The sequence below is a fragment of the Grampus griseus genome (assembly GCF_964374135.1).
Source record: "Grampus griseus genome assembly, chromosome: 15".
NCBI classification, from domain to species: Eukaryota; Metazoa; Chordata; class Mammalia; order Artiodactyla; family Delphinidae; genus Grampus; species Grampus griseus.
In genome coordinates, this window is record NC_139009.1 from 66,945,111 (window position 1) to 67,089,289 (window position 144,179).

Here is a 144,179-nt window from a genome sequence, read left to right on the forward strand (position 1 = left end):
TTTCTAGTATGGCCTCAAATTAGGGGGCTTCCCTGATGGTGCAGTGGTTGAGAGTCCACCTGCCAATGCAGGGGACATTGGTTTGTGCCCCAGTCTGGGAGGATCCCACATGCCGCGGAGCAGCTGGCCCCGTGAACCATGGCCATTGAGCCTGCACATCCAGAGCCTGTGCTCTGCAATGGGAGAGGCCACAGCAGTAAGAGGTCCGCGTACTGCAAAAAAAAAAAAAAAATCAATTTGTCAAAGATGTATGAGTATATGTCTGGGCTTCATATGACAGTACCACACTGCTTGATAACTGCAACTTTGTACTATATTTTTAAGAACTTTTTAATCTTTTTGAGATTGTTTTGGCTATCTGAGGTACTTTACATTCCATACAAATTTGAAGGTTGGCTGTTTCACTTCTGCAAAAAAAGTCATTGGGATTTTGATAGGAAGTTTACAGATTGCTTTGAGGAAGCTGACATATTAACAATAGTAAGCATTCCAATCCATGAACACAGAATATCTTACCATTTGTTTATGTCTTCTTTAATTTCTTTCAGTATTTTTTGTAGTTTTCAGTGTATACATCTTTTGCATATTTGGTTAAGTTTATTCCAAATTATCTTATTCTTGGGCTTTCCTGGTGGCGCAGTGGTTGAGAGTCCACCTGCCAGTGCAGGGGACACGGCTTCGTGCCCCGGTCCGGGAAGATCCCACATGACACAGAGTGGCTGGGCCCATGAGCCATGGCCACTGAGCCTGCGCATCCGGAGCCTGTGCTCCACAATGGGAGAGGCCACAACAGTGAGAGGCCCGTGTACCGCAAAAAAAGAGAAAAAAATAATAAAAAATAAAAAACAAATTATCTTCTTATATATACTTCCAAATGTAAAATAGATAACTAGTAGAAAGCATCTGCATAGCACAGGGAGATCATATCAGTGCTTTGTGACTACCTAGAGGGGTGGGATAGGCAGGGTGGGAGGGAGACGCAAGAGGGAGGAGATACGGGGATATATGTATATATATATAGCTGATTCACTTTGTTATAAAGCAGAAACTAACACAGCATTGTAAAGCAATTATACTCCAATAAAGATGCTAAAAAAAAAGTATCTTATTCTTCTTAATATTTCTGCAAATAAGATTTTTCTTTTTAATTTCCTTTTGAATTATTCAATGTTAGTATATAGATACAACTGATAAAAATATAACTGATTTTTAATCTTGATTTGTATCCTGCAACTTTGATGAATTTATTACTTCCAATAGTTTCTTGTTGGAGGCTTTAGGGTTTCATATATATAAGATCACATCATCTGTGAAGAGAGAAAATTTTCTTCTTTCTTTACTTTTTGAATGTCTTTATTTATTTTTCTTGCATAATGGTTCTGCTTAGGATTTCCAGTACTATGTTCAGTAGAAGTAAAAAGAGTGGTCATCCTTGCCTTGTTCCTGACCTTAAAAGCCTTTTGGTCCTCAACACTGAATACGATGTTAGCTGTGGGCTTTTCATACATGGCCTTTATTATGCTGAGGTAGTTTATTTCTGTTCCTAGATTGTTGAGTGTTTTTATCATAAAAGGATGTTGAATCTTGTCAAATACTTTTTCTGCATCAATAAAGATGCTCATGTAGTTTTGTCCTTCATTCTATTAATGTGGTGTATTTTTATCAATTTTTTTGACCTACCCTTGCAAAACCAGGCATAAATCCCCTTTGATCATGATGTATAATCCTTTAAATGTGATGATGAATTTGTTTTCCCAGTATTTTGTTTAGAATTTTGCATCAGTATTCATCAGAGGTATTATTTTGTAGTTTTCTAATAATATCTTTGTCTGAGTTTGCTATCAGGGTAATGTAATGATGATGTCATAAAATGAAATTAGAAATGTTCATTCCTCTTCCATATTTTGGAAGAGTTTGGGAAGGATTGGTTTTAATTCTTCTTTAAATGCTTGGTAGAATTTTCAGTTGAAGCCCCAGGATTTTTTTGGTAGGAGGTTTTGACATTGATTCAATCAATTCACTAGTTATAATTCTGTTGGGTGTTTTAATTCTTTGTAATTCAGTCTTGGTAGTTTGTATGTTTCTAGGAATTTACTCGTTTCTTCTTAAGTTATCTAATTTGTTGGTGTATAATTGTTTATAATAGTTTGTTATGGTCTTTCTTATTCATGTGGCATCAGTTGTAATGTCTCCTTTTTCATTTCTGATTTATTTGAGTCTTCTCCCTTTTTTTCTTAGTCTAGCTAAGTTTTTTTTTTTTAACTTGATAGTTGAGTAAAAATGAAATATCTTTGGAATATATGTGGTAGTTTTCAACTTCCTTTTATGGTTAAACTATCTCTGTGTCTTCCAGTTTCTTTCCATAACAATCCTTCATTTGTTTCCCTACGATTTATGAGAAAATTTTATTCTTGAAATCCTACTAGAGTAAAAATCCCAGCTATCAACATTAGTTTAAAAACTTGGTAAGCAGCAGACTTGTATCTTCTTTCCCATTACACATCTATGGGTTGGGGTTCTCTTTCATATCAGGAAAGACATTAGTTTTTTTTTTTTTTTTGAAGAATAGATATGCCTTTTGATAAATTTAAAAAACATATTTTATCAAGCTATATTAAAAGCCATAAAAAGGGAGTATTCTATGGAATACTTAACATGGGAGGTTTTGATTAATTTTCCACAGCAATCACACACAAATTATACATTTATCTATGCTAAAGGTGAATGGCTTAGACTGGCATTTCATTTGATCACTGTGAGGAGCTTTACAAATGGCAAATTCTTTATAAGGAAATGATTATGACTGACTGAGATCCTTACTACTATGTATTTCCTGTACATTTAAAAATATTAAAGTATTCATGATCAGAAGCTTTTAAACTGTCATTTTATAAACTGCCTTTTTTTTTTTTGGTCACTTATGGTTATATTTCTGGAACTCTGAGGGCAGTGTTATGGAGCTTATTCTTGATTGTCTTAGACAATGTATTATCTTAGTTGATAAATTATCATATTTAAATAAATTATTTGAATCTTTCATCATCATCCCTCACAGGGATAAGTTTAATCTATGTTTAATATTTAATCCTATTATTAACTATGTGGCCTTGAAAATTAACTTAGCTGTTTTTTCCAATTTTTTTCTGTGATATTTACTTCAAGCTTGTGATAGACTAGTTAACTTGTTTGAAAAACGTTTCTGGCACGTAGTAAGGTTTCAGTAAGAAGTTGGTTTGTTATTATTCTTTAGATTAGCTTTAGGCCTAGTGAAATATGAGTTATGCCTTCTTGATATTAGAGATTTAAAAATCTTAATTTATTATGCTTTCTTATCTTTAACCTGTCTTTTATATGTGTATGTCACTTTCTGACTATTTTTTTAAAAATGTTTATTGGCGTATACTTGCTTTACAATGTTGTGTTAGCTCAAGAGCTTAAGAAATCTTCAGAATGCCATAAAAATTAGCTACAACTAAGGTTATATTTATAAGTTGGTATATTTGAGCAGGATTTGGTCAATAAAAGGAAATAAACAAAGTAACTGATGATCATATCAAATTTTTTGAGGTAAAAGATACTCAGTTAAAAAATAAACGAAAGATAATTTCAGGTGAATGATTATCTAAAGGAAATATTGCCTTTGAAAAACACAAAATATAATGCTACCATAAATTATCTATTATCTTCAAAAAATAGTTTTATGCATTTAATTTAATTGTTATTTAAATCATGGTACATATTGTTTCTATTATTATTACCAGAGTAACTTTATTTAAAATCTCTGATCTTTTATCTATGTCTTAAAATTATTTTCACTTTAAAATTTTAAATGAGTTCTCCAATGACTTTAGATTGATTTATGATTTCATTGAGAATTCAGATCTGTACAAAGTTGTTTACAACTGTGTTGTAAAGTTTTTATTTTTTATAATGGAGAAATGGAAGGAAATATTCTTCCTATACCAAAAGATTCTCCCTCTTAAGAATGTAGTTGCAGTTAGTTGAATGGATGTTCTAAAGGAATGTTGAACTTTCTATATCAAAATCATCTGTGGTGCCTTTTAAAAAGACACATGGATGAGGTTCTTCCAACATATGCTAAATAATAATTTGTGGGTGGTGTCCATGAATGTGCATTTTATATCAGCCTCCCAGATGTGCAATTTCATTTGAGAATCACTAGTTCTACTTCAATTCATAAGCTGAATCATAGATAATATCTGAGACATGTCCTCTGGCTTAAAATATCTCATTAATTCATTAATTAGTTGGCATGTAAGATACAGAGAGACAGGATTGCATGCGGACTTAGCATTTGGGTTTAGAAGTTAGAGAGTCCTGGTTTTTTAATATACTAGCTGTGTCACTCAATGTTTGTGTGACCTTGAGAAATTTACTCAACTTCTCTAAATATCACTTCACTCATCTGTCAAATAGACAAAGTGATGATACTTTTAAGAAAGAGTAATTGATATAATACAGAGCTACAGAGCCTTAAAAGATTCACTCATAAATTTACACAGAAAATCGTAGATATTGTGGAAAACAAATGCTTTAAGAAAAACCATTACTATTGCTAAGAACTTAACAAAATCTTTGGGTAACAAGATGTTAAAAAGTTTGGTTAAAGACCAGACTAAGACATTGTTTGATGTAAATAGCAATTGTTCTTCTGGTACTCAGAAAAGACATGTAAGAGATTCCAGGACCAGCTGAATGGAGTAAGCCAGAGCAGTGGACACACAGTCTAAACATTTTCCTGTCCCAATCCAGAAATTGTTCCACTTTACATGGGGCTAACAGCAAATAAGCTTGGCATTCTGTTTTTTAAAGAAATCCAAAATGGGGAAGATCTGTTAGGGCAGACAAATATATATATATATATATATATATATATATATTTTTTTTTTTTATTTGGGACATCGGATTATAAACTTTCAATGTATTTCACTAACTCTTAAGCCATTGAGTACTTTTTATGAACTAATCACTAAATATACAAATTTTCTTATCTCTTACTTTAAAAATAGTATTCAGAACAAGTCAAGTGTAAATGAAATCTGCATAGATTGGTCATGATCCCTCCCCAGCTTTATTGAGGTATGATTGACATATAGAAGTTATATATATTTAAGGTGTACAGGATGTTTTGATACATGTATACACTGTGACATGATTACCATAATCAAGCTAATTAACATATTCATCACCTCACATAGTTACCATTGTGTGTGTGGGAGTGTGAGAACACTTGAGATTTACTTTCTTAGCAAATTTCAAGTATACAATATGTTATTATTAACTATAGTCCCCATGCTGCAAATTGTTTCCAGAACTTATACATCTCTAGCTGAAAGCATGCACACTTTGACCAATATTTTCCATTTCTCTCAACCCCCAGCCCCTGGTAACACCATTCTTTCTGCTACTATTAGTTTGACATTTTTAAATTTTGCATATAAGTAAGACCATGCACTACGTGTTGGGCTTATTTCACTTAGCATAATGTTCTCCATGTTTATACATGTTGTCATAAGCAGTAGGATTCTCTTTTTTTAAGGTTGAAAATACTCTACTGTGAATATATGCCCCATTTTCCTGATCCATTCATTTTCTGAAGGGCGATTAGGTTGTTTCCACATCTTGGTTACTATGAATAATATTTCAATGAGCATGAGGGTGCAGATATATGCTTAAACATATTTTTCTGTAGTGATGGTTGAGTCCCTTACTGACCAGAGTTTGTGACAGGCAGTAATAACCTCTATTTTTGTGAATGTCTGGAGGAGGAGGAGGAGGAGGAGAAAGAGGAGGGTAGAAAGAGAGAGAGAGAGAGAGAGAGAGAGAGGGAATGAAAACAGGACATGTTTAAGCAATAAAGAGCCAAAAAGAGCTATAGTTTAGGCTTTTTTCCTTCTGTAAACCAATTAAAACTATCATAAATATGTCTTGCTAAATATGTTATAAAAATGACATTTGACTTCTGGTTGAAACATAATTTACCTCTGGAACATCTGTAGCAGCCAATTAAAATGCAGAATACAGTAAGTCCCCTATATAAGAACTTTCAAGTTGTGAACTTTCAAAGATGTGAACATGCATCTAGTTCCAGCAAGGAACCAGAACCGGTGCCATCAATGTCAGGCATGAAAGAAATTGCAGCTTGTCCTCTGTCTCCTATTGCTGACAATCCTTCAGCTCACTCCATGTCAGCCCCTGTATGCCAGCTGCTGCACTGTACTACTGTATTTTTTGAGGCATTGTACTATAAGATTAAAAATGTTTCCTTTATTTTTTGTGTTTGTTTTTTATGTGTTATTTGTGTGAAAAGTATTATAAACCTATTACAGTACAGTACTATAATATATAGCTGATTGTGTTAGTTGGGTACCTAGGCTAACTTTGTTGGAGTTTCAAACAAATTGGACTTACTGACGTGCTCTCAGAATAGAACTTGTTTGTATGTAGGGGACTTACTGTATTGGTACTCACTCCTTGGCTGATCCTCTGTTTCAAAAGATGTTGATTATGAGGGTCAAAATAGAGAATTATTTCTTCAGGTTTCCCTTGATTTCTCTAAATCCTTTTGTTCTGCATTATACTTCTTCCTCTGCTTTATTAATTTTCCACTCTTGGCATTAGGCATTCCCTGGATATTCATTACACCACTAAGAAAAATGAGTATAATTGATAAATGAAGTACAGCTTGCAGCTGCTTCCTTCCCATCTATCAACTTGATCCTCTACTTCTGTACATGGCCAAAGAACTAAATTTGTCATGAGTCCCCAGTTCTCTAGCAACCCAGTGATAGTTGTATCATATACTAATCCAACTAAATATATTTATAACATCTTTATCTTTTAAACAACAGGTAGGATTATAAAGTAATATAGAAAAATATACTCATGACTATAAGGAGAGATGGGAAAAAAAATACCTGAAACGAAACACTGTGTATGTCATCTCTCTTTATGTCATTTTTCTTCCCAAAATACTTTTTTTAGAACTCATTTGCAGAGCTCCTGAATAGCAATATATATTCTAAGTAAATTAGTTTCATGAATTTACTGTGGAATTAATCATGTTCATTGTAAATAGTGTGGTCAAATAAAATGTAGAATGCCCAGATAAATTTGATTTTCAGCAAACAATGAATAGCCATTTAATAGCAGAATGTCCCAAATATTGTATGACACATAGATATAAAAATATTTATTTATCTGATAATCAAATTTAACTGGGTGTCAAACATTTTTATTTTCTGGAAACTTTTCCTGTAAGTTAGCTTAACTCAGTGTATTTTTCCCTTTGGATAAATGAAATTAGGGCTCTTTTTAATCTCAGTTGTTGCATCTAGGCCAAATTTTTCCTCTCAAAACATAAACAGAAGAGAAAAAAAAATTGCAAACACATTTCCTATTTTCCCTCCTAGTTACATGTAATCTTCTGACCTGTACAGAAAGTTCACAGCAGTCATTTGAAACTCAAAACCTCATTCTCACCCTGTTTTATCCTTTGATTCGATGCCTTGCCTTACAACCTTCCTTCTTTGATGAGTTCAAGAAAAGTCATTAATTCACAGGTTGGGGAGAATGATGTCTTTCTGGGTCTCTATATCTCCATGCTGATACTGGCCTTGTATTATTTTAATTCACACCAGCAATTTATGCAAGTGTCTATATTCCCAAGGGATCATCAAGAAAATTGTCATCAAACATTTGGTTATCGCCAGTCTGATAGGAGAAAAATACTTCATGTTATTTTGGTTAGGTTCATATTAAATTTATAAGTAAACACAGGGAGAAATGAGATTATTTTTTGGCATTTAGTCTTCTATTGATAATATAAAGATTTCCTTTTTATGCAAAGGTATTCCCTTCCTATCTGAGATAATAATAATCTTAACAAGTGATCTCTTTCCCTTTCTCTACACACACACACAAAATATGTACAAATACATATGTATCAGCGATTTTAAATTCTGTTACCTTTGTACTATTACCTCAACAATAACACTAGCATTATTAGTCTTATCTTACATTTTCGATGAGAGGTCTATTTTCCACTGTTTCCCCATTAAGAACAATATTAAAACCCACTAGCAATCGCTTCATTTCTTTCCCTGTCATTACCCCCATAATCTGAATAGTCGAAGTATATGTAGTTTAGATTTTCTTAAATTCTTTCAGCTTATTTTAAAATATTAAAGTATCATTTTTACTTGTTTTGCAGATGTGTATTTCTAGCATGCCTTCATTTTCTGTAGGAACATTAGTTGATTCTTATAACATAGTTATTTAACACTCCTTTACTGTTGCTCAGTTTTAAGAGATACACATTTTTTGTACTTTTAGCAAGAAAAAGTGTAGCGAAGTAATTTTCCCACCTGTATAATTCAACATGTCCCTCTTTTTTTCTTTTTTTTTTTTTTAATATAATTTATTTTATTTATTTATTTTTGCTGTGTTGCGTCTTCGTTTCTGTGCGTGGGCTTTCTCTAGCTGTGGCGAGCGGCGGCCACTCTTCATCGCGGTGCGCGGGCCTCTCACTATCGCGGCCTCTCCTGTTGCAGAGTACAGGCTCCAGACGCGCAGGCTCAGTAGTTGTGGCTCACGGGCCTAGTTGCTCCGCGGCATGTGGGATCCTCCCAGACCAGGGCTCGAACCCGTGTCCCCTGCATTAGCAGGCAGATTCTCAACCACTGCGCCACCAGGGAAGCCCCCTCTTTTTTTCTTTTGTGAAATGTTAAAACATGTTTCCTTCTATTTTCTGAAATTAGCCTCCACCGCTTTCCTTTTCCACTTTCGTCTGCACTTTCTTTTTTCTTCATCCCTGTTCCACTTGATTTATTTTTAACTCTAAGAAAAATCCACAGTGTAAGGCCTTTGTCCTAGAAAGTAGTTTTATAGTGTTGGTTTCAGAAGTTAATAAAACGAAGATTTCTTTAGCACTTGCAAGCCTTATCATGGCCTTCTTCATACCCCTTGAGGTGAATTTAGGTATACAAATCTCACGGTTTTGCTGCTTCTTTCAGACAGACACACTAAGCTTTTCAATGAGTACTTAGTAATAGTTTTGAGTGTTATAGCTCTCACAGTTGTTAGAAGACTATTCCCTTCCTTTGCCTTATCCAATATTTTTGCTTACAAAAAGCAGATCTTGTAGTTCTCTATACCTTATGCCTGAATTTTATATTTCATGGGTATACCTTGTTTCCAATTTTGTTTTAGGTATAATTTTCTATTCAATTCATTTAATCATATTTAAATACATTTAAAACTACAATAAAATAATATTTACTCATGTTTCTATTTTTGTGATTTCATTTATTTCTATAGATCCTTATCACCATAGGTATTATAAATTTTCTACCTGATGAACTACCTTCAACAATCCTTATAGAATAGGCCTTCCTGCAATAAATACTCAGTTCTTATTCATATTAAAAAATCTTTATTTTGTCTTTAGATTGGAAAGACATTTGACTGGGAATAGAATTCTAGGTTGACAGTTCTTTTTTTTTCCTCCTTATTCTTTAGAAATATCACACTATTGTCTCTTTCCTTGCATAGTTTTTGAAGAAATGTCTGATGCCTTTGTTAGGTTTTATATAATATTTCTTTTTCCTCTAGCTGACTTCAAGATTTTTATCTTTGGTTTTCAAAAATCAGACTATGATGTGCCAGGTTAAAAAAAATTATGTTTATTCTACTTGCATTTCTCTGTGGTTCAGGGATACACAGGTTTTTGTCTTCATTACATTTGTGACATTCTTATTCATTATATATTCAAATACATTTTGCCTTGCTCTCTTTCTCTCCTCTGAATTTAGGATTTCAATTATGTGTATGAGTCTTTAGACCATTTGATATTCTTATACAGATTTTGGATATTCTGTTCTTTTTTCTGTTTGTGTTGCGATTTAGAAAATTCCTATTGATTTATTTTCAATTTCACTTATATTTCTTCTGTATCTTTTCTTGTGATAATTCCATCAGAAGAAGTTCTCATGTCTGGTATTGTTTCTCATTTTAATACTTCCATTTCAATCTATTGTATAGTTTCTGCTGAATTCCCCTACTCTCTCTCAGATATGTTGTCTTTTTTCCCCACAAGATCTTTTGACATATTTACCAGAGTTATTTTAAAGTCTCTATTCTGATAGAATATCTGGTTCCCCTCAGTGTCTCCTTCTGTTGACTATTTTATGTCTTGACAATGTTTTTTCCTTGTATTTTTGTGTATTGTTTTATTTTTCATTAATTCTGAACATTGTGTGTAAAAACAGAAGCAAAAACAGCCCATCAGAGACTGTTAAAGAAAATTTATGTTTGAAAATTGGGCATGCTTTTCTTTTGTCAGAATATTTGTGTGGAGGGTTGAGTCTAGTTAATGCATAGTTGATCTAGATTTGGCTTGCATTACAGCCAATTCTTAATATTTGAAGTAGTTATGCTTTATAAAGTAGCTGAGAAAATTGAATTTGTGAATACTGAACCATTGCTTCCAGAGGAGTTCCGGGATCAGGTTCCTGAAAATGTCAGGTCAATTCATTTTCACTAACTGATCAATATGTAACCTTGTTTTGTGGGGTTTTTGTTTCTGTTAAAAGAAATCTTATTTAATTATACCTAATTGATAAATTAACATTAAACTCATGACTAATAGCACTATAATATACACCCGACTGAAGCTAATATAACACTGGTATTTTCTCCATAAGGAACATCACAGCCTTATTGCACTTTAGAACACTACACAATACACAACACACTAGAAATACACTTAAGGATCATTTAAAACAGCAAAATCACCAAAGAAAAACATAAAAATATATAACGTTAATAGACCATGAAAAGGACACTTGTTTACAACAGAAGAGCTGACAAGACAAAGCAGAGCATTGCCTTGGTTGACCTCACTAAGAAATGTGCATGTTGGGTGACTCTAATTTTTCAATACTCTGTGTGTATCCACAAAAAAAAACAACAAAAGTGCTGGTACTTCGATTTTGAAGTTACAATAAATTCCAGCAAGTAGGAGAATTCACAAATTAAGAATCCACAAATAATGAGGATTATCCATATTTGGGTGGTGAGCTCCAGTGTACCATAGGATTCAAGGTCACTGTGCAAATAATGGCCACCTCAAAATACTAGGATTCAGTTGCCTCCTTGTGCCTAATGTGAGGTCTAGAGGACTGGATAGTTATTCTAAGTATTCCTGTTTCACCCTCAGATTCAGCGGGCCATGCATACCCACACCACAGAGGAAGTCTCTCTTTCTTGGTGATGCATGTTGCTTGACTTAAAGCTCATGATGGGTTTGTAGAGGTTTCTCAGTTTTTCTTTTCCAGGCTCAGTCTTATATGACAGTGTGTATATATCATGAGAGAAAACTCTTTCTCCATCTTTCTGACCCTTCCTTAGTGTCAAGCAACATGTGCTTAGTTTTCATAATATGTTCTAGATCAGTATTGTAAAATATTTTCTATAAAGAACAAGATAGTATTTACTTTAAGCTTTGTATCATATAGTCTAAATTTTTAGCCCTTTGAAATTGTAAAAAAGAAAAAAGAAAGCAAAAGTTCTTCAAATATTCTTAGTTTATTAGCCTTACAAAAAAGCAAGCTGAGGGATGGAATGAGTCCCAGACTATAGTTTGTTTTCTCCTGGCCTAAAGAGAACAGGTTGTTTCCCTGTCCTTCCCACCTGCTATATCTGAGCTCTGCCTTCAATCATCAGGACTTTGGGCACATGAACCAGTTTTCTTTGTCTCTCTAATCAGTAGATAGCTATAGTCTAGTGTCAATGAAAAGTTTTGTGGAATAGGTACATTTGCTACCATTCACCCAGAACAGCTGACATTTTATTTATATCAGGAGAAGGAGCAGGGTGCAAGTAGGTTTCATTCCTATCCACTAGTGGCAGTTATCTCCATCTTGCATACCAGCAGGACACCAATTATAGAGGTTTACTGCCTCTACCCTGAAATATGGGCAAGTTTTGAACACTTGTACTACTAAGATGGTCATTCAAGTCTCTTGCCTTCCACCCAGTCTTTCTTATGAGCATGGTGTGAACTCCTACAGAAAAACCTGACAAGACAGTGCATACTCCCTGTGTTTGGGTAACTAAAAATTCTAAATTTTCATGCAAGATCTGATCAAGCCTTAACATGCACCCCTATGTTCATAGCAGCACTCTTCACAATAGCCAAGACATGGAAACAACCTAAATGTCCGATCAGCAGATGAATGGATAAAAAAGTTATGGTACATATATACAATGGACTATTACTCAGCCATAAAAAAGAATGAAATAATGTCATTTGCAGCAACAGGGATGCAACTAGTGGTTATCATACTAAGTGAAGTAAATCAGAAAGAGAAAGACAAATAACATATGACATCATATGATATGTGGAATCTAAAATATGACAAAAATGAACCTATCTCTGAAATAGAAACAGAATCATGGACATAGAGAACAGACTGGTGGTTGCCAAGGTGGAGGGGGTTGGGAGATGGATGGAGTGGGAGTTTGGGTTTAGCATATGTAAGCTTTTATATATAGAATGGATAAACAACATGGTCTTACTGTATAGCACAAAGAACTATATTCAATATCCTATGATAAGCCATAATGGAAAAGAACATATACATAAAAATTAATGTATATATATATATATATATATTTTTTATATATATATATATATATATATATACACACACACACACCTGAATCACTTTGCTGTACAGCAATAATTAACATAACACTGTACATCAACTATACTTCAATAAAAAATTAATTAATTAAAAAAAAGACCTGATCAAGCCTTAGTAAAATTTTAAATACTTCAGTTCTTTTCTTCTCACTTAATTTTATGGCTTCCATTTCTTTCTTCTATGCTCTATCAAAGCTGAAAGAAGTAACGTGATCTGTCCTTCCTTGGAAAAACTTGTCACTCATTGGAATTCAGTTTATATGGTTGCTTTGAGAACTCAGCACTCTGGTAGATTTGAATAACTACAATTTTAAAATCACTCATTTTTTTCCTTCTTCTTAGAGTGACATTCCCTTGTGCCTTTCTATGTCCCATGTGGAAACAGAACATTAAGTTCAAATATCTTTAACAGTTTTAGTCTTCTCAATATATATTTGGATTTAATTTCTTATTTATTTTTCTTTTTCTGTTTTACTTTGAAATTGAACTGAAATGCCCTGGAAGACCTATCTATGCCCTGTTAGGCACTTTTAATAATAACACCTCCTCAGTCAAGGAACTTCAATCTTTACATAGTCATATAGATATTACTGAGATCTTTTCCTATAAACATATTGTGCATTATTGAAGTATGACTTAGGGAATACTAGCCACATTAGATTTTTCCAGAATAAGCACACTTTTTGTATCACACCAAAAAGTAAGGAGATTGTGTATAGTATTTTGCATCTATGCTTGTAGGAATTTCAGCAATGAATCCTATTTTACTTCTGTACTGTATGGTGCAAGTGACATGTATCCATAAACCTTACCACGGTGTAGTCTTTAATGAGTTTGTCCAGGCATTTACCATTTTACTGATCTTTCAAATATGTTTTCTTTGATTTTATGTATTACTTCTTAGAGTTCATCTGTGTTGATTCTTTTTTATACCTTTTTAGTTATTACTGTGATTTTTATTATAATTTAATAAATTCACTTGTTTTATTTAACACTCTTCCTCCAATCTCCATGTGTTCTTCTGTAGCAATTTTCTATAATCTGTATTTTTGGTCCACCCTAAGAGTAATTAATCTGATTGGTGAGTTATGTAAACAACTGGGTATGTGCAATTCAGGATTATGGTATAGTAAATTTATAGGAATCCTCAGTGGAATGAATATCTAGTGTTTTAGTGATACCACAGACATGTAAGTTAAATGAGACTAATAAAGGGATGAAACATGGACAAGCCAACTTGGCCCATGTTGAAAGTTACTCTTCAATTTTTGTTTTCTCCAACTGTCTGACTTCTGTCTCTCTTTCTTTCTTTCAGTTTGCTCAGAATTCCAGTAGAGAAAAAAAGAAAGTTCTTTGGCGAAATGAATGAGGAGGAATTGACAATACCAATTCTAAGTCTAGACTTGAGGAGGCTTGAATTTTGCTAAACACCAATTCCCTTTGCAGCTGTTGCCCTTGTTGGTAGGGTCCTTGCCCAAACACACATGGGGAGTGGCAGACCCTAGCTAATTTCAGTCAAATCCCAGTGCGTGCTGAACACATCCTGGATCAACCAATTCCCAGCTGATCTGTAGATTGATGAGAATACAGGATTATAGTTTTCAGCCATGCTGTAGTGTAAGCATGTTTGTAGCAATAGCTAATTGATACAAGAGGTGCTATTTATTAGTCCTCCTAAATTCCAATATCCAAAGCATGAACCAGAGACCATGAAAACACAGATAAAGGCTGTTATTAGGTATCAAATGCTGAAATCAGGTTTTACATCATTGACTACAGCACAGAGAAGATCTACTGCATATTTGTTTTTTCTTTTTCTTTTTAGTTTCAGATACATACAGTGAATGCAAAAACTATAAGTGTATAGCTCAGATAAGTATTACCGTATAAACACGTCCTCAGTCATGAAGTTAAACTTTACTAACATCTTAACTACCCTCCCTCCAGAAACTGCATGAAAGGATGGAACTGAAAGTTGTGATATCTCAGGAATTAAAATGTTTTGGAGTTCAGATTCAAACACCTACAGATTCAAACAAAAATGCAACTGTTGCGAGCTAAAAAAGAAAGAACTATCTTCTTAAGCCACATTCCTAATATGTCTTCCATAGCAATGTTTTCAATTCCTTGTTATAAAATGGAAAAAGAGAATGTCAATTAAAGGGTATTCACTGGGTTACTATTAAACTCTTGGTATGGTGCCAGAAAGTCTTAGTCTTCCTATACTATTAAAAAAAAATAACTAATAGGAATCTATATATTTTAATGGTACTGGTGCAAATCAATTAAATAATTCATTTATGTTAATAAATATACAATAGTGAAGAACACAAACTGAAAATTTGTTTGAAAAAGAGTCATGCTGCATACGTTGATAAAATAAATTTCAAATTATGTGACATATTTCAAAGTCAGGCAAAAATAAAGGATTTAATGTCAACACAATGCTTGTATTTGGTTAAATCTTTATTCAAATGAAATCATATTTCTTTACTTTCATTTTAAATAACAATTAATATGCTCTTACTGGAATTCAGAGTAAATTAAATTTGGGAACAGACACAATAAATGTGTACGTAAGTATCTTGGAAAAAAATCAATAAAATTCTTTGTGACAACCTTACCACATTAAATTTATAGCAGCTGGTTAAACAATGTACATCCTCCTCCATACTTTTATGTTTTGCTCCAGAATCTTTCTTATAGACCATATTATTTCATAGTAAAATTGTAAAGAGGCAGTTAAAATAATTTTTCTGAACATCCAGTGTACCTTCAAGAAAGGTTCTATTTTGAAGATTTCTCCAAATAATAGCTTACTTAAATATCTCAGAAACAGTGTTTCTCTAGGACACATGTAGGTTTTCACCATCGGTAATTCTAAAATAGAATATTTTTACCCAAAAAGGGAACCTCCCACAGGGAATGTTAACCTTTTAAAGATACAATCAAGATCAAACTTGATATAGGAAAATCACTGAGCTTTGACATCTGTTTTTAAATCATTCCCTTTTTCATCTGACTTCCTCAAAAAATATATATATTTGTTTTCCCTGGAGCTAGTTTACCTTATTAGTCATAGCTTTTTTTCAAGTTGTCATGGAACATTATAGCAAACAGCCTAATAAAAAACTCTTACTGTTGATACAACAGTAATACTGTAAAGATACCACTGTTACACTCTCCAGTATCCTCTCTAAATGGACAAAAAGAGAAAAACAGACTCAATTTTGCCACCTAGAAAACCTGTGCTATACTTGACCTTCCAGTTTATTTATCTTCTTATTGCCTGTTACTGGTTTGATGTCTAAAGAGGCATCAAATTTATAGTTCATTTCTAGCAGATATATAAAACTATATGTATGCATTTCTGTTTTTAATATCACAATTTCTTATTCTTATTTATTTGTATTAATTACTTAATTTTATGTTTTTCACCCTCACAACCTTATTATTATATTTATATTCATGTATATTAAATCACATATAATAATTTTCTGATGTGAAAATTATATGGCACATATAGAATGCTTAAAGAACAACCACAATAAAAGCATTTATAACCCTGTTATCTAAAACAAAAACATACCAAGTGCTATACTTAAATTATATGTATATATATAAAGCTAGCTCTGGTCCTTTGAATGAGCTTATAGATGCATATATAATTGTATACAGTGTATATGTTTCACATATATTCTATGTTCTATGAATGGGCTTTAGATGCATGGGCTAAATGGGCTTTATATGATTATATATCATATATATCTCCACACACACATATATAGGAATGTGGTTTTGAAACAACGTAATACTCTATTAACTTAAAATATTGTCTTCAACTTGAATTTAAAAGGAGCATTTTAAATTAATAAAATGTCCTTCATAGGATATCACTTAATCACATGGGAAAAATAATTTGTGTAAACATTTCTCAGTTGCTTGATAGAATGTTTATAAGTTTTTCTGTAGGTAGACTACTGAACACATGTTTTACTACTTCCTAGATATGGAATCATGCAGTCAAATTTTGTACAAAATCTTAAAATATATGATATGCCTTGGGAAAGAAGAGAAGTGAACATCTAGCAAGATCCTTAGCATCAAGAGGTGTAAGTCAAAGATGATGCTTAGATGTCTAGCTTAATTAACTTAATTACTAAGATGATTGTCAGTGAATTAAATAATAGACTATAATACTGTAATACATTTATCATAGATCAAATTACACTATCATTATTCACTCTGGCAACAAATATAGAGAAACTTAATTATATTGATAATATTATTACAGTATCTGTAAAATGACATACAAGTTGATAAAGCAGTCACACTTTAAAATATGAACTCAGAGTCTATCAACAAATGAAAAGATATGTAACTACAAAAATTATTTAAAGAATACATTTTAAAACTAATTATAGTGTTTTCATCTATCCAAAGGGTGAAAGCAGTATCCTGCTTAAACTGAGTGAAAAATAAATTGGTAAACAAGTAATTTCAAACTCTTTTTGGTAATGGAAATGGATGTGGCCTTATTTGAGGGTATGAAGACAGTTCCTTTAACAGTGCACATTCTCTTTGACAAAGTAGTTACACCTCTGCGGATACGTCCTGATAGAGATGGCATGTAAATGTCAAGTTATGAAACAATAGGTTGAATGTTATTTTCTTTCATGTTTTCCTTTTTTCTGTACTATGTTATAATGTCCCGGTATCCTAAAGCCAGCTGCTTCACAGCCTGGCCTAAACATGCTGAGAAATTGTGAAACCAGCTTTCCTAGGACAGCCTTTCCCTTTCTGGTCTTTATAGGAAAATGCTAAGATTCTGTTGAGTGGTTCAGGAGGTCACTGATGAGGATAACTTCAGAGAGAATTTGAGAAAACTTCAGTACTCTGTTAACTTTCTGTACTTTCTCCATGTGAAAGGAGAGGAAATACTATCTTTCTCAAGTTTAATGATGGGGCCTTCAACAACCCTCTAAGACTGCTGGACATGTTTATTGTGCTGGTGAAGGAACATGATGTCCAGTGTCTGAATTATGCCTGAAAAAGGAGAAGTTTACATTGCAGCAGCCCCTTCCTGCGGGAAAGCAAAGAGACAGGGGCGTATTGGCATTACAGTTCCAATAGTGTGCAAGTTTCCCCCAAAGCAGATGATGACTCCATAGTAAGTACTTCAGGAGTTCTGAGATAATATTTACAAAGGGATGTGTTGCTAGAAACTCCAAAGTGAGGAGGGATGTTTAAGTTACCAGCAGGAGATGACATTACCCATGGCAAATATACTACAGGCAAAGCATTTTTATCTAAAGTTAGGGACTATTTAAAGAACCCTAAAATCCATGATAGGGGAGAAAGAATCAGCATTGGATTCTACCACATCCAGAGATCAATAGTATCAGATTAAAATTTTGCCAGATAAAATTCTTACTTTTTTTCTACCAGTAAATATTTCTGATGCTTAATCTTTCTCCATTACTCAATATCCCAATTTAAAAGAGCCCCAAACTGCAGCTATTAAATGGAAAAGAAAGCAAGAGAATGAAAATATTTACCATTTAATCCACTTCACTGGAGATTTCCTAGGTGAGGCATTCCCAAACTGGAGAATAAAAATAATTGTTTAACTGGATGAAAATTAATTGCGTTCATATGACACTTGTTAATATGTCTTACCTTAAATGATTGGGAGACATGTTATTATGTGAGCATGACTGACAAACTCTAGGACCTGCACAAGTGTTTACATAGTATGGAGAATTTCTGAGCTCACAGTGCAGACTTGAAGGTGCAGTCAGTAAAAAAGAATGAAGTTCAGTTAATTTAGTAAACTGGATTGAGGTTTCTATAAAGCTTTTCATTGCAGCATTATTTGTATTAATAAAAGATAGATTAAAACCTTAACAGAAAATTGGTTAATGAAAGTACAGCACGTTTTAAAAATGGAATACAATTAATTCATCAGAAAAGATGGTAGATTTTACTTGGGATAATATAAGACAATTCAAAAGATACATTGTTAAATGGAGGAAAGTGCAGATATAACTTAAAAGTGTTGTTAATTATAAGGTCTTTATTCCATAGTTTTAACTAGATATTTTGAAACTGTACAAATGAGCTTAAGTGTTAACATTTGTTTCTTCATCAGGGTGATTAGTTTTGTTAGAGATAATTTTATTTTAAGAGATTTCAAACTGTGCTAATGAGCTCTTGTTATATTGCATTATTAAAGCCTTCTATATCTTAGTTGCTTTCAACAACAGTTTTATTTTTTGTTCCTCTTACATATCCTGATGGTTCACCTGCAGCTCTTCTCTTTATTCGAGCTTGGGAAAAGTTGGCCTCATGACCACTAAGAACCATGATTCTTTTCAGAAGTGGCAGGTATATGTCACTCTTGTTCAGACTTCACTGGCCAAAGCAAGTAACATGGGAAATCCTGATGTTCATAGAGCAAAGAAATATAATACTCTTACTGGGAGGGGAAGTAAATACTTAAGATCAGCAATCATTTAACCTACCAAATGATTAAGAGTACTTTTTTCTTTTAATAAAATGCCATGAGATCATGCATAAATTGTTGACGGTTGTTTTTTTTCAATACAAAAAAACCCCTGATTTTAAATTAAAAATACTTTCAAACATATAGTAAATTGAAAGAATTCAACAGTCAACACACATATAACCAACACTTAGATTCTATCAAGATTTTACTCCAAAACTTGATTTTTTGGTTACTTTTTGAGGTCTAGAAAGACCTTTCTCATATAATATAAACAAACAGGGCAGGCATTATTATGCTCATTTTACAAATAAGGAAACTGAGGTCCAGAGTCACTTACTAGGTCCACTTACTAGTTCAGTGCCAAGCAGATTTCCATTTCTTGACCTTAGTTGTACATAGTTTTCACCCAGGAAACCTTAAAAATACTGAAGCTTGGATCCCATCCCCAGAGACTGATTTTATATGTATAATATTTAATATTATATAAAATAATATTTAATATATTTAATAAAATATGTAATTATATTATTATAAATAACACATATCACATAAATATATATGCACATAGATATAAAGCAATTGTTGTTATAATAAAAATAGGAAAATTTACCATCTTAACCATTTTTAAGTATATGATTCAGTAGTGTGAAGTATATTCACATTGTTGTAAAACAGATCTCCAGAACTTTTCATCTAGAAAATCTGAAACTCTATACCTATTCAAAAACAATTCCCATTTTCCCCTGCCCCTACCCCCTGGTAACCACCATTCTACTTTATGTTTCTATGATTTTACTTTGGATAACTCACATAAGTCAATCATAGTATTTGCTTTTTTGTGACTGGCTTATTTTACTTGTCATGGTGTCTTGAGATTCATCTATGTTGTAGCATATGACAGTGTTTTCTTCCTTTTTAAGGCTTACCAATCCATTGTATTATATACTACATTTCATTTATCCATTCATCTGTTGATAGAATTAGAGCTCTTTTCACCTCTTGGATATTGCAAATAGTGGTATTATCTAGACCATGGGTGTACAAATGTCTCTGAGTTCAAAACTCTTGTTCCCTTGATTCTTTTCTATTGATTTCCTATTCTCTATTTCATTTATTCCTGTTCCAATCTTCATTATTTCCTGTCTTCTGCTAGCTTTGTATTTATTATTTATTATTCTTTATTCTAGTTTCTTAATGTCTAATTATATGTTGTTGATTTTGGATCATTCATTTTTAAATGTAAACATTTATGGATATGAATTTCCCTCATAGCACAGATTTCACTGCATTCCACAAGTATTAGTGTGTGGTGTTTTGGTTTCATTTGTCTCAAGGCATTTCCTAATATCCCTTGAGACTTGGTCTTTGACTTGTTGGTTGTTTAAGAATGTGCTGTTGAATTTCAACACATTTTTTAGATTTTCCAGTTTTCCAACTGCTCTTGATTTCTAGTTTCATTCAATTGAGATCAGAAAAGATTTGTACGATTTCAATCTTCTTGAATTTGTTATGGATTCAAGAATTTGTCTATAGTGTTGTTCAAGATCTCTATTTTCCTTATTGATCTTCTATCTGGTTGTTCTACCCATTATTAATATTTGGGTGTTATTATGTTCCTGTCTCTTATCCATTTAATTCTATGAATGTTTGCTTCATATATTTCAGAGCTTTGAGACTTGAGGCATAAACATTGATAATTTTTATATATTCTTGGTAAATAGACACTTTTATCATTGTATAATGTTGCTCTTTGTCTTTTGTAACAGTTTTTGAATTAAGTATATTTTGTATATTAGTATAGACTTTCCTCTTCTCTTTTGGTTACTGTTTGCATGGATTATCTTTTTGCTTCATTTCACTTTCAGCCTGTGTGTTTCATTAAATCTAGAATGAGTCTTTGTAAACAGCATGTAGTTGGATACAAACTTCTTTTATCCATTCAGTCACAATATAACTATTTATTGGGGAGTTTAATGCTTTTATATTTAAAGTAATTACTGATTAAGTAATTACTATTGCCACTTTATTAGTCACTTATACTATGTCTTATAACCTTTTTGTCCTTTTTTTCTCTTACTGCCTTACTTTCCGTTTCATTGATTTGTTTTTGTCATAATAAGCTTCAAGCCCTTCTCCTTCTTCCTTTTGTGTGTATTCTATAGATATTTTCATTGTGGTTTCTATTGTAACTACATAAAATACCTTACATTTATAAATCTCTTAAATCAATTGCATGAAAAATCTCTATGTTTTTACACTTCCACCCACCCAATTTTTTGTTACAGATGTGACTAATTACATCTATATACATTGTTTGCCCATTAACATAGATTTATAATTTATGTTTTATTATTTAAATTCTATGCACCAAAATTACAGTATTATGAGTTAATACATTTGTCCATGTCATCGTCTTTACTACAGAACCTCTTTATTTGCTTCGTGTTCCTGTCTAGGTCTTTTTAGGACTCCCTTTAATATTTCTTTCTCTTTTTTTTAACATCTTTATTGGAGTATAATGTTTACTATGTTGTGTTAGTTTCTGCTGTATAACAAAGTGAATCAGCTATATGTATACATATATTTCCATATCCCCTCTCTCTTGTGTCTCCCTCCCACCCTCCCTATCACACCCCTCTAGGTGGTCACAGAACACGGAGCCGATCTCGCTGTGCTATGTGACTGCTTCCCACTAGCTATCTGTTTTAAATTTGGTACTGTATTTATGTCAGTGCCACTCTCTCACTTCATCCCAGCTTACACTCCCCCCCGCCACGTGTTCTCAAGTCCATTCTCTACGTCTGTGCATTTATTCCTTTCCTGCCTCGATGTTCTTCAGAACAATTTTTCTTATTTAGATTCCATATATATGTGTTAGCATATAGCTTTTGTTTTTCTTTTTCTGACTTACTTCACTCTCTATGACAGACTCTAGGTACATTCACCTTACTACAAATAACTCAATTTTGATTCTTTTTATATCTGAGTAATATTCCATTCTATATATGGGCCACATTTTCTTTATCCATTCATCTGTCAATGGACAATTAGGTTGCTTCCATGTCCTGGCTATTGTAAATAGTGCTGCAGTGAACATTGTGGTACATGACTCTTTTTGAACTATGGTTTTCTCAGGGTATATATCCAGTAGTGGGATTCCTGGGTCATATGGTAGATCTATATTTAGTTTTTTGAGGAACATCCATTCTCTTCTCCATAGTGGCTGTATCAATTTATATTCCCACCAACAGTACAAGAGGGTTTGCTTTTCTACACACTCTCTCCAGCATTTGTTGTTTGTAGATTTTTTGGTAATGGCCATTCTAACTGATGTGAGGTTATACCTCATTGTAGTTTTGATTTGTATTTCTCTATTGATTAGTGATGTTGAGCATTTTTTCATGTGTTTGTTGGCAATCTGTATAACTTCTTTGGAGAAATGTCTATTTATGTCTTCTTCCATTTTTGGATTGGGTTGTTTATTTTTGATATTAAGATGAATGATCTGCTTGTATATTTTGGAGATTACTCCTTTGTCAGTTGCTTCATTTGCAAATATTTCTTTCCCATTCTGAGGGTTGTCTTTTCATCTTGTTTATGGTTTCCTTTGCTGTGCAAAAGCTTTTAAGTTTCAGTAGGTAACATTTGTTTATTTTTGTTTTTATTTCCATTTCTCTAGGACATAGGTCAAAGAGCTTCTTTCTGTGATTTATGTCATAGAGTGTTCTGCCTATGTTTTCCTCTAAGAGTTTTATAGTGTCTGGCCTTAAATTTAGGTCATTAATCCATTTGAAGTTTATTTTGTGTATGGTGTTAGGAAGTGTTCTAATTTCATTCTTTTATATGTAGCTGTCCATTTTTCCCAGCACCACTTATTGAAGAGGCTGTCTTTGTCCATTGTATATTCTTGCCTCCTTTATCAAAGATAAGGTGACCATATGTGTGTGTGTTTATCTCTGGGCTTTCTATGCTGTTCCATTGATCTACATTTCTGTTTTTGTTCCAGTACCATACTGTCGTGATTATGGTAGCTTTGTAATATAGTCTGAAGTCAGGGAGTCTGATTCCTCCAGCTCCATTTTTCTTTCTCAAGATTGCTTTGCTTATTCAGGGTCTTTTGTGTTTCTATACATATTGTGAATTTTTTTTGTTCCACTTGTGAAAAATGTCATTGATAGTTTGATAGGATTGCATGGAATCTGTAGATTGCTTTGGGTAGTAGCCTCATTTTCACAATGTTGATTCTTCAAATCCAAGAACATGGTATACCTCTCCCTCTGTATGCATCATCTTTAATTTCTTTCATCAGTGTCTTATAGTTTTCTGCATACAGGTCTTTTGTCTCCTTAGGTAGTTTTATTCCTAGGTATTTTGTTATTTTTGTTGCAGTGGTAAAAGAGAGTGTTTCCTTAATTTCTCTTTCAAATTTTCATCATTAGTGTATATGAATGGAAGAGATTTCTGTTCATAATTTTTTATCCTCCTACTTTACCAAATTCATTGATTATCTCTAGTAGTTTTCTGGTAGCATGTTTAGGATTCTCTATGTATAATATCATGTCATTTTCAAACAGTGACAGTTTTACTTCATCTTTTCCAATTTGTAATCCTTTTATTTGTTTTTCTTCTCTGACTGTTGTGGCAAAACTTCCAAATCTGTGTTGAATAATAGCAGTGAAACTGGGTAAACTTCTCATATTCTGATCTTAGTGGAAATGGTTTCAGTTTTTCACCGTTGAGAAAGATGTTGCCTGTGGGTTTTTCATATATGGCCCTTGTTATGTTGAGGTAACTTCCCTCTATGCCTACTTTCTGGAAGGTTTTTATCATAAATGGGTGTTGAATTTTGTCAAAAGCTTTTTCTGACTCTATTGAGATGATCACATGGTTTTTATCCTTCAATTTGTAAATATGGTGTATCACATTGAATGATTTGCGTATATTTAAGTCTTCTTGCTTTCCTGCCATAAACTCCACTTGATCATGGTTTCTGATCCTTTTACTGTGCTGTTGGATTCTGTTTGCTAGTATTTTGTTGAGGACATTTGCATCTGTGTTCATCAGTGCTATTGGCCTGTAGTTTTCTTTGTGACATCTTTATCTGACTTTGGTATCAGGGTGATGGTGGCCTTATAGAATGAATTTGAGAGTGTTCCTCCCTCTTCTATATTTTGGAAGAGTTTGAGAAGGATAGGTGTTAGCTCTTCTCTAAATGTTTGATAGAATTCGCCTGTGAAGCCGTCTGGCCCTGGGCTTTAGTTTGTTGGAAGATTTTTAATCACAGTTTCAATTTCAGTGCTTGTGATTTGTCTGTTTATATTTTCTACTTATTCCTGGTTCAATCTCAGCAGGTTGTGCTTTTCTAAGAATTTGTACATTTCTTCCAGGTTGTCCATTTTATTGGCATAGAGTTGCCTGTAGTTATCTCTCATGATCCTTTGTATTTCTGCAGCGTCAGTTGTTACTTCTCCTTTTTCATTTCTAATTCTGTTGATTTGAGTCTTCTCTCTTTTTTTCTTGATAAGTCTGACTAATGGTTTATCAACTTTTTTTCATGTATTTCCAATCTGATCTTTATGATTTCTTTCCTTGTGCTGTTTTAGTTTTCTCTTCTGTCTTGAGGTAGAATTGTATTGCTTTAAATTTCCCACTTAGAACTGCTTTTGCTGTCTCCCTAAGTTTTTGGGTCATCGTGGTTTCATTGTCATTTGTTTCTAGGTATTTTTTTTGATTTCTTCTTTGATTTGTTCAGTGATTCCTTCATTAATTAGTAGTGTATTATTTAGCCTCCATATGTTTATATTTTTTGCAGTCTTTGTCCTGTAATTGATATCTAGTTTCATAGTGTTGTGGTCGGAAAAGATACTTGATATGATTTCAATTTTCTTAAATTACTGAGGCTTTATTTGTGACCCAAGATATTTTCTATCCTGGAGAATATTCCATGAGTTCTTAAGAAGAAAGTGAATTCTGTTTTTTTCGATGGAATGTTTTATAAATATCAATTAAGTCCATCTTGTTTCATGTGTCATATAAAGGTTGTGTTACCTTATTTATTTTCATTTTGGATGATCTGTCCATTGGTGAAAGTGGGGTGTTAATGTCCCCTACTATGATTGTGTTACTGTCAATTTCCCCTTTTATGGTTGTTAGCATTTGCCTTATGTATTGAGGTGCTCCTATGTTGGGTGCATAAATATTTACAATTGTTATATCTTCTTCTTTGATCGATCCCTTGATCATTATGTAGTGTCCTTCTTTGTCTCTTGTAATAGTCTAATTTAAAGTCTATTTTGTCTGATATGAGAATTGCTACTCCAGATTTTTTTTTTTTTTGATTTCCATTTGCATCGAATATCTTTTTCCATCCCCTCACTTTCAGTCAGTATGTGTCCCTAGGTCTGAAGTGGGTCTCTTGTAGACAGCATATATATGGGTCTTGTTTTTGTATCCATTCAGTCAGTCTGTGTCTTTTGGTGGGAGCATTTAATCCATTTACATTTAAGATAATTATTGATATATATGTTCCTATTACCATTTCCTTAATTATTTTGGGTTTGTCCTTGTAGGTCTTTTCCTTCTATTGTGTTTCCTGCCTAGAGAAGTTCCTCTAGCATTTGTTTAAAGCTGATTTAGTGGTGCTGAATTCTCTTAACTTTTGCTTGTCTGTAAACGTTTTAATTTCTCCATCAAATCTGAATGAGATCTTTGCTGGGTACAGTAATCTTGGTTGTAGGATTTTCCCTTTCATCACTTGAAGTATGTCTGCCACTCCCTTCTGGCTTGCAGAGTTTCTGCTGAAAGTTCAGCTGTTAACCTTATGGGGATTCCCTTGTATATTATTTGTTGATTTTCCCTTGTTGCTTTTAATATTTTTTTTTGTATTTACTTTTTGATAGTTTTATTAATATGTGTCTTGGCATGTTTCTCCTTGGATTTATCCTGTATGGGACTCTGTGTGCTTCCTGGACTTGATTGACTCTTTCTTTTCCCATATTAAGAAAATTTTCATCTATAATCTCTTCAAATATTTTCTCAGTCCCTTTCTTTTTTCTCTTCTTCTTCTGGGACCCTTATAATTTGAATGTTGATGTGTTTAATGTTACTCCAGAAGTCTCTGAGACTGTTCAATTCTTTTCATTCTTTTTTCTTTATTCTGCTGTGCAGTAGTTATTTCCACTATTTTATCTTCCAGGTCACTTATCCCTTCTTCCACTCAGTTTTTCTTCTATTGATTCATTTTAGAGAGTCTTAAATTTCATTTATTGTGTTGTTCATCATTGTTTGTTTGTTCTTTTGTTCTTCTATGTCCTTTTTAAACGTTTTTTGTATTTTCTCCATTCTATTTCCAAGATTTTGGATCATCTTTACTATCATTACCTAAGTTCTTCTTCAGGTAGACTGCCTATTTCCTCTTCTTTTCTTTGGTCTAGTGGGTTTTTACTTTGCTCCTTCATCTGCTGTGTATGTCTCTGTCTTCCCATTTTGCTTAACTTACTGTGTTTGGGGTCTTCTCTTCACAGGCTGCAGACTCGTAGTCCCCATTGTTTTTGTTGTCTGCCCCCAGTAGGTAAGTTTGGATCAGTGGGTTGTGTAAGCTTCCTGGTGGAGGGGACTAGTGTCTGTGTTCTGGTGGATGAGGCTGGATCTTGTCTTTATGGTAGGCAGGACCACATCTGGTGGTGTTTTGGGGTGTTCTTAAACTTATTATAATTTTAGGAAGCCTCTCTGCTAATGAGTGTGGTTGTGTTCCTGTCTTTCTGGTTGCTTGGCATGGGGTGTTCTGTCTTGGAGCTTGCTGGTCATTGAGTTGAGCTGGGTGTTAGTTTTGAGACAGTGATCTCTGGGAGAGGTTTCACTGACTGATATTACCTGGGGCCAGCAGGCCTCTGGTGGTCCAATGTCCTGAAATCAGCTCTCCTACCTCAGAGGCTCAGGCCTGACACCCAGCTGGAACACCTAGACCTTGTCAGCCACATGTCTCCTGTTGCCAGAAGATCCATATTTCATCTGGAAAGACATAATTCTGGCAATCTCACTTCAGGCCTAGCCAATCCACCCTTTTTCCCTTTTGGCTTAGTCTGTTTCACTTGCTCGTAGAGGGCTCTGTGCAGAGGCTTTGTATCCAGACCCTCAGACCAGAGTTTCTCATGAAATTGTGAGCCAACACCTCAGCTCGGGACGTTGGCTGAAGTTCCTCACCAGACACTCAACACAAGATCTAATATCTCTTTCTTGTAGAGCAGTTCTAGTGGTAATAAGCTGCCTAAACTTTTGTCTATCTGGGAAAATCTCAATTTCTCCATTTTTGAAAGATAATTTTTGTAGATACAGTATTTTTGGTTGATAGCTATTTTTTTTTTTTTTTTTTTTTTTTTTGGTGCTTTGAAAACATATCTTCACATTCCCTTCTGGTCTGCATGGTTTCTTCTGAGAAGTCAGTTGGTCTCTAGAATTTTCACAGAGACATTCTGCTCTGTATATTATTATTAACTCAGTGTCTCTGTGGAGGATGGAGGACTGAAGCTTCATAATCCTCCATTTTGGTAATAACACCTTCGAGAACTTTTTGAGATATGTATCATTCTCATTACTCAGTATATTGGAGTAAATGTTATAATGTGCCACACACTTCTTTTCAGAACTCATTCCTACAGTGTCTGGGAGTGTTGGTTACTCATATCTCAAAAAAGAGTTTCCTCCTGGGAATTGGCTTAGGAACCTGCATTATGCCAGCTTAACACACTCTTACCAAGAGCAGCCAACCTCCACTCACTATTCTCTGTGGTAGTTCTGACTCCCTTTGTGCCTCAATGGAGAATAATTTTGAAGACTTATATGAGTTTCAGAGCTCTTCATAGAATCATCTGAAGCTGAACTGTTCTCCCTCTTCTCAGTCCTGCTTCTTGTTCTCTCACAGATATTTATAAGAGCACTCCTCAACTTCCAGTGTGCAAATTTTGTTCTCAGTCTTTCCCAGGGAATCTGGCTGAAATAATTCAGATACACTTCTGTCTCTACCAAAATATCTCCACCTTGATTTTTTATGAACCTGCAAACATCAGTAAATTATTTTTTTAGTTGTTTGTCTGCATGTATATATGTACAATATGTGTATTGCACTCTGCATAGAAATGCCTTTTATCTCTGATTAATCCAAGGATGTTGCCACAAGAGGATACTTCCATATTATTTGTATCCTTACTTTTAATGTGTTGACTTTCATTAAAGTACGCAAGAAGAATTTTCAAAACACTCTAAATGCCATCCTTCTTCATATTTCTTCCCTGCTAATTTCTGTTTGATCAAATGAGATTATTTTCCCACCCATAATATCTATTAGCCTTTTAATGATGCAAATAACTGATGTTCTGATAAACATTACAAGGGGTTAGATGTAAAAAGTAAAATAGAATCAGAAAAGTTCAAGATAAATCTTAAAATTATCTTAAACTTAATAGAGACACTGTTTTCCTACATAGAAAAAAAAAAAAAAACTAGAGTGTGTAATTGCCATTCTGTCTTCATAATGTTTTACATTATGTGATATTTTAAGGGTTTTTAGGTCTCTCTTAGTAGATGTCTTTAAATAATGAATATATAATTTATTAAAGGTTTAAGATTTCTCTCCTTTATCAGTATTGTCTCCTTATTTAACTATAAACATCATAAAGTTTAATTCCTGAAACCATCCCCATGGGAATGACATTTATTTCTGCATGACAATTTTCAAGACTACAAACATATCAATTTTTTCAGAATTATGATGAGCAAGAAATCAGGCAAAAATTCAAATTATCATTAAATATTCATTTGAAATATACTTATTAATAATCTTAACACTGCATGCAGCATTCAAAATTCCAATACTGTAATTAAATTAACACTGTTTATACTTTCAATATTTAGTCTGAAAGTTCAAGCAATAACCATAAAATAAAGTGATAAATAATGATAATAACTAATTACCCACCAAAATGGAATGAAACCATAGTATTAATCACACCTTTTATTGACAACAGCTTTTTTATAGCACTCCAAATGACTGTATAATTCTAAAAGACTATTTTTATTACCAACAAAACTTTTGGTTTTATCCATTAAATAAAGTAAGCAGTAGATTTTTCCTCCACTTGCATGAGAGCACTATCTTTTTTGCATTTCTGTTTTGTAAACTATCCATGAAGTAGTAACCATTCACATATTTATAGCCTGTGTCATAGATTACACAGGATAAAGTAATTGAAGACGACTTCAAATCATATAATTTGAAGATTTCCAAAATAAATGCATTACTAAGTGACTAATTTTAACTAGTTAAATTACAAAAGGATAATCCCCAAATAAAATATACATGCACACACATTTTTCCTTTTTATTCCTTCTCATCTACCACCTGTGTTGCATTTTTAATTCTGGAAAACCAAACATTAATATTACAGAAACTTCCTAGAAGTTTGGGAAGTGTGAAATAAAACTGCTTGAATATGTGATTTAGATAATACTTGATAAATGATGGGCTCTACATTGTTCCTAATGAATAGTTTTCTGGGAACCATAGAGAAGTGGTGGTGGAATCTATGACTTAAAATGGATGAAATTAAATAGAAACATGATTCCTGATGGACTGTGTATTTAAGTATGAAGATAAAAATAATAATGCTTCTAGAAAAAAAGATGAGAATAACTTTATTATCACAGAATTAGCAATGATTTCTTAAACAGAATATAAAAATCATTGATCATAAAGGAAAATTAATGGTTAAATTAGATTATAATAAAATTAATAATTTTGCTCTTCAAAAGACAACTTAAAAAAATAAAGTCAAGGCACATAGTGGGAGAAGAAGTAATATTTATAAAAGATGTAAGCAATAAAGAACCAGTCCATTGTATGAGAGTGGCTCTGTGTTCCTGTATTAGGTGTGTTTATTTCAATAAAAAAGACAACAGGATAGAAAACTGAGCAAGAGACTTATGCAAGTATTTTACAAAAGAGAATTTCCAAAGTTCAGTAATTATATGAAAAATTCCTCAATATAATAGAAGTCAGATAAATGCAATGTCTACTGTAATGAGCTACAACATACATCTCAGGAGTTACTACAAATGACATATTAACATTTTTTAAGGTTAACAAGAAAGTAGAGGAATAAGTGCTCACAACTGCTCATGAGAATGTAAATGGAATACCATTTGGGAAAATTTTCTACATTATCAATAAATGTTGAAAATATAAAAATTTTATGATTGTAATTCCTCTCCCAAGAAAAACCTAAAATGGATTGTGTTCATATGTATGCCAAGAGATAGGAACAAGCTGTCCATGGCAGTATTATTCCTAATAGCTGCAATGATAGACAAACATAAAAAATTTAAAAATAAAAACTCAAAATCAATCTACATTGGAATTGATAAAAAATGTTGGATATATTCATAACATGGGATAATGTACCACATTGAAATGAATGAACTGAAGCTACATATAACACACAGATGAATCTCACAATCATGTAATTTTGAGTGAAAAAGCCTAGAGAGAACACTGTGCGATCCTGTCAATAAAATTTAATTTTATTTTAAAATCAATAAATAGATTTTTTGGAGGTCAGGGCAGTTATCCTTCATGAAGTGGGAAGACCTAGTGATCCAGCAGGAATATCAGAGTAGTTTTATTCTGGTAATTTTTTGGACTTAGGTGGTGTTTTACTGATACTTACTTTGGATAGTCCTTTGAATTGTACACTTAGTTTGGTAGTTTTCTCTGTGTTGTGATTTTAAATCTATCATCTCTCTCTCTCTCTGATCTATCTAGGTTATGTGGATATATACTGAAATATGTTCTACAAATGCCTTATTTTGTGACATCAAAAATGGCAACAATACGGTTTCATATTAACCTCAAATATTCAATAAAATTCATCAGCAGAAATTGTATGGGTTCTGTATGCTGATGAGGATGATATACAATTTGAAATTCATAGCAAAATTATACATTTAAAATGCATTACAGGGCTTCCCTGGTGGTGCGGTGGTTGAGAGTCCACCTGCCGATGCAGGGGATACGGGTTCGTGCCTGGGTCCGGGAGGATCCCACATGCCGTGGAGTGGCTGGGCCCGTGAGCCATGGCCACTGAACCTGTGCGTCCGGAGCCTGTGCTCTGCAACGGGACAGGCCACAGCATTGAGAGGCCCACGTACCGCAAAAAATAAATAAATAAATAAATAATAAAATTAAATAAATAAATAAAATGCATTACAGTGATTCTTCAATGTAAAAGAAAAGCTATATTCTATTATAAAAATTAAATAGCAAAATATATCTAAGAGATTGAACAAATTCAAAGACTATTTTTGGAGAAAATACATGCAAGTGTAAATTAACATATTTTACCCTTTTTAAACTTAATTTTGAAATACAATTTTTATATTTTTTTAACTTTTATATTGGAGCATAGCTTGATTACCAATGTTGTGTTAGTTTCAGGTGTACAGCCATGTGATTCAGTTATACATATACATATATCTAATCCTTTCCAAAATTTTTTCCCATTTAAGGTAGACTTCTCAGCCTATCAAGGAGATTCTTTGAGCACTAAGCTCTAACACAAACATGCATATATTTATTAAAGCTATATAAATAAATCCATCTGTATCTCAAATATTACTAAATGTTCATTTCTAATCATTTGGATATGAAAGTATAATAAACTTTTTAACAATTGTCCCCACACTTTAGGGGATTATGATGCACACATCACATATGAAATACAATTTTTAAATTACCATTTTTCATCATTCATAGATATGCATACAACAATGCTTTTCACAGCCTTTTCTATAGTAGCAAAAACTGACAACAAAAAGGTTTCCCGTCAATGGGGAAGTGAATGAATTGTATTGTATCTATACATGCAACGTTGTGTAGTTGGTAAAAAATATGAGTTAGCTCTATGAAGTTGATTTGGGAGGATTCCACTATGTGTTATTAAATCAGTAAAAATCAAGATGCTGAGAGTATACATGAGATAGTTTTACTGAAATAGTAAATAAAAGCTATATTTACAGTAAAATTACATTAATTCTATATGGGTGTGTTCATGCGTATATCAGAATATAAAGTTTGCATGCAAAGATGGCCAACAAAATGATGGCGGGAGTTGAAGTAAGTTTTGTATTTTCATTATGCTTTTATATATTATTCTAATTTTCAGTGGAAATATTTATATGATCAATTAAAATATGATGGAGGTATTTTTGTTAAAGAAGTATTCAGTTACAATTTAGAAAGTTATTTTAATGTATACAATATTTAAATTATATGAAATATGAACTACACTATCTTTGTGACTTCTACTTCTCTGAATTTGTGCTTTCTCTACATTTTTGACCCTTGTGGATTTTTTCTCTTTTCACAATTCAGTTACACATTTAAAGAGATTTTAAAAAATATATCCAAGTTTCTTCACAATATTTACTCTTCCATGTTTCTAGATATGGGGCAAGTAAATTATATTTTTACTAAGTATTTTGAGTTAATGGATTTTAAAAATGTATAAAATTCCTCTGTAGAATAATTTTACATCTTAAAATATAATTTATTTATAATAAAGCTTCAAGGAAAAAAATAATTATATGATACACTTAAAGGTCTTTGGGATCAGGTAGATTAAGTAAAAATCTTTCTCTTTTCTTTTCTCTAGGTAGGGAATTCTTCGTATTTTGTCTGCAAAGCCACTAGCTAGTCAAATGTCACTTTTGTACTGGCATACATAATGGTAAGTCCTTTATTGTGGGTCTATTCAGCTTACAATAGCCTATATCCCACTAAATCAGCCAACAAGGTATTTGATTATTTTTATGTCACTCATTTTTAAACTGTAATGCCTGAGGCAACATAGGATTGAAAGACTAATGATCAAGAGGTGTCTCCATGTGAAATTCCAGGAAGGTTTGATTTTACTCTTTCTTCTATCACATATTGAGGGTACAACATTTTTTTCATGACTGTGAATCATCCATATCAGTGGTTCTCAGCCATGGACAATTTTGCTCCCATGGGACATTTGGCAATATCTACAGACAATTTTTATTATCAAAATGGGAAGGAGGAGGGTGATACTGGCAGTAGGAAGAGTTCAGTGATGCTCTAAACACCCTACTATTCACAGGACAGTTCCTTTTCCTACAGATAATTATTGGAAGCAAATATCAATAGTGTCAAGACTGAGAAACCCTGTTCTATATTCTAACTTCATATTACTTTATTTAACATCAAATTAGCAAAAATACATACTATCTGCTCTACTTTATATTACAGGTTTATCTTTTTAAGGAATAGTTACTGAGAGTAAATTTTTGCAATGACTATTAATATTTATAACAAACATATCATTTATACAATGTGCCAAAAACATTGTTAAGCACTATATAATATGAGATCTATAGTGACATTAATAATGTGTCAGGAAATATCACTATCAACTTTTTAAAAAGAGGAGTAAAAGAAAGTTCAAAGGCATTAGGTAATTTTCCCATTTAACCTCGATATTAAATGGAAGTGTGGAACTCACTGCACAAAATTTGACTTCAAGATCAGTATGAGTTTTTTCATAGTGAAGGAACAAAATCATATACTTTCCATATGCCACATATAAAGCAGAAATTATCAAGTAATTTAATATAAATCTCCTTTCTGGAGTGCATTAGCTCATTCACTGCACTATGAATAAAAGTTTGGTCTAATATAAGATCATCCCCAGACTCTCCATCTATCTACCCATAAGACAATTGGAGGATTAAAAAATTAAGTTTAGAGAATTAAATGGGATTTGTGGAGTGGTAAGAATACACATATTTCTACCTTCTGCCACCTTATCGACCCTCCTGTCAGCATTCATTGTCCTGTCACTGGTCATGGACACTGGCATGACTGCCTCTTGTTTCAGGGACCTTGTCACTAAATTATTTTTTCTTTAATTAGGCACTGTATAAATATTGAGTTTCTGTGCATTAATTTCTATTTTTGTTTTTGTTGTTTGTTTGTTTTTGCAGTACGCGGGCTTCTCACTGTTGTGGCCTCTCCCGTTGTGGAGCACAGGCTCCGGATGCGCAGACTTAGTGGCCATGGCTCACAGGCCCAGCTGCTCCGCAGCATGTGGGATCCTCCCGGACCAGGGCACTAACCTGTGTCCCCTGCATCGGCAGGCGGACTCTCAACCACTGCGCCACCAGGGAAGCCCTAATTTCTATTTTTAATAAGACCCATTCTCTTCCATCCTGCTGTTGTTAGAATAAATTATCACTATTGCTCTTTGTCTTTTTATCAATGTCTCGGAATTGTAAACATTGATGAACTTTCTATGAAATGGTGATGCTTTCTCCCTAGATATCTTTACAATTCATGATTCATTCCTTCACATCTATCTTACATGCCCTCTTATCCAGTCTTACCTTTATCATAGCATTTATTACTACTTGATATCATAGTCTCTCAGAATTAGAATATCTGGTAAATGAGAGCAGAGTCTTGACTCTTTTATTAGAAGTATATAGACAAGCCTGACATATAAAAGCCCTTTGACATTAGCTAAAGAAATTAATATAAAAGGTAGTCATACCCAATGTTTCAGTCTCTGTAATCAGACCCCACATTGAGTTAACAATATGCCCTATAATAGCATCCCCAAGAACTAGATATTTCTCTTTATCTGTACCATATAAGACTCTCTGTTTTTGTCTTTGTTGTTGTTTTCTGACATCTAGTGTTATATAGTAAATATAAAACCAAATGAGTTCTAAATAAATGTCAAATAATTCAGATGAATGAATTCACTCTATGACATTCCCTGTGTTTATATAATTTTCTATTAATATTTTGATAATTGTTTCATTAAAATTTTAAATATTTCAATGTATTTACTTAAACTTTATCCTGAGAAGTGGTCTGTAGGTACTATTAGTTTGCCATAAGATCGACACATATAAAAGTTTAACCATCTCTGATTGGGGCTTTATGCCTCTAAACATAAAACTGCTATTTCACTGGATATGGGCATCTTCAACTTTAGTAGAAATTACCTAAATAAATTCTGAAGTGCAATGGCTAATGTATTTTCCCAAAGGCAGGATGTGAAATTGCTCATTGCCATACATACTCAGCATCACTTCATTTTCATAAACTTTTAAAATTTTGTCAGTCTGATGAATGTTTGACTTTATATTGCATTTCTTTAATTCCACTGAGTTTTCAAACCTTACTCAATATTTTTCTAATCTAATTTAGCTTTTATGAAGTGTTGTTCAAATGTTTTCCTACTACTCTATTTATTTGTTGTTATATTTATCTCTAAGCTTTCATATAACAGTATTTTTTTATTAATTTGTATATCATATATTGTAGTCAAACATACATTGACAGTCCTGTCTACCATGTTATGGCATAACGTTTCATTCTACTATGTTCCTCAACTTAACTTAGATATCACATTTATCAGTAATTTAAAAATTATTTTTTCCTTCTAATTTTCTAGGGCTGTCCTCTTTTTGTTTTTGCTAACATTTCAGATGAATACTTAGCTTATTAATGTTTAAACATTCCTCTCTTTAATACAGTCAGAAATTTTCTTTAAAATACTACTTTGCCATTTAATTATCCTTTGGTCTTAAATTTTTATTGTTATTAGTTTAATCCAAAGATAATTTAGAACTATTTTCTTAATTTCCAAACATATGTGGATTTTCTGGTTTATTCTTGATTTCCAACTATTTATGGTAAGGTTAACATATTATATATACCCAATCATATGTTCAATATTGGAAAGTTCCCAGTGTGATTGAGAAAAGGTATACTCTAAAATTAGCAAGAAGATTCTTCTAAAAATATCCATTTACAATTAAAATCTGTTCCTGATTCCTTCTATTTCACTTGCTTTATTTCTCCCTCATCATTTTATTGTCAATTACCAATAATCAGAATCTCTGATTATGAATGTGAATTTACTAAATACTTGTTATATTCTTTAATTTTTATATTTATTAAAGCCATAGTCTAGATGCATAAAGCTATATCTTTCTGATGAAGTATTATTTACTCATTATGGGATAAATTTTTTTAATCCCTAGCAAATCTTTGTAAGGATTTTTAATATATGTATTTAGACATACAAGCTTTCTTTGGTTATTATTTGCATGGTTTATATCTTTACAACCATTAATTTTATCCTTTCTTTATTCTTTTGATTTAGCCTTTAATTTACGTAGTCTAAATTTTTTAGAAATCTATTCCAAAATTCTACCTTTTTCCTAATTAAGAATTTGTTCCATATAGAATTAATGTAATTATTGATGTTTCAGTTAAATCCACTATTTCATCTGTGCATTACATTTTCCCTACTTTATCCATGGTTCTTATCTCTTTAGTTATCCTGTTGGAATGATTTTTTTATCATTAATTTTATGGCACTTTCACTATTGTGAAAGTCATATTTGTAATCCTCAAAAATAAAACATATATTTTTATTTTATCAACATATAATTTTTTTTTTTTTTTTGCAGTATGCGGGCCTTCACTGCTGTGGCCTCTCCCATTGTGCAGCACAGGCTCCGGATGTGCAGGCTCAGCGACCATGGCCCACAGGCCCAGCTGCTCCGCGGCATGTGGGATCTTCCTGGACTGGGGCACGAACCCGTGTCCCCTGCATCCGCAGGCGGACTCTCAACCACTGTGTCACCAGGGAAGCCCAATCAACATTTAATTTTAATAATAAAAAAAAAACCCTTTCTCACAAATGTTACATTTAAAACACTTTACATCATTTACAAACTTTACAACTGATATGTTATTTCTTTTTCCTTGATGTTTATTATATCTCATTTTAAATTAAACCTCACTTGGCATTAGTATTATTTATCCATGCATTTATCACACTTTGGCTCTATATTTATTTTCTAAATCCATTGATAATCATTCTCCTTTAGGCTAAGTTATATTGTTTAGGATTGCACTTCGTGTTTACTGTAATTAACTTGTGTATGTATCAATATGTAGTTTTAGAAATTTTAAATTGCATCCTCATTTGTTTTTGGAATATGTTTTTACTAATCTTAGAATTCTAAGTTGGTAATTTTTTTTTAACACCTTCATTGGAGTATAATTGCTTTACAATGGTGTGTTAGTTTCTGCTTTATAAAAAAGTGAATCAGCTATACATATACATATATCCCCATTAATTTGGTAATTATTTTTATCACTCACTGGAAAAATAATTCTACTGTATTCAAGGGTCTGTTAGACTGTAGGAAATCTTCATTCCTACTGCTATTCCTTTTAAGGTAGTCTATCTGTCATTTTTCTTGGGCTAGTGCTCACCTTTCATTTGCTTTGTTTTGTTTTCTTTCTTTTATCAGCATTCATGTCAGTGTGAAAATAGTTTTATTCATCTGCTTCAGATACACTGTGAATTTGCATCTGGGTCTTGTGTCTTTTATCAGTTCTGGATAATTCATTGTCATTATTTCTTTGACTTTTGCCTCTGTTTTAATTTTTCATTCCTCTCTTATATTCCACATAAAATTATCTTGGTCTTTCTTACACTATCCTCTGAATTTCTGAGCCTCTTTCTTATGTTAAATCTTTTAGTCTTGGAGACAATCTTATATGGCAATTCATTATGGTATTGAAAATTCTAGCTACCAAAAAAAGAAAAATCCGTGAGAGAGCTGACCTATAGCCACAATTTCTCAAGGATTTTTGTTGTTTTTGTTATTATTTTTTTAATCTACTCCACTCTTGCAGTCTCCTGGAAGTGGCAGTTTTCATGGGGAAGAAGTGGGTTCCTTTTCTTTAATTTTCATTCTAATTTTGTGACCTTTTGGGTTCACAGCTCATTAGAGGTGCTTTTTCTGTAATGGGTAGAACCTGAACCTAGTCTTTCATATCTTTTTTCCTCAAGGTCACTGGCCTAAAGCCTCAGTTTGCTTTGACCTTAAAATATACTCAGAGCAAAAGTTATTTAAGAGGTACTTTTCTTAACTGTCTAGATTCTCACATCCTCCCAATTTTAGTTAGCAATTATCTGCTCTCTCCTCAACTTTTAACACTTTTAAGAAATAGTAATTGCAGGATTTAAAAATTGATTTTAGCTGGAAATTTGTTCTGAGTAATAAAACAAACAAACAAACAAACTATTCCTCCAAACAGAGATTTTATAAAGGCTTTATTTGTCATACATGCACCAACCACTGGAAATAAATTCAGCAGAGGTAATGGTAAATATACTTTCAAATTTTCTTATGGTATAAAACTAATTATACTCCTTATTAGTAGACTTGAACTCTTTAAGACCATGATCTCAAATTTGTCTAAACAACATCAATAACTTATGCTTTATTAGCAAACCCATTTAAATAGAACCTTAAAAATCCAGATAAGAGTTTGTGTTTAATCACAAGATAGCTGATTTCAGTAATATACTCATTATAAATTAGAATTACTAGTTTATTGATTCAAAATAAGTATTTAAGGGACTTCCTTATTCAGGTTACATGTATTATAAGATAATAATAAACACCAAAGATATAATATTATTACTTCAACAGTCAAGACTTATGTATTCTATAGTATACCAAAGTTAGTAAAACATAAGTGATTAGTTTTGGAATTAAAAAAAAATTAAAATAGCTTAAAATCATAAACTCTACTCTCATACCTGTATATGAACATGTGTACACACAAACACACACACCTTTTTAGTTGAGAAAAGTTGAGCATTCACATTTTCCCACCATTATTTTAAGTCCTCAAATAAAACTCAAGATATACGAATAAAGCCCTTATTTTAAAAAAAATCTATGAAGACAGAAATTGAACAAAACAAACTATAATAATAGTAGCAGCAAATAAACCAAATGGAAACATTGGGAGAATTATAATTAATAGTGTGTCATTCCTAAAGACAGTTGAAAAGTTGGTAGAGGCATGAGAAACCACAGGCCTCCTAACCCATTACATGGGTGGTGTATTTTATTGCTGGAAATATTCAGGGAAAGGGACCCACAAAGAGAAGGAAACTACTTTCTTTACTGAAGCCCTAATGCACATAAAGTATTTTAGAGTATATCTAGGTAAAAATAATAGCATCTACTGAGGCAATATGCTTTTTAAAGTCTAGGGACTTTTCCCTTTTAGTAAAAAGGCCTTCATTGAAACTGAATAATGGACCACTGTTCTCTTTATCTTGTTCTAATATACTACACATATCTGGCACTTTTGAGAAAATAAAAAGTTACATTCAGCATTTGAAAGAATGTGGGAGTATTCCTTGGTATTCTAGTTGAATAGAATCCAATTTATCAACCTCCACTGCTTTTCTTCACTAAGTTAAAAAAATAATAAATGATTATCTTAAATACAGCAAATAAAAAAGCATAGAGAAGAAAATTGAAATCACTCCTTAATCCCATGATTATTATGAATAAACAGATATATTTACTTCTAGGACTAATATATCTATCTATCCACTACCGTGTCTGTAATAGTTAAAACCTCACACTTGGAAGTACAATGATTGTTTTGTATCTCATGTTTACCTGTCCGGGGCTTTCTAAAATTGAAAACATTGTTCTTTATTTTATTCTTTAATTTAACTAATGCTTATTGTGTTTCTAGTATATGCCAGGAATTGTTATAATCACTGGGAATACAGAAAAGAGCTACACAGACAAAAATCTTTGCCCTTATTAGTGGTGGGATAGGCACAAGAAAGAGGAGCAATGTGCTTACACTTGCATGGCTCTGAAAGTGAGTGTCTCCTTAAATTATGTGCCTTGGTGACTTACTCATCTCACCCTAGACCAGGCCCTGAATAAGGGAAACCCTCGGTTATCTTAGGTTAAGGCTAAAATTTCCTAGATATATCCACAAAAATACAGTCCATAAAATGACATATTGATAAATTGGACTTCATCAAATTGAATTCATCTGCTCTTCAAATGAGACTGTTAAAAAGACAAACACACAGACTGGATGAAAATATTTGCAAACAATATGTATACATTGTAAACAACATATGCATTGTATATGCTGTATGTAAACAGTGTATAAAGTACTCTCACAACTCAGTAACCAGAAAATAACCTATTTAAAAAATAGGCAAAAAAAAAATTTTAAACAGGTCCTTTACCAAAAAAGATATAGTGATCACAAATAAAGACATGAAAAGATGTTCAATATCATTAGTCATTAGGGAAATATGTTAAGACAAAATGAAATACCACTACACACTTATTAAAATGACTAATTTTTTTTTTAAATATGACTATACAAGTTATTGGCAAAGATATGGAAGCATATCTTTGTTTTTTTAACTTGTAATGAGAGCTTTTAAGACTTACTTCCTTAGCAACTTTCAGTTATACTATACCATACAGCAGTGTTAACTATGGTCTGTCTGACATAGGCAGTCCTGGTTAGGCCAGCATGGGGCTGGTGATCTTGGCTGACGTTATTCGTATATCTGGTGTTTGGCATTCTGGATGATCTAAGAGGCCTGAAATGGGCTGTTATTACCCCAGCTTATGGTTGCTCCCCAATGGCTTTAAATAATGTTTAAAAAATGTATCTTTCATAATTGTTATGAGCTGTAATCTTAGTCCAATGTAAACTTCTCTGGCTTCCTAAGAATAGAAATTTCAATCACAAACATTTAAAAACTGGACTTTTAGTATATAGATATTGACAATTTCATTTCTGTTTTTACATGTATTTTAAATTTGATTTTTTGTTTTCTATCTTTCTGTTATATATGTCTTTAAAAAAGATTTCCTTAACCAGATCTGACAGATCAATAATTTGTTTTTGTTTTTGTCCCATTTTCTTTCTGTAAAATATTACATTTTTGTATACTTGGTATTTTGATGTGAGTTTTCATAATTACAAGTACTAAGTTCATGCCCTCATTAGTTTCCTTTCACCTATTACATCTCTATTTGGCTTATCACCTTCATTGTAACAGTGATTCTATCCTCAGTTATCTAATTATTTTTCCATTAGCTCATTTCCCTTGATTAGCTCAGCCACTTTTACAGGTAATATATACCTGAGGAGAGTGGTGGGGTCCAAGTCTCACATTAAGCTCTTTTGGTGAATTTAAGCTGGGACATGGCATAAAGCAGATAGCCTTGTTGCCATAGCCTGGGATTGGCCACCTCCACCTGCTGCATACCAATCTTACCTTGATGTTCCCTGAACCTCCACAATGGTTTTTACAAAAGCTTTTTTTCCTTCACCATCTCTGGCTGGTCCTGGACAGGAGTTTCTGATAAGATGGTGTTTACATTCTATAGATACATCTATTTTCAAATTTTGACACCTGGATCTTCTCTACACTCTACTGCTATTTCCTCCCATGGCAGGTCACAGCTGTCTTTGTTTTTTTCCCCAAGGGTGACACTATTTAAAAAAATATTATTAATTTGTCATATTCTTATACTTCCCTATGGCTTTTTTGGCATCCCCAGTGATGGGTTGAAATAAACACCTTCTAGTAGCCCCAATTTTTGTTTATTCTTCATAATTAATTAAAATATACATTATTGATAGACCACACTTAATTGAATTAACAGTCTTTATTAATGGTCTTTATTTCTTATTATAGTCACAAACTAGGCAAAATAATGATAAATATAAGCTAGCACTATGTCAAAATATATTTGGTTTCCAATTTAATCAATCAACTGTGATTTTCAAATTTTAGTATGCATCATAACTACAGAGAGGACTTGCTAAAACACAAGCTCCTAAGCCCTAATACCAGAGCTGCTGATTCTTAGATCTGGGGTTGTGCCAGAGAATTTTCATTTCTAACAAGTTCCCAGGTGATGCTGCTGCTGCTGCTGCATCATTGCTATAAAATGATGAGGTTTGTGTTAGGACACTTACATTAGCATAACAGAAAGGCAATTTCCTCCAATGTCTGGCTTTACTTAGTGTCAGTCATATAATTTTCAAAACTTTTGATTATTCTTTTAGTATTCCCTAGAAGATTTGAAACTGTTTACACCATAGCCAATTTGATACATTTACATGCAGAGACCTGGATACAAATTCTATATGTAAGAAATTGTTTGGTGCTTCCTTACCCTCTGCACAAATCAGACTTCTCCAAGGAAACTGAACAAACTATATATATATGTGTGTGTGTGTGTGTGTGTGTGTGTGTGTGTGTGTGTATGTATATATATATATACAGAGAGAGAGAGAGATTTTCACATTCACGTGATTTGGGGGCTGGCAAGTTCAAAGTCTGAAGAGCTGACCAGTAGGCTTGCAATTCTGGCAAGACCTGATGTTGATGTCTTGAGTTGGAGGTAGTCTAGAGATGGAATTCCATCCTCCTAGGGGGACCTCAGTCTTTTCTTTTAAGGTCTTTGACTGACTAGATGAAGCCTATATACTTTATGGAATATAATCTGCTTTACTGACAGTATACTAGTTTAAATGCTACTTACATCTAAAAAACACCTTCACAGCAACATCTAGACTAGTATTTGACCTAAAGTTGGTTACTATAGCATAGGTTAATTAACATATAAAATTAACCTTTATTCTCTCTGACATCTAGTTTAGTTCATTCAATAATGAACTCCAGCAGGAAAAGACTAAGGTAGGGGAAATTAGCCCTTGGTTTCCTTTAGGATGTGTTATCATAGACTTCACAGCTCCTGCCGAGGACACTCCTTATGCTTGACCCTGTGTTTCCAGTTCCATTAATGACTTTCCATTTCTCTCACCTACTTCCATAGTAGAGTAGTACCAGGCTCTCCCTCCCACCTCGTAAGAGTTCCCTAGTAGTGTTCTATCCTTTATATTTTGCCCAAACACTTTTTATATCTTTGAAAATATCCCCTTTTTAAACTCTCCTCAAATTGTCTAATTTGATTATGCTCTCTTTTTCTTTCTAGAACTGGACAGACAAAACAAAATATGGAATTGGAAATTTGTAGACTATTCCTGTGGATATTCAAATCTCTATAACAAAGCTACACATGTTTCTTCCAATTTTTAAGAATTTCCTTTTCACTCTTAGAGACTTCAACTGATCAGTGTAATTCCAAGTTTTACCTTAAATCCCCTTCATTTGCAAGGATATCATTTCTCAATTTTCCATTGACACCACAAAACAGGCTTGATCTTTGGAAATAAAACAAATGCTGAAATTGAGCTGAATAATACTATAGAACATAGAAAATACTCTTCACTATCAAACTGCTTCAATCGTGCCTGGCTCTGCTGGAAGCAAAAGACTGGCTGCCCTTTAAATCAGCAGTTGGTACTGTTTATGTAACTATGGTGGGAAAACATCGTACTTTTACTCAATTTTTTCCACCTCCATTGCCTGGCTCTTCTCAATAGGAAATATAATGATTCTTGACTTGTTAGTGTTGGTAGAGCCAGCCCTGTATCTGTACCTGCTTGCTGCTCAGAGTAATTCTCCTCTGCATCCCTGCCTTATGAAGCAGACTGCATTCTAGTCTCAGTGGCTAGGCAGCTAGTGATAGAATTTTTACAAGACTTTGATGCAAAAACAACAGACAAAAGTGTTTTATGAGCTTCCTATAGAGTTTAGGCTAGAGTTGGTAACATGACACAGAGAAGCTACAACAATTGCAGAGTCTTTCTACTTATTTGCTATTGGATGTGCACTTGTTTCTCTAAATAGAATTTTTAGAACCCATTAGCACAAAGGGTGATAAGCATTTTATGATTTTTCGTCTAAACTAATTTTAATAATAGTATATAAAATTATGTCTACTGGCTTTAATATAATTTAACAGCAGTTAAATTTAACAGCAGTTATTTTTATATAGTCAGATTGCTTCTAGAGATTAACAATTAAAAGATCCCTGATAATTATTCTTGATTTATAAATTTAAATGTTAATCTCTGAATATAGACATGTAATAAATGCTTTATGACTATGTATATTAATTTGCTAAGGGTGCCATAACAAAACAACACAGCTGTGTGGAGTAACAGGAGAAATTTATTTTCTCACCATTCTAAGGAACTAGTAATCCAAAATCAAGGTGTCAGCAGCTATAGTTTTTCTGATGCTTCTCTCCTTGGCTTACTGATGGTGCCTCCTTGCTGTGTTTTCACAGAGTTTTTCCTCTGTGTGCACATCCCTGGTGTCCCTTTGTGAATCCAGATTTTATCTTTTTATAAAGATATCAATCAGATTGGATTAGCGCTCACCATATGATGTCATTTAACTGTAGTTACCCTTTAAAGGCCCTATTTCTAAAGACAGTTACATTCTGAGGTACTGGGGTTTAAAGCTTCAATTTTGTGGGCACAGAATTCAGCCCCAGACACTCTGCATCAGGGAAAATAAGAATATATACTTGTACCTTCTTACTTGTGAAACAGTAGTATAAAAAATAAATGAAGGGCTTCCCTGGTGGCGCAGTGTTTGAGAGTCCGCCTGCCGATACAGGGGACATGGGTTTGTGTCCCAGTCCGGGAAGATCCCACATGCCACAGAGTGGCTGGGCCCGTGAGCCATGGCTGCTGAGCCTGCGCATCCAGAGCCTGTGCTCCGCAACGGGAGAGGCCACAACAGTGAGAGGCCTGCGTACCGCAAAAAATAAATAAATAAAAAATGAAAATTTAATGGGTTGTTTTCCTACAGGAGGGTGTGGCAATGGGATGGCAAGGATGAGACCGGGGCAGCATAGAAGGAAGGGAAATAGAGGTGACATTTCCTTGAGTTTGTCTTTCTGCACAGTGCTGATATTTGGAAGAAAGTTGATGTTTTAGATGATAGATAGATAGATAGATTTACATAATAGAATTACCAGTGATAGAGGGGGGAAATGTAAAACAAATAGAAATAAGTAATTGTATTTCAAATTACTAAGTTTGATATACATGTTGATGTTCATATGCATTTATTAATCTGTATGTCTATTTATTTTATATATTCATGACTAAGACCCTCCATAAATGTGATATATGAGATGCTTTATATGTTTAATGAATGTTATATAATTTAACACTTTTATTTTTTGTATTCCATGTAAAAATGTTTTTTCAATTCTCATTTGCCTCTTATATTTACTTAAAAGAACTTAGAGAATATTATACATTTATGCAAATTAAAGTTTTTACTTTTATTATTCTCCTATTACTTCTATGCATAGAAAGCTTCCTCTCATAAGACAAGATGCATGTTCACTAATACTGAGATTAATATATTTGTGGTAATCTTCCCTTAAACTTTATGTTTATAGCTATTCAGGGTCTTTTGTGTTTCCATACACATTTAACTTTTTGTTCTAGTTCTGTGAAAAATGCCATTGGTAATTTAATAGGGATTGCATTGAATGTGTAGATTGCCTTCAGTATAGTCATTTTAACGATATTGATTCTTCCAGTTGAAGAACACTGTATATTTTTCCATCTGTTTGTGTTGTCTATAAATTCTTTCATCAGCGTCTTATACTTTTCAGAGTACAGGTTTTTGCCTCCTTAGGTAGGTTTATTCCTAGGTAGTTTATTCTTTTTGATGATATGGAAAATGAGACAGTTTACTTAATTTCTGTTTCTGGTATTTCATTGTTAGTGTGTAGAAATGCAACAGATTTCTCTACATTTATTTTGTATTTTACAACTTTCCCAAATTCATTGATGACTCTAGTAGTTTTCTGGTAGTGTCTTTAAGATTTTCTATGTATAATATCATTTCATCTGCAAACAGTGGTAGTTTTATTTCTCCCTTTCCAGTTTGGATTTATTTATATCTTTTTATTCTCTGATTGCTGTGGATAGGACTTCCAAAACTATGTAGAATACAAATAAATGGTGAGAGTGGGCATCGTTGTCTTGTTCTTGATCTTAGAGGAAATGGTTTCAGCTTTTCACCATTGAGAATGATGTTTGCTGTGGGTTTGCCATATATGTTCTTTATTATGTTGAGATAGGTTCCTTCTATGCCCATTTTCTGGAGAGTTTTATCATAAATGGGTGTTGAATTTTGTCAAACGCTTTTACTCCTTGTATTGACATGATCATATGGATTTTATTCTTCAGTTTGTTAATGTGATGTATCACATTGATTGATTTATGCATATTGAAGAATGCTTGCATCCCTGGGATAAATCCCACTTGGTCATGGTGTATGATTATTTTGATGCCTTGTAGGATTTGGTTTGCTAGTATTTCATTGAGTATTTTTGCATCTATGTTCATCAGTGATAATAGCCTGCAATCTTCTTTTTTTGTAATATCTTTGTCTGGTTTTGGTATCAGATTGATGGTGGTTTCAGAGAATGAGTTTAGAAGTATTCCATTCTCTGCAGATTTTTAGTATAGTTTCAGAAGGATAGTTGTTAATTCTTCTCTAAATGTTTGGTAGAATCTTGAGAAAGAAGAATGGAGCTGGAAGAATCAGGCTCCCTGACTTCAGACTACACTACAATGCTACATTCATCAAATCAGTATGGTACTGGCACAAACACACAGATAGATCAGTGAAACAGGAGAGAAAGTCCAGAAATAAATCCACACATTTATGGCCAATTAAATTACAACAAAGGAGGCTAGAATATACAATGGAAAAAAGGGAGTCTCTTCAAGAAGTGGTGCTGGGAAAACTGGACAGCTACATGTAAAAAGAATGAAATTAAAACATTCTCTAACACCATATACAAAATAAACTCAAAATGGATTGAAGACCTAAATGTAAGATCAGATAATATATAACTCCTAGAGGAAGACATACGTGCACACTCTGATTAAAATTGTAACAATATTTTTTGAATCAGTAACCTAGAGTAATGGAAAAAGAAGCAAAAATTTAAAAAAGGAACATAATTAAACTTAAAAGCTTTTGCACAGATAAGGATACCGTAAACAAAATAGAAAGACAACCTATGGAATGGGAGAAAATATTTGCAAATAATGCAACCAACAAGGGATTAATCTCCAAAATATACAAACAGCTCATGCAGCTTTATGTCAAAAAAACAAACACCCAAATCAAAAAGTGGACAGAGGATCTAAATAGACATTTCTCCAAAAAAGACAAACAGATGGCCAAAAAGCACATGAAAGGATGTTCAACATCACTAATTATCAGAGAAATACAAATCAAAACTACAATGAGAGGGCTTCCCTGGTGGTGCGGTGGTTGGGAGTCCGCCTGCCGATGCAGGGGACACGGGTTCGAGCCCCGGTCTGGGAGGGTCCCACATGCCGCGGAGCAGCTGGGCCCGTGAGCCATGGCCGCTGAGCCTGTGCGTCTGGAGCCTGTGCTCCGCAACGGGAGAGGCCACAAGAGTGAGAGGCCCGCGTACCGAAAGAAAAAAAAAAAAAAAAAAAAAAAACTACAATGAGGTATCACTTAACACCAGTCAGAAGGCCATCATCAAAAAATTTACAAACAATAAATGCCAGAGAGGGTTTGGAGAAAAGGCCACACTCCTACACTGTTGGTGGAAATGTGAATTGGTACAGCCACTAGGGAGAACAGTATGGAGGTTCCTTAAAAAACTAAAAATAGTTACAATATGATCCATCAAACCTACTCCTGGGCATATATTTGGAAATGACAAAACCTTTCATTTGAAAAGATACATGGGCCCCAATGTTCATAGCAACAGCTTTTACAATAGCCAAGACTTGGAAGCAACCTAAATATCTATTAACAGATGAATGGATAAAGATGTGGTGTATATATACAATGGAATATTACTCAGCCATAAAAAAGAATGAAATAATGTGATTTGTAGCAACATGGATGGATCTAGAGAGTCAGACAGAGAAAGACAAATATCCTATGATATCACTTATATGTGGAATCTAAAAAAATGATACAAATGAACTTATTTACAAAACAGTAATAGATTCACAGACATAGAAAACAAGCTATGGTTACCAAAAGGGAAAGCGGGGAGGGAGTGATAAATTAGGAGTTTGGGATTAATACACACTAGTATATATAAAATAGATGAACAACCAGGATTTACTTTACAGCAGAGGGAACTATATTCAATATCTTGTTATAACCTAAAATGGAAAAGAATATATATATGTGTGTGTGTGTGTTTGTGTGTATGTATAACTGAATCACTTTGCTGTACACCTGAAACTAACAACATTGTAAATCAATTATACTTCAATAAAAGCCTTTATGTTTATGTATATAATTATGCTTCTGCATTTTTATTTTGTACATATTTCAATTTTTCTTTTTAATTGTAATTGACTGTCCCAACCATTTTTCAATGCCATATTTATGCCACATTTTCATTAAAATATTTATATATAAGTATACATATTTATAAATATAAATCGTATATTCTATATATTTATAATTTATAAAATTGTAATGTTTGTTTCTGGACTTTATATTTGGTTCTGTATTTGAGTCTTCGTTTTCTCTGGATAATATTGTGGAGAGAACACATGATTTGCAAAAGCACAAACTTTTTTTCACTGTGAGAAAAAATATTGAACTATTCAGACAAATTTTCTGATTTATTATGACAGTTTTTTCAAAAAATTCTATGTAAGAATAGATTCCTGTAGAAAGTGTGAAAAAAGTAGAATGGACTTAAAGGATTCAATAAAATTAAATTTATGTTATTAGCATGGAAATACTTTCATTCCTTTTTGTGGTTACAATTGTTGATGTTTCATGCAATCATTATTTGTATGAAAATTTTTCTCGTTGTTACTATCAGCTTATTTTTTAAATATTTTTCTGGCAAAACCCAGGACTAGATGTATAGTTCCTGATTCAAACACTGCCTTATTACTATATCTCCACATTTAGGCTCAACAGAATTAAGAAGTGGAAGGAATAATTCTCTATATACATTTTTCCCTTTGAAGTGTACCCCTATTTGGCCATGAGTTCAGACGGACAGGTACCTGCACCTTTATAAATATGTGGGGGTTTGTACAGCAATACATATAAACAGAGGCCAACAAACACTTGGCTTACAACTCAAAGAGAATTCACTTATTTCATAAACATAATCGAATGAATGTCATTCATATTTATCAACAACTAGCCCCTTTCTGTTTCTTCCATGAGAAATTAATGAATAATTTCCACTATTCCTTGGTATTCAAAAGGTGTTTTTATCTTATAGGACTCCAAGACCAGAGATTTTACTGTCCTCCTCTTCGTTATTATGTCTGTCTAGTTTGGTAAATCCAAAAATTGTTCATAGACTCTTACCAATTACTTTGGACAATTGGTGGAATACATTATTCTTTCATCCAGGTGTAAAAGCTCATTATTTTTAATCAATATTCTAATCTAGAGATAAAGCTCATCAGAGATTACTAACTCTTATAATCTACCACAATTGCAAAGATATTTTACAACTACTTCTGTAGGCAGGAGACTTTTGAAGTAAGAGTGTTTGTGATAATGAAAACAATACCATTATTGATAAACACAAATATAAAGGTTTATTGTGAATGTAAGCATTTGAACTCCAAATATTATGAACTATATATCCTGGTTTCTAGAAAGTGGCATGGCATTAGGTTGTGACTACAATTCAGCTATCCTGAGTTTGTGTCCCTGTTTTGACATTTAATATTCTCTGACACCCTCATCAAGTGTCTTAATTTGGATGATACTCTATTCTGGTGGTTTTAGATATTGGGCTTCAGTATGATTTGTAATACCTCAATATTTCAGATTTTTCATCTCTAAAGTAGGGGTAGATAAAGCAAATTCATAAGGAAGAAGGGCAGTGGTGACTTCACAAGTTTTCTTTGTTCTGGTCTCAATTTGGATTCTCCACTAAAAGTGGTGATAAAACTGAAGAGTAGCACTCACGAATAGAGTAGAAAAGAGCTATGTACATTACTAATATAGATGCAGCAAAACTATTAAATAAATTATTTACATTCAATTGCTGAATCTCCTAGAAATTTTCATTTTGATGATAGTTTCATTTTTTTTCCTTTGGACATTTGAAGAAGACAATATGTATATTACAGTAAATAGGTTCGAAAATACTTTTTGGTGTTTCTCATTTAGTAGAGAAAGTTAGCTGTCAATTATTTTAGTTGATTTTGTTTGTTTTAAATGAATCCTCCCTTAGTACAGAGAACACTGTATCTTTTATTAATCCTCTTTGCAATACTTGAAAATTTTCACCCATAGGCTGTTTAATATATTGTCAGTTAAGATGTCAACTACAGTTGGAGGTTGCATAGAGTATAAACATAAAGAGTTATATTTAAAAACAACTATCATAACTATCAATCTAGCTAAGGAGTGACATGAGCAATTTTGCAACTTAGAAAGTCAACTGCATCAGCAGAGAAGAGCTAGGTTTAAAGAAGAGTCGTATTGATTCATAGAGAAGAGTGTGAATATGCAGTTGTAGTAACTGAGGTAAGATGTGATGATCTGTACTAAGGGGAAGGCAACATAAGTGAAAATAGCAAGATAAATTCAAGAGATGTTAAAGAGAAACGCTGGACAGAATATAGTGACTTATTGTTTGGGAGTATGTGAGCAAGAAAACAGAATACTTCTGATTGGGAAAGTCATGGTTACATTAACTGAAATAGAGGATACAGGAGCAGAAGCAGGCATTGTTGACAGTATCTGTTTGGACACAGTGATTTTTGAAGAGCATATTCTTAGAAACTTTGACATTTTCCCCCCAGAATTTTCTGCCTGATCCCAAATTTAGCATCACTACTTAATAGATATTTACATTTTGTGGCTGATTTTCATTTAAGAAAAAGAATGTAACACCTGTATATGTCAACATTAATAAGTTCTTTATATATATGAAGAATGTATAAATATACAAATATATTCTATACTCTCCTATATTTTATCCATTTTTAAATAATATCTTTTTACACAATTTCAATCATGAAATTTTTTGTCTACCTTTTTTGAATACGACTTCTCTCGCATTGCATAACTAACACTCCCCCATCTGGTGTTACTGGTTACCATATCAATGACTCCCCATGACTGTACCAAAGTCAATAACTTCAGATATATTTAATTCATTGCTCGTGTCACATTTTATTATCTTCAAAATTTGCTAAATATTTCAAGCGGCAGATTATTTTCCTAAGGCTGTGATAATTCTTTGATAATTTGTATTTATTGGTCATTTGATAACTGCCACCACTTCATTTTCAACACTTTCAGAATACTTATAATAAGAATTTTTAATTATGATCATAAATACATTATTATGCTACTAGAAACAATAAGACTTTTCTTTATAAACATCATTAATTCTCTATAAATATCACCAGAGAATGAGTCTTAAAAAAATAACCTCCACTAAAATTGCTAAACATTTTATATAAGGCCATTGGGCACCTAAAGTTTAACCTCTCTAAGTAAAGAAGATTATTATTTCTCCCTTAGTATTTTCCCTACACACCTAAACCTTTTCTCTCATGCCACCCTTGTCAAAAGGAACCTATAGTACAGATGTGATAGTTATTAAATATGGATCATACATAACTAGCACATATTCATTAGTGCATATAGCTTTTGTTGGCTCTGTATTTTAGTTTCAGTGATTGTAAAGTGTTTTGCTATAGTTTAGAATTTTTTTTTTTTTTTTTTTTACTGTCTATGTTTGTTTTTACTTATACTTATTCTCTTTGGAAAGTTATTAGATTTTCAGAAAAGAAAATTGGACTGGTATTCATGCCAACTTTTTCCAAGAAGTCACATCTGATGAGATTTATATTTAAAATTTTTTATATATTTACCAGTGCAAGTAATTTTCCAACTGATAGTTGTTTACCTGGTGAATGCTCATATCATAAAAGATAATGTTGATTTCTCCTTCTCAATCTTTAATCTTTTTTCTTTATTTTGGGAGTAATAACTTAAAGAATGACGGTTAATCATCACTAGATGGTCACAAAAAACTCACTTGTAAATTTCATGCTATTGTCTTTTGTGTTTCATTCTGCTGTCTGTAATCGAAAATGGATCAGAGGGATTCTCCAAACAGGACTGCAAGTTCCTGAAGCTGCTCAGTGAAGTCATCCAATGCTGAATTTTTTTTTCCACATTGACACTTTTTCTCCATAGTTGCAAGATTATTCTTGTACTTCCTGTCACAATTGAAATCCGGTAGGAAAGCTGTGAATGGAAAAAAGAAAACATTGATGAAATTTCCTTCTGATATTTTGCCTTTTTCATTCAATAAGGAATATCCTCATCTGGAACAAATACTTTTTTCAAAGGGTCACACAGAGATTCTATTTATTAACAAAAGGAATTGAATCACATGTAGAAAGCTAGAAGAGATTGTCCTAAACATTGTGGGAGGTATTGGCTGTAATATTAAGTCTTTTTATTATTTTTTTTATGTCCAAACTATAGAGCTCTTTTTATTTATTTATTTATTTATTTATTTACTATTTGTTTTTTAACATCTTTATTGGAGTATAATTGCTTTACAATGGTGTGGTAGTTTCTGCTTTAAAACTAAGTGAATCACTTATACGTATACATATGTTCGCATATCTCTTCCCTCCTGCATCTCACTCCCTCCCACCCTACTTATCCCAGCCCTCTAGGTGGTCACAAACCACCTAGCTGATCTCCCTGTGCCATGCGGCTGCTTCCCACTAGCTATTTATTTTACGTTTGGTAATGTATATATGCCCATGCCACTCTATCACTTTGTCACAGCTTACCTTTCCCACTCCCTATATCCTCAAGTCCCTTCTCTAGAGGTTCTGTGTCTTTATTCCCATCTTACCCCTAGGTTCTTCATGACCTTTTTTTTTTTTTTTTTTTAAATCCATATATATGTGTTAGCATACGATATTTATTTTTCTCTTTCTGACTTACTTCACTCTGTATGACAGACTCTAGGTCCATCCACCTCACTACAAATAGCTCAATGTCGTTTCTTTTTATGGCTGAGTAATATTCCATTGTATATATGTGCCACATCTTTATCCATTCATCCGATGATGTATACTTAGGTTTCTTCCATGTCCTGGCTATTGTAAATAGGGCTGCAATGAACATTTTGGTACATTACTCCTTTTGAATTATGGTTTTCTCAGGGTATATGCCCAGTAGTGGGATTGCTGGGTCATATGGTAGTTCTATTTTTAGTTTTCTAAGGAACCTCCATACTGTTCTCCATAGTGGTTGTATCAATTTACATTCCCACCAACAGTGCAAGAGTGTTCCCTTTTCTCCACACCCTCTCCAGCAGTTATGGTTTCTACATTTTATGATGATGGCCATTCTGACCGGTGTGAGATGATATCTCATTGTAGTTTTGATTTGCAGTTCTCTAATGATTAATGATGTTGAGCACTCTTTCATGGGTTTGTTGGCAATCTGTATATCTTCTTTGGAGAAATGTCTGTTTATGTCTTCTGCCTATTTTCGGATTCTGTTGTTTGTTTTGTTTGTTACTGAGCTGCATGAACTGCTTCCTAATATTGGAAATTAATCCTTTGTCAGTTGCTTCATTTGCAAATATTTTCTCCCATTCTGAGGGTTGTCTTTTGGTCTTGTTTATGGTTCCCTTTGCTGTGCAAAAACTTTTAAGTTTCATTAGGTCCCATTTGTTTATTTTTGTTTTTATTTCCATTTCTCTAGGAGGTGGGTCAAAAAGGATCTTGCTGTGATTTATGTCATAGAGTGTTCTGCCTATGTTTTCCTCTAACAGTTTGATAGTGTCTGGCCTTACATCTAGGTCTTTAATCCATTTCGAGTTTATTTGTGTGTATGATGTTAAGGAGTGTTCTAATTTCATACCATTACATGTACCTGTCTGGTTTTCCCAGGACCATTATTGAAGAGGCTGTCTTTCTCCACTGTATATTCTTGCCTCCTTTATCAAAGGTAAGGTGACCATATGGGTGTGGGTTTATCTCTGGGCTTTCTATCTTGCTCCATTGATCTATATTTATGTTTTTGTGCCAGTACCATACTATCTTCATTACTGTAGCTTTGTAGTATAGTCTGAAGTCAGGGAGCCTGACTACTCCAGCTCCATTTTTCGTTCTCAAGATTGCTTTGGCTTTCGGGGTCTTTTGTGTTTCCATACAAACTGTGACATTTTTGTTCTAGTTCTGTGAAAAATGCCATTGGTAGTTTGATAGGGATTGCATTGAATCTGTAGATTGCTTTGGGTAGTAGAGTCATTTCCACAATGTTGATTCTTCCAATCCAAGAACATGGTATATCTCTCCATCTATTTGTATCATCTTTAATTTCTTTCATCAGTGTCTTATAATTTTCTGCATACAGGTCTTTTGTCTCCTTAGGTAGGTTTATTCCAGATATTTTATTCTTTTTGTTGCAATGGTAAATGGGATTGTTTTCTTAATTTCACTTTCAGATTTTTCATCATTAGTGTATAGGAATGCCAGAGATTTCTGTGCATTTTTTTTTTTTTTTTTTTGCGGTACATGGGCCTCTCACTGTTGTGGCCTCTCCTGTTGCAGATCACAGGTTCTGGACGCACAGGCTCAGTGACCATGGCTCATGGGTCTAGCCTCTCCGTGGCATGTGGGATCTTCCCAGACTGGGGCATGAACCCTTGTGACCTGCATCAGCAGGCAGACTCTCAACAAGTGTGCCACCAGGGAAGGCCCTGTGCATTGATTTTATATCCTGCTACTTTACCAAATTCATTGATTAGCTCTAGCAGTTTTCTGGTAGCATCTTTAGGATTCTCTATGTAGAGTATCATGTCATCAGCAAACAGTGACAGTTTTACTTCTTCTTTTCTGATTTCGATTCCTTTTATTTCTTTCTCTTCTCTGCCTGCTGGGACTAAAACTTCCAAAACTATGTGGAATAATAGTGGTGAGAGTGAGCAACCTTGCCTTGATCCTGATCTTAGTGGAAATAATTTCAGTTTATCACCATTGAGGATGATGTTGGCTGTGGGATTGTCATATATAGCCTTTATTATGTTGAGGAAAGTTCCCTCTGTGCCACTTTCTGCAGGGTTTTTATCATAAATGAGTGTTGAATTTTGTTGAAAGCTTTCTCTGCATCTATTGAGATGATCATATCGTTTTGCTCCTTCAATTTCTTAATATGGTGTATCACGTTGATTGATATGTGTATATTGAAGAATCCTTGAATTCCTAGAATAAACCCCACTTGATCATGGTGTATGATACTTTTAACGTGTTATTGCATTCTGTTTGCTAGTATTATGTTGAGGAGTTTTGGATCTATGTTCATCAGTGATATAGGCCTGTAGTTTTCTTTCTTTCTGACACCTTTCTCTGGTATTGCTATCAGGGTGATGGTGGCCTTATAGAATGAATTTGAGAGTGTTCCTCCCTCTTCTATATTTTGGAAGAGTTTGAGAAGGATAGGTGTTAGATCTTTTCTAAATGTTTGATATAATTCGCCTGTGAAACCATCTGGTCCTGGGCTTTTGTTTGTTGGAAGATTTATTTTTTTTTTTTTTGGCGGTAGGAGAGCCTCTCACTGTTGTGGTCTCTCCCACTGTGGAGCACTGGCTTCGGACACACAGGCTCCGTGGCCATGGCTCATGGACTAGCCGCTCCGTGGCATGTGGGATCTTCCTGGACTGGGGCACAAACCCGTGTCCCCTGCATTGGCAGGCAGAGTCTCAACCACTGTGCCACCAGAGAAGCCCTGTTGGAAAATTTTTAATCACAGTTTCAACTTCAGTGCTTGTGATTGGTCTGTTCATATTTTCTATTTCCTTCTGGTTCCCTCTTGGCAGTTGTGCATTTCTAAGAATTTGTCCATTTCCTCCAGGTTGTCCATTTTATTGGCCTAGAGTTGCTTGTAGTAATCTCTCAATATCTTTTGTATTTCTGCAGTGTCAGTTGTTACTTCTCCTTTTTCATTTCTAATTCTATTGATCTGAGTCTTCTCCCTTTTTTTCTTGATGAGTCTGGCTAATGCTTTATCAATTTTGTTTATCTTCTCAAAGAACCAGCTTTTCGTTTTATTGATCTTTGTTATCGTTTCCTTCATTTCTTTTTCATTTGTTTCTGATCTGATCTTTATGATTTCTTTCCTTCTGCTAACTTTGGGTTTGTTTTGTTCTTCTTTCTCTAATTGCTTTAGGTGCAAGGTTAGGTTGTTTATTTGAGATGTTTCCTGTTTCTTAACGTAGGATTGTATTGCTATAAACTTCCCTGTTAGAAGTGCTTTTCCTGCATCCCATAGGTTTTGGGTCATCGAGTATCCATTGTCATTTGTTTCTAGGTATTTTTTTTTCCTCTGTGATTTCTTCAGTGATCTCTTGGTTATTAAGTAGTGTATTGTTTAGCCTCCACGTGTTTGTATTTTTTACAGATCTTTTCCTTTAATTGATATCTAGTCTCATAGTGTTGTGATCAGAAAAGATACTTGATACGATTTCAATTTTCTTAAATTTACCAAGGCTTGATTTGTGACCCCAGCTATGATCTATCCTGGAGAATATTCCATGAGCACTTCAGAAAAATATGTATTCTGTTGGGTTTGGGTGGAATGTCCTATAACAAGCGCATCTTGTTTGTTGTATCATTGTTGTATCATTTAAAGCTTGTGTTTCCTTATTTATTTTCATTTTGGATGATCTGTCCATTGGTGAAAGTGGGGTGTTAAAATCCCCTACTATGAATGTGTTACTGTCAATTTCACCTTTTATGGCTGTTAGCATTTGCCTTATGTATTGATGTGCTCCTATGTTGGGTACATAATTATTTACAATTGTTATATCTTCTTCTTGGATCAATCCCTTGATCATTATGTAGTATGTTTCTTTGCCTCTTGTAATAGTCTTTATTTTAAAGTCTATATGTCAGATATGAGAATGGCTACTCTAGTTTTCCTTTGATTTCCATTTGCATGGAATATCTTTTTCCATCCCCTCATTTACAGTCTGTATATGTCCCTAGGTCTGAAGTGGTTCTCTTGTAGACAGCATATATATGGATCTTGTTTTTATATCCATTCAGCCAGTCTGTGTCTTTTGGTGGGAACATTTAATCCATTTATATTTAAGGTAATTATCGATATGTATATTCCTATACCCATTTTCTTAATTGTTTTGAGTTTGTTATTGTTGGTCTTTTCCTTCTCTTGTGTTTCTTGCCTAGAGACATTCCTTTAGCATTGTTTTAAAGCTGGTGTGGTGGTGCTGAACTCTCTCAAGTTTTAATTGTCTCTAAAGTTTTTAATTTCTCCATCAAATCTGAATGAGATCCTTGCTGGATAGAGTAATCTTGGTTGTAGGTTTTTCTCTTTCATCTCTTTAAATATGTCCTGCTTCTCCCTTCTGGCTTACAGCATTTTTGATGAAAGATCAGCTGTTAACCTTATGGGGATTCCCTTGAGTGTTATTTGTTGTATTTTCCTTGCTGCTTCTAATAGGTTTTCTTTGTATTTAATTTTTAAAAGTTTGATTCGTATGTGTCTTGGCATGTTTTCCTTGTATTTATCCTGTATGGGACTCTCTGTGCTTCCTGGACTTGATTAACTATTTCCTTTCCCATATTAGGGAAATTTTCAACTATAGTCTCTTCAAATATTTTCTCAGTCCGTTTCTTTTTCTCTTCTTATTCTGGGACACCTATAATTCGAATGTTGTTGCTTTTAATGTTGTCCCAGAGGTCTCTGAGACTGTCCTCAATTCTTTTCATTCTTTTTTCTTTTCTGCAGTAGTTATTTCCACTATTTTATCTTCTAGGTCACTTATCCATTCTTCTGCCTCAGTTATTCTGCTAATGATCCCTTCTAGAGTATTTTTAATTTCATTTATTGTGTTGTTCATCATTGCTTATTTCCTCTTTAGTTCTTCTAGGTCCTTGTTAAATGTTTCTTGCATTTTCTCTGTTCAATTTCCAAGATTTTGTATGTCTTTACTATCATTATTCTGAATTCTTTTTCAGGTAGACTGCCTATTTCCTCTTCATTTGTTGGGTTTGTTGGGTTTTTACTTTCTCCTTCATCTTCTGTGTGTTTTTCTGTCTTCTTATTTTGCTTATCTTACTGTGTTTGCGGTCTCCTTTTTGCAGGCTGCAAGTTCATACTTCCTGGTTTTTTTTTGGTGTCTTTCCCCAGTGGCTAAGGTTGGTTCAGTGGGTTATGTAGTCTTCCTGGTGGAGGGGACTAGTGCCTGTGTTCTGGTGTGATAAGCCTGGATCTTGTCTTTCTTGGGGGAGGTCCACATATGGTGGTGTCTTTGCGGGTGTCTGTGGCCTTTTTATGATTGTAGGCAGCCTCTCTGCTAGTGGGTGGGGTTGTGTTCCTGTCTAGCTAGTTGTTTGGCATAGGGTGTCCAGCACTATAGCTTGCTGGTCATTGAGTGAAGCTGGGTGTTGGTGTTGAGATGGAGATCTTTGGGATATTTTCACCGTTTGATATTATGTGGAGCTGGGAGGTCTCTTGTGGACCTGTGTCCTGAAGTTGGCTCTCCCACCTCAGAGGCACAGCACTGACTCCTGGCTGGAGCACCAAGAGCCTTTCAGCCACACAGCTCAAAATAAAAGGCAGAAAAAATGAAAGAAAGAAAGAAAGAAAGAAAGAAAGAAAGAAAGAAAGAAAGAAAGAGAGAGAGAAAGAGGATAATATAAAAGATAAAATATTGTTATTAATATAAAAATAATTATTAAGGTTTTTTTTTAAAGTAAGAAGAAACAACAACAACAACAAAAAAATAACAGATGGGCAAAATCCTAGGACAAATGGTGAAAGCAAAGCTATAAAGACAGAATCTCACACAGAAGCATACACAGTCACAAAAAGGGGAGAAGGGGAAAAAATAATAAATCTTGCTCCCAAAGTCCACATCCTCAATTTGGGATGATTCGTTGTCTATTCAGGTATTCCACAGATACAGGGTACATCAAGTTGATTGTGGAGATTTAATCTGCTGCTCCTGCGGCTGCTTGGAGAAATTTCCCTTTCCCTTCTTTGTTCGCATAGCTCCTGGGGTTCAGCTTTGGATTTGGCCCTGCCTCTGCGTGTAGGTCCCCTCAGGGCGTCTGTTCTTCACTCCGACAGTACGGGGTTAAAGGAGCAGCTGATTCATGGGCTCAGGCTCATTCAGGCCGGGGGAAGGGAGGGGTACCGATGTGGGGTGAGCCTGCGGTGGCATAGGCCAGTGTGACGTTGCAGCAGCCTGAGGCACTCTGTGTGCTCTCCTGGGTAAGTTGTCCCTGGATGACGGGAACCTGGCAGTGGCAGGCTGCAGAAGCTCCCAGGAGCGGAGGTGTGGATAGTGACCTGTGCTCACACACAGGTTTCTTGGTGGCAGCAGCAGCAGCCTTAGCGTCTCATTTCTGTCTCCGGGGTCCACACTGATAGCCGTGGCTCACGCCCATTTCTGGAGCTCCTTTAAGAGGCGTTTTTAATCTCCTCTCCTAGCACACCAGGAAACAAAGAGGGAAGAAACAGTCTCTTGCCTCTTTGGCATGTCCAGACTTTTTCCCAGACTCCCGCCTGGCTATAGGTGGCGCACTAACCCCTTCAGGCTATGTTCATGCCACCAACCCCAGTCCTCTCCCTGCAATCCCCAGCTTCAGCTCCCAATCACCGTCTTTCCCGGCGGGTGAGCAGACAAGCCTCTTGGGCTGGTGAGTGCTGGTCGGCACTGATCCTCTGTGTGGGAATCTCTCCGCTTTGCCCTCCGCACCCCTGTTCTGTGCTCTCCTCCGAGGCTCCGAAGCTTCCCCCCTCCACCACCCACAGTTTCCCCCCATGAAGCAGCTTCCTAGTGTGTGGAAACCTTTCCTCCTTCACAGCTCCCTCCCACTGGTGTAGGTCCCGTCCCTATTCTTTTGTCTCTGTTTATTCTTTTTTCTTTTGCCCTACCCAGGTACATGGGGACTTTCTTGCCTTTTGGGATGTCTGAGGTCTTCTGCCAGCGTTCAGTGGGTGTTCTATAGGAGCAATTCCACGTGTACATGTATTTCTGATGTATCTGTGGGGAGGAAGGTGATCTCCGCATCTTACTCTTCTGCCATCTTCCTCAACTCCCCCTTCCGCCATCCTCCTCAACTCCCCTAAAAATTATTATGACTTACGCTTCTATGTCCATATTCTGAAATATTTAAAAATGTTATTTTGTTATTTATTGAAATAATAAAGGCTCTGTTTACAGACTCATGAGACTACATACAAAATTTTGATTAAAAGCAATTACCAAGTGTCCAGTTGGGTAATATTTAATTGTAATTCGATGAAACAATTTACTACTTAAACCAGATTGTGGGTTTAATTAGATTTTCTACTTGAATAAATATTGCTCATTAACAATATACATATATAAGTACACTGATAATCATAATTTTTATGAACTTTTAAAAATGAGATTACATTCAATTTATGTAATAATTTTCACTTAATCCCATCTGTAACTAAATTATTTTTGTTCATCTTTTCCTAGCACTGTTTAATTTTGGGGAGATTTTTATTATTTTAAAAACCTTAAAAGATTTTGCTGTTTTTAGTTTTATTTTTTGGTGTAATTAAATAAAATTCTTCCAGATGCTTTACTTTGTCTTGCTTATTTCCAATGGCATCTGTATATTCTTTATTAAAAATGTAAGGACACATAGCCTGCTATTTAAAATTAAATTTGTCAGGCACAAAATATTCTCATTATTTTACATTTCTAAATATTTGTCTTTCCATTTTTTGATTTCTTCTTTAAATAGGAGCAATTTAGTTGCTTCCATTTTTTCTTTATTCCTTCCTTATTTCCAGGCTTCCTTATTTACAATTATAGATTTTAAAATTTAAATAGTTGACAGTTACCTATACTTTTAGTGGAGGCTGCTGTAAAAACCTAAGGTGCATTTTCTACTATAATGTATTGTAATTTGCTCCTAAATGTCCTCTGATAGTCTGAGTACAGATTGAAAAAATAAGGGCTTGCAACATCTTTTCTGATTTCTGTTTTCCTTCCCAACTAGCAAAGAACTAACAAAATTTTGCTCTCTTGATATGTAGGCTATAAAACAGAATCCCATTTATATGGACACTGTGGCCAGTATATAAAACATAGTGATCGCTCCATGTCCCTAGTTCCTGCTTCCCAGGCAAAGCTCCAATGGCCCTCTGAAGTGTAGAGAGTAGATGATATGCAGTCGAGCTCTACCTGCACCAATCAAAGCCCCAGGCCACACTTGCATTTCTGTATCACTTTTGATGCGAAGAAAGTATTTGAAGGAACTTTCAGACCTTGTCTGGCATATGTGTGCTACACAGTGATTCACGTCACAAGGGGCCACATACCTGAATTGGCTTGGATTGCTTTATGGTCACAATAACTCTATTAAAATTTGTCTACGAGCTTTACATTTTGCAATATATCAAACCAAAATATGTCCATATCCTCTTCAGCCATATCCATACGTTATTTACATTTTGATATATTTGCTTTCACTCATCCTTCATACATAAATATATACACACAGATGTACATGCATACATACATATTCACATCTAGACATACATACATAGACATTATTTTTTAGCTAATCCATTTCAGAGTATATTGAAGAAATCACAATGCTTTACCAACAAACACTCAACATGTGTCTCCTTAGAGCAAGAACAACCTTCTAAATAAAGGTAATATTTGCATTTCTCTCAATCGTTTAGCATTGATACATGCAACTTTCCAATTGTCCCAATAAACAACTTCTGAATTTTTTTCTCTTACTCTAAGATATAATTAAGGATCATACACTGAATTTTTTTGTTTTGTCCTTTAGTCTAAATTTAATTTAGATAAGTCTTTTTCTTTTTTTTTTCTAACTTAGGCTGTTTTTTTTTTTATTGGCAACAAGTATACACCAGTTATTTTAAATACGTATATATTTGGTTGTCTGATAGTTGCCTCAGGATTGGATCCAAGTTAAAATGTTTTGACAGTAATACAACAAAAGTAATGTGTATTTATCACAACAGGGTAATATCCTTTCAGTTTGTCCTGTTGATGGTGCCATTTAGTTATGGAGCATTGGTGGATATACAAGTCACCAAGTGAAATTTTTCCATTTATTGGCTGTTGTTTGTCTCCTAAAAAAAAATTCCTCCCTTTCTTTCTTTCATGTTTATTTAGATTATCCATGTGGAGCTTATGGGTACTTTTCCTTTACTCAGTGTTACAATCCATCATCATCACTATTTCCTTTGATACACAAATTGCTATTTTAAATATTCCAATTAGTCTCTGAGGACATTTTTTTCCCAAAGAAATTGTTTGGGATAAAGTTTTATTTTACTTATTCTATCTAGATCTGCAGTCAACCTGTTAGAAGGGGATGATATTTAATAAGAGATGGTAAGAGTGCCTCAGTTATGTGGAATGGAATTTAGAAATCAACATTTGGGCCCTAGCTTTATACATTACTAGTAGAATATCACTGGGTTTAATCTGGTTTAGTGGTGAGAAGGGAATACATAGTATGAAAAATCACAAGTTGATGTTAATGCTTCTGAATATTAGCCAAGAAAACAGAGCTTTTCTCCACTATATTTTACTTATATGGTGAGAATTTTGAGTCCTAAGGAGTTGCTGCCTTAATTTATTTTATTGTGCAACATAATATATGTAAAGATAATCAAATGTACCACTATAACAGTAAAGCTACTTAGCAGAGTTCAATAGTCCTGTGCAGTCTTTTGTCCTTAGTATATATCTTATTGAAAACATACAGTTAGAATGATATTCAAATGTAAGTAGTATTAATATCCTTCTTAAATTTTCTTCTGTGTGAATATTATGTGTACTTAGGTTCATTACTTTCTGTTCATGTTCAATATTAAATCATTCTAGCTGATCTAAATTTAATTTCAGATAGATAAAATGTTCTAAAATCTAAAATTTTAAAAATATGCGAGTACTCCAGTGAAACTGGTAGAGTAACTAGCTCCAAAGGCTTGTAGTTTTCAGTCCACAGATCTTTTACCTCCTTGTTTAAATTTATTCCTAAGTGTTTTATTATATTTGATGCTATTGTGAATGTGACTGTTTTCTTTTTCAGATGTTTCATTGTTTTTGTATAGAAACACAACTGTTTTCTGTATATTGGTTTTGTATCTTGGAACTTTACTGTATTTGTTGATTAATTCTGAAAACTTTTTGGTGGAGTTTTTTAGAAGTTTCTATATTTAATATTATCATAAACAGCAAAAGAGAAAGGCAACATATAGAATGGGAGAAATATTTTAAAATCATACATCTGGTAAGTGGTTAATATCCAAAATATATAAATGACTCATATGACTCAATAGCAAAACAAACAAACAAACAAAACAATACAATTAAAAATGGACAGAGGCACTGCTACATTTAAAATGGATAACCAGAGGAACTTCAAGATGACAGAGGAGTAAGATGTGGAGATCACCTTCCTCCCCACAAATATGTCAGAAATACATCTATATGAGGAACAACTCCTACAGAATACAAACTGAATGATGGCAGAAGACCTCACACTTCCCAAAAGGCAAGAAACTCCCTACGTACATGGGTAGGGCAAAAGAAAATACAGAGACAAAACAATAGGGATGGGACCTGCACCTCTGGGAGGCAGCTGTGAAGGAGGAGAAGTTTCCACACACTAGGAAGCTCCTTCACTGGTAGAGACAGGGGGGTGGGGGAAGCTTCGGAGCTGCAGAGGAGAGTGCAGTAACAGGGGTGCAGAGGGCAAAGTGGAGAGATTTCCACACAGAGGATTGGTGCCAGCCAGCACTCACCAGGCTGAGAGGCTTGTCTGCTCACCTGACACGATGGGTGTGGGCTGGGAGCTGAGGCTCAGGCTTTGGAGTTCAGATCTCAGGGAGAGGACTGCAGTTGGCTGTGTGAACATAGCCTGAAGGGGGCTAGTGCATTACAGCTAGCTGGAAGGGAGTCCGGGCAAAAGTCTGGAGGTGCCTAAGAGGCCAGACACCATTGTTTCAGGGTGGGCGAGGAGAGAAGATTCAGATCACTGCCTAAACAAGCTCTAGAGATGGGGGCAAGCCTCGGCTATCAGGGCAGACACCAGAGACGGGCATGAAACTCTAAGGCTGCTGCTGTAGCCCCCAAGAAGCCTGTGAGCAAGCACAGGTCACTATCCACACCTCCCGCCCTGGGAGCCTGTACAGCCTGCCACTACCAGGGTCCTGTAAAACAGGGACAACTCTCCTGGAGAACACACAGCATGCCTCAGGCTGTTGAAATGTCATGGGACCTCTGCTGCCATAGGCTCACACTGCATTCTGTACCCCACCCTCCCCCTGGCCTGAGTGAGCCAGAGCACCGTAATCAGCTGCTACTTAACCTTGTTCTCTCTGGGTGGGGAACAGACGCCCTCAGGCAACCTACATGCAGAGGTGGGGCCAAATCCAAAGCTGAACCCCCAGAGCTGTATGAACAAGGAAGAGAAAGGGAAATCTCTCCATGCAGTCTCAGGAGCAGAGGATTAAATCTCCACAATCAAATTGATCTACCCTGCATCTGTGGAATACCTGAATAAACAAACAATCATCCCAAAATTCAGGCAGTGAACTTTGGGAACAACTGTAGAATTGGTGTTTGCTTTCTGCATCTAATTTGTTTCTGGTTTTATGTTTACCTTAGTTTAGTATTTAGCGCTTATTTTCCTTTGTAGATTTGTTTATTAATTTGGTTGCTCTCTCTCTCTCTCTCTCTCTCTCTCTCTCTCTCTCTCTCTATATATATATATATATATATATATATATATATATATATATATTCCATTTTCTCTTTTTGTGAGTGTGTATGCTTCTTTGTGTGATTTTGTCTGTTTTTTTTTTTTTTTTTTTTTGGTTGGGTAGCTTTCTTCTTTTTTATTACTTTTATTTTTTTATTTTTAATAATATATTTTTATTTTAATAACTTTATTTTATTTTTATTTCTGCTTTTTTCTCTCTTTTCTACTGAGCCATGTGGTTGACAGGGTCTTACTGCTCCAGCCAGGTGTCAGGCCTGAGCCTCTGAGGTGAGAGAGCTGACTTCAGGACATTGGCCCACCAAAGACCTCCTGGCTCCATGTAATATCAAATGGCAAAAGTTATATCAAAGATCTCCATCTCAACATGTAGACCCAGCTCCACTCAATGACAAGCAAGCTACAGTGCTGGATACCATATGCCAAACAACTAGCAAGACAGGAGCACAAATCCACCCATTAGCAGAGAGACTGCCTAAAATAATAATAATGTCACAGACACCAAAAAACAACCACCAGATGCGGTCTTGCCCACAAGAAAGACAAGATCCAGCCTCATACACCAGAGCACAGGAACCAGTCCTCTCCACCAGGAAGCCTACACAACACACTGAAACAACCTTACCCATTGGAGGCAGACACCAAAAACAACAGGAACTATTAATCATCAGTCTGCAAAAAGGAGACCCCAAACACGGTAACTTAAGCAAAACGAGAAGACAGAGAATTGCACAGCAGGTGAAGAAGCAAGGTAAAACCCAACAGACCAAACAAATGAGGAAGAAATAAGAGGGTCTACCTGAAAAAATATATATAGATAAATTATAGTAAACATGATCAATCTTGGAAATAGAATGGAGAAAATACAAGCAACATTTAACAAGGACATAAAAGAACTAAAGAGCAAACAAATAATGATGAATAACACAATAAATGAAATTTAAAATACTCTAGAAGGAATCAATAGCAGAATAACTGAGGCAGAAGAATGGATAAGTGACCTGGAAGATAAAATATTGGAAATAACTACTGCAGAGGAGAATTAAAAGAAAAGAATGAAAAGAATTGAGGACAGTCTCAGAGACCTCCAGGACAACATAAAATACACCAACATTCAAATTATAGGGGCCCCAGAAGAAGAAGAGAAAAAAAAGGAAAAGGGACTGAGAAAATATTTGAAGAGTTTATAGTTGAAAGCTTCCCTAATATGGGAAAGGAAATAAACAAGTCCAGGAAACACAGAGAGTCCATACAGGATAAATCCAAGGAGAAATATGCCAAGCACATGTTAATCAAATTATCAAAAAATAAATATAAAGCAAAAAAAAAATAAAAGCAACAAAGGAAAAGCAACAATTAACATACAAGGGAATTCCCATAAGGTTAACAGCTGATCTTTTAGCAGAAACTCTGCAAGTCAGAAGGAAGTGGCAGGACACAGTTACAGTGATGAAAGGGAAAAAACTGCAACCAAGATTACTGTACCCAGCAAGGATATCATTCAGATTAAACAGAGAAATTAAAACCTTTACAGACAAGCAAAAGTTAAGAGAATACAGCAACACCAAACCAGCTTTACAACAAATGCTAATGGAACTTCTCTAGGCAGGAAACACAAGAAAAGGTAAAGACCTACAATAACAAACTCAAAACAACTATGAAAATGGTAATAGGAACATACATATAAATAACTACCTTAAATGTAAATGATTTAATGCTCCAACCAAAAGAGATAGATTGACTTAATGGATACAACAACAAGACCTGTAAGTATTCTGTCTACAAGAGAACCACATTAGACCTCAGGACACATACAGACTGAAAGTGAGTGGATGGAAAAAGATATTCCATGCAAATGGAAATGAAAAGAAAGCTGGAGTAGCAATTCCCATATCAGACAAAATAGACTTTAAAATAAGACTATTATGAAAGACAAAGAAGGACACAACATAATGATCAAGGGATCAATCCAAGAAGAAGATATAACAATTGTAAATATTTATACACCAAACATAGGCGCACCACGATATATAAGGCAAATGCCAGCAGCCATAAAAGGGAAAATTGATAGTAACACAATCATAGTAGGGGACTTTAACACTGACTTTCACCAATGGACAGATTATCCAAAATAAAAATAAATAAGGAACAGAAGCTTTAAATAACACTTAAGCAAGATAGACTAACTGATATTTATAAACATTTCACCAAAAAACTGCAGAATAGACTTTCTTCTCAAGGGCTCATGGAACATTCTCCAAGATAGATAATATTTGGGTCACAAATCAAGCCTTGGCAAATTTAAGAAAATTGAAATGGCATCAAGTATATTTTCCTACCACAATGTTATGAGACTAGATATCAATTACAGGAAAAAACTGTAAAAAATACAAACACATGGAGGCTAAACAATACACTACTAAATAACCAAAAGATCACTGAAGAAATTGAAGAGGAAATCAAAAAATACCTAGAAACAAATGACAATGAAAACACAATGACCCAAAACATTTGGGATGCAGCAAAAGCAGTTCTAAGAGAGAAATTTATAGCAGTACAATCCCACCTCAAGAAACAAGAAAATACTCAAACTGCACAAGGAAAGAAATCATAAAGATCAGATCAGAAATAAATGAAAAAGAAATGTAGGAAACAATAACAAAGATGAAAAAAACTAAAAGCTGGTTCTTTGAGAAGATAAACAAAATTGATAAACCATTAGCCAGACTCATCAAGAAAAAAAGGGAGAAGACTCAATCAACAATTAGAAATGAAAATGGAGGGCTTCCCTGGTGATGCAGTGGTTGAGAGTCTGCCTGCCAATGCAGGGAACACGGGTTCATGCCCTGGTCCAGGAAGATCCCACAAGCAGTGGAGCAGCTAGTCCCGTGAGCCATGGCTGCTGAGCCTGCGCGTCCAGAGCCTGTGCTCCACAACGGGAGAGGCCATAAGAGTGAGAGGCCCATGTACCACCAAAAAAAAAAAAAAAGTAATGAAAAAGGACAAGTAACAACTGACACTGTAGAAATACAAAGGATCATAAGAAATTACTACAAGCAATCATATGCCAAAACAACAGACAATCTGGAAGAAATGGACAATTTCTTAGAAAAGCACAACCTTCTGAGACTGAACCAGGAAGAAATAGAAAAAAATAAACAGACCAGTCACAAGCACCAAAATTGAAACTGTGATTAAAAATCTTCCAAAAAAGAAAAGCCCAGGACCAGATGACCTCACAGGCAAATTCTATCAAACATTTAGAAAAGAGCTAACCCCTATCCTTTTCAAAGTCTTCAAAAAAAATATAAGAGGGAGGAACACTCCCAAACTCACTCTGCGAGGCCACCATGACCCTGATACTAAAACCAAATATATCACAATAAAAGAAAACTATAGGCCAATAACACTGATGAACGTAGATGCAAACATCCTCGACAAAACACTAGCAAAAAGAATCCAACAGCACATTAAAAGGATCATACAGCATGATCAAGTGGGTTCTATCCCAGGAATGCAAAGATTCTTCAATATACACAAATCAATTAATATGATACACCATATTAACAAATTGAAGGATAAAAACCATATGATAATCTCAATAGATGCAGAAAAAGCCTTTGACAAAATTCAACACCAATTTATGATTAAAAAATTTCCAGAAAGTAGGCATAGAGGGAACTTACCTCAACATAATATGACCATATATGACAAACCCACAGCCAACATCTTTCCCAATGATGAAAAATGGAAGCCATTTCCACTAAAATCAGGAAAAAGACAAGGTTGCCCACTCTCACCAGTATAATTCAACATAATTTTGGAAGTTTTAGCCACAGCAGTCAGAGAAGAAAATGAAATCAAAGGAATCTAAATCAGAAAAGAAGTAAAATTGTCACTGTTTGCAGATGACATGATACTACAATAGAGAATCCTAAAGATGCTACCAGAAAACTACTAGAGGTAAACAATGAATTTGGTAATGTAGCAGGATACAAAATTAATGCACAGTAATCTCTTGCATTCCTATACACTAATGCTGAAAAATCTGAAAGAGAAATTAAGGAAACACCCCCTTTTACCTTTGCAACAAAAAGAATAAAATACCTAGTAATAAACCTACCTAAGGAGACAAAAGACCTGTATTAAGAAAACTATTAGACACTGATGGAAGAAGATAAAGAGGATACAATCAGATGGAGAGATATACCATGTTCTTGGATTGTAAGATTTAACATTGTGAAAAAAATTATACTACCCAAAGCAATCTATATATTCAATGCAATCTCTATCAAACTATCAATGGCATTTCTCACAGAGCTAGAATGAAAAATTTCAAAATGTGTATGGAAACACAAAAGATCCTGAAGAACAAAGGCAATATTGAGAAAGAAAAACGGAGCTAGAGGAATCAGGCTCCCTGACTTCAGACTATACTACAAAGCTATGGTAATTATGACAGTATGGTACTGGCACAAAAACAGAAATATAGATCAATGGAACAGGATAGAAAACCCAGAGATAAACCTATGCACATATGGTCATCTTATTTTTGATAAAGGAGCCAAGAATATACAATGGAGAAAAGACAGCCTCTTCAATAATTGGTGCTGGGAAAACTGGACAGCTACATGTAAAAGAATGAAATTAGAACACTCCCTAACACTGTATACAAAAATAAACTCCAAATGGTTTAAAGACCTAAATTAAAGGCCAGACATCATAAAACTCTTAGAGGAAAACATAGGCATGATATAAATCACAGCAAGAAACTTTTTGACCCACCTCCTAGAGAAATGGAAATTAAAACAAATATAAACAAATCAGACCTAATGAAACTTAAAAGCTTTTGCACAGCAAAGGAAACCATAAACAAGATGAAAAGACAACCCTCAGAATGGGAGAAAATATTTGCAAATGAAGCACCTGGAAAAGGATTAATCTCCAAAATGTACAAGCAGCTCATGCAGCTCAATATCAAAAAATGGACAGCCCAATACAAAAATGAGCAGAAGACCTAAATAGACATTTCTCCAAAGAAATATACAGCTTGCCAACCAACACATGAAAGAATGTTCAACATCACTAATCATTAGAGAAACGCAAATCAAAAGTACAATGAGGTGTCTCCTCACACTGGCTGGAATGGCCATCATTAAAATATCTACAAACAATAAATGCTGGACAGGGTGTGGAGAAAAACGAACCCTCTTGTCCTGTTGGTAAGAATGTAAATTAATACAGCCACTATGGAGAACAGTATGGAGGTTCCTTAAAATACTAAAAATAGAACTACCATATGACCCAGCAATTCCACTACTGGGCATATACCCTGAGAAAACCAAAATTCTAAAAGAGTCATGTACCACAATGTTCATTGCAGCTCTATTTAAAATAGCTAGGACATGGAAAGAACCTAAGTGTCCATCGACAGAGGAATGAATAAAGATGTGGTCCATAAATACAATGGAATATTAGTCATAAAAAGAAATGAAATTGAGTTATTTGTGGTTAGGTGGATGGACCTAGAGTCTGTCATACAGAGTGAAGTAAGTCAGATAGAGAAAAACAAATATCATATGCTAACACATATATATGGGGTCTAAATAAGAAATATGGTTCTGGAGAACCTAAGGGCAGGAAAGGAATGAAGACGCAGATGTAGAGAACGGACTTGAGGACACGGGGAGGGCAAAGGGTAAGCTGGGACGAAGTGAGTGAATGACATTGACATATATACAGTACCAAATATAAAATAGATAGCTAGTGGCAAGCAGCTGCATAGCACAGGGAGATCAGCTTGGTGCTTTGTGACCAACTAGAGGGGTGGGATAGGGAGGGTGGAAGGCAGACGCAAGAGGGAGGGGATAAGGGGATATACATATACATATAGCTGATTCACTTTGTTATACAGCAGAAACTACCACAACAATCAAAAGCAATTATACTCCAATAAAGATGTGAAAAAAATAAAATAAAATAAAATGGATAACCAGCAGGGACCTACTGTATAGCACAGGGACTCTGCTCAATATTATATAACGACCTAAGTGGCAAAATACTTTGAAAAATAATAGATATATGTATATGTATAACTGAATCACTTTGCTCTACACCTGAAAGTATCACAACTTTGTTAATCAACTATACTCCAATATAAAATAAAAAAATTAAGAAAATGACAGAGAAACCAAGTAGACATTTTTCCAAACTGTATCAACATGAAAATAGGCTTAACATGAGTAACTATCAGGGAAATGCAAATGAAATCACAATGAAATATCACCAGGCACCTTTTAGAATAACTATATATAATAATATTATATATATAATAATATAAAGATATTATTATATATATATAATATCTTCAAAAAGACAAAAGGTAAGTGTTTGCACAGATGTGGAGAAAAGAGCCATTGTGCACTGTTGCTGAGAATGTAAATTGGTACATTTACTCTGGAAAACATTACCGAAGTTTCTCAAATTATTATGACTAGAATTATCATATGATCCACAATCCCACTTCTCTGTGTGTGTGTATATATTTATTTATTTATTTATTTATTTATTTATTTATTTATATATTTATTTATTGTAGTATAATTGCTTTACAATGGTGTGTTAGTTCCTGCTTTATAACAAAGTGAATCAGTTATACATATACATATGTTCCCATATCTCTTCCCTCTTGCATCTCCCTCCCTCCCACTCTCCCTATCCCACCCCTCCAGGCGGTCACAAAGCACCAAGCTGAGCTCCCTGTGCTATGCAGCTGCCTCCCACTAGCTATCTACCTTACGTTCGGTAGTGTATATATGTCCATGCCTCTCTCTCACTTTGTCACAGCTTACCCTTCCCCATCCCCATATCCTCAAGTCCATTCTCTAGTAGGTCTGTGTCTCTATTCCTGTCTTATCCCTAGGTTCTTCATGACATTTTTTTTCTTAAATTCCATATATGTGTGTTAGCATACAGTATTTGTCTCTCTCTTTCTGACTTACTTCACTCTGTATGACAGACTCTAGGTCTATCCACCTCATTACAAATAGCTCAATTTCGTTTCTTTTTATGGCTGCGTAATATTCCATTGAATATATGTGTCACATCTTCTTTATCCATTCATCTGTTGATGGACACTTAGGTTGCTTCTATGTCCTGGCTATTGTAAATAGAGCTGCAATGAACATTTTGGTACATGACTCTTTTTGAATTATGGTTTTCTCAGGGTATATGCCCAGTAGTGGGATATATATTTAAAGGAAATAAAAACAAGGTCTTGAAGAAATATCTGCAATCTCATGTTTATTTCTTCATTATTCAGAGTAGCCAATATAAGGAAATAACCTAATTGTCAATCAATGTATGAATGAATAAAGTATATATATGCACAATGGAATATTATACAGTCATGAGAAAAAGAAATTCTGCCACTTGTGACAACATGGATGGACCTTGAGTGCATTTTGCTAAGTGTAATATCAGACAGAGAAAGGCAAATACTATATGATGTCACTTATGTGTGGAATCTGCAAAAAGCAAACTCATAAAAATGGAGAGTAGTAGAATGGTGTTTGCCAAGATTTGGGATGTGGGGAAAATGAGGAGTTGTTGGTCAAGGTTCAAATTTCCATTAATAAGGTAAATAATATTGATTTATCTCACTATATAAAATCTCATTCTTTCTTTTTTTCCTACGATTCTTCTCACTCCTGACCTTTATAGGTAACTAATTACTTTCCTAAAAATTAAGCAGGTATATTCATATATTCATCTTTCCTGTTATTTCTTGCCCCAGAAATAGTATTTTAGACTTATTAAGTGGCATCTGTGTTTTTTACACTTAACACATATTTTAAAATTACAGTGTAAATTCTAGAAAGTGGGATTTATGGATCAAATGGTAAATACATATACAGTTTTGGTAGATATTGCCTTCACAGGGGTTATGCCATTTCACAGTCCCAGCAGCAATAATAAAATGATACTTCTTTTCCCCACAGCTTAGCCAACAGCATATGTTGTCATGTCTTTGGCATCTGTCAATTTAATAGATGAGACACTGTGACTAAGTATAGCTTTAATTTGCATTTCAGGTATAAGTGAATTTAAATATATTTCTATATATATAAGAACTATTTTATATCTTTTTTGAGCATTTAAAAAATTAATTTTGCATCTGTTATTTATTATTACATTGAGTTTTCAGCTTTTTTCCCTCAATGTTTTTTTGAGATTTTTTAAAAATTAAGGTTACAGGCCCTTTCATTCTGTGGTGTTATATACTGTAAATATTTTTATCCATTTGGCCATTGCCTTTGATATTGCTAACTGTGTTTTGCAATGGAATTATTATAAAATTTTGTCTATCATATTTGTTAACTGTTTTTATTATTGCATCTGAATTTTGAGACATAGTTGGAAAATATTTATGAATATGCAGATTTTAAAGGAATTCTGTCATATTTTTTTCTAGTATGTTTATATTGCTCATTTCTACATTTAGATCTTAAACATTAAGGTGTTACTGGTGTATTTTAACAAATGATGCAATTTTATCCTAAAGGGTTGACTAATTGTACCATTATCATCTATTAATAAGCTTATTGTGATCCCAGCAATTTGGAACACGAACCTTATTATCATATTAAAGTTTTATATTTCTTTAGTGTCCTTTGGACTTTCTATTTCTGTTCTACTTGATCGTGTATCTACCAGTAGTACAATTTTAAAATTTAGATGGTCTATGTTTTAATATCTGATTGGGTTAGTTCACCCAATTTTATGATGTTTATTTCTAATTATTTTATGTTTTGTGACCATAGTAAGTAAGCTCTTCTCTTCCATTATGTCTTTTAACTTTTTATTATTTATGATGTGATAGTTATTGAGCTTCGTATGTTGATATTACATTTTGCCAAATTAGTGAATTGTTTTCTGGGTTCAGATAGTACATGTGAACAATCCAAAGGAATTAGTGATAAAAGAATCGTATCACAAATATGTATGTTATTTATTCTTTTAAAAGTTTTATGCCTGCAAATATTATCTTTTTCCTAATTGCATTTCTTAATTGTATTCCTTTTGAATTGTTTCCTCATTCATTACAATACAGATTTTTGGCAAATGTATATCTCAAATTCTTCCCACCCAGATTCCACTTCCTGCCCCTCTACATGTCCCTGACATCTATCAGTAGGAAAACTTCTTCCCTTTATAGGGAAGTAAGTAAATCTCCTTTATTTTTTCTGTCCATTCACATTTTAATCTGTAGAGAACAAAGACCATAATAGTTATCTTTGTAATTATTTTCTTTACCACATGGAACAATATTTTCATGAAACAAGCTCTTTAAATGATCTAGACTCATTATTTATAAAAAATGTATGTTCAAAAATTATATGTATAATGTATGATATTTTAAGGCCAAAATTGCATAGGAAGTTGAAATATTATAGAAAAAATTGGAATGATTCTTATTAGTTGTCAACTGGGAAAATAAAAGTTTATGTAATGTGATTTTAAAGTCTAATAATTTTTTATACACCTGAAAATACCTATCCAAGAAATGTTCATATTATTTTCTATCCCACTTTAAGAAATGTATAATTTCTTACCAAAGCAAAAGACACAAGGTTACCCATATGTACCTCAATTTATGAGAAAATGTAACAACTGTTCAACATTAAAATTGGGCCACCACTGTGGTCTTTACACACTATTTCTTTTTTTTTTTTTCCATAGGCAGTTTCATCTTGAAGATATCTATAAATTATTTATTTTAAACTGGCTTTCAGGAAGGAATTGTTGGTGTTCACTTTGTTTTGTTTGTTGGATTTTGTTGTGTTTTTCCTGTTGTAACAAAATTTTGATATGATGAAACTCTCAGAAGAACTGACTATTCTGGATCCAGGAAGGGAAATGTCATGGAAGATGCCCAAGTTCTTGGAAAATATCTAGCCAATTTTGTTCAAGAGGTATATCTATGACTTGAATGAGTTGAAAAGAATAGGCCTGAAGAGTTCCTTTGAATGAATGCCAAGATCACTTTGTCACAGTGTTCAACATTAATACAAATAATAATACATTTTAATGTCACTATTGTGTGTGTATCTCTCTGAACCACAGCTTTTCCTGTTCAACTGTTCTGTCCATCAAAATCAATGCTAGAGTGAGGACATTCAGTTTAAAAATATGAGAGATTTTATTTAAAGTTTCTCTTTTAATTCTATGAAGAGAATATGTGTTTGTGTGATCAGATAATTTTTTTGTTGTTGTTGACCTATAAAAATAGGTAGTAGTGGGAAACTAACAAGGAATCAATAGAGGGATGATTCTTGGAGTGGAAATGCCCTTGCCCCCCCCACACCAAAAGAAAAGAGTAGTTTTTGTTACAGAGTTTAGTTTTGCATTATCTTTAGCTTTTAGCAACACTATAAGATATGGTGTCAGCATTTAGAAAATGCCAAGTATGCTTAGATTGAGAATTAATTTGTGTTTACTGATAACTATTGTCTCATCATACTGGCTTTTGATATTTAAGTTTTAACAGCAAAATGAAAAGAGGAAAAAAATTCTAGAATCTCTAAGCCAAAGTGTTTTAGCAAATCAATATATTTGTATAGTTAAGTGATGTACAAGGAGTGAGAAAAAAAAGGCACTACTAGAATTGTTGAGATAATATTCTTACTAGTGCAGGGGAAATATAATCATTTTGAAATATTTTTTTATGGATCATAAATTCACACATATAGCTTATTCCCCACCATTAATTCCTTCAACTACCCTTGTCATACTCTTGGAAAATGCATACATAGAGAGAAGCAAAACAAATGTTACAGTAAGAACAATGTTGATAAATAGAAGGGAAATTTTTTTATGTGTTTAGGGGTTAGATAGTTGAAAGGTCAGTTATGTAATAGAAAATTCATTTCAAGACTAGAAAGTTTAGTAGCCAGAAAAAATTCCCTGTTGAAATAAATAGCCATATCCTTCAGAACAGCAGCCTGTCAAAATAGAATAGCAATTTACAACTGCACACAATATGAGCTTTGGGAAGAGGGGATGCTCCTTGACAACTTGCAACTGAAAAATGAACCAAAGGAATTCAAACTGGTTTTAGGTCTCCATTTATTTAAAGATACATGGGGGATTGATACATATTTCTTATTCTGAAACAAAGTTTTGAACACACTGGGAAGACAAATGTCCAAATAATAAATTGGCTGGCAATTTAGTAGAAATCTATGGACATACCACTTATAGAATTACTATTTGGTTTATATTTAAAACTGTCAGTAAAGCCAAATGACCTTCCTTATTTCCTCTGTACTAATCTGTATTCAGACTATTAAAAAGTAACATATACTTCAGTATCCACTTACTGAATTTCTCAGAGCATTTTGGATAAATACAAGTCAAAATGCAAGTAACAGCTTTACATTTAATCTTGTTTATATAGGCTCCATTAAATAACTGTTCATTTTTAGTATTCATAATTGGTTAATAATGGAATATAATGAAACTTAGACTGAACAATGTACTTAACAGACTGGTAAAAATTATTTATTTACTGTGAATTAATAAAACTAGAATAAAAAGAAACATAGATGTGACTTTTACTTTCTTGAATAAGTTAACAAAAAATTCCCAAGTTTATACATTATAGCTATATATTTTTTAAACCAAACATCATTATAGATAAAAATAATAATGCCTGTTTCCTTTAAAAAGGTTATTTTGAGTTGGGTATATTATTTTTCTCCCTGAAAATTAAGACAAAAATGTCAAGGAAACTTGCATTTGTTTCTTAATACAGCACACTTTTTTCTTATATTTTCAAATCTGTAAAAGATACTAAATGTTAAATATTGGTGTCTCTCTCTTCCTTTTGTAATTTAATGACTTTTCTAAATTATTCACAAAAGACTAGGAATGTGTTTTATATCTAAGTACCCTTACTTTTTAATTTCTTTTTGAATTCATAATCAATATAATATTAAAGAAATGCAATTACCTAAACTCACCAGTGTTTGTGTTTCCCAGCATATGATGCCTGTCCAGAATCATCAATGCTCATGATTGATGGGCCAGGCACTTTATTCAAGAGATTACCAAATTTGGACGGTGAGTCTTCCTTAGGATCATCAAGAGGAAATATAAACAGATGGAAGCCATGTGTTCTAGAGCTTTCATGTCACAATATCAATCTGAATATATTTTCCCAGATAATCCTTTGATCTCAGGCATTCCCGATTTGGATTGTAGTTTGTGATGGTTAACAAACTACCCATATTTTTAGGATTTTCTAAATATCTTGTTAGATCATTCTCTACATTAATCATTTACTCTAAATTGCTAAAGAAAGTGAAACTGAGAGTGAAATTTTTGTCGTACTGTGCACAACTCACCTATTATCCATGAATATATAGCATAATGTCACAAATAACACAACTTGTATTATGATAAACTTAAAACCATAAGATTTGCTGTCCTTGTTCTACTTCAGTAGATTCATGACTGTTGTCAGCTGCAATATCACAAACATTCCCTGTTCTCCTGTTCTCTTTCTCATGTGTGTAAGGTGAGGACAAACACTCATACTCTTTTAGAGCCACATTTGTTCAAGTGACAGGAGAGGGTTCACTGGCCTGACTTTTCCAGTAAGTAATAATGACAGCAAAACAGAAAGCAACTTTTCTGCATTTGCAGAGTGGAATTAAAGGTCACTGCAGGCACCAGGTCTGTGTTTATGATCACAACCTTAAATGAAAGCTTAGAAAATGGGTAAAGCAAATACAGGTTCGATCAATTCAATGGATACAGCGGTGCAAAGAGATACTCCACTGATAAGACTGTAGCTTCAAAATACTTCATTTTTTTCTTGTATAATTTAAATATGATGACAAAAAATGTTATAAAACTTTCTGGAAAAGCAAAGAATATCACCTCTTAGTCTATACTTCAAATAAAACTATAATTTCGTATCTTCCTATTTTTCCCAGTATCAATTAGAAAAAAACTGCACCTCTGGTGGGAATTTTTAATCATCAGTACAACCTCTTGTTTTTTCAAGGGCTTCTCTGAAAAGTGCTCTATAGTGAAATTTGTTTTCTGTGTCTTTTTTTTTTTTAAATGTCCAATATTTCCAATAGATTATTTTTAATATTTCCAATAGTCCTTAGACCTGGAAGTGGAGTAAAATTTCTCCTCACTTCTTATTGTTACCTCCATATTCACTGCATTTTTTATACCCTAATCTTCCAGTTCATTCAAAGCTCATGCTTCTTTTAATTTTAGTCTTCCCAGGAATTTGGGGTTATTTCAACCTCATTTCTTGAAAGTTTTATCAGCTGGCTCACTTTTGCTTCTTCACCAATATGGTGATAACATTTCCTTTAACCAACTTCAACTGTTTATCTCTGGATCTTACCTTTAGCACTTTTGCTTTTGGGAAACAATTAATTGCATATCTCTATTTATTCCCCCCTGCCCATGTTTTCAGATGATGCATTAAAAAATGTTCCAATTTTAACACTCTCTGTATTGATACCTCAGAGGCAGTCATGAATAAGATGATGAATAAGAATATTATAACCCCCTGTAATCAATATAAATTTGGTGGCTTGCCTAATGTTGGCACAAAGAGGAAAACTAAAAATAAATTATATTCATCTCTGTCCAATTATATATGGAATCCTTCTTTCTCTAATAATAAGGGGAAGTTACTGGAATTTTCTAATTTAATTCAAAATTCCTTACAAAGTAAAATTTTAAAGAATTGATGAACTGAACTCATTTGTATTATTGAGTTAAAACTCTTACTACAATGAGAAAGAATATTTTGTCAGAGTATTCTTCTTCATGCCAGTGATAGATATATCTTTATCTTTTAAACCAGGCTAAGGCACTTTATTTCTCCTAATATGCTCATTCAATAGAACGTTTTGCCTATTTTAATATTGTGAGCAAGAAGCATTATTATGAAAACTCATTATAGCAATATGCCATAAAAGAAGAGAAACTAGTCATGAATCATGCCTTCATGATACAAAATGAAATATGTAAAAGGAATAGATACTAGTCTTTAAATCTGAAATTTTACGTTGCATTTAATGTATAGTAATTCCAATTTCCATTTGCTAGTTCTAAATGAATACAACTGACCGAGATTTGAATATATATTCACATATATAAAACACACATATAGCACACACACATATGGACATAGAGAGAGAGGTAGAGATGGATAAAGATAGGAAGAGAGAGAGAAAACAAGAGAGATTCTGAAGTCAGCTCGGTGCTTTGTGACTACCTAGAGGAATGGGATACGGAGGGTGGGAGGGAGAAGCAACAGGGAGGGGATATGGGGATATATGTATATGTATAGCTGATTCACTTTGTTATAAAGCAGAAACTAACACACCATTGTAAAGCAATTATACTCCAATAAATATGTTAAATAAATAAATAATAAAAGTATACAATTTAATAAACATTTAATGGTTAAGTATCTTGCTAAGAGGTCACCAAAATATTAGTATTAGAACACAGAATTGAGCCCCCTTTTTTGTTCTCATCACTGGAGATCTGTACAGTATATCACAGTTGTCAACCTAGACATTTTTTTGTTGTTTTTTATCCTTTGTCTGTGTATGAGTCAGCTAACTGGCCCCAACACAGCTTCAATCCTATCAGTGTGTGACACTCATAACATTCACAGGGAGAAGAATAAGAATCAGATCTACCATTGTATTTGTGCTTGGATTTAATAAGGCTGCTAACCTGACCTTATATATGGAATAGTAAAGATAAACCCTGAGAATTCCAATGGCCTTCAAGCAAGCAAACAAGTTAGACTGCTGACATTCTTAACAGGACTTCTTTTGTAGAATTGATTTTGGTATCTGCATCACTACCTAAGTATCTTTCTAAGGTTGAGTTGGAGAAAACATTTTTACTGTTTTTACAGTAAAAGAAAAAAGATAAATTTCATAATCATCATATTTCTTTTCCCCTCTCATTAAAAAGAAATCTATAACCATCACCATCACTATGTCTAAAATGAAATGTGCAAATCTTGCACAATTGCTCATATTCAGAGTAATTTCCATATAAACCAGTACTGTGATACAACTACCCCTAAACTTCATTGGGTTCTAGTCTACAAACTTAAAAATATGTTGCTCAGATCAATAGATGTGTTATTTCTGTCCTGACAATATACAACCTAGTTTTACTTCTTTGAATGATGAAGATTCCGTACTTTTAAGGTAGAATTAAAGCTATGAAACTGATCAAAAAAATCTAAAAATAGCTAGTGGATAGAATGAAATTTCCAGTCACAGATACATGACAATTTTTAATCTCTCATTAATAATTATTTCATGAAAGTGTAAGAATTTTTTTGCACAGATTATTAAGGAAAAATAAATTTATAATGATTTCCAATTTTACATATATATTTTAGACTTGGTACAGAAAACACTAAAAAATAAGTAGGTCCTCACACATAAGGCCTGCATGTGTACATGTACACTGTACATATGTCACTACATCACACTTTGTTTCCCGGTATGTTCAGGGTGATGAAGTAGTAGGTTTGATTTTTATTATCATTATTTTTCACGTTTTCTATAGAGAGCTATACTTTTTATCTAGCAGTGCATTATGAACATTTCTCTTTTTTAATCATCTCTTGTTATACAACTTGTAATGTTTATTACTTTCCATCTAATACCATAAGTTAAATAGGAATATTTTTGTTTAAAAGATTATAAATGTAAAACAGATCAGTGTAGACTGCTGTTCATGCAATTTTGCTCACATTTATGATTTTTACCTTAAGCATAAATATTCAGTAGTAAAATGGCTATATTAAAAACATGAGGAAGACAGTTTTTAGGTCTTCATACGCATTGTCAAATTTATTATTCTACTTACACATACGTGCATATGCTGAGAAAGATGTATAGGCAGACATATAAAGGTAGGTTTTTTTACATTTACTATTTTACATTTCTACCAGCTGTGAAGAATAGCGATGCCTTACTCTTGGCACAAAGAAAATTATATTTAAAACAGCCAAAGTATTATGGACCAATTAATAGATCTAAATTTCTGACTCATTATGATTTAATTAGCCATCCCATTCATCACAATTAAAATTGTTTTTTTTTTTTAACCTCTATTGGCCTTTTAAATTTCCTTCAGTGTTAACTTACATATTGTTTCCTTAACTTATGCCTTTCTTGGGAAGTTTCTCTATATCTTAGTGATTTGGGGAAATTCTTAATATGCTGAGGATGTTTATACAATAGTTGTCACATATACTTAAAGTGAGCATTTTTTTTCTTTTTCCCCCACTAGACTCAATTCACCTTTATTCTTGGTTATACAACACCTGTTTTGCCCATCACCATCTATTCACTTCTATGATGGGGCACGCGGCTCAGGTCTAAACATATTAGCATGACCATTGTCAGGCCACGATGATAATTTCAGTGTTGAGCATAGGGCATAAGAAGATTCAATTTGACCATGGGATTTTGTTGGAAGTTTGGGAAAAAATAAAGGTTAACTACCCTCCTTAAAAATGAAACAAGTAGCCAAGTAAGTTGTCAGCACTTCTGACCATGAGTTCAGTGAGGGAAAGGATCAGACAGATGCAGAAAACAGAATGAAGGAAAAGAAACAGTGACAATTTTTACTCCATTTGTTTGCTGTTCAAGCTTCATGTGACAATATAAATAAAATGATTTTTGAATTAAATAGCATTGTTCTTTCTTTTCACGATATTATATTAACTTTTATAATTTAAGTATTTTAATGTTTGAATTTTAATTTGATTTGTTAGGAAATTTATGGACCCACATACTTCATGTATTAGTAAGATAACATGGGGAAAATATTTAGCAGGCAAATATCAATAAATATCAGCTTTATATTATTATTATTATCTCTATTCAAAAATGTTATTTACTTGCTTTTGGTAACATTTTTATAAATCTCATGTATCTAAATATTAACTTATATTCTTTATGTCAAAACTTTAAGTATTTTCATTGAAAACTTTAATTCACTTAAAATTTATTTGGGATATGAGATAAGGGTAAATTATCAGTTTATCAAATAAATCCTGTACATTCTGGAATAACTTGCCTTTAATACAAAATTTGGAAAGCTACATTAATTGTATTCCCAATATGTACACTTTGGATAACTTTTAGACTTTCTTTTACACCCTATTAACCTATATTGTCCTAGTGCCATTATGACATAATTTTTATAATTTTAAGCTATATCTACACGTGCACAAATCTCTGGATAACTTGGTTAAACAAAGTTTAAATTTCGTTTTTCATTTGTGAATTATGTATGTGCTTGCAATTTTGAATGCTAATGCTCAATTTCATTCTCATTTATTATTTACTAACATTCCTCCCTAATTTTCAATAAATTCAGATTTTTAGATTTAGATCTAGATTATATTCAAAAACATCTTTTATATTTTTTTTGACATTTGTGTAGCTAGTGTTCTATTGTATGTCTATTTCATGATGTGTTTAACTACCCTCTATTGCTGAATATATCACTTTTTTAAGTCCTTTTCAATGATATATAAGCTCAATAAATAATGACAAACAACTGTTCAAGTATATCATAAGCTTAAACAATAAAAATTAGATTATTAGGTCAATGTCTATACATATTTGAAATTTGGATAAGTATACTAACAAGTTCTAAAGCCACAACCAATATTTTGTGTGCCTGTTTCTCTATATCTTTGCCAAGATAATTTTATTAAACTTTTAAATTTTGGCAATGTTGTTAATAAAAGTGGTATCATTGTAAAATTTCTTTGTTTTCCCTTAATAAAAATAAGATGGATTATATTTTACTATGTTTAAATATTATTTTCAAGTCTACATCTGTATAATGTGAGTTCAGAGCCATTTTTCTATAGGACTGCTGTTCTTTTCCTATCAATTATCATCAAAAATCTTTATACATCATGAGTTTTATATATTACAGATTTTGATAGAAATTTAAAATGTTTATTTCTAGTTTTCATTTATATTTTACTTTTACTTATGTTTTTAAGATATGCAGCTATGTCTGCTGTTTTTACAATATATTTTTAATTATTTTCTTATGTTTGATTTACAGCATATTTCATATAAAAGTAGTATTCAAAAACTTTTTACATTTTTGTGATTTTTATGTTATTACACATGTAAATCCTTGATACATTTGGAACTTATGCTAGTATATATGCTAGTATGAATAAGTTTCCAAATATATAGTTTTTCCAGATGGCTACAAAATTACTCCAACATTATTGAAAGTTATCTATTTTCACCAAAGAATTGAGATACCATATCTTCCTACATTAATTTACTCTTCTAGATTTTCTTTATTATTCACTTTGGTCTTTCTATTTATATACCAATACCATTTTTGATGTTTTATAACTTTTAATACCCAGTAAGACCAGTTGTCCCACATTGATTTTCTATTTAGTGCTTTCTTGCTGCTTTTACATGTTGTTTTTCACTTAATTGTGTCCAAGCTCTGCATCCCCACTATCACCATAAAAAGAGTTGTTATTTTTATTAGTTATCCCTAAATATGTTATGCTAACTTCTACTATAAACTCTAACTGCTTGTTCTTTGTATATAGCCAAATGTCATAATAATTTGTAGTTTATGTTAACATTGTGAATGGAATTTTACTCTAATTTTTTGTGGTTATTGGTATTAGGTATAATGGATACTAATTATTTCTAGTAACAGTACTTGTAATTTTAGTGTCACCAATTGTTTTATTTTTTAAAGTTGTATGATATGCATCAAATTATACAGCATGAGAATAATGTTTGAAATGACTTGAAGTGATTCTTCTTACAATGTTCCGAGCTAAGTGCCTTTCTTGCTGTAATCTTTTGATTAAAAACTCCAGTACATTTTCAGTTTATAAGTATGATCACATTTTTCCTTCTTTTCAGATAATATTGTTATTGTACATTTTTGTAGAAATCATCTGTATTATACATATCAAATTTATTTTCATGAGCTATATTGCATTTTGCTGTGGAGTTTCTCTCATTTTTTATTTTTTTTTAATATTGCAGTTATGGTACATATGCAATGAAATTGGCTCAATTTGTATATTTTAGAAGAACTGTAAATTTACACACACCACTTTTTTAAAGCAGTTCACCAAGAAGTATCTGAAACAATAAACATATTCATATTATTTGAAAAAGTAATACCACTTCTGGGAAGTGATCCCAAAATAATAAACCAATGTAAGTGAAAAGCTTTAGAAGAGGAGATGTTCATTTCCCCATTACATATTACATTGACAAGTCAGAAACAATATAAATATCCCTGACAGTCACAAAACGTGCAACATGTTTGTTTATCAGATAAATGGGATAGCCTTTACATAGGGATTGAAAACTCTGTAGGGAGATAATCATTCCAGAAAGATGAACTAGACAAATTGCTCTACCCTCAGGAAGTGCCCTATTCATCAGATGGGAGATTCAATTTTGATTATAGTATAGTGTTCGTTTCTTGGATATGTCTTTCTGCTGAGCTGTCATTGGCCACCAACCAAAGTGACAACACTAAAATAGTTTCACTAAAAATCCTTTTAGAGCCTATAGTGCATGTAGCTCTTTTTAGGCATGTTTTCAATGAAATATAACACAAATATGGAGTCACCCTACATTTAGTATACTTCACCAACCAATTTAACTAAATTTTGGGCTTCCATTGCCTTATTTAAAGCTGGAATTGGGCTCCCTGGTGGCGCAGTGGTTGAGAGTCCGCCTGCCGATGCAGGGGACACGGGTTTGTGCCCTGGTCCGGGAGGATCCCACATGCCGCGGAGTGGCCGGGCCCGTGAGCCATGGCCACTGAGTCTGTGCGTCCGGAGCCTGTGCTCCACAACGGGAGAGGCCACAATAGTGAGAGGCCCGTGTACTGAAAAAAAAAAAAAAAAAAAGCTGGAATGGATGGACATCAGTGAAAAGGTGTTACCAGGATATTCATAAATGGTATCAACAAGACCTGGCAGAGGTGACTTCCTTATTAGTATCTATACCCTGTTTCCCCCTTACAGGAAAGTTGTGCGACTAAAGTAAAATACAGTATCAAATTAATACTGTGAAAAATATTGGAAGCTGGAGAAACAGGTTTCAGAGCATAACTCACCTGTCCAATGTCACAGAGCTGGTCAAAGGTAAAATAATATATGAACCTATCTTCTCTTCAGAGAAGGTAACAGATAGCTATTTATACATCACTCTGTAGTTTCTCTTCAGAGAAAGAAGCCCAGTAGTGCTTATGGAGTGGGAGTGGAGAAAGCTAAGAGACTTTATGATCTTGCATCTGAATATTTACACCCTACTGCAGAGTGGGGAAAAATATTAAGAGTCAGACATTCCTTTTTGCTTTCTGATTTTCTTACTAGTAATAAACGTACAACAAATTTATGTTAATGGTTGATTGATTCTTTATGTCATAGAATTTCAAAGTTTTGTCTCCATGGATAGCAAAGGTTGCATTTTCTGTTATAGTCATCTTGTTTCTATATATTTAAGAACTTTTTTATCCCATTTCATTTGATGTCTTTGGCAAATTGCATCCAATTTTATGTTGTGATTTTTTTTTCTTACACCTATAAGGCTAAGCAATTTCCTTACACAACTTGGTTTTTTGGCATATTTATTTTTGTTTCAACTATATGAGCATTCCTTTGTGCAGTCATGTGAATTTCTCCCTCTCTGTAAATGTTTCTGTCAGACTCCTTCTTAAACAATATTTCATTTATCAACATATTAAGAAATTTGCATCTATCTACATAGAAACATACACATATATATGTGTGTGTATATTTATGTTTACATATATGTGCTAGTATGTATATGAGAAATAGGTAATTAGTGGTTGTAATCATATTACATTTTGTAAAAATTGTTTAAATATATTCAAACTGCAGTAAACCTAAAATACAAAATTAAAACTTAGGAAACAATAAGCTTACAAATTCAGAATTATTATTTATCTATGTTGTAATAACCAAAATACTTTTAAAATTGAAGCTTTTTGAGGACATTTATATATTGTTTGTATTCAAATCCTCTTGTCTTGATACAGTATCTAAATAATAACACTTTTTACACTTGCTATTTATTCTTCAAATTATAACAGGTGTTGTACATCTCTTCTGTTGTTTTCAGGAAAAAGTATATTGTCTGTTCAAATGCATTTTAAACTCTTAAGTATTTAGTTAGTACTTTGTCTTGTACTATATTCTTATCATATATTCTGCACACACACAGTGTAGGTGTTAAATGAATAGTTATTCATTGTTAAAATATATAATTAATCAGAAAACTGCATTTGCCAACCATGTTGAACTTTAGGATTGTATTATATGTAATACTATCCTATACTTGAGTTAGTTATAACTTCTACCTGTGGGGAAAGTATATTATCATGATTCTTTATGGCATCATTATAATAAAGCATATTATTTTGATCTGTTAGGGAAATGTAAGATGTGCTGTGAGTATGTTACCTCTAATTCAGCATTGTTTAATGAAAGGTTATAACTAGGCAGAGGATCTATTATTTTGCATTATCTAGTACTCTGAACATTTCATTAGTAGAATCTATTATTTGCATAATAATGAGGATAATCCTCTGGGATATGCATTAGATAATTTTTTCACATTTGCTTTCTTTTTCAACAGCTTTCTAGCTTAGTCTTCCTCCATAAATATGTATATTTGTGGTAAAGAATAGGAAATAGTTATGTATTTGAATTCCTCTCAGTAATACTTTAACACCTCCTCAATTTTAAGTAATAGAATATTTTATCTTTTAAATAATCAGGATAGAATGATTTCTAAAATATTTATTGATGAAAACAGTGTGCAAAGTATCTGAAAACAAAAGAAAATGCAAAAGTAATCTGGAAAACTATCTATTGGGAGCATGGAAATAATACAAATAATTCTAATGCAAAGGGAGATTTCTACATATGTTCCTAGTGATATAAGGATTGAAAGACAGGATTCCTAAACAATCATTTGGAGGAATCAAGTTACATAGGGATTAAAAATAGGTAATATTGTAAAAGAGTTTAAAGTTTCCAGACAAGGTGGCAAATGGAATGTGCTGCTGTCTGTATTCTCCAAAATCAGCTGTGGAAAAAATACAGAAATTGCAGAAACTCATGGAAGAGAAGGTGGCATTGCCTTGGTAAGAGAATACACTGGGGGAAAGATTTAAGTTCTACAGTTGTCACCCATTTAAATTATTTGGGAAAGTCTTTGACTGATCTATCACAACAGAAATGACCAGCAACAGCCCAGGCTGCTCAGTTGTGAATTGTGATATTGCTGGGTTGGCACAATACCTTGTTTGGGTGAGGAGCTGTAAAAAGAGGTGCAACTGACTCTCAGATGTCAGGCATTCACAACTGTTCTGACTTCAAATCCCCCTCAATGGCACATAAAACTATGGAGATAGAGAGTATGTTTTCCAACTCGAGTTCCCTTGTAAGTCTTTAAGGGTGACTCATTAGTAGAACTGTTGCCTGGTGAAGTGATGTGATCATTAGCAGTTTTATATGCCCTCTTCCTAAACCCATTGAGAAGGACCCAAACTTTCATATGGCCTTTAGCTTTTCCATTACACTTTACCATACAGGAAAGCTGATACTGTCAGACATTCAGCTTGTTTGCCAAAATAACTAAATATCTCACAATTTCAACTGCTATAAAGAAAGATACTGAATAAGTTATAGGTGCAACATGAACTGGAATAAATAGAACAGAAAAATCTAGAAATTAAAATAACTATAATAAATATCTTTCAACAAGGTAATTAGTAATATGAAGCAGAAAATGGAAGTCATAACAAGAACCATATAGAAGAAAAAGAATGAAGTTTATAAATAAAATAAAGAACACAACAAAGATAATAAATTGCAGAAAAGATTGAGTAAAGAACAAATTAGTGGGCAAGCAGTTCACACTAGACAAAAAAATATCTATGAAAGCAAGGATAAAGGGCAATGGATAGAAAATGTAGAAGTTGAAGACGCTATGTGGAGTACAGAAATAGAAGGACCAACATCAGGAAACAGGTAGCTATCTCATAGGGGCCTATGCACACTGTGTATTGCATACCTTGCATGGCTTCAATTTATACCCACACCCATCATATAATTGTATGTTTATTGTAACTATGTCCTTGTAGGTAGTGTCTTGCAATAGGGGAATTTTTTTATAGTTTTCAAAAATGCACCAATTACTTTCCCGTGCTATCCGACAAGGAGTAGAACCACTAATGTCAATTACTCCCACAGATTACAGTAAGTCCCCTGCATACGAATGAGTTCCATTCTGAGAGCACGTTCGTAAGTCCAATTTGTTCGTTAAGTCCAACAAAGTTAGTCTAGGTACCCAACTAACACAATCAGCTATATCGTACTGTACTGTAATAGATTTGTAATACTTTTCATGCAAATAATATATAAAAAACAAACAAACAAAAGATAAAGAAAACATTTCTAATCTTACACTACAGTACCTTGAAAAACACAGTAGTATAATACAGCAGCTGGCATACAGTGAATGACATCGATTGAACAGGCAAGAAGAGTTACTGACTGGAGGAAGGAGAGGAGGAGGGAGATATTAGGAGGGAGATGGAACGTACATTCACATCTTTGAAAGTTTGCAACTTGAAGGTTTGTATGTAGGAGACAATGTACAGCTACAATTTCTGGAGAGAATACAAGGACTCTGGAAAGTGAATAATATCAAACAGATTGGGCAGAGAAATAAAAATGTGAATAACTACCAGTACAGCAGTGAGCTTCCTATTTTGTTTGGTGTATTCTTCCTTTATCTCCAAACTTTGACCTGAAGGTGCCCAAATTGAAGAACTGTGCAGCAGGCAAGGACCTCTTTCTGGTCAGAGGATTCAAAAACAGAGCTTCTCTGGAGTGGAGAGTGGGGAGAGAAATCTACTCTTTTTTTTTTTTTTTTTTTTTTTTTTTGCGGTAAGCAGTCCTCTCACTGTTGTGGCCTCTCCCGTTGTGGAGCACAGGCTCCGGACGCGCAGGCTCAGCGGCCACGGCTCACGGGCCCAGCCACTCTGCGGCATGTGAGATCTTCCCGGACCGGGGCACGAATCTGTGTCCCCTGCGTCGGCAGGCGAACTCTCAACCACTGGGCCACCAAGGAAGCCCTGTATACATTTTTAAAAGGATGAAAACTTTTCTCTTTTAAGGCTGCATCCATATTTATTAACAAATTTTTTGTGTGTTTCTAGATTTTGGTACTGTACAAAACAGTACAATACATGTCAGAGCTTATAAGTTACAATTTTTAATATAATTACTTCCTTGGTGTATGGATTTATAAAAGGAAAATTTTGGTGCAAACATTGATGGTTTTGATACATTAATCAACTACCCTTCCAGAAATTTTGTGAAATGTATGTTCTGCCAACAAAAGAAAAATGCTTGTTTCCTGACACTTGTGAACATAACAAGTATCCTTTTTATCATTAAACATTGAATGTCTAAAATGCAATTAACTCCCTAAATTGGAAATTGTTTCAAGAATAAAAAGATATTTAAATATTTATTTGAGAAGCTATTAAAGGCTGTATATCATTTCAAATTCTTTAGTAAGTTTTCGGTCTATTAAGTGTCCCTATTCTTGTGCTAATTTTGGAAATACACCTATAAGTCTAGTAAGGCATACATTTCATCTAGGTTTTCATTGTTCACGTATTTCATAATTTGATTTATAACTTTCATCTATGATGTTTTTATAGTTGTATCCCATTTTTAATTTATTGTTTGATTTTAATCATTATTTTAGAGTAGTATTTCTGAATAATATACTGCTTAGCTTTGTAGGATTGAAACGTTACATAAATGGAAACAGTATGTATTCTGTAACTATGGATTTGCTTAATATTATGTTAACACATTACTTTATGTTGATGAATGGAGCTGTTGTTCATTCTTTTTTACTACTATATATTTCTTTTGAATACATCACACTTTGCTTCTTCATTCTCATCATGTCTCCCATGGTGACAAATATTTGTGTTATGCACTGGTTTTGCTATTACTAAAAAGTGCTGTCATGAGCATCTTTCTGTTTGAGTAATTAGAATGTATATCTAGAAGTAGGATTTCTGCATTGTTTTATGTATATAACTTCAATTTTATTTGTGTAATGAAAATTATTTTCAAGTCTGGAAAAAAAAAAGAAAAATTCCTATTCTGCAAGCATATGTATAAGGCCTGTGGTTACATATCTTTGAAAACATATTTATTTATTTTTTATTCTGTTGTCCCAAGTATATCTAAAATAGTGTTGCAAATTAATTTTAGTGTACTTTCCCTGATAGCTATTGAATGTCAGAATCTTCTGACATGTTAATTAGTCATTTGTGTTTATTTCTTCCTGAAATGCCAGTTCAAGAGTTGTGCTAATTTTCTATTATATTATTTTTCATTTTATTATTGACTTATAAATCTCTCCATATGTCTTTATAAATTTCATGTTTTTCCAATATTTTTTCCAGTTTTTAAATGATGTCTTAAGATTTTTAAAACACATATACATGAAATTTTGTAAATGTAGTTAAGTTTAGCTCTTATATAACTGATTTTAGTGCATTGTTTTAAAATTCCATCCCAACCTAGAGTTACAAGACATTCTCATTTATTTTTTGGAACATTTTAAAATGTTGCTTTACATATTTAAGTCTTTAATCCACAGAGATTGTTTTGTAAATCTATTACATGAGCTAGATGTCTTATTGATTATTTTCCATATTCAGAACAAGTGTTCCCAGCAACATTTGTTTAATATTTTATCTCTTCTCCATTGACCAGTAACAATTCTTTATATAACTAAGACACAATTCTCTATGGATTTCTAATATTTTACACACCTTCTGAGTAGTACTGACAGTCTTTGTTCTGACTATTTTATCAAGAATTTATTATAGCAAATAGAAGATGGCCATAGTGTGTCCCTCTGAGGAAAAGGGAAGTTTTGTTCTTGTTGCTCTTGTTGTTACTGTTTATAATATTAATGATAATGGCTCCCTTCCCTGGGGCAGTGGTTGGACATTTTGGCTGGCATCACTCTTTAAAGCTTAAGTTTCTTCAGCTGAGTGTACAATCCACTGAGTGTGCAGCATCCTATATGGGCTCTTCCATGTCACCCTGGTAAGATGTGAGGGACAAGTGGAACAGATGTGAACACTAAGCTCATACTGCCTCTATGCCATGAGTAATAAAACATTTTGACTTTGGCCCAGGAGTCTCATGTCTTCTGCTAGTAACTATAAAAAACTGTGGCTAGGGCTTCCCTGGTGGTGCAGTGGTTGGGAGTCCGCCTGCCGATGCAGGGGACACGGGTTCGTGTCCCGGTTGGGGAGGATCCCACATGCTGTGGAGCGGCTGGGCCCGTGAGCCATGGCCGCTGAGCCTGTGCGTCCGGAGCCTGTGCTTCACAATGGAAGAGGCCACAACAGTGAGAGGCCTGCGTACCGCAAAGAAAAAAAAAAAGAAAACTGTGGCAAGCTAAATTATTAGTCTGCCCATAAGGTAAAATTGTCAGACCCCTCCTAGTTCTTGACACTAAGTACTCATCAAAAACAGGTGAGAATTATAAAACAACAAATTTCTGTTACCCCTTTCAAGACAAAAAAAAAAAAAAAAAGCCAAAAAAACAAAACAAGAAATTAGCAGGGTTCCTATACATCTTGAAACAAAATGTAATCGAGTACACCATCTTAATCTCTGATTGGATAAGTCATTAAAATTACACACTACTACAAGTTCACAATACCATCTGGTTGGGTTATAAATGCTACCTATCCAGTTCTCAACATTTTGAAATAGTGGCTTTATTAGTTGAAATATGCTCACCCTACCCTACATAGTATTATACCTTCAAATTTACAACCAACAAATTATACATACACTTTGTATTTTCTGTTCCACCTTATCTTATATTTTCCTTCTCAGAACATATGCCTTTTTCAGTTTGTATATTAAACAGCAGATACTGAAACCCAATAAACTGCACAGTGCAAAACCAGAAGTGTTTGGAGAAGAGTCTACAAGAAGAATAAGATGTACATAAAGACAAAAAAAGAGGTTTAAAAAAGTAGGCATGAGGGACTTCCCTGGCGGTCCAGTGGTTAAGACTCCATGCTTCCACTGCAGGGGAACGGGTTTGTTCCCTGGTCAGGGAACTAAGATCCCAGAAGCTGCATGGCACAGCCAAAAAAAAAACAACAAACAAACAAAAGTTGGCATGAGAAAGCACAGAAATTCAAATGAATTTTAAAGATTAAATATAAAAACTACTAATAAAAATGACCAGCAGGGCTTCCCTGGTGGCGCAGTGGTTGAGAGTCCGCCTGCCGATGCAGGGGACACGGGTTCGTGTCCCGGTCTGGGAAGATCCCACATGCTGCGGAGCGGCTGGGCCCCTGAGCCATGGCCGCTGAGCCTGCGCGTCTGGAGCCTGTGCTCCGCAACGGGAGAGACCACAACTGTGACAGGCCCGCGTACCGCAAAAAAAAAAAAAAAAAAAAAAAGACCAGCAAATTATGGTAGTAGGTATTATTTTGTAGAAGAACATACTTTGCCTTGTAAATGTTAAAATAAAAACTAGTCTCCTCTACCCTCACGCTATTTCCATTGCCAAATGTGTGGGGTTTTTTCCCCAACACCAACCAATCTCCCACTCTCCAGGCACCAGCTGGGTGTCCTATAATTCAGTCATGACACTAACTACTGGAATTATCACAGAACCCACAAGTTAAGAACTCAGTCCTGCAAGATCATCCCCCCACTTCTGATACCAGTCCTAAGTCCCAGGCTATTGCCTGTACTTCTGCCCAACCACGTATAAATTGGGGCTCCAAATAGTCCCCTCAGCAGGTTCAACATCTGCTGTAACAACTCACAGAACTGAGGTAAACATTTACTTACGTTTACCAGTATATTATAAAGGATATGATAAAGGATACAGATAAATAGCCAGATGAAGAGGTGCATAAGGCAAAGTCTGGAAAGGTCCTTGTGGAGTTAGGGGGCACTACCCTCAACTGTGCACCGATCTGGAAGCTCTGCAACCTTGTAGTTCAGGGATCTTTATGGAGGTTTTATCACATAGACATGATTGATTATTAACTCAGTTTCTGGCCCCTCTCTCCTCTCTGGAGAATGGGGTTGAGGCTGAAAGTTCCAAGCTTTAACCATGACTTGGTCTTTCCTGTGACCTGTTCCCATTCTGAAGCTATCCAGGAGCCCACTAACAGTTGTCTCATTAAAACAAAAGATGTTCTTATCATCCAGGAAATTGCAAGATATTTAGAATCTCTGTGTCAGGAATTGGGGGCAAAGATAAAATGCGTATTTTCATATATTTCATATATATACACACTCAAGAAAATATATCTTATTTAATAATTAAAATAATATGACTTTAAGGAGCATTTTACCTATATTACAATATTTAATTGCCATATCACTCATTTGGAAAGTACTCTTTTTATTCTTACTTTTACAAGTGAGAAAACTAAAGCATAAAGGGTTTAAGCTTCATGACCATATCTAGAAAATGCCTGAGCCAGAATTCCAATCCAAGCGGTTTACTCTAGAGTTTCCCATGTTATCCATTATCCATTACCTCTACATTTATGTGGTGATATCTGCAATAGTTTGGATACAAATAATTCTGTAATATTTTATATGTATCATGTTAATTCTTTAGACAAGTGACTTTTCATGATATCATTATATAATGATGTTTGAGTTTACCCAATCGAAAAAAAAGAATAATAATTTTTAAAAGTTTGCCAGAAGTATTAATAATTTCATGCAAGTACTATAAAACTTGACTAAAGAAATTGTTTTCATCTATGTGCTATGTTTATTACTTTACAAAGAAAGAGCACTTCTGAGAACGTCAGAGAATGCTAATTTAATTTGGATATACCACAAAGATATAAATGAGTTTGTAGACTGAAACAAATTTATGTCTGGGAGACTCATTAAAAGTAAGTTGTTATTTTTTCCACTTAATGAATTGTATTAATAGCGATAATTATATATCCTACAGTGTTACCATCAATGACATTTCATTTTTTCCTATAAAGTAATATAAGATAAAGGAGCAGATCAAAATGTTCATATTGATGCATAATGTGTTTTTTAAATATTAATGTTCAGATGCATAAAAATAGAAAGGTTTACATGGTATCACGTAAAGAGTAAAAATGTTAAAATAAAGTGTAGTTTTCTACCCACTGTCTTAGTCTTCCAAATTTCTAATGAAATCATCAAGACATAAAATAAGTAAATTTTTTTATAAGCAAAATAGATTAAATCCACCCACAGATCTGACATTTAAACAATTACTCCCTGATAAAAACAGGCAAAACCAGCTTGAAAAATTAGCCAGCAAAAAATGTGTGAAGTAGAACAGAGTACATAACAATGACCACATCTGTGGCATCCAGTATCATGCTAGATGACAGGGCTCACCAGACTTATCAAAGAAAACTCTCAATCCTGCTGGAATCTCTGCCTGGTGAGAAAAAACTAGTCCATTCAGGACATGAATCTCATTGAAATGCTTAGTCTAGTCTAGTCTTTCATATGTTCATATGACTGTACAAGGCACAATGGGAACATTTTCATGAGGTTTTGGTAATGCAGGTAATGGGGCTATTAATCCCAGCTGGCAGAATGAATTTACCTGCCTTGGCTACATCAGTGTGCAGCACCTTCCTTGCTCTTCACCAGCCATCGCCTCATCTGAGGGCCAGACAAATCAAACACACTCAGCGTGGCACAGAAGAAGAAGAACTGGGTCTTTGTTGACATTGCTGGGTGTTAACAAAGAAAGTTTTGGTTAAAAACTAACCTTTCTAAATTTAGTTATGTCCTGCCTCTAAATGTCTTATACATAATTATTAATATATATATTGTTCAATGTAAATTGTTTTGTGGTTTCCTGTTATTTGAACTCAGAACATCTGACTATACATACTGACCTGTTGTGCTTGCTTCTCTAGAAGGTTTCCTGATGACCTGACCACACTGACAATATTATTTCTGGGATGTAGCAGGTTTATATCTAACAAACACCTGAATTTTATAAACTATGGTCTAAGAATTAAATCTGTACCTTAATGACATTTTGATGTTTATTCTCAATACAGCAAAATTTGCAGTATTGAGATATTCTCCGTTATTTTTTGTACCTACTTTGCACAGATATTTATTAAATACCTACTTTGTGACAGAAGCAAAACAAGCTCTATTAGTGCTTTTCATGTTAGACATGGCAATATCAAGTAAAATATTCACTTGCAGTTTAGACTAATCATGAAAAAGCCCCACGTTGCCTGGATAAAATCCTGATCCTTGCCATTTGGTGGTCAGAGATAAATTTATTACGGTTATTTTTGTTGTCATATATTTTTTTTCTCTAAACAATCTATCAATCCCTCAAACATGGGGTCTCCAGCTTGTGTTTTTCTGCAATCTGACATCTATAGGTGAGACAGAAAAAACTCCAGCATCCTATACTTGTTTCCAACTCTATACACATTCTTTGAAAGCATTCTCAAATTTGTGTCATGCCTCTAAAGAAAAGTATAGTACATCCTCGGACTCTGAAATTAGCCTGATTCTTTTACCAGGGACATCTCCAGTATCATGTTGGTTGGCCACTTCAGAGGGTCAGAGTCACTGATTCTTAGTCTCATGCTGTAAGGAAAATTGAACATGTAGTTAGCTAATGCAACCAACCTATATCCTTTAGCTTGACCCTGATAATTTCACAGCTGAACAGATTTCATCAAACTATATGCACTTGCTTTTGTTTGTTTATAACAAGAATAACATAAATATGACTTTGAATATCTCTGTAGGACAGATTGTTTTTCAGGCAAAATTTTGTGCTTCTTCTCCATTTTTGCCTGTTACAGCAAAGTATCTAAGTGCCCTATGAACAATATCAATAAGAGAAACCAATGGATTTGTCAGTATCTGAAATGCTGACACAGGAGGAGCCAAGAACATAGACATATTGGGAAAGTCTTTAAATACATGAGGCAAACAGACACGAAATGGAGCCACACATGTTGTCTTTATAATAAAAAAAAAAAGTAAGACTCTAGAGGGAATGCTTAGAACTATTAAGTGTTCCAGATATTCATTCTAAAGTTGATATCTTTTGGTTCCTTACCAAAAACTCACTCCTAAGAACTCTCACTAAAGCTTCCAAATTTTCTTTTGTGTAACAGCATCCCCATTTCACTCTCTAAAGTTCTATGGGAATGATTCATCACAAGCTCCATGAAGGACTCCTACCCTCCTAGCCATAGAATTCAGTTCTGAGATGATCATAGACCCAATCTTGGCCATGTGGTATTCAGAACATTTTGCTAAGGCAGTGAGGGAAGAAGCTTTGTCTAACTCCTTGAGAAGTAATGGAATATTGGGAGAGCTGGAATAGTATGAGGATGGGAGTTTAGGAACAGTTACATATACTTTTACTCATCAGATGAGCTGCCCTAATGGTGAAAGTGAGTCACAGAGGGGAAAAAAAATGTCAAAAACATCACAGAATGCACATAAATAAAACCAAAGTTTTTCCTTGGTAGGTGGAGAAAAGGGGCAGAGAATGCCTGGGGGAGGGAACAGCATGAAGAAAGGTGTGGAATTAAGAAATAGCAGAGTCAAGGAGCCAGGAGCAATCCTGCCTAGGTGTAGGGGGCAGGGGTGTGTGGAAGGAACCGGAGAGGGAGGAGAGGCAAGGTTGCCAAGCAGCCTCCCACCTGAGGAGTCTGAGCCTCACGTTCAGGGGGCTGCGATGTCGCTTACCGTAGTCACTGGTCACACGGGGCTGGCTAGTACAGTACTTGAAGTGCAAGGGCCTCTGAGATATGCTGCAGGTGTAAAGAACACACAGGATTTGGATTAGTATCTTATTACTAATTTTTAAAATATTGGTTACATGCTGATATGATATTAATTTTGATATTTTGGGTTAACTGAATTGAAGAAAACAAAACAAAAGTTCTGAAGATGTGTGAATGTTGAAATTAACATTCAAATGAATGCAGTTCTTCTAGGCTTTTCAGCTGTATGATCCAATGTATGCATATATATAAAGATATGTGTTTATTTATACATATTTAATATAGTCATAGTTAACTATTAAACTCTTAAATTATTCAAAGACCAGTTCAAAATTGAGACTACCAGTAAGCCTTAGAAGTGAAACAATTTGAATTCAGATTTCTAGTCACTTAATACATGAATAAATAACATTATAATGTCCTTTATTCTAAAGTACATATATATAGTATATATATTTTGAAATTTAATTTATAATTTCTTTTTTTCTTTATGTTTATTAACAGTCAAAATTTTCAAGAAGGCAATTTTACAGAGCATTTAATATGTCTCAAACATTGTTCTAAACATTTCCACATATTAAATTATATAACCTTTATAACATCATTATGAAGTAGATTTTTTTATTACCTTGATATTATAGGAAAACATATCCAAGGTACTGGGCATCATCATCCATGAACTTAACATTTATTTATTATATAAATAATAGTTTGATTGTGAAAAGAGGTTGTAGGAGGAAAGTATAAAACCACTGTATTGGGGCTTCCCTGGTGGCGCAGTGGTTGAGAGCCTGCCTGCCGATGCAGGGGACACGGGTTCATGCCCTGGTCGGGGAAGATCCCACATGCCGCGGAGGCTAGGCCCGTGAGCCATGGCTGCTGAGCCTGCGCGTCCGGAACCTGTGCTCCGCAACGAGAGAGGCCACAACAGTGAGAGGTCCGTGTACCGCAAAAAAGAAAAACAAAAACAAAAAAAACACTGTATTACAGGTCAAGATCTATTTAAGATTTTACCCATTAGTTTAGAATAGCTTTGTTTTTATTTTTTCTCTCACTATTTTGGACCTGTAGTGCAAGAATTAAGCATGGATTTCCCCATTCTACTCGCCATATGCATTCGATATTCCCATTACCCCCAACAAAGACACTCACTCTAATACATTAGGCATAGACATACATATACGCTTGCATAGGCATACACAATGATACATATAAGTCAATGTAGATACATAGACCTATATGTATCCTTTAAAGCATAATGCATTTTTTCTTGCATGTTTGTATTGTATACAGGCAAAATTGTATGGAGCAATAATAATACAATAATATTCTATTTTTCTTCTTGTTTTTACTCAACTTCATGTTTTAAGATCCATCCATATGCTTTGAGTACCTCTTGTTTATACACTGCTTTTTACTACCTATTATGGCATCATATGTATTACACATGCCCTACTTTTATGTTATTTTTCTTAGTGATCAATCACAAGGATGGTTCCAATAATCTGCTTGCACATACAATTCTGTAAAAAATATCTTGAAAATATTTACTAAAAGACAAGAGTGTCATTTTTCTTGAGTATATATACAGGTGCCTCTTTTGATTGCTTATTAATAAGCTTAGCTCTCTTTGTATTCGTTCTCTATTTTTTTATTTTGTTGATATGAACTTACATATTGTAAATATGGAAATTGTTTTTCAGGTGTTAATTTTTCAAATACCTCAATTTCTCTCTTGTCCCAGTTTATTTTTCACTTGTGTCTTTTTTTAAATTATTTATTTATTTATTTATTTATTTTGGCTGTGTTGGGTCTTCATTTCTGTGCAAGGGCTCTGTCCAGTCATAGTGAGCTGGGGCCACTCTTCATTGTGGTGCGCAGGTCCCTCACTATCGTGGCCTCTCTTGTTGCGGAGCACAGGCTCCAGACGCGCAGGCTCAGCAGTTGTGGCTCACAGGCCTAGTTGCTCCATGGTATGTGTGATCCTCCCAGACCAGGGTTCGAACCCATGTCCCCTGCATCGGCAGGCAGGCTCTCAACCACTGCACCACCAGGGAAGCCCTCAGTTGTATCTTTGATTGAACAAAAATACTAAATGAGACAGTACTGAAACCAAAATTTTATTTTTTTTGTTTATTATGTGTGCTTGCAAATACTTTATTAAAATCTCTTATCAAACCTAAGGGTATAAATATATTTTCCTTGGTTACTCTATTACTTTTACAGTTTTACTGTTCCCATATATATAGTGTATATAGTGATGTATGCTCTTCTTCAGGGTCAGTTTTTCCAACATCATCTCTTAAACAATCCACACTTTGTCCAAATTTTGTAATACTTTTATCACAAAACAGATTCATTCATATGTGTTTTATTTCTATTTTAAAATTTCTATCCTGTTCAATAAGCTAATTTGTTTACTGTGATGCTTATACGACATTGTTTTATTAACATGGCTTCTTTAAGATATGCCATCCTTTTAGGTAGGAAAAGTCTTCCCAATTCTTTTTAAAAAATAATTGAAGTATTATTGGATAGATGCTCTTATGTGTGTATTTAGAATGTGTGTGTTGAGTATTTACTAAATAAATAATTTGTCAGGAATTATAATTTAAATTGCACTGAAGTTATGGTAATTTGTGTAATGATATTCGGTGACCTGGTCTTATTTTCAATCTTAAGAAAATATCGAATTAACAGACACAAGCTACAATATATAAGATAGATAAGCAATAGGAATTTACTGTATAGCACAGGGAATTATATCCATTATCTTGTAATAACCTATAATGGAATATAATCTGCAAAAATACTGATCACTATGCTGTATACCTGACAATATACAATATTGTATAACACAATATTGTAAATCAACTATACTTCAAATAAAAACTCATCTAACATTTTCTAGTAAAGATAGATTTTACACAAAGTTTTATAGTATTTATAATCTTAAGATAGCTACCTTCTGCTCACTGCATAAATTGGATAACATTCTTCAAGTACTTTTATGTATCTGTTTAAAATAAATGAATGGGAGCACATCCTGAAGTTAGTGTCCTGATGGGGCAGAATAAATTTGGAGTACCCCCATGGAGCCTCATTCCTACAGATTTTTTTGTGATTTGACCTGGAAAACCCCTGCAAACCCAAATTGCAGAGCTTGTTCTTATTTGATCTGAGTCAGAATTAGAGTGAAAAGTTTTCATCCCAGGACAGTTGTTAAAAACCATCAGCCACAATTGTTTATACCACAATTGTTTGAGCCAATGATAACAATTGAGGCAAATGGGAAGATGACCAAAAAACTTAAAAAAATTGGAAAATGGGATGTCCATAGGAGGTTTTGCAAAACTCTGACATATTCCTGAGAATCTGGAAGGTCATGTGTGAGGCAGTCCATATGCTCAGGAAGATCTGAGAAGGCTCTAAAATCTCTCCTTTGGTTGAGCTTCAAACTTCAAAGTGAAGAAAAAGGCACATCTTTAGTATTAAAAATGTGCCTAAAAAACACGCAAGGCTCCTCAGCAACACCTGGGAGACTTATTGGATTAAAGCATTTAAGTAAAATGTGTGCACTTATTAGCCGATCACTAAGATAATCAAAGAAAGAGTTCAGTGGTAGCACATGATCCAGAATTTACAGATTAATTCAGGAAATTTACACACACACACACACACACAAACATACGAAAACAAGAACAAAAATCTTATTTCCACAGTTGCCACATTATATAATTTTAAATATTCAGTTTTCAATTAGAATTATGAGATATGCAAAGAATCACAAAAGTATGGTACAGACATAGGGGAAAAATAGAGTAAAGAACCTGTCCCTGAGAAGACCTAGACATTGGATTTACTTGACAAAGACTTTATATCAGCTCTTATAAATATCTTCCAGGAGTTAAAGTAAAGCATGCCTCATGAACTAAAGGAAAATATGAGAGTTATGTCTTGACAAATGTAAAAATGTTTACATGTGTTTAGATGTGGCATACTAGTGGATACGGAAATTACAAAGGATTTCATGAACACACACACAAACTCTTAGAAGTAATAAATGAGTTCAGCAAGACTGTAAGATACAAAATCAATATAAAATATCAGTTGTACTACTCTATAGTAGCAATGAACAATTTCCACTTATTTATGCTCTTGCATATAAAAGAATAAAGTGTTTAAGAATAAATTAAGCAAAATAAGTGCAGGACTTGTACACTGAAAACTATAAAACATCTTTGAAAGAAATTAAGGATGACCTACATAAGTGGAGAGGTATCCCATAATCATAAATTGAAAGACAATATTGTTGAGATGTCAATAGTCCTCAGATAAATTGACAGATGTGATGCATTCCCTACTGAAATTTTACCTGGACTTTTCACAGAAATTTTTAGGCCAATAATTACATTCATTGGAAATTCAAGGATTCCAGAATAGCCACAATAATGAAAAGTAAAAACAAAGTTGGAAGACTCACATTTCCCAATTTCAAAGCTTACTACAAATTATATTATTCAAGATAGGGTGGCACTGTCAAAAGGATGGAGATAGAGTTAACATACTCCATCTCTTGATAAACAGTGTCGGAGTAATTGTAACCCATGAAAAATATAGTACAGAATCACATATATTGAACAAAATACAAAAGACTTAAAGGAAGATATTAATTCTGAAAATGATTTATTCCATGATCTGAAAAGTGTTTGAGAAATAGTTTTGAATTATCAGAAGTTGTTGATTAAGTGATATGGGGAACAATTTGAAAAGCTTTCCCAAGCATTCACAGGACAACAGGATAATTAACGGATAAAAGATGCAAGTGGAGGCTGTAAACTGGTGATTTAAAAATGCAGATTACTGGAGATTACTGATAGAACAAAATAAATAGGGCAGAAGTTGGAGCCAAAATTATAGGGTATATATGTTTTCTAGACAAAAAAAGAAATACATTCCATGTGTAATAAAATGTTCACTGTGGGTCATGCAATATCATTCTTACATCTACGTGAAAACACAGAAAGGGGAGAAAACTTATTCCATAAAATGTATAAAAACAAAGTCAAAAATAAAGATTAACTTCATACTAACAATAGAACATTAACTCACATATCTCATCTATTCTACTGAAACTCAAGACAATGGAAGAAAAATATAAAGTCACAGCATCCTCAGTAATTTAATGTTGAAAATAAAAGCTTATACCAGATGCTCCTTTTTAAGATAAAAGCCACACAGAGTAAATAGGGCTTAAGAAAAATCTGAACCTGTTTACTCTCTGTAGAGAAATTTTGTAAAGATCTATTTCAACCAATTGATAGAAAAAGCAATGTTAATACTCATAAATTGAAAGATTAATAAAAATGTATAACAATGAACAAGGCTTAGTGATAATTCAGAGACAATTTAAGTAACTGTTAATTTCATTAGCACTGTAACAACAAATTATAATTAATAAGATAATATCTGTAGTATATTAGACCCCTAAAACTGATTGTAATTACTATTTATTCCTTTCTCATATGCTGGTACCAAGCACACATGCACCTGTTTTTGTTACCTATCCTTCTTCTACATGGTAGAAATTTCTATCAAAATGTCTTACTTAACCTTCCCAGAGTTAGGCACATTGAGGTTGTTTTAAACATGTCTTCAAATTCTCTAAGTCTCCTCTCACAAAATATGAGTCTTTGGAATATCGATTTGCTTGTTGACTCACGTCTAATGAATAGAATGTGTCTGAAATTACATTGCATAATTTCTGACTCTAAGAAAAAGGCAGTACAACTTCTACCTGCTCTCTCTTTCTGAAGTTTCTGAGCTGACATGTAAAAATTCTGGCTACCCTACAGCTTTCATACTGAGGTCAGGTGAGGAGACCATATAGAGTAAGAGATAGGTACATGAGGAGTTTTGTCTGTACTGTTCCTTAGCTGTTCAACTCTATCTAGCATCAACCTTCAGACATATGAGATAGATAGATAGATTAGATAGATAGATAGAGAGAGAGAGAGAGAGAGAGAGAGTTCAGATGATTTCAGATTTCTGCCCCTGTAGACAACAGTGAAGCAGACAATGCTTCCCCACCATGCCCTTCAGAATGCATGAGCAAAATTAATGGTTATTTTTCACAACTAAGTTTTTGGGTAATTTGTTAAGAAGCAGTCACTACAACACACACAGACCAACTTTTCAATTAGATTAATTCTTCCACTTAGATTGTAATTTGTTTAAGGATGATCATATGGTTTAAGCTAAGCCAGTCAGAATTGGAATTCCTTGCTTGTCTAGTTAATTGATTGATTTGGTTTTGCTTGATTTATTATTTTTTCAGAGTGGTAGAAGGAGAGGTAGGCAGAATTAGTGACATGGAAGTTGGGAAGGAGAAGAGCTCTGCCTGTGAAGTGATGAAAAATAAGTTCTTTGTTAAACTGGAGCTCTATAGATAACATTTATAATAATGAAGAAGAGGATGTCCCAGAAAGAAATCAGAAACAAGAGATGCAGAAAATGACACAGGTTGCTGGTGACATATTTGAACCCTGGGATCAATTCTCACCTGAAATAAGCATAGATATGTAGTCTTCCAGATATGTGGACCAATGAATATTATTTTGTGGCTTAATCTAATTTGAATCAATGTCACTTTAACCAAAAGATTAATGAATAATGCAGCAGTACAATGTGTTTTATTGTCCTCTTACAAATCTGATGCCCATAGATTTCTTCCAAGCAGCAATCCATTTTTATCAGTGTTGTTGTAATTCTCCAAAGAAACATGATGCCCTCTGAGGGCTTGCCTTCATCAAGAAAAAAATCAGTTTAATTTATTTGGTTTCAAATTATTTTAGTGAATAAAATTTTGGGAACACTTTCTTTCAAGGAAGCTGCTTTTTAAAATTTGGATCAGCTACAATTGTGAGCTATTACAAGTCAGAAATCACAATCTGAAAATGTCAAAAGTTTGAGCAACTGACAGTGGAATTCTGATATGGCAAAAATAATTGAAAATAGATATTTGACAATGCCTCATTTACATATTTATAAAGGAAGGCAAGTAGGACTGCAGATATACCTTCCCATTTATTGGTATTACACTATATGCCAAATCCTAATAATATGTCTGATATTGTACAAAATTTCAGACTCGTCTAGAAATTATTTTTAAGACATTCAAAAATTGTAGTAAGTTTACTGGAGGAACAAACACAAAATATTTTTTGTCTTTAAAATAGTAAATCTGAATAAGAATTAATATATGTTTTATTAATTTTTAATGGAGTATAGTTGCTTTACAATGTTGTGTTAGTTTCTGCTGTACAGCAAAGTGAATCAGCTATACATATACATGTAGCCCCTCTTTTTTGGATTTCCTTCCCATTTAGGTCACCACAGAGCACTGAGTAGAGTTCCCTGTGCTACACAGTATGTTCTCATTAGTCATTTATTTTATATATATTAGTGTATATATGTCAATCCCAATCTCCCAATTCATCTCCCCTGTCCCTCCCCCATATCCATACGTTCATTCTCTACATCTGTCTCTCTATTTCTGCTTTGCAAATAAGCTCATCAGTATCATTTTTCTAGATTCCACATATAAACAATATTATAGGATATTTGTTTTTCTCTTCCTGACTTAACTTCACTCTGTATGACAGTCTCTAGGTCCATCCACATCTTTGCAAATTGCACAATTTCATTCCTTTTTATGGCTAAGTAATATTCCATTGTATATATGTACCACATCTTTATCCATTCTTCTGTTGATGGAAATTTAGGTTATTCCATGTCCTGGCTATTGTAAATAGTGCTGCAATGAACATTGTGGTGCATGTGTCTTTTTGAATTATGGTTTTCTCCAGGTATATGCCAAGAGTGGGATTGCTGAGTCATATGGTATTTCTATTTTTAGTTTTTTAAGGAAACTCCATACTGTTCTCCATAGTGGCTGTATTAATTTACATTCCCACTAACAGTGTACGAGGGTTCCCTTTTCTCCACACCCTCTCCAGCATTTACTGTTTGTGGATATTTTGATGATGGCCATTCTGACTGGTGTGAGGTGATACTTCACTGTAGTGTTGCTTTGCATTTCTCTAATAATTAGTGATGCTGAGCATCTTTTCATGTGCTTTTTGGCCATCTGTATGTCTTCTTAGAAGAAATGTCTATTTAGGTTTTCTGCCCACTTTTGGATTGGGTTGTTTGTCTTTTTAATATTAAGCCACATGATCTGTTTGTATATTTTGGAGATTAACCTTATGTCAGTTGCTTTCTTTGCAAATATTTTCTCCCATTCTGAGGGTTCTCTTTTACTTTTATTTATGGTGTCCTTTGCTGTGCAAAAGCTTTTAAGTTTCATTAGGTCACATTTGTCTATTTTTGTTTTTATTTCCATTACACTAGGAGGTGGGTCAAAAAAAGATCTTGCCGTGATATATGTCAGAGTGTTCTGCCTATGTTTTCTTATAAGAGTTTCATGGTGTCCAGCCTTACATTTAGGTCTTTAATCCATTGTGAGTTAATTTCTTTGTATGGTGTTAAGGAGTGTTCCAATTTCATTCTTTTACACATAGCTGTCCAGTTTTCCCGGCGCCACTTATTGAAGAGGCTGTCTTTTCTCCATTGTATATCCTTGCCTCCTTTGTCATAGGTTAGGTGACCATAAGTGAGTGGATTTATCTCTGGGATTTCTATCCTGTTCCATTGATCTATATTTCTGTTTTGGTGCCAGTACCATACTGTCTTGATGACTGTAGCTTTGTAGTATAGTCTGAAGTCCAGGAGCCTTATTCCTCCAGACACACTTTTCTTTCTCAAGATTGATTTGGCTATACAGGGTCTTCTGTGTTTCCATACAAATTGTAAAACTTTTGGTTCTAATTCTGTGAAAAATGCCCTTGGTAGTTTGATAGGGATTGCATTGAATCTGTAGATTGCTTTGGGTAATATAATAATTTTCACAATACTGATTCTTCCAATCCAAGAACATGGCATATCTCTCCATCTGTGTCATCTTTGATTTCTTTTATCAGTATCTTATAGTTTTCTGAGTACAGATCTTTTGCCTCCTTAGGTAAGTTTATTCTTATGTATTTTATTTTTTTTGTTTCAGTGGTGAATGGGATTGTTTCCTTAATTTCTTCTTCTGATCTTTCATTGTTAGTGTATAGGAATGTAAGAGATTTCTATACATTAATTTTGTATCCTGCAACTTTAGCAAATTCACTGATTAGCTCTAGTAATTTTCTGGTGGCTTCTGTAGGATTTTCTATGTATAGTATCATGTCATCTGCAAACAATGACAGTTTTACTTCTTCTTTTCCAATTGGATTCCTTTTATTTTGTTTTCTTCTCTGATTGCCAAGGCTAGAACTTCCAAAACTATGTGGAAAAAAAGTGGTGACAATGGACATCCTTGTCTTTTTCCTGATCTTACTGGAAATGCTTTCAGTTTTTCACCATTGAGAATGATGTTAGCTGTGGGTTTTTCATATAAGGCTTTGATTATGTTAAGTTCCTTCTATTTCCACTTTCTGGGGAGATTTTATCATAAATGGGTGTTGAATTTTGTCAAAAGCTTTTCTGCATCTATTGAGATGATCATATGTTTTTTTTTTTATTTTTCAGTTTGTTAACGTGGTGTGTCACACTGATTTATTTGCAGATATTGAAAAATCCTTGCATCCATGGTATAAATCCCACTTGATTGTGGTGTATGATGCTTTTAATGTATTGTTGGTTTTGGTTTGCTAGTATTTTATTGAGTATTTTTGCATCTATGTTCATCAGTGATATTGGCCTGTAATTTTTCTTTTTCTGTGTGTGACATCTTTGTCTGGTTTTGGTATCAGGGTGATGGTGGGCTCATTAGAATAAGCTTGAAAATGTTCTTTCTTCTGCAATTTTTTTGAAGAGTTTCAGAAGGATAGGTGTTAATTCTTCTCTAAATGTTTGAGATAATTCACATGTGAAGCCATCTGGTCTTAGACTTTTTTGGTTGGATGTTTTTTCATTACTATTTCAATTTCAGTACGTGTGGTTACCTGTTCACATTTTCTATTCTTTCCTGGTTCAGTCTTAAAAGGTTGTATCTTTCTAAGAATTAGACCATTTCTTCTAGGTTGTCCATTTTATTGTCATATATATTTTTTTAATAGTTACTTATGATCCTTTGTATTTCTGTGGTGTCAGTCGTAACTTCTTTTTCATTTCTAATTTTATTGATTTGAGACCTCTCCCTTTTTTTCTTGGTGAATCTGCCTAAAGGCTTATCAAATTAGTTTATCTTCTCAGAGAACCAGCTTTTAGTTTCATTGGTCTTTGCTATCCTTTTCTTTGCCTCTTTTATTTATTTATGCTCTGATCTCTGAGTTCTTTCTTTTTACCAACTTTGGTTTTTTTATGTTCCTATTTATATAGTTGCTTTAGGTGTAAGGTTTGGTTGTTTATTTGAGTTTTTTTCTTGTTTCCTGAGGTAAGTTGTATTGCCATATACTTCCCCTTAGAACTGTTTTTGCTATTTCCCAAAGTTTTTTTTTTTTTTTTTGGTCATTTGTTTCTAGGTATTTTCAATTTCCTCTTCTATTTCTTCAGTGATTCACTGGTTGTTCAGTAACATATTGCTTAGCATCCATGTGTGTCTGGTTTTTACAGTTTTCTTTTTTTCTTTTTCCTGTAAGTGATTTCTAATTCCATAGTGTTGTGATCGAAAAAGATGCTGGATATGATTTTGTTTTTTTTAAAATTTACCAAGGCTTGATTAGTGGCCCAAGATATGATCCATCCTGGAGAATATTCCATGTGCACTTGAGAAAAAAATATATTCAGCTGCTTTTGGATGGAATGTTCTATAAATATCAATTAACTCAATCTGGTCTAATGTGTCATTTAAGGCCTGTGTTTACTTATTTTCTGTCTGGATGATCTGTACATTGATGAGAGTGAGGTATTAAAATCTCCCACTATTATTTTGTTATTGTCGATTTCTCATTTTGTGGCTGTTAGCATTTGCCTTATATATTGTGATGTTTCTATGTTGGGTGCATGTATATTTACAATTTTTATATCTTCTTCTTGTATTGATCCTTTGATCTTTATGTAGTGTCCTTCTTTGTCCCTCTTAACAATCTTTATTTTAAAGTCTATTTTGTCTGATATGAGTATTGCTACTCCAGCCTTCTTTTGATTTCCATTTGCATGGAAATTCTTTTTCTATCTCCTCATTTTCAGTCTGTATGTGTCCCTAGGTCTGAAGTGGGTCTCTTGTAGACAGCATACATATGGCTCTTGTTTTCTTTATCCATTCAACAAGTCTATGTCTTTTGGTTAAAGGATTTAATCAATTTACATTTAAAGTAAGTATCAATATGAATGTTTTTATTTACATTTCTTTAATTGTTTTGGATTTGTTTTGGAAGGTCCTTTTTTTTCCTTCCTCTTTTGTTCTCTTGTGATTTGATGTCTATCTTTAATGATGTGTTTAGTTTTCTTTTTCTTTTTTATGTTTATATCTATTGTAGATTTTTGTTTTGTTGTTCCTATGAGGTTTTTATGTCACTGTCTATATATGTATAAGATTGCTTTAAATTGCTGATCTCTTAATTTCAAATGCATTCCCAATATCACAAATTTGTACTCTGATCTTTTCATGATAGCTGGTTTTGATATCATAATTGTGTGTAGATGATTTCCTACCCTTTATATTTGCCTTTACCACTGAGCTTCTCTATTCAATTTTCTTGATTCTTATTGTGGCCTCTTCTTTCCCACCTAGAGAAGTTCATTTAGGATTTGTTGTAATGCTGGTTTGGTGGTGCTGAATTCTCTTAGCTTTTGCTTGTCTGTAAAATTTTTGATTTCTTTGATGAATATTAACGAGACCCCAGCTAGGTAGAGTATTCTTGGTTGTAGATCTTTTCCTTTCATCACAAAATATATCCTGCCACTGCCTTGCTGCTGAAAAATCAGGTGATAACGTTATGGGGGTGCCCTTGTATATTATTTATTGTTTTTCCCTTGTTGTTTTTAATATTTTTTCTTTGTGTTTAACATGTCTGTTTGATTAATATATGTCTCGGTGTGTTCCTCCTTGAGTCTATCTTGTATGGGACTGTCTTCACTTCCTGAACTTGAATGTGTTTCCTTTCTCATATTAAGTAAGTTTTCAACTATAAGGTCTTCAAATATTTTCTCAGATCCTTTCTTTTTCTTCTCTTCTGGGACCCCTGTAATGTGAATGTTGGTGCATCTAATGCTGTCCCAGTGGTCTCAGAGACTGTCCTCATTTCTTTTCATTCTTTTTTTTTTTTCCTGTGGCAGAGTTTTCCAACATTCTGTCTTCCAACTCACTTATTTGTTCTTCTGCCTCATTTATTCTACTATTGATTATTTCTAGCGTATTTTTCATTCCATTTATTGTATTGTTCATCTCTGTTTGTTCTTTAAATCTTCTATCTCTTTGTTAAACATCTCTTGTAACTTCTCAGTCTGTGCCTCCATTCTTTTCCCAAGACCTTGAATCTCCTTTACTATCATTACTTTAAATTCTTTTGCATATAGGCTTCATATCTCCTCTTCATTTCATTGTTTTTGTGCGTTTTTATCTTGTTCCTTTGTCTGAAATATATTTCTCTGCTGTCTCACTTTTGTCTAACTTTCTGTGTTTGTGGACTCCTTTCTGCTGGCTGGAGAATCGTAGCTCCTCTCATTTCTGGTATGTGCTCTCTGGTGGGTGAGGTTGTTCCTGAGGTTTGTGGAGGCTTCCTGGTGGGAGGGACTTGTGCCTGCCCACTGTTGGGTGAAGCTGGGTATTTTCCTTTTAGTGGCAGGGCTGTATTTATAGCTGGCTGTGAGCTCACTATGGCTTTATGCACACTGCTGATGGGAGGGTCTGTGTTCCTATCCTGCTGGCTATTTGGCTTGAGGCATTCCAGCACTGGAACCTATTAGCTGTTGGGTAGGGCCAGGACTTGATGCCAAAATGGTGACCTCTGGGAGAGCTCACACCAATCAATATTCTCTGAGGCCTCTGTTATCAGTGTCCTTACACCCCCCTTCCAGTGAGCCAAAGTCACCTCCCACCTTCCCAGGAGACCCTCCAAGACTTATAGGTCTGACTCCTATGGAGTTACTGCATTGTGCTTGTCCCTGTGTACATGAAACCTTATTGTGCCCTCCAAGAGTGGAGTCTCTGTTTCCCCTAGTCCTGTGGAGCTGCTGCAATCAATCCCCACCAGCCTTCAAAGCCATATGCTCAGGAGATTCTTCCTCCTAATGCCAGACCCTCAGGCTGGGGATCTTGACATTGCACTTAGGACTCTCACTTTTGTGGGAGAATTTCTGCAATATAATTATTTTCCCGTATGTGTTTTGCCCACCCAATGGGTATGGAATTTGATTATGATGCAAAATAGCCCCTCCTGCCACCTCATTGTGTCTTCCTCTTTGTCTTTGAATGTAAAACATCTTTCTTGGTATGTTCCAATGTATTTTATTGACTGTTCAGAAGTTTGTTGTGATTTTTGTGTTTTTGCAAGAGATGTCCTTATACTCTGCCCTCTTTTCCCGGGATCAAGGGGCTGATTTTAGTTTGGATACTTTCTGCTTCTTTCCTCAGTGTGTGCTGGCCATTACCCCCTTGATGTAGGGTGTGCAGCTACAGTAGTACTTGATCGTTCCTGGGACAGTGAGAGCAGGGCCTGGTGCTTGCTTGCAGATTTCCTAAGGGTGGGTGATATCTGCATGCTCCAGGGACAGTGGGGGCAAGGCCTGGCACCTGCTCACAGATTTTCTAGGTACGGGCAATCTCTGAACCCTCATGGGACTTCAGGAGCTGGGCCTGGTGTTTGTTTGTGGGTCTCATGATGGCGGCCAGTGCCCACCTCTGGGGCCCAAAATAGTGGCAGTGACTCCCACCTGCCCCTGGAGCTCCTGTAGGCAGTGTCCTGTTGCCTTGGAGCACTCACAGGGAAAGAACTTCTTGTGGAAGAGAGCAGGGCACCACCTACATGAGCTCCAGAGGTGGATACGAGCCATGGCTGTTATCTCGGACCCTAGAGGCAGGTGATGGCTGCTGCCACTGCTACCAAGTGTCCTGGTGCTAGCACAGGTCACTGCCCACACCTTCTCCAGAGCCTGTGCAGCCCACCACTGCTGAGTGTCGAACAATCTGGGGCCAACTTCCCCGGGAGAAAGAACAGCACTCCTCAGGCTATAGCAACTTCCTGCTGGCCCCTGCTGCTGAAGGCACACCCTGCACATCCCAACTGTGGTGGCTGTATCTCTCCCTCTCCCTAGCCTGCATGAGCAAGTGAGCCCTAATCAACTTCTTCTTTTGCCCCCTCTTGCCTGGGCAGGGACGAGATGCCTGAGGGTGGCCAACAGGTAGAGGCAGGGCAAAAAAAAAGCTGAACTCCAGGGTTGGTGTGACAAAACAAGAGAAAGGGAAACTTCTCCATGCAGCTGCAGGAACTGCAGATTAAACCCTTGTAAGTGGCTTGGTAAACCTTGAATCTGTGAAATATATGAATACACAGTGAGTGTTCCCATAATAAATGCTGTGGACTTTGGGCACAACTGTGGACTTTGGAGGTGAGTAAACGTGGGAGTAAGGCTAGGTCAGAGTCCAAGCTGGCCCAATATTGCAAACAGTGGGTCCAGAGACCTACCAAGAAATATTAGAGGACTTCCTGAGTAAGCAGAAATTGGCTGTGGCTCACTTTTGGGGCAAGGGCACTGCCAGCTGAGGCCACAGAAAAATATTACTATTATTACTACTATATATCCTTTTACATTTTTTTCTGTTTTGTTCTATTGTTGTTTATTTTTTATTATTCTTTTAATATTTTGTATTTACTTTTCCTTTTCTTTTTTATACTTTTATTTTTAATATACTTTTAATATGATTTTCCTATTTCTACTGTACTTTTTTGTTACACTGTGTTTTATCCTTGTTTTTTTTTTCCCCCCTTGGTTTTGTTTGTGTTTATCCTCTTTTTTATTCATATTTTCTGTTTTTCTACTTTGACTTTACCTTTTTACCTCTTTTTTGTTTTGTATTTTTTCTTATTGTTTTCATCTTTTTTTTTTTTTTTTTACTTATATTTTGGATCATTTTTGTGTTTGTTTTCTACTTTCTTTGCTTTTTTTAGTTTGTTTTCTGTGTTTGTTTTGGACATTTTGTATTTATTAGTATAGTTTTTATTTTTATTTTTTTATTTTTGTGTTTGTTTATTGGTGTGGTTGCTTTCTTCCTTTTTTTCCCCTCAATTTTGTTTTCTTTTTGTGTGTTTTGTGTGTGTGTATGTTTCCTTGTGTGTTTTTGTCTGTTTAGTTTTGTTTTTACCATTTGTCTTGGGGTTTTGTTTGTTCATTTTTTATTTTATTTTTTTCCATTTTCTTCCAAGCTGTGTGGCTTACAATGTCTTTGTGCTCCGGCCCGGGGTTAGGCCTGAGCCTCCGAATTGGGAGAGCCAAATCCAGGACATTGGACCACCAGAGAACTCCCAGCCCCATGGAATATTAATGAATAAAAGCTGTCCCAGAGGTCTCCATCTCAACACTAAGACCTGGTTCCACCCAAAGGCCAGCAAGCTCCAGTGCTGGGCACCTCATGCCAAACAACTAGAAAGACAGGAAGACAACCCCACACATTACAACCAGGCTGCTTGAAGTCATACAAAGCTCACAGACACCACAAAACACACTACTGGTTGTGGCCCATGACTAGAACGCAGGCAACAGTCCCCCCCACCAGAAAGCCTACACAAGCCACTGGACCAACCTCACCCACTGGGGGCAGACACCAGACATAAGAGAAACTATGACCCTGCAGCCTGTGGAAAGGAGACCCCAAATGCAGTAAGTTAAAAATGAGAAGACAGAGAAATACACAGCAGATGAATAGTAAGGTAAAAACCTACAAGACCAAATAAACGAAGGAAATAGGCAGTCTACCTGAAAAAAATTCAGAGTAATGATACTAAAGATGATTCCAAATCTTGGAAGTAGAATGCAGAAAATAAAAGAAACATTTAACAAGGACCTAGAAGAAGTAAAAGACAAACAAACAGTGATGAACATACAATAATTGAAATAAAAAAATATTCTAGAAGGAATCAATAGCAGAATAACTGAGGCAGAAAAAACAGATAAATGAGCTGGAAGATAGAATTGTGGAAATGGAAATAACTGTCACAGAGAAGAATAAAGAGAAGAGAATGAAAAGAACAGAGAACAGTCTCAGAAACCTCTGGAACAACCTTCAATGCACAACATACAAATTATAGGGGTTCCAGAAGAAGAACAGAAAGAGAAAGGGTCTGAGAAAATATTTGAAGAGATTATAGTCAAAAACTTGCCTAAGATGGGAAAGAAAGTAGCCAATTAAATCCAGGAAGCATAGACAGTCCCATACAGGATAAACCCAAGGAGAAACACACTGAGACACATATCAATCAAACTATCACAAATTAAAAGCAAAGAAAAAAATATTAAAAGCAGCAAGGGAAAAGCAACAAATAACATACAAGGGAAGCCCCATAAGGTTGACAGCTGATTTTTCAGCAGAAACTCTGCAAGCCAGAAGAGAGTGGCAGAACATATTTAAAGTGATGAAAGGGAAAATCCTACAACAAATATTAAAGATTAAACTACCCAGAAAGGATCTCATTCAGAATTGACTGAGAAATCAAAACTTTACTGACAAGCAAAAGCTAATAGAATTCAGCATCATCGAACCATCACTACAACAAATGCTAAAGGAAATTTTCTAGGCAGGAACCACAAGAGAAAAAAAGAACCCACAAAAACAAATCCAAAACAATTAAGAAAGTGGTAATAGGAATATAAATATCAATAATTATCTTAAATGTAAATGGAGTAAATGTTCCAACCAAAAGACACAGGGTCACGGAATGGATACAAAAACAAGACCCACATATATGCTGTCTACAAGTGACCAACTTCAGACCTAGGGACACATAGAGACTGAAAGTGAGGGGATGGAAAAAGATATCCATGCAAATGGAAATGAAAAGAAAGCTGGAGTAGCAATACTCATAACAGATAAAATAGAATTTAAAATAAAGAACATTACAAGAGGCAAGGAAGGAAACTACATAATGATCAAGGGATCAATTCAAGAAGAAGTTATAACAATTATAAATATATATGCATCCAACATAGAAACACCTCAATACATAAGGCAACTGCTAGCAGCTATAAAAGAGGAAATAGACAGTAACACAATAATAGTGGGGGACTTAAAATGCCTCACTTACACCAATGGACAGATCATCCAGACAGAAAACTAATAACGAAACACAAGGTTTAAGTGACAAAATACACCAGATAGATTTAATTGACCTTTATAGGACATTACATCTGAAAAGAGCAGATTACACTTTCTTCTCAAGTGCACATGCAACATTCTCCAGGATAGATCATATCTTGGGTCACAAATTAATCCTTGGTAAATTTAAGAAAATTGAAATCATATCAAGCATCTTTTCTGACAACCACACTATGAGATTATAAATAAATTACGGGAAAAAACTGTAAAAAAAACACAAACACATGGAAGCTAAACAATATACTACTAAATAACCAAGAGATCACTGAAGAAATCAAAGAGGAAATCAAAAAATACCTAGAGACAAATGACAATGATAACACGATGACCCAAAACCTATGGGGTGCTGCAAAAGCAGTTCTAAGAGAGAAGTTTATAGCAATACAATCATACCTCAAAAAACAAGAAAAATATCAAAAAAAATATTTAACCTTACACCTAAATGAACTAGAGAATGAAGAACAAACAAACAAAAAAAATTTAGTAGACGGAAAGAGATCGTAAAGATCAGAGGAGAAATAAAGGACATAGAAACAAAGAAAATGATAGCAAAGATTAATAAAACTAAAAGCTGGTTCTTTGAGAAGATAAACAAAATTGATAAACCTTTATCCAGACTCATCACAAAAAGAGGGAGAGGACTCAAATCAATAAAAGTAGAAACGAAAAAGAAGTTACACAGAACACTGCAGAAATACAAAACATCATAAAAGAATACTGCAAGAAACAATATGCCAAAAAATGAAAAACCTCGAAGAAATGGACAAATTCATTCTTAGTCTTCAAAGACTGAACCATGAAAAAATAGATATTATGAACAAACCAATCATAAGTAATGAAATTGAAACTGTAATTAAAACTCTTACAACAAACAAAAGTCCTGGAGCAGATGGCTTCACAGGTGCATTCCATCAAGCATTTAGAGAAGAGCTAACACCCATCCTCCTCAAACTCTTTCAAAATGTTGCAGAGGAATGAGCACTTCCAAACTCATTCTACAAGGGCACCATCATCCTCATACCAAAAGCAGACAAAAATATTGCAGAAAAAGAAAATTATAAACCAGTATTACTGATGAATATAGATGCAAAATTCCTCAACAAAATATTAGCAAACATCATCCAACAACATATTAAAAGGATCATACACCATGCTTAAGTGGGATATATAACAGCTATGGAAGGATTCTTCAATATACACAAATGAATGAATCAAGGTGATACACCATGATAAATTAAAGAATAAACACCATATACTGATCTCAATAGATGCATAAAAAGCTTTTGACAAAGTTCAACACTTATTTATGATAAAAACTCTCCAGAAAGTGGACATAGAGGAAACCTACCTCAACATATTAAAGGCTATATATGACAAACCCTCAGCAAACAACATTCTCAGTGGTGAAAATCTGAAAACATTTCCTCTAAGATCAGGAACAAGACAAGGATGTCCACTCTCACCATTTTTATTCTACATAATTTTGGAAGTCCTATCCACAGCAGTAAGAATTAAAAAGATGTAAAAGGAGTCCAAATTGGAAAAGAAGTAAAACTGTCACTGTTTGCAGATGTCTTGATACTATACATAGAAAATCCTACAGAAACCTCCAGAACACTACTAGGGCTAATCAATGAATTTGCTAAAGTAACAGGATAAAAAATTAATGCACAGAAATCTCTTGCATTCCTATACACTAACAACAAAAGATCAGAAAGAGAAACTAAAGAACAATTCCATTCACCATTGCAACAAAAAGAACGAAATACCCAGGAATAAACCTACATAAGGAGGTAAAAGACCTGTACTCAGAAAACTATAAAACACTGATGAAAGAAATTTAAAAAAAGACACAAATAGAGGGAGACGTATACAATTATCTTGGATTGGAAGCATCAATATTGTGAAAATGATTCTACTACCCAAAGCAATCTATAGATTCAATGCAATCCCTTTCAAATTACCAGTGATATTTTTCACAGAACTAGGACAAAAAATCTTAAAATTCGTATGGAGACACAAAAGGCCCTGAATAGCCAAAGCAATCTTGACAAAAAAAATGGAGCTGGAAGAATCAGACTCCCTAACTTCAGAGTATAGTACAAAGCTACAGTCATCAAGACAGTATGGTACTGGTGCAAAAACAGAAACATAGGTCTATGAAACAGGATAGAAAGCTCAGAAATAAACCCACTCACCTATGGTCACCTAACCTATAACAAAGGAAGCAAGGATATACAATGGAGAAAAGACATTCTCTTCAATAAGTGGTGCTGGGAAAACTGGACAGCTACATGTAAAAGAATAAAATTAGAACACTCCCTAACACCATACACAAAAATAAACTCAAAATGGATTAGAGACCTAAATGTAAGGCTGGACCCTATAAAACTCTTAAAGGAATACATAGGAAGAACACTACTGGACATAAATCACAGCAAGATCTTTTTGCCCCAAGTACTAGACTTATGGAAACAAAAACCAAAATAAACAAATGGGACCTAATGAAACTTAAAAGCTTTTGCACAGGAAAGGAAACCATAAACAAGACAAAAATACAACCCTCAGAATGGGAGAAACTATTTGCAAACAAATCAATGGACAAAGGATTAATCACCAAAACATACAAACAGCTCATGCAGCTCAATATCAAAAAAACAAACAACCCAATCCAAAAATGGGCAGAAGACCTAAATAGACATTTATCCAAAGAAGACATACAGACAGCTAATACACACATGAAAAGATGCTCAACATCACTAATTATTCTTGAATTGCAAATCAAAATCACAATGAGGTATCACCTCACACCAGTTAGATTGGGCATCATCAGAAAATCTACAAAGAATAAATGCTGGAGAGGGTGTGGAGAAAAGGGAACTCTCTTGCACTGTTGGTGGGAATGTAAATTGACAAAGACACTATGGAGAACAGTATGGAGGTTCTCGCAAAAACTAAAAGTAGAATTACCATATGACACAGGAATCCCACTACTGGGCATATACCCAGAGAAAACCATAATTCAAAATGACACATGCACCCCAATGTTCGTTGCAACACTGTTTACAATAGCCAGGTCATGGAAGCAACTTAAATGTCCATTGACAGATGAATGGATGAAGAAGATGTGGTATATATATATAGAATTGAATATTACTCAGCCATAAAAAGGAATAAAATTGGGTCATTTGTAAAGACATGGATTGACTTAGAGACTGTTGTACAGAGTGAATTAAGTCAGAAAGAGAAAAACAAATATCATATATTAGTGCTTATTTGTGGAATCTAGAAAAATGGTACAGAGGAACCAGTTTGTAAAGCAGAAATAGAGACAGAGATGTAGAGGACAAATGAACGGACATCAAGAGGGGAAAGGGGGAGTGGGATGAATTAGGTGTTTGGAATTAACATATATACACTAATGTGTATAAAATAGATACCTATTGAAGACGTGCCATATAACACTGGGAACCCTACTTCACTTCGTTGTACAGTAGAAACTAACACAACATTGTAAAACAAATGTATGCCAATAAGAAAATGTATATATATATATACATATATATATATATGCATCTAAATTAAAATAGGTATTAAAAATGTTTCTTACAAGTCTAAACTGGTGTAAAGGATTCAATCTCCAATGCATTATATACACTATTTTTGAAAATAAAACTATCATTTTCTCAAAAAAAAGAAGAAAAAATTATTGTGTAGATAAGCCACAATAAGGCAGTTGAAACTTCATTTGTGAATCACTGAAGTATATAATTATGTAACATTTTGCTTTAACATAGAAATTATTAGTTTCTGAATTAGAAAAAAATAAAGTAGGACATATTCTTTTCTCTTTAAGGAAGTGAAACAGGGGAGAAACTGCTAGAAGTAATGAAAAAATAACAATATAAATAGTAAAAAGAGCCAAAAGTCCATTTCACCAAATTCATTATGCTATCTATTATAATAAAATTAATTATATTGAAGTTTGAATTTATCTTTTTGTTTCCACTGCACTCCTAAAGTGTAGTGTTTTGGACTGAGTTGTGCCTCCCCAAAATTCATGTTAAAGCCTTAAATTACAGTTCCTTATAATGTGACTGTCTTGGGAAACAGGGCCTTTAAAGGGGTGATTAAGGCTGTTAGGGAGACCCTAATGCAATCTGTTGTCCTTATAAATAGAGGACATTTGGATACATGAAGAGACATTAGGGGCTCATGTGTAAGGAAAGACCATGTGAGGACTCAGCAAGAAGGCAGCCATCTGTAAGCCAAGGAAAGCAGCCTTAGAGGAAATCAAACCCATACACACCTTGATCTTGAGTTTATTATCTTCAAAATTTTGAGAAAATTAATTTTTCTTAAGTTACCCAGGCTGTGGTATTTTGTTATGATTACCCTAGCAAACTAACATACAAAGTTTATCATTAATTATATCTTAAGAGAAAACATACTTAGGATTAAAATATAATAAAAATAATTGGTTTATCTGATTCATTTTCTCTATCTTGTGGCTGAGAGAATGAGTTGCCACACAATATTTGAAGCCAAATCTGGCCTCTGTACCCCAGCACTGAATTAATTCTTAGAGACAGAGTTTTGGGTGAAGTAGAAGAAATAACTTTATTGCTTTGCTAGGCAAAGGAGGCCACAGTGGGCTAATGTCCTCAAAAAAATTGCCCCAACCTGGAGGGGGTAGTGAGAAGTTTTATAGTAATGGTTCAAAGAGGGTGATCATCTCATGGACATTCTTCTAATTGGTTGGTGGTGACGTTAAGTGTGAGTCAGCATTATCAACTTCCTGTTTCCAACCAGTCTGGAGTCTAAGTGCTTGTGAGTATAATAGTGTTAACTTCTACAACCTAGTGGGGGTTTCAGTATCTGCAAAAGAGCTCAAGGATATTGATATGTATATCCCTTGATGGGCAACCAAGACCTTGCCCCAAGGCTGCACTATTATTTCTCTTGACTATTCCTCCCTTGTCTCTGTATCCCCTCCCTTTCCTAATTAGCAACTGATTGAACCTGCTTGTTGGAACTCCGGGAAGGTCATGGAGGCTGAATGAAGCCTATTACCTGTAATCAAAGAAATGGGGGACACAGAAAGACTTTTGTTCCCAGGAGTCCCACAGGGTCCTGCCCTATATAGTATTCTTTCTTGGTATTCTGTGAAGGATTCTGATGCACCTAGCTAAGAGATTATACTTCCCAACTTCCACTGCAACTACATGACTAAATTCTGGCCAAACAGATGTAAATAGAAATATTATATGAGACACATGAGAAGATAGTTTTGAAGGACGTGACTCAACCAGAAACACAATTCGCTTGTTTTGGTATGTCCTTTTTCCTGCTACATGAATGCAATTGTAATGGCTGAATTCAGTAGCCATTTTTAGCATGAGCAAATTTAAGAAGCAAAGTGCTGAGAATAAAATAGAGAAAATAGAGATGGAGCCAATGTTTCTACTGATTGTTGAACTAGATTTGTATAGAATTGTAATTGTAAATTGACTGCAAAGAATTGATACAAAGAGGAAAACATTTTCTTAAAGTTCTTTTCATACAGAGTTATACTCAAATCTAATACGATTAAATGATTTAAACAATTATTTTACATCAAAATATTATTTTATCTGTGACATTAAATATTGTCCCTATCTGATGCTGTTTTGTCAAAAGACACTTTGATACAAATTAGAAAAGTTATTATTTTTAGCACACACAAAATAAGCAAGAAATTTATTTTTGTTTTAAATATATATAACTGTACTCTTTGTAATAAAATTTTCTCCAAGAATTTTGAGATATTTCATGCACATAAAATGTCTTTGAAGGGTGTTTGCTAGATATGCTGGATTATTTTGTAATCAAAAATGTAAAAACCACTGAAAGAAGAAACAGAGAGACTTATTTTGCGAAAACAAAGAGGTAGAAACATACATACACACACACTATTTAAAAAGTTACAGGAAATCCTTTCTTGTTAGGGTATCTTTGGTATAGCTGGAGTGATCTTAACTTCTACATAAATCTTTCATAAAAATGTATCTTTTTTTAAACTCCAATCTGCCCTTGTTTCCTATTCACAGTGATTTTTTCACTATAGTTAGCTGCTCTAGATAATGTAAAACATAAACTATTATCTCTAATCCTATACCTATAATTTTTTTTAAGTTTTTTTTCACTTTATCACTATAAAATCTTTATAATAATGTTAATCAGATAGGAACAGTTCTCAGGCCAGGCTACTTGATGCTAATCCAAGTAAATAATCTTTGATAAAATTCTAGAATGATTTAAAGCACAGACTTGGAATTAAGAAAAAATGTGAGTTTACATCCTGGCATCAGGTCATATGTAACAGTAATATTTCTAGTAAATATTGAATGAACTAAACATAATGTGCTTAAAAACCAGTACCAAGTATTTTATAAAGTTAATTTTTTTTTTTATAAATTTATTTATTTATTTTTGGCTGTGTTGGGTCTCCGTTTCTGTGCGAGGGCTTTCTCCAGTTGCGGCGAGCGGGGACCACTCTTCATTGTGGTGCGCGGGCCTCTCACTGTCACGGCCTCTCCCGTTGCGGAGCACAGGCTCCAGACGCGCAGGCTCAGTAGTTGTGGCTCATGGGCTTAGCCGCTCTGCAGCATGTGGGATCTTCCCAGACCAGGGCTTGAACCCGTGTCCCCTGCATTGGCAGGCAGATTCTTAACCACTGCGTCACCAGGGAAGCCCTATAAAGTTAATTTTTGCTTTGAATCAAAAGTTCAAACCATTTACTAACTAAATTAAGATGCAATATGAGTATAAACTTTCATTTGTTCACATTCAATTAATGTAATAAAGGTTAGTTTTATTTGGAATGCTATTGCCTGTGCATTCAATCTAAATTTAGAACGTTGATTAGACACATGGTATGAAAATAGGACAAAATATTAAAATAAGAAGAGTCCAAACATGGACTCTTTATTTAACAAAATGTACTGTTCTATAAAGCATAAATCTATACATATTTGTAAGCATGTATGTCATTAGGTAAAATATATCTGTGTTTAAAAAAAAATGTTTGTGATCCTAGGAACTTCATTTTAGTATTATTTCTGATTATGATGTTGATATTATATGTTAGGGAAAAAGTCTTCCCCTGAAACTCTCCCTAATTGTCTAGGTATGGTTATGGAGTAGCTGACAGATTTGATAGTGGTGGTGTGTCCCAGAAGATAATGTCCTCACTGTCAGGGATCACAATTGATCCTTTTATCTTGTCTCTCTCTTTCAGCTCTCTGAGGCTTTCCACATGTTTTGTGTTGGTCTAACTTAGTAATTGATTTGGAATAGCGTCACAGGATAGAAGTCATCTTAGAATGACCAAGCAAGGAAAGCCAGCCAGCATAGCCTGGGAGCAACTGACAAAAAATGTTTTTACAGCATTAGTGAACACAAAGGAAAACCTTGGGCAAAATTCTGAGATGTGTAATATTGGCCACCTGCAACCATCTATTTACCTCTTTTCTTCCATTCCCCCTCCCTTCATTTTACTAACAACTTCTCTCCTTTTCTTTAACCTTATTAAAATGTTTTATCAGCAAGAGTAGGATAAAAAGTCTGACTGGCAAATGGAAAATAAATCCTAGATATATCAAGACTTTGGCTTTTGGATAATGTCACATCTATAGACCAATCTAATTTTTAGAGTAAACAAAAAACTCATGTTAATAGATGCCAGATTCTATTTCTAACTCTGTCCCTGATTAAATAAGTGACTTTGAAGTCATTGACTTGTCCTTGTAGATAAGTTTCTCAACTGGAAAGTGAGTTGAACTCTACTAGAAGTGTTGAAAGTGGCTCTAGGGAGACTTGGGGCTCTCTGTGAAGACCCGTGGAGACTTTATTGAATGAAAAGTCAGGGGATGTCCATTAAATATAATTTCAGAGCATGGTACTATTCACCTCAAAATTGAATCTGAGACTCTGTAATCTACCACACTTTTAAACTCTATTATATTGAAAATCACATTTTACCCCAGGATTTCAATGATCTCTGGACTAAATTTGAGGCAAGTTCAAGATACCTGGGACCTCCAGATTTCCCAGTAGAAATTTTAAGCTGATTACTTACCCAGCAGATGATCAAGAGTGAGGGAGTTTATCCATGAAGCAAGGAAGTAGATTTTTTCTTTCACAGGTGTCACAAATTTCACCTTTTTAATGTAAGCCATTTTAACATTTATTTCTACTCCCTGTAAACACAGTATCTATCTATTCTGTATTTTTCCTTCTTGAAGGCTATAAACAAGGGTGATTACTTTTTTTTTTTTAACATCTTTATTGGGGTATAATTGCTTTACAAGGGTGTGTTAGTTTCCGCTTTATAACAAAGTGAATCAGTTATACATATACATATGTTCCCATATCTCTTCCCTCTTGCGTCTCCCTCCCTCCCACCCTCCCTATCCCACCCCTCCAGGCTGTCACAAAGCACCAAGCCAATCTCCCTCTGCCATGCGGCTGCTTCCAACTAGCTATCTACCTTACTACGTTTGTTAGTGTGTATATGTCCATGACTCTCTCTCGCCCTGTCACAGCTCACCCTTCCCCCTCCCCATAACCTCAAGTCCGTTCTCTCGGAGGTTTGCGTCTTTATTCCTGCCTTACCCCTAGGTTCTTCATGACATTTTTTTTTCTTAAATTCCATATATATGTGTTAGCATACGGTATTTGTCTTTTTCTTTCTGACTTACTTCACTCTGTATGACAGACTCTAAGTCTATCCACCTCATTACAAATAGCTCAATTTCGTTTCTTTTTATGGCTGAGTAATATTCCATTGTATATATGTGCCACATCTTCTTTATCCATTCATCCAATGATGGGCATTTAGGTTGTTTCCATCTTCGGGCTATTGTAAATAGAGTTGCAATGAACATTTTGGTACATGACTCTTTTTGAATTTCGGTTTTCTCAGGGTATATGCCCAGTAGTGGGATTGCTGGGTCATATGGTAGTTCTATTTGTAGCTTTTTAAGGAACCTCCATACTGTTCTCCATAGCGGCTGAACCAATTCACATTCCCACCAGCAGTGCAAGAGTGTTCCCTTTTCTCCACACCCTCTCCAGCATTTATTGTTTCTAGATTTTTTGATGATGGCCATTCTGACTGGTGTGAGATGATATCTCATTGTAGTTTTGATTTGCATTTCTCTAATGATTAATGATGTTGAGCATTCTTTCATGTGTTTGTTGGCAGTCTGTATATCTTCTTTGGAGAAATGTCTATTTAGGTCTTCTGCCCATTTTTGGATTGGGTTGTTTGTTTTTTTGTTATTGAGCTGCATGAGCTGCTTGTAAATTTTGGAGATTAATCCTTTGTCAGTTACTTCATTTGCAAATATTTTCTCCCATTCTGAGGGTTGTCTTTTGGTCTTGTTTATGGTTTCCTTAGCTGTGCAAAAGCTTTTAAGTTTCATTAGGTCCCATTTGTTTATTTTTGTTTTTATTTCCATTACTCTAGGAGGTGGGTCAGAAAGGATCTTGCTGTGATTTATGTCATAGAGTGTTCTGCCTATGTTTTCCTCTAAGAGTTTGATAGTTTCTGGCCTTATATTTAGGTCTTTAATCCATTTTGAGCTTATTTTTGTGTATGGTGTTAGGGAGTGATCTAATCTCATACTTTTACATGTACCTGTCCAGTTTTCCCAGCACCACTTATTGAAGAGGCTGTCCTTTCTCCAGTGTACTTTCCTGCCACTTTTATCAAAGATAAGGTGTCCATATGTGCATGGGTTTATCTCTGGGCTTTCTATCCTGTTCCATTGATCTATCTTTCTGTTTTTGTGCCAGTACCATACCGTCTTGATAACTGTAGCTTTGTAGTATAGTCTGAAGTCAGGGAGCCTGATTCCTCCAGTTCCTTTTTTCATTCTCAAGATTGCTTTGGCTAATCGGGGTCTTTTGTGTTTCCATACAAATTGCAAAATTTTTTGTTCTAGTTCTGTGAAAAATGCCAGTGGTAGTTTGATAGGGATTGCATTGAATCTATAGATTGCTTTGGGTAGTAGAGTCATTTTCACAATGTTGATTCTTCCAATCCAAGAACATGGTATATCTCTCCATCTATTTATATCATCTTTAATTTCTTTCATCAGTGTCATAATTTTCTGCATACAGGTCTTTTGTTTCCTTAGGTAGGTTTATTCCTAGATATTTTATTCTTTTTGTTGCAATGGTAAATGGGAGTGTTTTCTTGATTTCACTTTCAGATTTTTCACCATTAGTATATAGGAATGCCAGAGATTTCTGTGCATTAATTTTGTATCCTGCCACTTTACCAAATTCATTGATTAGCTCTAGTATTTTTCTGGTAGCATCTTTAGGATTCTCTATCTATAGGATCATGTCATCTGCAAACAGTGACAGCTTTACTTCTTCTTTTCCAATTTGGATTCCTTTTATTTCCTTTTCTTCTCTGATTGCTGTGGTTAAAACTTCCAAAACTATGTTGAATAAGAGTGGTGAGAGTGGGCAACCTTGTCTTGTTCCTGATCTTAGTGGAAATGCTTTCAGTTTTTCACCATTGAGGATGATGTTTGCTATGGGCTTGTCATATATGGCCTTTATTATGTTGAGGAAAGTTCCCTCTATGCCTACTTTATGCAGGGTTTTTATCATAAATGGGTGTTGAATTTTGTCAAAAGCTTTCTCTGCATCTATTGAGATGATCATGTGGTTTTTCTTCTTCAGTTTGTTAATATGGTTTATCACATTGATAGATTTGCGTACATTGAAGAATCCTTGCATTCCTGGAATAAACCCCACTTGATCATGGTGTATGATCCTTTTAATGTGCTGTTGGATTCTGTTTGCTAGTATTTTGTTGAGGATTTTTGCATCTATGTTCATCAGTGATATTGGCCTGTAGTTTTCTTTCTTTGTGACATCCTTGTCTGGTTTTGGTATCAAGGTGATGGTGGCCTCGTAGAAGGAGTTTGGGAGTGTTCCTCCCTCTGCTATATTTTAGAAGAGTTTGAGAAGGATAGGTGTTAGCTCTTCTCTAAATGTTTGGTAGAATTCGCCTGTGAAGCCATCTGGTCCTGGGCTTTTCTTTGTTGGAAGATTTTTAATCACAGTTTCCATTTCAGTGCTTGTGATTGGTCTGTTCATATTTTCTATTTCTTCCTGATTCAGTCTTGGCAGGTTGTGCATTTCTAAGAATTTGTCCATTTCTTCCAGATTGTCCATTTTATTGGCATAGAGTTGCTTGTAGTAATCTCTCATGATCTCTTTTATTTCTGCAGTGTCAGTTGTTACCTCTCCTTTTTCATTTCTAATTCTATTGATTTGAGTCTTCTCCCTTTTTTTCTTGATGAGTCTGGCTAGTGGTTTATCTATTTTGTTTATCTTCTCAAAGAACCAGCTTTTAGTTTTATTGATCTTTGCTATTGTTTCCTTCATTTCTTTTTCATTTATTTCTGATCTGATTTTTATGATTTCTTTCCTTTTGCTAGCTTTGGGGTTTTTTTGTTCTTCTTTCTCTAATTGCTTGAGGTGCAAGGTTAGGTTGTTTATTCTAGATGTTTCCTGCTTCTTAAGGTGGGCTTGTATTGCTATAAACTTCCCCCTTAGAACTGCTTTTGCTGCATCCCACAAGTTTTGGGTCGTTGTGTCTCCATTGTCATTTGTTTCTAGGTATTTTTTGATTTCCTCTTTGATTTCTTCAGTGATCACTTCATTATTAAGTAGTGTATTGTTTAGCCTCCATGTGTTTGTATTTTTTACAGATCTTTTCCTGTAATTGATATCTAGTCTCATGGCATTGTGATCAGAAAAGATACTTGATACAATTTCAATTTTCTTAAATTTACGAAGTCTTGATTTGTGACCCAAGATATGATCTATCCTGGAGAATGTTCCATGATCACTTGAGAAAAATGTGTATTCTGTTGTTTTTGGATGGAGTGTCCTATAAATATCAATTAAGTCCATCTTGTTTAATGTATCATTTAAAGCTTGTGTTTCCTTATTTATTTTCATTTTGGATGATCTGTCCATAGGTGAAAGTGGAGTGTTTAAGTTCCCTACTATGAATGTGTTACTGTCGATTTCCCCTTTTATGGCTGTTAGTATTTGCCTTATGTATTGAGGTGCTCCTATGTTGGGTGCATAAATATTTACAATTGTTATATCTTCTTCTTGGATCGATCCCTTGATCATTATGTAGTGTCCTTCTTTGTCTCTTTTAATAGTCCTTATTTTAAAGTCTATTTAAAATATGAGAATTGCTACTCCAGCTTTCTTTTGGTTTTCATTTGCATGGAATATCTTTTTCCATCCCCTTACTTTCAGTCTGTATGTGTCCCTAGGTGTGAAGTGGGTCTCTTGTAGACAGCATATATATGGGTCTTGTTTTTGTATCCATTCAGCTAATCTGTGTCTTTTGGTGGGAGCATTTAGTCCATTTACATTTAAGGTAATTATCGACATGTATGTTCCTATTCCCATTTTCTAAATTGTTTTGGGTTCGTTATTATAGGTCTTTTCCTTCTCTTGTGTTTCTTGCCTAGAGAAGATCCTTTAGCATTTGTTGTAAAGCTGGTTTGGTGGTGCTGAACTCTCTCTGCTTTTGCTTGTCTGTAAAGGTTTTAATTTCTCCATCAAATCTGAATGAGATCCTTGCTGGGTAGAGTAGCCTTGGCTGCAGGTTTTTCTCCTTCATCACTTTCAGTATGTCCTGCCACTCCCTTCTGGCTTGTAGGGTTTCTGCTGAGAGATCAGCTGTTAACCTTATGGGGATTCCCTTATGTGTTATTTGTTGTTTTTCCCTTGCTGCTTTTAATATGCTTTCTTTGTATTTAATTTTTGACAGTTTGATTAATATGTGTCTTGGCGTATTTCTCCTTGTATTTCTCCTGTATGGGACTCTCTGTGCTTCCTGGACTTGATTAACTATTTCCTTTCCCATATTAGGGAAGTTTTCAACTATAATCTCTTCAAATATCTTCTCAGTCCCTTTCCTTTTCTCTTCTTCTTCTGGAACCCCTATAATTCGAATGCTGGTGCGTTTAATGTTGTCCCAGAGGTCTCTGAGACTGTCCTCAGTTCTTTTCATTCTTTTTTCTTTATTCTGCTCTGCAGTAGTTATTTCCACTATTTTATCTTCCAGGTCACTTATCCGTTCTTCTGCCTCAGTTATTCTGCTATTGATCCCATCTAGAGTACTTTTAATTTCATTTATTGTGTTGTTCATCGTTGCTTGTTTCATCTTTAGTTCTTCTAGGTCCTTGTTAACTGATTCTTGCATTTTGTCCATTCTATTGTCCATTCTAGCTCCAAGATTTCGGATCATCCTTACTATCATTATTCTGAATTCTTTTTCAGGTAAGCTGCCTATTTCCTCTTCATTTGTTAGGTCTGGTGCATTTTTATCTTGCTCCTTTATCTGCTGTGTGTTTTTCTGTCTTCTCATTTTGCTTATCTTACTGTGTTTGGCGTCTCCTTTTTGCAGGCTGCAGGTTCGTAGTTCCTGCTGTTTTTGATGTCTGTCCTCAGTGGCTAAGGTTGGTTCAGTGGGTTGTGTAGGTTTCCTGGTGGAGGGGACTAGTGCCTGTGTTCTGGTGGATGAGGCTGGATCTTGTCTCTCTAGTGGGCAGGTTCACGTCTGGTGGTGTGTTTGGGGTGTCTGTGGCCTTATTATTATTTTAGGCAGCCTCTCTGCTAATGGGTGGGGTTGTGTTCCTGTCTTGCTAGTTGTTTGGCATAGGTTGTCCAGCACTGTGGCTTGCTGGTCGTTGAGTGAAGCTGGGTGCTGGTGTTAAGATGGAGGTCTCTGGGAGATTTTTGCCGTTTGATATTATGTGGAGCTGGGAGGTCTCTTGTTGACCAGTGTCCTGAAGTTGGCTTTCCTACCTCAGAGGCAGAGCCCTGACTCTGGCTGGAGCACCAAGAGCTTTTCATCCACACGGTTCAGAATAAAAGGGAGAAAAAGTAGAGGGAATTAGTAGAAGTATGAGGAAAGAAAGAAGGAAAGGAGGGAAGGAAGGAAGGTAGAAAGAAAGAAAGAAGCAAAGAAGGAAAGAAGGAAAGAAAGGAGGGAGGGAGGGAGGGAGGAAGGAAGGAGGGAGGGAAAGAAGGAAAAAAGACAGAAAGAAAGAAGATACAGTAAAAATAAAATAAAGTATAATAAAATTATTGAATTAAAAAATTCTTATTTAGAAAAAAAAAAGGGGGACGGATAGAACCTTAGGACAAATGTTGGAAGCAAAGCTATACAGACAAAATCTTACACAGAAGCATACACATACACCCTCACTAAAAGAGGTAAAGGGGGAAAAATCATCAATCTTGCTGTCAGAGGCCACCTCCTCAATTTGGGATGATTCGTTGTCTAAAGGAGGGAAGGAAGGAAGGAAAGAAAGAAAGAAAGAAAGAAAGAAAGAAAGAAAGAAAGAAAGAAAGAAAGAATGAAAGAAAGAAAGAAAGAAAGAAAGGAGGTAAAGTATAATAACGTTATTAAAATTAAAATTGATTATTAAGAAAAAAAATTTTTTTAAAAAAACCATGGACGGATAGAACCCTAGGACAAATGGTGGAAGCAAGACTATACAGACAAGATCTCACACAGAAGTATACACATATACATTCACAAAAAGAGGAAAAGGGAAAAAAATCATAGATCTTGCTCCTAAAGTCCACTTCCTTAATTTGGGATGATTGGTTGTCTATTCAGGTATTCCACAGATGCAGGGTATATCAAGTTAATTGTGGAGCTTTAATCCGCTGCTTCTGAGGCTGCTGGGAGAGATTTCCCTTTCTCTTCTTTGTTCTCACAGCTTCCAGGGGCTCAGCTTTGGATTTGGCCCTGCCACTGCGTGTAGGTCGCTGGAGGGCGTCTGTTTTTTGCTCAGACAGGGCGGGGTTAAAAGAGCCGCTGATTGGGGGCTCTGGCGCACTCAGGCCGCCGCGGCGGGAGGGGCACGGCGTGCGGGGCGGGCCTGCGGCGGCAAAGGCCGGCGTGACTTTGCACCAGCCTGAGGCCCGCTGTGCGTTCTCCCGGGGAAGTCGTCCCTGGATCCCGGGAACCTGGCAGTGGCGGGCTGCACAGGCTCCGCGGAAGAGGGGTGTGGAGAGTGACCTGTGCTCGCACACAGGCCCCTCGGTGGCGGCAGCAGCAGCCTTATCGTCTCCCGCCCGTCTCTGGGGTCCGCGCTTTCAGCCGCGGCTCGCGCCCGTCTCTGGGGTTCGCGCGTTTAGCCGCGGCTCGCGCCCGTCTCTGGAGCTCCTTTAAGCAGCGTTCTTAAACCCCTCTCCTCACGCACCAGGAAACAAAGAGGGAAGAAAAAGTCTCTTGCCTCTTCGGCAGGTGCAGACTTTTCCCCGGACTCCCTCCCAGCTAGCTGTGGTGCACTAACCCCTTCAGGCTATGTTCAAGCCAACCCCAGTCCACTCCCTGCGCTCCGGCCTCAGCTCACAGCCCCGCCCGCCCCGGCGGGTGAGCAGACAAGCCTCTCGGGCTGGTGAGTGCCGGTCGGCACCGATCCTCTGTGCGGGAATCTCCCCGCTTTGCCCTCCGCACCCGTTGCTGTGCACTCCTCCGCGGCTTCGAAGCTCCCCCCTCCGCCCCCCGCAGTCTCCGCCCGCGAAGGGGCTTCCTAGTGTGTGGAAACTTTTCCTCCTTCACAGCTCCCTCCCACTGGTGCAGGTGCCGTCCCTATTCTTTTGTCTCTGTTTTTTCTTTTTTTTCTTTTGCCCTACCCCGGTACGTGGGGAATTTCTTGCCTTTTGGGAGGTCTGAGGTCTTCTGCCAGCGTTCAGTAGGTGTTCTGTAGGAGTTGTTTCACGTGTAGATGTATTTCTGGTGTATCTGTGGGGAGGAAGGTGATCTCCGCGTCTTACTCTTCCGCCATCTTCAAGGTCCCCCCGGGTGATTACTTTTTAAATTGTTGAATAGATGGGAAAAAAAGGCTAGAAATGACAAGAAAAAGACAACATGTTAATGTTTTAAATTTATTGACACACACATTGGTCTGGTGAAAAAGCAGAGTTGTGTGTATTTAAGGTCTTTCAAATGAGAGAGAAGATTTTGGTCTAGAGGAAACGAGAGAGATTAGTATGGACATGGAACTTTGGGTAAGAGTTGGGTTTTCAAAAGCAAATACAAGCAGATTTCTGCCAGGAAGAGACATTATGCTACTGTCCTCACACCTGTTTCTTAACATTTCATGAACAGAGGGTTGCAAGCTCTCTTTAATGTGGTTGCAAAGAGTGTTTGTAAAACATAAAAGTGCTTGGTATGCATGACTTTATCTGCATTTTTATAGCTACATCGACAATATTGACATCATCTCTTGGTAATGATACTTCATTTTCCAACCTGTAAAATTAAAATCTAAGTTTAGGGAAATACTAATGTTTAATTTCACTTAAATTGTAACATATAATTTTATTAGGAAAGTCTCTCCAATGCTCTGAGATAAAACTGGAAATTATTTTCTGTTTGTGAATTTCAGTTGGACATTTTTCTGGACTGTACGAAGAAGTTAAAAGCTAATTTTCACTCTGTCTATTTTTCAGTCTTTCTTTTTTTTCCCTGGAAATAGAAAAATAAATAATGCTAGGTCTCTCTATATGTGAGAAGGATGGTAGAAAGCAGTTATCTAAAATGCAGAAGCTGATTCCTGTCCTTGACTTTACAGTTTCAGTTAGGGGCAGTGAGTCTAACTCAAGACTATAACAGTTTGTGTACAACTTCTTCATGGAGATAAATAGTGAACTAATAGCTGTAACGGTAACAGAATCTGTGTTAGCTCATCAACAGATGACTTTCACCCATTTTACTTCTCATATTAGAAGTAAGATAAAATCGCTTTGCACACTATGTAGCCTGTGATTTAGAAATTAAAAGGGCATGATAAGAACATTTTCTAGTAAAAAAACCAAAATACTGCATGCGTTTTGTCTTCAAGTAACAAAGTACCATTCTACAGTAAAATCTCACCTGGCTATCAGCCCAAATGAATTCTCTCCCAAATTCTTACTAACAAATCACTGATACTTGTTTTCTCGTGTTTTTGTGTATAATTGTAATAACCTCTATTAACCAAGGTAAAGCACACATGTCTTTTTCCTGAAACCTTGTACCTTGAGAAATCCATGATGTTATGGTTGATGGCTTGTAAACTTCAAGAAAATCACTAAAAAAAAAAAAAAAAGAAAAAACTATTAGAACCAACAAATAAAGCAAGCAGTCATTTAAAATGTGAGTTTCCCAGATAGTTTTTCTTATCTATCAGATCAACACACATATATCAAGGCTGTGAGAAAACAAGCACTCTTACTCATAGGAGGAATTTGACAATTTCTAACTAAGCTATTTATGCATTTATTCTTTGGCCCAGAAATCTAAGCCTGTAATTTATTTCCACCTATGTGAAACAATATGCAGAATTTTACTTATTGTGATATTTGCATTTGCAAAACATGTAGAAGATTTGTTGAAGAGTCAAAGGTACATCTATTTAGTTGAACATTGTACAGCCATAAAAATAAAATAGCATACATATATATTATTAAATAAAAAGCAAGGATATATTATTAAATAAAAAGCAGGGTACCAAAGACTATATGTATGTATTTGTGTGTATTAATTTTTTTAAAATAAAGGCCAGAAAGAGAGCACAAAATGATAGATATGAGAGTAACACTTCTTTAAATAGACAGTTTTTTATTATTTTGACACAAGTACTTATTTTATTCATCTAAAAATTAAAATTTATTCAACAAGATTGACAAATATGAAACAAAATTGAATACAAAAAAACAAATAAACTTAATGGTATAATATATTGCTAATCAAGCTACATCAAAAAATAGTTAATTCAGAGACTTGTATCTTTGCATTTTGCATCTTTACTGGGATGTAGTCTAAGAACAAAAGACCTGTAAAGAAATCTTGAACTTTACTTGGTAAGCTTGCTCTTGGTAGAGATATTAGTATAGTAATTATGATAATATGATGCATTTATTTTCATGTAGAGCAAATAAATCAATATGCTGATCTTTCTGGGACCCAGGTTTCTCACTGTAAGAGAAGGGAGACATAATTATGGATTGGGAAAAAGTGAAGTACCCTATGATGGTTGATTTGATTTGGAGCTGTCATAGTAAACACTGAGTTTTAAAATATTTTATTTCCTAGCTCTGTTCACTCAAAAGACCTTCAGCCACCAGTAGCCCTGAAACAGTGAACAAACCCAATATGCCCAGATCTTACATTCTAAATCCCATTCCCCGTTTTAAGAGATGTGGATTCTCCAAAAACAAACAAACAAATAAAAGTTGATATCAGAGCAGAGGCAGGGAATGAATGATATTGCCCTACTACATCTTTCTTTGAAAACAAGCAAGAGTGTACCTGGAAACTAATGGAGTTATACCAAAAGAAACAAGATGAATGAAGGGACTCCCATGGGATTAATTTTGATCATAAAATAGATTCATGCTGATAATGGATTATCACATATCCAATGACAACAACAAAAAATATGTAACTCCTAGTGATTATCAACATTATAAAGAAGGCTGAGGTGAAAGGAAAAACTCTTCTCTACAGAAGCCAGCTATTAAATGTGGAAAGATTATTTTATTCAGAAAATTAAGATTTTGTAATCATTAATGCAATAATTGATACAGGCAAATCATTAGTAGTTTTAAAAGATGCTGAACAATTTGTAAAAAACTGTTGGATAGTAAGATCTTCCAAAAGTTTCAAACTAGCCCACGGATTACTTGTTAATTACAAGAATAAAAAAAAATACTTACAATACAGATATAGTTAACTGTAAGTTAAATAAGTCATTAAACTTAGTATCATCAAAAATGGATCAAAGGAAGAATATGTGCTTTCTGATATGCAATCACAAGAGTACAACATCAACTAACTGCAGTATTCTCACAGAAGTGTTTAAGCTAAACCTAATAATGAAAGTTCAATCATAGAATTCCAGACTGTGGAAAATTTTATAATCTTGTAGGTAAGTATTCTTTTAAAAGTTGAAGAAACTGTTCAAGAATGAAAAGAGATTAAAGGTTACTAAAGAGATAAAACAACCAAGTGCATCATATTATTCTTGACTGCATTGTGCATTATTGTTGAAAGGATATGTTTGGACAATTGAAAAATTTTAATATGATATCTATGTCAGAAACTTTATTGAAATAAGTAATCTCTTAAAATGTCTAGTGGAAGAAATAAAAGAAACTCTCTTTATTCTTGAGATATACCAAGATATAAAGCTGTGGTCAGCATTGTTAAAAGGTCACATATGCCCAGATTAAGATTAAGCTATATTATATCATAGAATGTACCCTAAAGGGACTATTATCTTACACACACACACATACACACAGTCAAAAATTTATTTGAAATTAGCTTAAATAATGTTATGATATCAGCATTCTATTTTAATAATTCTCTGGGTGGTCACGGATAGCTTAAGCAAACAAAAAAAAAGAAAAACAGAGTAATTTATTTTCAGGATACTGAAATTCAAGATTTGAACAGTAATATCTTGGAACAGCCTGGAAATAGGGGAACTCCAAGCAACCCAAGAACCAGCAGCACATGAACTTTCCTCTTTTAAAGGCTAAAATTAAAATGACTCAAAGTTTCAGGCACAATAATATAATATTTGAATCTTAGCATCTTTCCCCTTTGGGGAACCTAACAAATGAAACAAAGATATAGTGTTAAACAAACAAATTAATTATCTGTTAAAATGGTGACAGAAATACTCCATAGACTAAAATTAGGTAAAAATTGCCAAATCACCTGAGATTGGCTAAAAACCTAATATAGGATGTTACAAAAAAAGAAGTGTAGAGAGTGTTGAGAGAACAGCAGCAATCTCCTAGAAAATGCCAGCAAAATTCCACTTTTTTAAAGGAAAGGAGTCATATTGTAAAACATAATCAATGTCCCATATATGCAAGATGTCTATTGAAATTGAATTGAGCACCATCTACTGAAATCTACTGAAGAAGTGGAGAATTAGAAATGCCCATAGGGTCCCACTTGTCAACAGTATTTGCAGGAAACAATAGTCTCCATATCATCAAAGGAGAAAACCTTTGTGAAATGTATTCTGGACATACCCTGGACCTACTCAGAGAGTAATATTTCCTATATAAATCACAATCAGCAACATCCTCTAGCATAGTACCAACACTAAAAATCTCTTAAGGGGATACTCTATAAAAATAAAAGCATAGGGGCTTCCCTGGTGGCGCACTGGTTGAGAGTCTGCCTACTAGTGCAGGGGACACGGGTTCAAGCCCTGGTCTGGGAGGATCCCACATACTGCGGAGCAACTAGACCCATGAGCCACAACTACTGAGCCTGCGCGTCTGGAGCCTGTGCTCTGCAACAAGAGAGGCCGTGATAGTGAGAGGTCTGCACACCATGATGAATAGGGGCCCCCGCTTGCCACAACTAGAAAAAGCCCTAGCACAGAAATGAAGACCTAACACAGCAAAAATAAATAAATAAACTCCTACCCCCAACATCTAAAATTAAAATAAATAAAATAAAAGCATAACTTACAAATACATAAAAATCAGTCATCAGAACTACATGATGTCACAGATCTAATACAATTTTGACCAACTACTTTGCAATAAATTAAATCAGTAGTAATAAAGAAATTGTTCCCATGACAGAACTCTACAAACCAGTTAAGGTAAGAGAATAAAATATGAGTTGGCAGAGTTCATTAAAGAAGTAAAACAATCAACAAGACAACATGGGAATGAAGATATAAAATGAAAGGAAAGAATAGACGTCGTGAAAGAAAGAGTTAAGAGACATGGTGTATAGAAACTAGCAAAGCAAACAAAGGAAACATTTTAAAAAGACCAAGGAAATAAAGAGATAAACAGAAGGTGTGCAAAGTAGATCAAATAGATATGTATATATGCCTAACTGGAGCACATGGAGAAGAAAGTTTAAACAATAAATGTAAAATATATTAGGTACATAATTTTTTTTTTTTTTTTTGGTGATATGTGGGACTCTTATTACTGTTGTGGCCTCTCCCGTTGCATAGCACAGGCTCCAGACGCGCAGGCTCAGCAGCCATGGCTCACGGGCCTAGCTGCTCCACAGCATGTGGGATCTTCCCAGGCTGGGGCATGAACCCATGTCCTCTGCATCAGCAGGTGGACTCTCAACCACTGCGGCACCAGGAAAGCCCTAGATACATAATTTGAGAATACCTTCAATAAATTTATATATATATATATATATATATAGGTATGTAGACAACATATGCAAAAGATAACAGATACAGAAGAGTCAATACCACAGTATAACCTAGTAAAATATTTACCCTTCAAATATAAATATTTCTTCTGTGGCCAGGTTAAAAACATCAAGCAACTTATAAGAGTAAAAAAATATATATAAAATTTGTCTCAGATTTATTCACAGAAAAATTCAATGTCACAAAAGACATATAGCAACACCTAAAAACACTCAAAGGAAGACAGTGTAAGCCAAGACTTTTATACTTAGCCAATTTTATATTAGCTTCAAGAATGAAAGCTGTGGAAAAGTGAATTTGAACATTAAGAAGTTTAGAAATATTTTTTCCTTGAGACTATCTTAAGCATGCCAAGAGTTCACCTACAGAACTATAACAAAGGAGTTGGCAACAAGCTAAAAATCTTAGCCTTAGACTAAACCTAACAATGGTATTAAGATGACAAAATAGAATGCCTCAATAATAAGGAACTGATTGAATTCTGAAAAATGGGGAGAGGAAAGAAAACTAGAGGTAAACGTAATTTAATTTTGTCTCATTCCTTGCATCAGTGAATTGAAGAATATTATTTTATTCTTACAAATCAAATAATAAAGCAGATAATTTTCACAAATATTCTTGTGTTCTTAAAAAGAATGGGCATTATGAAGTTGTTCAATGAAGTGATCTACGTATATCCAGTAAATAAAGTTCATTAATTGTGTTGCCAAGCCCTTACCTAACCTTACTGAGATTTTTTTCTTGTGTTTTTTGTTTCTTTGATATGTTTCTGGGAGAGGTATAGTAAAATCTTCCACTTCACTCATTTGCATGTGGAAATCCAGTTATCCGACTGTGTAAATGTTGAAGGCTTTTCTTTCTCTGTGAATGGTCTTGGCACCTTAATAGAAAATCAGTTAGTAATAGGTGTTTGTGTTTATTTCTGTTCTCTCAATTATATTGCAGTTGGAAAGTCTAAGTCCTGCAACTTCATTTTTATTTTTCAGGATTGTTTTTAATATGCAGGACACTTGCAAATCCATAAGAATTTGAGAATTGGCATTTCCATTTCTGGGGGAAAAAATGCTTTGGAATTTTGATAGGGATTGCATGCAATTTGTAGATCAATTTTGGTGATATTGACATCTCAACAAAATTAAGTTTTCCAATCCATGGATGTTTGAGGTTTTTCCATTTATTTAGGTCTTATTTAATTTATTTCAGGAAGGTTTTATGGTTTTCAGTGTGCAAGTCTTTCACTTCCTTGGTCAAATATATCCACAGGTATTTTATTCTTTTGGATGCTACTATTTATGCAAATATTTTCTTAATTTCCTTTTGAGATTGTCTTTCCTTTTGTTTCTAGTTTATAAAAACCAAAAACAATGTGTTAAATTTTATATTCTTTCATTTTTCTTTCTTTAACTTATAATTCAGATATTTAAGTTTTATTACTTATTTGAGAGAAAGTAATTACAACCTTAAATTACAAAATTTAATGTTAGGTTATATTTTCAGTTTCTTCCTGAACACCTTAAAATATTTAATTCTACTTACTGCTCCCTGAATTATATCCTGTACTCTTTTATACATATTTCATTAAGACTATTATGACTTTTAGTATTTCCTTTACTGTTGGCCTGCTGGTCTCAAATTATCTCTTTTTTACAATTTAATTGAAAATATTTTTATTCAACCTTCATTCCTAAGGAATATTTGTGTTAAGTACAGTATTGTACATTGGCAGTATACTTGGTAAGTACATAAAATATATTATTATATTTTCTCTCAGCATTCATTAATTATTTTGAGAGATTAGTTCTCAATTAATTTGTTTTTGCTGTTGATGTCGTTACTTTTTTATTTAAAAATTTTAAACAGCTTTATGATTAACAAATCATAATGATTATGATTAACAGTATGATTAACAAATAAAATTGTTTTTTAAAGTGTACAATATATGCATACATTATAAAATGATTATCACAGACTAGTTAAATAAAATCTATCACCTCACATATCTAGCATTTTTTTTTTCTGTTAAATTGTTTTGGGAAGCTTTTCTCTGTTTCTCTGTCTGTCTCTCTTTTCTCATTACTTTAGCTATTTTCCAGTTTCTCTTTGTATTAACTTTAATTTTTTTTTACTATGTGGTATTTAGGTGTGTATTTATTTTAAAAATGTTCTTCCAGTAGTTTCTTAGTATGCATGAAAAAACCTTAATTATATACCATACTTTAATAATCTGCTATTTTTTTAGAATCTATTGTTCTTTGCTGATATACATATCTTTTATCTTCTTGAACATAATAAACTTAAGTACTTTAAAATTTGTAATATTAAGATCCATAAATATCTACAGTCTCCCTGAGTCATATTCTTTTTTGTAATTGTTTTATTTTCTGTATGTTTCACTGGATTTTCTTATGTCTGATATCTTTGTGTTCCAGACACTGTGTTAAAAATATTATTTGTGGAAATTACTTGAGGTTTAGGATAATGATATCTCTCTTCAGACAGAATTTTATTTTGCTTCTTATAGACACCTAGGGATGCTAGTAATCTAGGGTTTTTCTTGTGTGTATGTGGCACCTAGAAGAGTAGATGCTGGGCCACAGCTTATAGGAAGGCTATTTTCTTTTGGTTCACACCTATTCCTAGGGTGTAGTCTTTCAGTATTTAGTCAGGTCTCAATTGTTGGTGAGTCCTAGGGTTCAACCCTTGTTTCCTAGGCTGTTTAAACTATAACTAAACATCTCCTCTGGCCCTTTCCAAATTAATAAATGTCTGCAGGCCAGACCATGGCTTCATTTTATTATTATTTTTATTATTATTTTGTGAGCTTGTCAGTGATGTGAAGCAGACTATATTAATATTTTGTTGTGTAGTCCTCAGTGGGTGGGTTTTGAATTGCCTAGTGTGTTCTTACCAAAGAATCATTATGCTAATACATTCTAGACAGCTGGATATAAAATGAAGTTCTTCACCTTAAGCATATCATTATCTGTTTTTCCATTTACCTAGTAAAGTTGTTGGATCAAAATACATTTTTGTTAGATATTTATTAAATAAAAAATTTGGAATCATTTTAAATTTTATTTTTGTTTATTTTATTTTTTGCAGTACGCAGACCTCTCACTGTTGTGGCCTCTTCCGTTGTCGAGCACAAGCTCCAGACATGCAAGCTCAGCGTCCATGGCTCACGGGCCAGCCGCTCTGTGGCATGTGGGATCTTCCCGGACTGGGGCACGAACCCATGTTCCCTGCATTGGCAGACGGACTCTCAACCACTGTGCCACCAGGGAAGCCCTTGTTTATTTTATTTTAAATAAATTTTTAGCATTTATTGTGTAATTTGAGCATATAATTTCAGTGTTTGTTTACACTATAATACTATAGTATTATACAATACTATTAATTGTAAACATAATTTCCACCTGAAACTATATCCCTTTGGTGCACTAATGAATTAATTATTACATAATTGCATGCATACTTTTTCATAAGTTATATTACTTAGAAATCCTTTGAAATTTTTATCTATATTTTTAGTAGTCTTTTACTTATATTTTGCAAAACAGGTTGAGGATTCTTGGATAAACTGGAAAATATTAATATTCTATCCATTTATGATAATTGAATATGGTTTCCTGTTATATTAAAATTTTCTATCAAATATATTTTCATCAAATAACTAGATTCAGAGAATGAAAAATCTATATACACACACATACACACACACTCCAAAATAATATTGTGGGACCTCATAGAATTTAAAGATGAATCAAAGCAAACCTTTTGATTTATTTATTTTTCAATTAATTTTTATTGGAGTATAGTTGCTTTACAATGTTGTGTTAATTTCTATTGTACAGCAAAGTGATTCTGGTAAACATACACTTGCATTCCTGTACACTAACAATGAAATATCAGAAAAAGAGATTAAGGAAACAATCCCATTTACCATTACAATAAAAAGAATAAAATACCTAGGAATAAACCTACCTAAGGAGGCAAAAGATCTGTACTCAGAAAACTATAAGATACCGATGAAAGAAATCAAAGATGACACAGACAGATGGAGAGATATACCATGTTCTTGGATTGGAAGAATCAATATTGTGAAAAGGACTATACTACCCAAAGCAATCTACAGATTCAGTGCAATTCCTATCAAATTAACAAGGGCATTTTTCACCGAAGTAGAACAGAAAAATTTACAATTCATATGGAAAAACAAAAGACACTGAATAACCAAAGCAATTTTGAGAAAGAAAAATCAGGCTGGAGGAATCAGGCTGTCTGACTTCAGACTACACTACAAAGCTACAGTCATCCAGACAGTATGGTACTGGCACAAACACAGAAATATAGATCAATGGAACAGATAGAAAGCCCAGAGACAAACCCATGCACCTATGGTCATCTAATTTATGACAAATGAGGCAAGAATATACAATGGAGAAAAGACAACCTCTTCAATAACTGGTTCTGGGAAAACTGGACAACTACATGTAAAAGAATGAAATTAGAACACTCCATAATGCCATATAGAAAAATACACTCAAAATGGATTAAAGACATGAATGTAAGGCCAGGCACTATAAAACTCTTAGAGGAAAACATAGGCAGAACACTCTTTGACACAAATCTCAGCAAGATTTTTGACCCATCTCCTAGAGTAATGAAAAATAAAAAAAAATAAACAAATGGAACCTAATTAAACTTAAAAGCTTTTTCAGAGCAAAAGAAACCATAAACAGGATGAAAAGACAGCCCTCAGAATGGAAGAAAATATTTGCAAACCAAGTAAGCCTTTTTAAGGACTGATAGCAGGACCACTCTGTGGATCTAAATAACTGGTTCAAAATATATATTGCAGAATTGATAAAAGGTTGAATGTAAGAATTCAGTCTTTATATCTCTCAGGGGAGACAATGTGCTTACCCCATCTTGAATTAGGGTCTCACTCAGATATTAATCAACTATGGCACAAATATCCACATATATTAATGTTACTTAAGTTTTAATCCTTGTATATAGAGAGCAGTTCTTGATGAAGAGTTAACTAATATTAGCTAGAGGAACTTAACCCAGCCCTTTTCATTTCCTTCTAATTTATCAGGGTATTTTGATTAAGGTAAACTCACTTGAAATAAGAAAAAAATGGGACAAGGTCACATACACAGGAACAAAGAATATGGTCTAAATAATTTTATGTACGATCTGTGGAGCAACTCTTGCTGAAAACAAACTGAAGACTGGTAGTAAGGCTATTATACATTGAAGGTTGCAAAGAAATATCAACATGAAATTGGGTAGGAAATGTGGAGAAATGATCAGTTTGGGACCCACACTCCTAGTAGGTGACACAGAAGAGGAGGGGGATATCACAAGCTCAGGGATCTTCCATCAGGAGTGAGGGCTTCAGGCCACAAAATGGGCACCACAACCCTGGAATCCAACACTGGACAGACAAGTCTACTTAGCTGGTTTCAAAACAAGTGAACTTACCAGACGGCTATAAGAAACCAAGATTCTGCTCATGAAGAGCTGCATAGATGTTTGCTTACTCCAAGGAATAAGGCAGAGCAAACAGATTGAAAACAACTTGAGTCTCTTGCCAGTTTCCTAAGGCCACCATAGTTCACATCCCAGCCCAGACTAAGGGTCTATTCCAGACTCTCTTGCTCTGGGGAAGCTCTCCACTAAGGCAAAGCCTACCATTGCCAAAGAGAAAGAACACACTTAGAGAAAATGGGGCCAGTCTGGACCTGACCCTGTGGCTGAAGAGGGCAAAGGCAGCCATTGCAAGAGTGCATGAAAATGTGGTCACATAAAAGATGCTGCAGCTCTGACTGACTTGCCCACACTATCCCAGCATGCACCCCATCCCTCACTGGATACCCACTCCAGCCTCTCCTGTTTCAATACTGTTCTCCATTGAGGTGGAGATGCCATTCATTAAGAGAGTGTGAACACATGGTAGGAATGAAGCTGGCTTGGACATTTCCCTTTATCTGAACAGGTTGAAGTTGGCCATTGCCAGCATGCAGGTGGTGGCAGTTGATTGGGAGCTGTCAGGGACTCTGACTGTTTGCTGAGACTGTCCCAGTGCACCTCAGCACTGCACCTGGTGTTCGCTCCAGCCCCTCTAGTGCCTGTGCTGCTTTCCACTATGGTTGGAGGTGCCATTGCCAAGGGAGAGCACACACTTAGAGGTCAGCTTGGACCTGACCCTTGGGCTTCTGATTGACCACTTTGGCCTTAACCTCACCCCTAGAGAGCTGTGGTAATCATTCAGCAGAGGAGAAGCCCTGGCTCACAACTGATTCTGGCTCAAGTTCCTCCATCTCCAGCCTTACTTCCCACCAAGGTGGGATGCTGCTAGCACAAAGCGAGAGAAGACATGACCCATGGTCACTTCAGATCCATCTCTCCCACAAAAGCCACTGGACACACACAGGGTGCATAGAACCACACCTGTATAAGGACACACCTTCAAGAGCAGGATAGATAACTGTTTTACCTAAATTCATAGACAGAGAAAGTTTAACAAAATTAAAAGTCAAAGGAATTGGTTTAAAATAAAAGGACAAGGAAAAAAATGAAAGGACAAGGAAAAAATTCATAATGAAACAGAGATAAATAATTTACCAGATAATGAGTTCAAAACATTAATAGCAAGACTTCTAACTGAACTTGGAAAAAATAGATGAACACAATGAGAATTTTAATGAGGAACTAGAAATATAAATAAGAACCAGTCAGAGAAAAAAAATAAGATAACTGATATAAAAAAATACACTAGAAGGTGTTAACAGCAGACTAGGTGATACAGAAGAATACATACATAATCTGGAAAATAGAATAATGGAAATCACACAATCAAAACAGCAAAAAAGAAAAAGAAATTTTAGAAAATGAGGATAGTTTAAAGGACCTCTGGAACAACAGCAAGCTAACTAACATTCACATTACCATGGTCCCAAAACAAGAAGAAAGAGAGAAAAGGACAGAAAATGCCTTTGATAAAATTATGACTGAAAATTTCCTAAAGCTGAAAAAAAGAGTCTTATACAAAGGAACCCCCATAAAGCTATCAGCTGATTTTCCTGCAAAAAACTTTGCATAATATATTTAAAATACTAAAACAAACAACAACAAAAAAAAACCCTACTACTTGATACTCTACACTGAAAGGTTATTATCTGAATTAAAGGATATATAAAGTACTTCTCAGATCAGTGAAAACTAAAAGAGTTTGATACTAAATGAACCCTAAAGAAAAGCTAAAGTGTCTTCTCTAAGTGGAAATGAAAATGCTATAAGAATTTATAGGAAAGGAAAAATTCCACTCCTAAAGGCAAATATATAGATAAGGCTGTAGACCAAACAATTAAATAAGCTAATAGGAAGATTAAATGTTAAGAAATGTAATATTTATTGAACTTCAATTAACAGTTAAGAGATAAACATGAAAATATAAAATATAACATCAAAAACATAAAAGGTGATGGAGAGGGGAGTAAAAAATGTGATCTTTAAGAATGTGTTTGAACTTAAATCACTCTCAGTTTAAAACTAATAGATATATTTATAGCTCACCATATATGAAATCTATGGTTACCACAGATGATTAACACACAATAGATACACACAAACTAGAGAGAAGGAAACACAAGCATACCACCAAAGGAAATCATCAAACCACAAGGGAATAAACTAAAAGAAGAAAAGAGTAGAGAAGAACTACAAAAACAAATAGAAAACAAGTAACAAAATGGCAATAAGTACACTCCTAACAATAATCACGTTAAATGTCAATGGACTAAATGCTCCAAAAAATACACAGTGTGGATAATTGGATGAAAATAAGAGATCCATCTATATGCTGCTTACAAGAGTTTCACTTCAGAGCTAAAGACACACACAGACTGAAAGCAAGGGAATGGAAAATGATATTTCATGAAAATGAAAACAAAAAGAAAGTTGGGGTAGTGATACTCATACCAGTCAAAGTAGACTTTAAAACAAAGTTTATAAAACAGGCAAAGAAGAGCATTAATTAAAAATAAATGTATCAATACACTAAGAGGATATAACATTTATTAATATATATTTGCCTAATATAGGAGCACCTAAATATATTAAACAAATGTTAACAGACACAAAGGGAGAAATTGACAATAATACAGTAATAGTAGGGTATTTTAACCTCCCATTTACATAAATGGACATATCATCCAGATTGATGAAAACATTCCATCCATAAATAGCAGAATACACATTTCTTTCAAGGGCACATGGAATGTTTTCCAATATAGATCACATGCTAGGCCACAAAACAAGTCTCAACAAATTTAAGAGGACAAAAATTATATTTGAGCATATCTTCCAACTACAACAGTATAAAAATAGATATCAATTAGAAAAAATTAAAATTGGAAAATCATAAACACAGGGAGACTAAATGACATGCTACTAAAAAACAATGTGTCAGTGAAGAAATCAAAGAGTAAATCAGGAGATACAACAAGGCAAATGAAAATTAAAAAAAAAAAAATCCA